We start from the raw sequence: 144,179 nt of genomic DNA, 5'->3' as shown, positions 1-144,179 counted from the left end.
CATTTATAGATCAGTATAGTGAAGGAACCCGCTGTTATCCCTATCTATCTATCTATCTATCTATCTATCTATCTATCTATCTATCTATCTATCTATCTATCTATCTATGTGGCGACCAAAACTACAATGCATTTGTAGATCAGTATAGTGAAGGAGCCCGCTGTTATCCCAATCAATCAATCAATCAATCAATCAATCAATCTATCAATCTATCAATCTATCTATCTAAGTATCTACTGTATCTATCTATCTATCTATCTATCTCTCCTTGCCACATCCGTCCACAGGCCAATCCCCGATTCCTGAAGAGAAGAGACATATTTTGTGTTGCACAGAAACACATTCAAAACCCAATTGCCGAATGTGTATGTGAAGCAGTATGTTCTCATACTGTAGAACCCATTAAAAGGTGTTTATTTTCACTATTTCTCTTTGTCTTTAGTAGTCTTTACCTGGAGTGCTGTGGGAAGCTGCAGGAATGAACTGTATGCAGATCCTCAATGAGCAAAGATCAGAAGTTAGATCAGATGTTAAAAAATGATCAAAGGAAATCACGATGACACTGAATCTAGTGACTTTCCCACTACTGATACAGACTAGAATAATCAAAGGAAATCACAAGAATACATGACAACCTTATGACAACTCACTATGACCACAGCTCAAACAGTCTTTCATTAAACAACGGATGACCTCATACAATCACATACATTAACACTATGTAATAAAACAGTCATTTATCTTTATGATGGGAAAGGGCAACAACAAAAACACCTTCAATCAATAATCTATTGGATATTCAAATACAAAGTCCATCAACATTTGTCTTGAATAACAAAAAACAGTTGCTATGGTTCCCCACTCAAACAGTGATAATCCACTATCAACAGTGTCACACCCAGTCATTGAGTATCTACATGTACATAACTGTTCCTCTTTCCATCTGAGACCTGCCAGAGAGCATTGAGCAACAGCTCTGGGATATTTCCAATCTCTCACACACACACACACACACACACACACACACACACACACACACACACACACACACACACACACACACACACACACACACACACACACACACACACACACACACACACACACACACACACACACACACACACACACACACACACACACACACACACACACACACACACACACACACACACACACCTACACACCTACACACCTACACACCTACACACCTACACACCTACACACCTACACACCTACACACCTACACACACACACACACACAGTTAGGTTCTGGATAGGCCTTAGGGCTGCGATTCCCTCTGAATACTACATACCTACCCTCCTTCAAAACCGCTCTCAAAGAGCACCTACGGGTGACTGCAATTAGAAACTGGGCCTGGTAAATGTCTTGATGAAACAGTACTGTATATCTGTATGTCATGTATGTCATAAATGTCTTGATGAATTGAAAATGGGGGACCCTGATGTAAACAAGACGAAAGTATTTGTCTGCATCCCGCTAACAATTGTTTGTATTGAGCCGTACTGTATTGTACCCATTCTGCAATCTGTTAATAAGGTTTTCAAGCAATCAATCAAACGTACATCACCATGGAGTGAAGAGTGTGAATTACATTGAACAGGTAAGGGGCACGTGGCCCACTGGGTTCCCAGGTGGAGAAAAGCTCTCCCGCTCTCCTACGTCTCAGACTCAGTAAACACACCCTATAAAGTTAGGACCTGTACAGACACGAGCGCAGGTGATCCGTATGGACTTGTAGAGGGAAACAGTGGAAGGCATTCTCTCTTCCTGATGCAACCCAGCCTGAGGCTAAACTCATCTAGATATTGGGGCTGTGGTTACGCAGCTTACACAGTAACTATTGTTGAATACTGCTTTACCAGATTTGTCGTCTGGGTGACGACGGGGCGCGTCAGCGGGGCTGATACTAACCCCCGGGTCACGCGGGGAACCCACCGCGTACCAGTCCATTTCCTCCCGTACGTTCATGTTTTTAAACATATGATTTACATTCTATATCTCAAAATGGGGTATTGAAATGAGTTTGAAGCTCAGCAAATGCAACGTGATACTTCAGATAAAATGGGCACACTGATTAGGACCTTGTGGGAAATGGGAGTCAAATATGTTTAGGTGTGTGTGTGTGTGTGTGTGTGTGTGTGTGTGTGTGTGTGTGTGTGTGTGTGTGTGTGTGTGTGTTCCATCGCCTCCAGGTGTTTGAGCCCCACCTATGCTTTGAGAGAGAGAGAGAGAGAGAGAGAGAGAGAGAGGGGGGGGGGTGGTGTTAGGGTACAGTCTTGTCTTCCCTTCTCCTGTTGATGTCAATCTGAGAGAAGTAAAAACAATCCTCTTCTTTCGCTTCAACACTCATTTGCTCAATCTCTCTCTCTCTCTCTCTCTCTCACTCTCACTCTCCCCCTCTCTCTCTCTCTCTCTTCCTCGTCTCATTCTCTTCCTCTTACCTCTGGCAGTCAGAGATATGATGGGAACATCCTCCAGATAGGAGCCTTGCAGCGACACACACTCAGGTGTTGCAGCTCACTAGTGCGTCCCAGTCAAACTTCACCCGAGTGCAGATCTGGAGCAGGAGTAACGGGTCAAAACCAGGACAGGTTGTTCTGTCTTATGTCCCTCAGGATAAAGGGTAAGTGGGCTTACAACACGGGCGTGGCTTGGGGAGGTGATCCTGTTCGTTTTCAAATTATATTGCATCAATAGTTTGGGTTATCGTTCGAGAATGGAGGTTCAGCATAGAAAAAAACTGTTGGATCTTGAATCTGGCCCTTTTGTCATTAACGGAATATATGTTGTGTTTACTGAATGAGTTGTGGCCACACCATTACAATGTGGCCTTGTTGTGTCAACTGTTATTACTATACTATAGTAATTTGACTGTACATCATCAATCAGTATCATAGAATAATTAACAAAACAACAAATGTTAACAAATTATTTTGACAACAAGAAGCCATATTGTCTTATATTCAAATCATGTTATAGTTACAGTAAGTCGACTGGTCCGTGTCCCTCCTCATCCTGATACGTGTGTATGTAAATAGTCTTCTATAATCGTACACTTTACCCAATCAGATGTAATGTTTTGGTAACTCTTGCATCTACGATCTCCTGACCTACACTAGTTCAAACAGATGCTTGCTGAAGGGTTAAATTCTGGGCCGGGTCCATTATTTACCCAACGATAAGCCCATTAAATGTCATCTTTGAATCTCGCTCACTGAAACAAGGGATCTCTTATAAGCTGGAGGAAGTGACAAGCAGCTATCAGGAGTGAATATCTCCCTGCTCCTCATTCTCTCTATCTGGCTGTGCATGTGCATGTGCATGTGCGTGTGTGTGTGCGTGTGTGTGTGTGTACGTGCGTGTGTGTGTGTGTGGTAACCACAACCCCCATTGTTAATGCCACTGGTATTGGAACTGGGGTTGGTCCCTGGGCCCTGGACTGCATCTGCCCACTGCTCCTAAATAGCAGAGGACACATCCAATGGCAAATGTAAATGGACTGGGCAAATAAAGAGTTTTCCTTTTTCTTACATTTAATCATAGTCTCTCTCTCTCTCTCTCTCATCTCCTTCTTTCCTGATTATATATATATGATGATGTAGCAGAACAGTAAGTGTGTGTTATATGTGTCTGTTATACGACTGCCTCTCTGTCCCAAACTCACCTTGTTGACTATGTCTCAAACAGCACTCCAGAGCTTGTTCTGGCTCGCTCAAATCGGTTTCTCTTTTCCTTCTCTATCTCTCTCTCACTCTCTCTCTCTCTCTCTCTCTCTCTCTCTCTCTCTCTCTCTCTCTCCCTCTTCCTCCTTGTGACATTCCTGTAATCTTATTGTTCAATTTATCATTCAAAGTGTTAATGGCTCAATAATACATTTGTTTAAAATGATGTAGTTTGAACTCTTGATACTATGTACTATACCTTAGTGCTCACTTCAGATTTATTGCTCAGATCAGATTAATAAAAAAAAAAAATCATGTAGCCAATATCATATTCCAGTGTGATATGATTTGCGACCCGCATGCGCAAATTAACAATAATGAAAATGGAAGTAAACATGGATGACATATAAGGTAAACACCTCGCTGTCCCTCCACTGACCACCTCCATCATAGCCATCTTCCATGTTTGTATTCAAAGAGAGAACAATCCAGCCAGCGCATAATTGTGACAAAGAGTTGCATGAATTCCGATATGATTGTTCAGACTGAGGTTGTACTGCAAAGAAATCAGACCTGTATCTGATTCAGAATTTAAAAAAGAAATATGTGATTCCATGTGATTTGTGCTGTTCACACTGTTATGACCCCCCCCCCCCCCCCCCCCCCCAGATCTGAGTCACATACAAGCAAAAATAAATCAGATTTGGGCCACTTTTGCCTGCAGTGGCCCAAATCTGCCACTGCCTGCAGTGGTTGTAAACTGTATTTTCTGTAGTCTACAAATCAAACTATATGAGAATGTATGTGAATATAATACATTTATATGGTCAAGAAGTTCTGGATGGGGCCTTTAACATGTTAAAATGTAGCAGGTGTCATTCACTATCCTCTTCTCTCCCGGGTTGAAATCTATCTTTTGACCCAGACTGGAGCACCAGTCCAGTCCTGAGAACCCACCTCACCCCTGCCCACTTTGACAACCTAGGATGGCTTAGAGTAGACGACAGAGTACAGCAACTTGCAATGGGCCTGGTCTACAAGATAGGGGAGAACGGGGGACGTTGTCACACTTTTTACTCTAGTGTGAATTGTTCATAATCAAAACATCTTTCAATAGTCATTCCTACATTAAATTGAAGCTTAAGATGTTGGCTTGAAATGTGTATCCCTCTCATTTTCCAACGTATTCTAACAAAGAGTTAATCACCTATCAAAGACACTCGGACACATTGTGACAACCAACCCCATCATGGGGATGGTTGTCACACACTATGGGGTTGGTTGTCACCATGTGTTTTAAAACTTTTAATGGGAAAATCTTAAAAAGAAGACAAGATTTAGATTTCAAATAATGATTGAAGAAGTGCGTCTTTAGTCGACGGCAAAAGATTGGACGGGTTTCGGCTGTCCTAACTGGGGTGGGTAGTTCATTCCACCATTGTGGGGCAAGGACTGAGAATAGACAAGAAGGCAGAACTAAATTTGAAAGTTTAATTGCATTGACAAGTTGACAAATACATAACTTAATGCATCTTAATGAACATAAACAGGAAACACATCTTTAGGCCATCCTATATAACAAAATAAGAACACAATAAATCGGCCTAACAATAATAACCTACACAACATGTGACAACCAACCCCAAATAAAATGTGACGACCAACCCCAACTGGAATGTCTTGATAGCATCAAGGCTAACAGCCATCTAACAACTAGTTAGCTAGCTAACAACAATCTAAACTATAGCTATCCCTTCACACTTTTTAAGGGTAATAATTGTTTCATTATAAACCAATTGTGTAAAAGCCTAGAAGAAAAATACTGAGGAGCGGAATATTTACAAATGGACATGAAAAACACAAAAAGTCCTCTCACCTCAAATTCAGCTGTTTCACTCCAAAGATGACAGGTGAATGTAGGTGAACTCTGACTCCAATTCTGGACATTTAAATAACAAAGTATGGGAGACAGGATCCTCTGGTGGTGAAATATAATGAATGTGACAACCTACCCGTGTGACAACGTCCCCCGTTCTCCCCTACACTATACCACTAAGGTACCCATGTACAATGTCAAAATACTTCCCCAAGGTCAGTGAATACCACGACCACAACACCAGAGGGAGCTCCACAAATCATGTTAAACCCAGATTCGGCTCAAACAAGGGACTAAACACGTTTCGCAATTATGCCACATCATGTGGAATGCCCTACCCACAACTATAAAGGAATGTGAATCACTACTCACCTTCAAAACCACTCTCAAAGAGCACCTACAACTACGACTGCTATTCGAAACTGGCCCCTGTAAATGTCCAAACCCAACCCCCTCCAATGTACAACCCCCCCCCCCTCTCCCATCTACCCAACCTCCTCCAATGTACAGTTTCTTCCCCCTCAAATGTATATACTCTCTTTTTAGACTCTTTTTGTACTCATAAACAGTACTGTATTTGTAGATCTGGTATGTCATAAATGTCTAGATGCAACAGTACTGGCGACCTGTATGTCATGTATGTATATGTTATGATGAATTGAAATTGGGGGACCCTGATGTAAACAAGACGAAAGTCTTTCTCTGGTCTGCATCCCCTTAACAATTGTGTGTATTGAGCTGTACTGTATTGTACCCATTCTGCAATCTGTTAATAAAATGTTCAATCAATCAATCAATCAATCAATCAGCAGCGAGGCCTGTGCTTGCCAGCGAGAAAAGCAGCAGCAGCTCTACTGATTGAGCTAAATCAAAAGTGTGCACTCATGTTACCGAAGCATAGTAGGTTATAGAGGAGTGAATTCAACAGAATTCTCCAACTCCATTACAAATGCATAATAGTACAGTATTTGAAGCTCCTTGAAGGTGTTACAAAAACATATGAAAGATGAGTTTTGTGTGCTGCTTGTTTCAGGAGCAGAAGACTGGAACTGGGAATTCAGATCAAAGGACTCTTAAAAGACAAAGACTTTCATGTGGATTAGGAGAATGAAGATGAGCTTCTCATCACAGAGGCACAGATCCCTACTCTCTCTCCTTCTCCTGCTCTGTGTCCCTCTCCCCGCTCTCTGTCAGACAACACAGGCTGCTAATAGCAGCACTCCAGCCAACATCACTACACCTAACAACCCAATTGCTGCAACTACAACCAGACCAACAGCTGTCAGCTTAGCAACCACATCCTCCCTGCCAGACAATTCCTCAAACTCCACTTCCCAGGATGCAGTGGTAGGCTGTGGGGCGGGGCTGGATCCCGCTTACACCTACTTGTGTGACCGCAGGGCAGCGTGGGGCATCGTGCTGGAGACCCTGGCCTCTCTGGGCTTCCTGGTCAGTGCTGGCCTGCTGATAGGTCTGCTATTCTGGACTCTTTGGACCTGTGTGTCATCGCAGCGGCATCGAGGCGACATCGGGGGCACGGTGGCATCAATGTCTATGTTCCTGATCGGCACAGCGGGGGTCTTCGCCATCACCTTTGCTTTCATCATCCGCCTGACCCCCCAGACCTGCCCCACCAGGCTCTTCCTGTTCGGAGTGCTGTTCTCCCTGGCCTTCTCCTGTCTGCTGGCACGCTGCCTGGCTCTGCTGGGCTTCGCCGTGGCGCGGGGCTGGGGAGAACCCGCTCTGGCCCTGGGCCTCTTCACGGCGCAGGTGGTCATCGCCACGGAGTGGCTGATCATCGTGTTGGTACGGGACAGCAAGGCCTGCGAGTACAGCCAGGGAGAGTTTGTGATGCTGCTGATCTACGTGCTGTGCCTCCTGGCCGTGGGGCTGGTGCTCTCCCTGCGCTGCCTGTGTCGCTCCTGCTTCACCTACAGCTACAGCTACACCGGGGGCACGCAGAGGCGGGGACAGGTGCAGGCTACGCTGCTCTGCCTCACCCTGCTGCTCTCCGCCTGCATCTGGGTGGTCTGGATCGCCCTGCTCACCAGAGGCAACCGGGAGATGGGCCGCCGGCCCCAGTGGGACGACCCGGTGCTGAGCGTGGCCCTGGTGGCTAACGGATGGGTGCTGCTGCTGGGACACGGCCTGGCCCAGGTGGCGTTCCTCTGCAAAGGGGAGGACAAGGACAAGCAGGGCCCCCTGAACTTCGCAGGCTGGACCAGCCCCAGCGGCAACATGACGGGCCTGGGCAGCCAGAAGGAAGGCAGGGAGAACGGAAGCTACGAGGCGGACGGTGAGGACGGGAGAGGTGAGAATGGGGGAGAGAGGTGGGGGGCACATAGGAGCAGGGAAGTCCATAAGTTATCCTATTCGAGATGGAGAGTGAGAGGGAAATGATGACTGTGGTTCAGTTGGCCGAAAAAAATGACAGCAGAAACCAAACTGACAGAGATTCATCCATCAGGCCTGCGGTGCTCCTTTCACGCGGAAGGATAACCGTGTGAGCCAAATTGAATAAGGAGCTAACGCTATGACATCTTGAACTGAAATACACTATCAGTCAGCTCAGCTTTCACAGCAGGCCTTTATGATGAACAGGATGTAATGAAGCAATAATTAGCTGACTATATCATGTCTCTCTGCAGGCAGGAGAGCTGGACCAGTGCTGCGATCACCGTACGAGTCGGGCTTCTCCATGACAGTGAGTAATACACCATTAGGATTAACAGTCCAACCTCACATTCTTACTAATTAAGCACGGTGACCTTTTATCACTGGAGGCAAATTATGGCAAAGTCATATTGAAAGGTTAATGAAAATGTAGTACATCACCGACATTAACTGCACTAACGTGATGAATGTGTGATTGTGTGTATCTGTCTGTGTGTATGTGTGTTTGCATGGGTGTGTGTCTGTTTATTTGTTTGTGTGTGCGTATGTGTTTGTGCCTGTGTGTGTGTGTGTGTGTTTGTGTACGTGTGTGTTTGTGTATGTGTTTGTGTGGGTGTGTGTTTCTGTGTGTGTGTGTGTTTGTGTATATGTGTGTGTGTGTCTGTGTGTGTTTCAGGAAATAGACCCGGACAAAGACTACTCCATTCCTCGCCCCCAGACCACTAACATCAGTGAACCCTATGATGAATACTATGGACAAGTCATCTCTGATTAACATCGCACTGATTTTCATATCTGCTCTCACTCACTCCCATATGGACATACACACACATAGGCACACACAGGCACACTTAAAAGCATGTGTGAGCACACACGCATACACACACACACACATAATGCACTGCACTAGATAACCGATACCAAAGATGAGCTGGAGGCTGCACCGACCACATGCACTACCACGTACCTACATGATGTAATGTACTTGGCACAAGAAGATGTTTTTGAAGCTCTGATAAAAGCAATTGTTGTACAAATGTAAATATTCTTGTTCAGTACCTACGGGAATATGATTTAAAATGTAAAAGATACATGGAGAATCTGCTTTCCTTAAAAAAAACAAAGAAAGAAGATAAAAGAGAAATAGAAAGGAGAAGCTCATATACTTGAGTACCGTCTGGGAGGTTAGATGGATCCAGGTAGTCCATCACTCCTGTGTCTGGAACCACACCAGAAGCACTTGATGGATGTGAGTGTCTGTGACATGTGTGTCTGTGTATGTGTGACATATATATGTGTGTCTGTGTGTGTGTGTGTGTGTGTGTGTGTGTGTGTGTGTGTGTGTGTGTGTGTGTGTGTGTGTGTGTGTGTGTGTGTGTGTGTGTGTGACATATACATGTGTGTGTGTGTGCCACTGTGAGGCAGTGTCCCAAAGAAATGATGGAGGTGTCAGGCTGTCACTCTGAAGGTGCCAAACTGCTGGGATGAGCAGTGGCATGTGTGAAGGGTAGAGAGAGAGAGAGAGAGAGAGAGAGAGAGAACGAAGGAGAAAGTAAGGGAGACTAGAGAGGAGAGAGGATGAGAGGATGAAAGGAAAGGGGATGAAAGGAGAGGATGTGAAGAGAGGATGAGAGAGGGTATGAGAGGAAAGGGAAAGAGAGGAGAGGAAATTAAAGAAGAGGAGAAGAGAAGAGAAGGGGGGAGGAGGATGAGATGAGAGAAGTAGAGGAAAGGGGAAAGGAGGAGTCGGTATAGCTGACCATCTTTATATCAAAAGGTGCTACACAGTCACCAGGTCATTAAAGTGGGAGTCTCACTTGTCAAGCCAGTAACACACTGATAACAAGGAATGGGTTTATTTCACATCCCTCTTACGTAACAATATATTTTCTGATGAGTTTTGTACCATGATAGCTTTATTCCTTTTTGAGATATGATATGTGTTAATAAAATGTTGATGGATAAAAGTACAGATTCTGTCCGACTGTGGGCTACATATCAATCTCGCTTCACAAAGATCAACCTGGGCTACTATCACACAGAAAGAGCACAGAACAGATGGGCAAGCACCCCTTGTTATAACTCCCGACATCTGCTAGAAAGCGTAGGCCAAATCACAGTGGAGGGTTATATCTCGTAGTACTCTACCTTGACCACTAGGTGACACTGTTGAGGTGTGTCAAAACTGAACCAATAATGAGGGTAAAAGGAAGGTTTTGTCTCTTTCTCAAAAGAGATAAGATGATTTGCCTCACTTTCTCAGAAGACTGTTTAGCTAAAGGGAAACAAAATCTATAGGTTCAATGTATTGAAGTGTGTGACCTATAGATTGTATGTATTTATAAGTGTGATCTATCTATAGGTTAAATGTATTTATAAGTGTGACCTATAGGTTTAATGTATTTATATGAGTGACGGTATATTTATGAAATAACCAATTTCCTTGAACTTGAACCCTTTATGTTTTGAAAGGAATTACAGTCATGGTTGAGCTACATTCCCTTGTTCAGTGTCAGTGATGCAGCCAACCTAACCTGGTGTAATTATGAAATTTGTAATGGTCCAATCCCAGAGTTTGTTTTAACACTGGCTATTTCAGTGTCAGTGAGCCAGGTCAATTCCTCACTTCAGTGGATGCAATCATCACACATGCCCTGTTCTCTGCTGGCCCTCAATCTATTATTTCAATTAGTCCTACTTCCAATTACTCTGAGAAAGCATGTCATCAAATCGGCAATTGGCCTCCTGTGCATTAGAGCAATTAACAGGGATATGAGGTTTCCGCAACATCCAGCACAACCCATTTACGGCCATTAACTTCCAGATGCCAATTACAGATTGTTCCAGATTCTTCCGTGAGTGACAATGAGAAAGTCGAGAGTTGGTTACTTTGGCCATGGAGGGACGCTTACTGTGCGATAGGTAACTAAAAAGTCACAACTTAACATCAGCAGTCTTGTCTCTGCCATCATCCACCGTCTTCTCATTATACACGCTCCAAAATACAGTGCATTTTTATGAAGAGTCTGTTCATTCTCAAAAGCGTATAGGGAAAAACAAATAAATAAAATATTTTCATAATTTGATGTCAAAACTAGCCAAATCGGTAGCTCGTTTACCCTCGATTTCTGTAAATAATCAAAAAAGGTGAAACACGTCATCAATATGCACCCAAAATATAACAAAAATCCCTTTTGAAATGTTTCTTAGACCCTAAATATGGCAAATCTGTTGCTCAATCAAATAAGCCTCCTCTACTATCACTGGTTTTAAGTAATTCTATGATTCATCCCATTAGTCCCAGCGCTGGTGATGGTAGTAGCCATTAGAGTCCCAGAGCTGGTGATGGTAGAGCTACTAGCTAGTAGGGAGTTCCATGTCTTGGTTTGTCCCCATCTCTGGTTTAATTTCATTAGAATATAGTCCAATATACGGTATATTCTGATCAGGCTTCACTCACTCCTCTATCTCCCCACTATACAGTACAGTACACACGGCTATGGAACCCTGTCCCTGGGACAAAGTCTTATCAAGTCATGGCTAATGTGGATCTAGTTGAGGGTCCCCGTTATGACCTTAGTAACCACACCCAGTGACCCAGGTGGGCCCAATGCTCTTCAAAAAGCAGTTCACTGTTAAAACGTTGGTGAATAAAATAACCAAAATGGAGCTACATTTAGTGGTATTTCCTCCTATTTGAATCCCTGTTATGGAACATTTGGAAACCTGCCCCCTCTGATTACAATTTTTTTTTTTTTAAATGCTCATTATAGTGCGCTCATATGCGAGTATGAGAGCATCGTGGGAATACAATTGTTTGATTTTGGACTAGCTGTAGCTTAGGTCAGGGGTTCCCAAACTTTTCAGGCCGGGACCCAGAAAATAAGGCGTCAGAGAGCCGAGGCCCAATGCACATCGTCAGGCTTTTTTTGTTTTTTTTTGCCAGGCGACCGATTTTTTAAGCCAAATATCACTTCAATCCTATTAAGTTAGTTCAAGTTAGTTATTCATTTATATGTGCTATTTATGAGAGGGCTAACTTGTTGCAAAATAATAATGATAATAATAATAGCCTAATTAAAATACTATTGTTGCTTCGGTTGTTTTCAGCTTTTTATGTGCATAATCTGTTATTTAGTTTGAAATGTTCGTTGAAAATAAGTAGATTTTTCGTTTGTTTATTTATTAAGTTAATATAAAACCATATAAAAACCACATTTTAGAATACAATAGAATAGAATTTTAGAATACAACTAGAAACACTGTCCTGGCCTGCTTCTAAGTTCAGTGGCCTGAAAGAAAAGAAAAAACATGTATTTTTTGGATTTCTTTTATTATTTTTTTGGAAAATCATCTCGCGGCCCTCCCGTGGCTGCTCGCAGCCCACCTTTGGGTTGTGACCCCGACTTTGGGAACCACTGGCTTAGGTGACATATAATGTATTTTCCCCCAACAATTTTGTATATGACAGTATAATACACACAATTTATTTTTTTGAAAATAAAACTACTAATATAATTTTAAATATAATTTGAATTGTTTATTTTTCAGCTTTCCATGTATTGAACACACTGTGTAGCAATACACTTTACCTTTACTAACTGGGCAATACATTAAAAACCACCTCCATCGTGCCAGTGTCGAAACACTCCTCTGCCAAGAGCCTCAATGACTTCCGCCCTGTAGCACTCACCCCCATTATCATCAAGTGCTTCGAGAGGCTCACCTCAAATCTGGCCTTTCACCCTCACTGGACAGACACCAATTCGCCTACCATGAGAACAGGAGCACAGAGGACGCCATCTCCTCAGTGCTACATTCCACCCTCTCCCACCTGGATGAGAGCAATACCCATGTCAGAATGCTGTTCATTGACCTCATCTCAGCATTCAACATCATCCCCTCCAAACTCATCTACTAACTTAGTGACTTTGTGGAAACCAAGGACCTCAACTGGATACTTGACTTCCTAACCAACAGACCCCAGTTAACTCATTGACTGCCAAAAACGAGTAAATTAGTTTTTGGTGCCCATGCGTTGAACGCCAAAAACGAGTATATTCGAGTATATATATATTTATTTATTTATTATGATACTAGACAGTCCCCCTGACCTTCTGTAACACTGTGATGACGATCGAATCCCGATAGGTGGCAGTCTCGCCGAACTTAAAAATAAAAATATAAATAAAAAAAGTGTTTTGCATTTTTACAGCTTATATTGGTTTTTGATTGATTGATTGAAAACTTTATTAACAGATTGCAGAATGGGTACAATACAGTACAGCTCAATACACACAATTGTTAAGGGGATGCAGACCAGAGAAAGACTTTCGTCTTGTTTACATCAGGGTCCCCCATTTTCAATTCATCAGGACATATATGACATACATGACATACAGATAGACAGTACTGTATAAACAAGCAAAACTGTACATTGGGGGGGGGGGGGGGGGACACACTGTACAAACAAGCACAATTGTACATTGGAATATTGACAAAACCATACTAGGTAAATTACTGTACATTGGAGGGGGTTGGGTTAGGACATTTACAGGGGCCAGTTTCGAATTGCAGTCTCCCGTAGGTGTCCCTTGAGAGTGGTTTTGAAAGTGGGTAGTGATTCACATTCCTTTACAGTTTTGGGTAGGGCGTTCCACATTGATGTGGCATAATTGCGAAACGTGTTTAGTCCCTTGTTTGAGCCAAATCTGGGTTTAACATGATTTGTGGAGCTCCCTCTGGTGTTGTGATCGTGGTATTCACTGACCTTTGGGAAGTATTTCGACATGTACATGGGTACCTTGGTCGTGTAGTGTATCTTGTAGACCAGGCCCATTGCAAGTTGCTGTACTCTGTCGTCTACTCTAAGCCATCCTAGGTTGTCAAAGTGGGCAGGGGTGAGGTGGGTTCTAGGAGTAAGGTCAAGCAGTAGTCTGACCAGTTTGTTTTGAGATGTTTGTAATTTTGTTTTTAGCGCCTTTGAGGTGCTTTGGTACCATGAGGTGCAAGCATAGTCGTAGTACCCTTGAATGAGTGCTCCTGCCAGAGTCTTCAGGGTATTCTTGTTTACCAGAGAGGCGATCCGGTACAAGAATCGAGTTCGTTGGTTGACTTTTTTTGATTACATTGGATGCCATTTTGTCACAGGAGAGATTAGCCTCTAGGATGGAACCCAGGTAGGTAATTTCATCTTTCCTTGTGACAATATTGTCACCCACTGTAACTGAGAAGCCGTCGGTCTTGCTGAGTTTGTTATTTGAACCGAAGAGAATGGACTCTGTTTTGCCCATGTGTAATGATAGTTTGTTATCATCACGCAGGACCGACAGAGGAGAGGGCGAACGGGAGGAGATGTGGGGAAGACATGCAGCAAATGTCACAGGGACGGCCGCGTTGGTGTGCGAGGCACTATGCGGTGCGCCACGAGGGCGCCCCAAGTCTCGCCTAACTTTTGATAAATGTTTTGAGCAAGGGAACGGCGCTTGATCAAGCAGCGGCTTCTTGTCTCGCCAGGAACGGCAAATCAACTATTATTTGCATACTCATGTTCAGTCTATTCGCCCAGTATATTCGCGCTGACCCTTTGTACACAAGACAAGAGCTACTGGACATTGGTTCACATGTCGGATTACTGGATATTTCCATATTTTTCGATGGACCGAACGGGCACACCGGGTCTGTTTACATCGCCTCCCCGGACAAAGAGGCCTCATACGCGGCGAGGGATCGAAAGCAGAAGCAGGCGACTGAGGCTAGCTCTGGCTCCTCATAGTGCCGCTCTTCCCAGCCTCCTTCTTGCAAATTCTCTGGTGCACAACATGGACGAGGTACGTTTATAGATTACAAATACATGGGGGGTCTTGTCCAACTCCAAATCTCACCCCGGGGCCAAGCCAGGCACATGATTCACAAAAGACGCGATATCTCGCTTCCTAGAAAATGTGCATGTATTTTTGGGAAATGGCCACTGTTTAGGCTGGGGTTGCGCGCAGGAACGGATGTATGTAGAAACAAACGGTTTGTTCCCTGTTGGGAGTATAAATATAAGCATTTCAAATGAGCCATAGTATGTCTCCATAGCTATAATATAGAATATATGATGGGTCAGGCGGTTAGGTGGTCGAGCGGAGATTGCGTTCGTCACCAGCCCCGGAGCTGTGAGCTTGGTTCGCCTGTTCGAATCCAGCTCACAGCTCCGGGGTTGTCACCAGCTTGGCTGGCCGTCTGCACTGATACAATTGGCTGTATCAGAGGGTGGGAGAAGCTGGCGGGGTGGGTCCGGGTCGTTGTAAACAGCGACTCCTACAGTTCGGTCGGGGCGCCTGCTAAGCGCGGATTGGACGTGAGGGGGATAGTGTGGTCCTCCCACACGCTACGCCCTCTCAATGAGAATCCGCGCTGCCAGGTGAAAAGAAGCGGTGATTGGCTGGACGTGTGTCGGAGGAAGCACGTGGTAGCCTCCACTCTCCCAAATGATCTGACTGTGGGGGGTAAAGCGCAGCGACCAGGAAGGGACTGGGAATTGGCATACGACTAACATTGGGATGGGAGAAAATCGGAGGAAATGGAGGGGGAAAAAGACCAAAAAAAAAAAAATATATATATATATGATGGGTCTACAAACATTGTTAAAACAGTCTGAAACGCTGGCGCCAGATATTAAAGATGGGAAAACAGCGTGGCGGTCAATGAGTTAAGATAGACAATATCACCTCCTCCACCCTCACCCTGAACACTGGCATCCTGCTGAGGCTGTGTGCTGAGCTCCCTCCTCTACTACCTCTTCATCCATGACTGCACTCCTATACATGGCACTAACACCATTATCAAGTTTGCAGACGGCGACGAGTCGGCCTATAGGGGGGAGCACCTGGTGGCATGGTGCACCAAAAACAATCTGGCCCTCAACTGGTCCATATCAACAGGACAGAGGTTGAGCTGGTCTCCAGCTTCAAATTCCTGGGAGTCCACATCTCTGAGGACCTCTCTTGGACCCTCAACACCTCATCACTGGTCAAGAAGGCTCACCAGTGCCTCTTCTCCCTGAGGAGACTGAGGAAAGCGCACTTGTTTCCTGATTCTGGTCAACCTTTACCAGTGCGCCTTAGAAAGCATACTCACCAGCTGCATCACGGTCTGGTACGGCAACTGCACTGCCTCAAACCGGAAAACACTGCAGAGGTTGGTGAAAACCACCTAACGCATCGCCATGACATCACTCCCTGTAATTGAGTCACACACGGTGTCTGGGGCAGCATTGTGAAGGACACCTCTCATCCCAATCATGGACTGTCAAGCAGACTCAGGAACAGCTCTTTCCCTCAGCTGTCATCTCTCTGAACTCAGTACCATGATGACAGCCGCACCCCCCCCCCCCCCCCCCCCTCACACAGGAGAAATAATGGGGAGAAAGGAAACTGGCAGGCCCTCCTTTGTAGAATCGGGTGGAAGGTTTTTAACGAAACCATTAGATATAGCTAATTATTTGAATGATTTATTTTATAAACAAGGTCAATATGGTCATCGCTGACTCCAACACGTTTGAATTTATAAGGAAAAATATAATGTGGAATAAGAGCTGTAGATTCCAATTTAGCAGTGTGTAAGAGGGTGTGGTGAGCAGGTTGTTGAAGGCCCTTCCTGAACATGGCTCAGCAGGTACTGACATGTTAGACAGCAGTGTGTAAGAGGGTGTGGTGAGCAGGTTGTTGAAGGCCCTTCCTGAACATGGCTCAGCAGGTACTGACATGTTAGACAGCAGTGTGTAAGAGGGTGTGGTGAGCAGGTTGTTGAAGGCCCTTCCTGAACATGGCTCAGCAGGTACTGACATGTTAGACAGCAGGGTACTTTGTCTCGCAGCTGACCACATTTCCGGTCCCATTTGTCACATAGTAAACCAATGTCTAGCTCATGGTATATATCCAAACATTTGGAAGGAAGGCAAAATAATTCCCTTACCTAAAAACAGCAAATTAACATTTAGTGGGCAGAACAGCAGACCCAGCACTATTCTACCAGTACTTAGTCAATTAATGGAGAGAATTGTCCATTCACAAATACAAAAATACTTTGACTGTAATGGTCTCAATACTATATTTCAACATGCTTATAGACATAAGTTAACTACTCCACTTGCTCTGCCCTCACACAAATGACTGATGCCTGGTTAAAGGAGATGGAGACCTCAAAGATAACGGGTGCAGTGCTAATGGATTTTAGCGCAGCATAGACCACAAACCTTTAATTGTAAAATTGGAATGCTATGGATTTGCCATCTCATTCATGACAAGTTATTTATCATGTAGAAGACAAAGAGTGTATTACAATGGCAACCAATTGCTGCAAAGGGCAAAGGGCTAGATTGTTGCCCCTATATTCACAAATGACTTACCATCTGCTTTGTGTAAAGCAAGTATACAAATGTATGCGGACGATTCCACACTGTATTATGCTGCAAACACTAGTGGTGATCTACACAAAGTGTTATCTTCAGAGTTATATGCAGTAAGTAATTGGATACAACTAAATAAGCTGGTATACATCTCAAAGACCAAATCCATTAGGCCCAGATGGGATAACAGGACGAATACTAGTCCTGTGCAAATCAGCTGGCCTCAGTATTTACAACCATATTCAATCTATCCCTGGCTGAGTCCATGGTCCCTGCCTGCTTCAAGGTGTCCACTATAATCCCTGTACCAAAAAACTCCTCTCCAGCAGGCCTAAATGACTACAGACCGGTCGCACTCACCTCTGTGGTCATGAAATGCTTTGAGAGGCTGGTCAAGGACCACATCTGTGCCTCTCTCCCTAGTAACATGGACCCACTGCAGTTCGCATATAGGACAAACAGGTCCACTGATGACGCGGCCTCCCAAGTACTACACAACACACTATCTCACCTTGACAGACAGAAGGGGGGCTATGTGAGATTGCTGTTCATTGACTATAGTTCAGCTTTCAACACCATAGTCCCGACCAGACTGGTTGACAAGCTGATCGATCTGGGTCTGAGCTCCGCCATGAGCGCCTGGATCCTGGACTTTCTAAGTGACAGGCCCCAGGCGGTCAGGGTGGGGGGTCATAGCTCCAGCAAAATCACCCTGAGTATCGGGTCCCCCCAGGGCTGCGTTCTGAGCCCCCTGCTGTATTCACTGTACACACATGACTGTGTGGCCAGGTTCAGCTCCAACTCCATACTGAAGTTTGCGGACTACACGGTGGTGGTGGGGCTGATCTCTAACAATGAGAAGGCCTATCGGGAGGAGGTTGATGAAGTGGCACGCTGGTGCCGGGATACAGCTTACTCCTGAACATTGGTAAAACCAAAGAGCTGACCGTTGATTTTAGAAGAATACAGCAGGGGACACACACGCATAAACGGGGCTATCGTGTCCACATCACAGAGGACCTGATATGGTCAACACACAGATTCTATGGTGAAAAAGGCGAAACAGCGCCTTTATCACCTGAGACAGTTAAGGAAGTTCAGAGTATCGAGGAAGATACTCCACTCCTTCTATTCCGGGGCTGTAGAGAGCATTCTGACTGGAAACATCACTGCCTGGTTTGGAAACAGCACGGCACAGGACAGGAAGGCACTCCAGAGAGTGGTGCGCTCAGCAGACCGTACCACGGGTATTGCACTACCACCCCTGCAGGACTTATATAACAGGAGGTGCAAATCCAGAGCCTGCAGAATAATGAAAGACCCCCACCACCCCAACAGCAGCCTGTTCAAGCTGCTGTGGTCAGGCAAACGCCTACGTACACACGCTACGAGAACAGAGAGACTCCGACTCAGCTTCTTCCCCCAGGCCATCAGAACATTGAACTCTCCACTCACAAGTACACATGAGCACACACACACACACATGCTGCAACCACTTTAAACAATCACTGTAAACAAAATGTCACTTTAAATAATGGAAGTCACTTTAAAGGAAGGAGGTATTGTAATAGTATAGTTTAGATACTTTAAGTATAAAAATTAGTTTAAATTGTAAATTGTATATGCTGAAACCCTGATTCATGCTTTTGTCTCATCACGTCTGGACTACTGTAATGCACTTTTTTCAGGCCTACCTAATTCAAGCATCAAAAATCTTCAACTCGTGCAAAATGCGGCTGCACGGATACTAACTAGAACTAGAAAATTTGATCACATCACACCAGTTTTGTCCGCCCTACACTGGCTTCCTATCCAAGCCCGTTCTGACTTTAAAGTGCTACTCCTCACCTACAAAATTTTAAATGGGCTTGCACCGCTCTATCTATCCGATCTCATCTCCCGATACTCGCCCGCTCGTGCTCTGCGCTCACAAAATGCGGGGCTTCTATCGACCCCTAGGGTTAAAAAGAAATCCGCCGGCCACAGAGCCTTTGTCTACCGCGCTCCCTACCTGTGGAACAAATGACCTGCCGTCATCAGGGGCGCCTGCTCTGTCGAAGCTTTTAAATCCCTGCTTAAGACTCATCTTTTCTCTCTCTCCTTCAACCTACCCTGATCTCACCTGGTCGGGGACTGACCTTTAGATTAATCTGTGTAGTTTAGTTATGGTACAGGGTACTACATGGTACCACTGGGTAGTTTACTACAGGGTAGTTTAGTTAGGGTACAGGGTACTACATGGTACTACATGGTACTACATGGTACTACAGGGCACTACAGGGTACTACATGGCTCTACGTGGCACTACATGGCACTACAGGGTACCACAGGGCACTACAGGGTACTACATGACACTACAGGGTACTACATGGCACTACAGGGTACTATAGGGTACTACATGGCACTACGGGGTACTACATGGTACTACATGGCACTACAGGGTACTACATGTCTGCTCCTTTGCAGCACCACAAACATGGGAACTCTAACTCTTCCCCCCCCCCCCTTCCCCCTTCTCTCTGAGTGCCCGTCTCCTGGCGCTGACTAAGGTGATGGATGCCTCGGGGTCTTGGCCAAGATTGTAGTGACTGCTCTACATGCACCTCCGAGGCCTTGGATCAGTTATTCACCGCCGTCTGTCCGTGGTCCTGTCAACTGATTAACAGTATTAACAGACTGTTAACAGATTAACAGTCAACGCGGTTTCATTGCTGGGTTAAGTACTTCTATTATATTCACATAATACGCCTACTTCATATATCTACTCCATTCACATATATACCCACCACTTGTATCTATTGCTATGTCCGCCTACTACAATCTCATGAGCTGTCTAACGCCTGTCCCGTCTCCCTGTCTCCCTATGACTTGCTGTCCTGGAGTGTTGACCGAAGTGTTGGACGTCCCGTGACGAAGGCCGGGAGGTTGCGACCCCCTCTGCGTGCCCCCCTGTCTCCGGAGGTCTCGTAGTGGTGACCGGAGTGCCGGATGTCCCGCGATGATGTCGGGGAGTTCGCGACCCTCTCTGCGCCGCCCCCTATCTCCCTGTCTCCGGCTGTCCCTGAGCAACGACCGGAGTGTTAAATGTCCCTCGACTAAGACGGGGAGGACGTGACCCTCTTTGCGCCGCCCCTGTGCCTCAAATAGATTCGCTATCAGCTCTATCTTTAATCTGTCAAAATGTTCAGTTGCTATCGCTATTAGCTCTATCTTTAATTTTTCAAAATGTACAGTTGCTATTGCATGCACTCATCTGTGTTCCACTACACACATGAGTGCATGCTTACCAACTGTCCGTCTGCAACACTACTATCACCAACATCTAAGAAGGGAGATCCCCCCTTGAATGGCCCTTCTAAGGTTTCTCTCCTCCACACTGCCTGTGGAGCTTTTTTCCCTATTGTTAGGTTTTAGTGAGTTTTTCCTTACCTTCGCGTGGGGTATGTCTGGGAGTGCTTGCATTCTTTCATTTATTTGCATTCATCTAAAAATGTTTGGACCTTATGGTGTTCTTGTTCTGTTCTTGACTTATTATGTTTTCTTCTTGACTTGTTTAAAGAAGATCTGTACGGCCCATGGGGACATTAACGTGTGTTGTCGGGCCCTATAAATAAATTTGATTTGATTTGTACATAGGAACCAGTTTCTCAGGAACTTAGCATGTCTTTTTTTATCATGCACATCTTGTGTCTTACCTATTTTAATTTGTTTCCCCCATGTCTAGTTTATTATTGTATTATTGCACAATCGATGCGGGCATGACCACCCGCATTTCACTGTATGCCCTGGTATGTATGTGACAAATAAACCTCTTGATTCTTGATTAATTAGCCTAGGAACCAGTCACAAACTATTAGCCAATCCTACACTGAGTCTGCACTTGTCTGGTGAACCCATACATAACCTCGTTCCCAGTTTTATCTCCACTGTGAGATAAAGACTGGTAAAGCACTACGGCCGAAAGTGTGTATGTGGTAGAATTTCCGGTGTATGTACTTCCCCTGGAAGCTGCCTCCGAACGGACCAAACCTTTCCCGAATCCTGTCGGCAAACAAGCTAGAACGTCCCGGTCATGTAGTAAATTCTTCAGGCAAAGCCGTTGCTGTGGCTTAAACGAGGAAATATTGTGCACTTCACACGTTTCTATAATTGTTTTGTCGAAACCGGAAAGCCTGTAGCCGGTACTTCCTGTACTTCCGTTTGCACACTTTAGGGACAGGTCGTTAAGTCATTAGTTTTAAGCCACCTGGACTACTGCTCACCTGTTTGGTCCTCTGCATCTGACAATGCACAGAGGAAACTACAAATTACTCAGAACAGAGCTGCCAGACTAGTTCTACATTGCCTCAAAACAACGAACATAAACAGTATGCATAGGGAACTCTTATGGTTATCGGTAGATAAAAGGCTAGTCTTAAATAGTCACATTCTTCAATAACAGCATCCACTCCTCTAAGCCTGAGTTTTTATATAGTCAAATTATCAGATGCAGTCACTTACACAATCATTTAACTAGAATGGCAGGAGAAGGTAAAATCATGTTACCTCACCCAAAATTTAATGTCTTATGAAAATCGGTAATTTATCCATTACTTATTGGAATAGCTGCCCAGAACACATACGTCAATTAAATAGCAAATCATCATTTAAACATAAATTACGAATGTATTACTTAGCTAGTGAGCAGTAGTCCAGTGGTTATTTATTTTTAATTATTTTCTTAACTGTGACAAGCTGAAGATGGTAATGCTGCCCTTTACAGGCAAGCATTAGCTCTTCATCTTTCATGTGCAATATTGTTTATTTTCTTTATTTTGTATGTCTTTTTTTTGGATGATTGTAATAAGTTAGGTTGTTGTATTGTGTATATACTGAATATGTGTATGTATGTGTGCGTGTATACATGTATATGTGCGTGTGTATGTATATTTGTATGTGTATATATTGATATGTGGGACTTCGGACCACAGGAAGACTAGCTGGTGCCATTGGCATCAGCTAATGGGGATCCTTTTTAATAAACAATAATAAACCCATACCATATACTCTAAACTCCATTACCTAAACCGTAGGCTGTTACCCATACTGTACGAACAGAGGCAACTATGTTGCCTATACTCAATTTATACCTACCTACTGCTTTCACTGTCTACAACTGCCCTACAATGTAATCATAATAACCACAACTACGGTACTTGGCTCATACTAGTCTACCCATATAACCATATGATAGCATGGATAATAGTGCTGTATACTGTATATATTCGTTTATATTTACTGCATATATCCATGTCTGAATATACATGCATACAATCCTATATATCTACTTATACACCTGCATATAACTCTGCATGATAGCATGTACACTTAATATATATATAATATATATCTGTACATACCTGCATACAATTCTTTTTACATATCTGTAGTAGATATTATATCTACATCTGTACATATCCCTTACCTGCTGCTGGCCAGGACAACTTACTACCATAGTGTCTTTATACCTGTATCACTATACATATTAATACTACCACTCTACACACATTTGATTAGCACTACTCCGTAGTACAAATGTATATATTTTATATCCAGTATAATCACCTGTACCTACATTGTACATTACTATTGCACTTTACATTTGCACTCTGGTTGGATGCCAAACTCTTTTGTTGTACTGTACTTGTGCTGTATAATGACAATACATTTTAATCGAATCTAATTAGTAATTAAAGTCATTATTACAATTAAAGTATTGCTTGTGTCCGTTTGAAGATTTGACTAGCACTCAAACTGTGAAATAAGACACTCCAGTCAGACACCCAGCCCGTATTCAGAAAATGTGCCTTTAAAACGGGTTGATTTCTGTCTTTATGTGATGTCAAAAGCTCATCGCGTCCTTCACTCAAAAAAGAATGTGTGTACAAAATGGCGGCTTATTCGTAAGCGTTCTCTTTTCTACCTAAAGTTGAACCTAAAATATTTTTCGGACAACATTTTAAGCGGTAAGTTGGATATGAAATATCTTGAGTCATATTTGATCTGCAACACCTAGTTTGATAGTTTGATCCAAATGTCTATGGATCGTGAGCCACTCACAGGATCCTGGGGTATAGAGGCATGCTAGAGGCTTAAATAATCTGGGGATGTGCTCTTGTGGCAAACAGTTACCCATCATCTGTGCTTAGCCTACCTGAGAACAGAACAGTCTGCCGTGACACCAGTATAAAAACCAAACAGTTTATTATGTACATTCAAGAACAATGACAGGAAAAAACTGAAGGCAGACATGATGGCAAAAACAAAACATATATGGTGAGAAAATACACAAGTCACGTATCGAAAAGATAAAACAAAAAAACAATAATCACTTGGATAAATGAGCTCTTTATATCAACAATGAGCATGTGAAATAATAGAAAAATCCACATGCAATCGAAACCCATTTATTAAATCCCTGTACAAAAACTCCCACTGGGTTGACGATCTGAGCACAGTGCAGGAAGTAGGGGTCGGAGGTCAGGGGTCAGGACAGACTCCTCCGCAGCCATTACGCAGCCATAGCTTTGCATCCCTCCTTATAACCCTCTGGGGTGTACAATCTCATAGCATTTTGAGAACTGAACATTCTAATGACGATTCTGGACATTGAAAACCATGGAGTTATAGAATTCCAAGATAGAATCCTGAGAGAACGTTAAAAAGGGTTAAGCATGGATTTAATACATATTTGGGATGCAAGATGCCGCAAATGAAAGCAAGGGGGATGTGTAATCTCTGGGGTCCATCCTGTAGTGAAAGCAAGGGGAATCAGTGGCGGTGTTAGCTATGTTTCACCACTTCTCGCTCGTTCAGCACCATGGACAGCTCATATCAGGTATGGAGATCGAAAAGGAGGCATAAATCAGAGGAAATTCAATGTAAACTACACTCGTCATTCCCAAGCAAAATATGGCATTGCTTTTGTTAATTAATTAGCTCTTCAAACAGATGCTTAAGGCCGCCACTGAGGGGGATGTGTAATCTTGGGGGACCATGCTGTTAGTGAAAGCAAGGGGGATGTGTAATCTCTGCATCAAGACACACCGATACACGAAACAGCTTAACTGCCTGAGCACAACTCTTTCCTATTGAGAGTGGTAAGGTGCAGCTACCCCTATATCAGTATCTCTGTGAGCAGACTCACAAATAGACTGTTGACACTAGCCTCGGACAACGGCGCACTTGCTAGATTAATCGTGTGCTTGCTATGGTGTGCAGCTATAGATAATGCCAGCCTCGCATTTGAATAGAACCAATTTCCCTTCCTGAAAGGAAAGAGCTCGGGGCATAATTGGCAAGAGGGTGAGCCGGCGTCACGATCGGTTACTTAGATACTTTCTGTTATAAAAGAAAACCGTGGGGGTCCGACGAGCCAAATGAAAATGTAACTGTTTCTGGTATAATGATTGGTGATTACCACGGCCAGCCACAGTGGAGCAGGGGAGAGATAACCCCAGATTAATAAAGTGAGGAGAATAAGCCGCGGCTTTGCATGATGGCTGCGGGCCGATGTTCCTTCTCTCCCACCCAGACGTACTCTAGTGGACCATTACTTAGCCGCCACCCCCCCCCCCCCCCCTCCTGCCACCTCACATCACCTCCTCTGCAAGCTTACTTCCCCCCCCATCCAATCGCTTCCCACATACTCGCTCATCAACTCTCTTCCTCCTCCTCCTCCTCCAGCACTATGATTTGAATTCATGCACAAATGAAACGTCTCTCCGACACCGTCCTCTTCCTCACACACAGACATGCATACTGATACTTCTGATAATACTTGTAAGTAAAGTATAAAATAAAAAAAAGGAAATAAAAAAAGAATATTCTCATCATAAATACTCATCAGAGCAGAGATTGTATCATTGTCACACAACATCGTTGGTTCTGCTCCTCTTTTATCGATAGATAATCCTTGGCTTGGTTTGTCCACCGAGTGTTACTGCACTCCCCACTAAAACAGCAGGGAACATTGTTATCCTGACGGTAATGATGTATGGCTCAGCTTCTCCCCTTCAAACCAACCACCCACCTCTCCAGGCCTCTAGCCACCATCTATCCCACCTCTCCATCCCTCTACCCACCCACCCTATCTCTCTTATTCGTCTACCCACCCACCCCATCCCTCTACCCACCCACCCTATGTCTCTATCCCTCTAACCACCCACCCTATCTCTCTAACGACCCACCCCATCCCTCTAACTAACTACCCACTCCATCCCTATAACCACCAGACACACCACCTCTTCCTCCCTCTACCCAGCTACCCCACCTCTCCATCCCTCTACCCAGCTACCCCACCTCTCCATCCCTCTACCCAGCCACACCACCTCTCCATCCGTTCTAAGGGTGGACACTGGGCGGGAGGTACCATTTGACATTGTGTGGAAAGTTTCCCCAATTTGCTTGGCCTTTCAGTCAAACTCTTCTTCTTGTCCAACAGGGGAATGATTGACACAATACCCTCTCCATCTCCTCTGACACGTACATGTCCCCTGTGACTCGTATGCTTTTCAGACGGGTCCACAAATAGACATTTTGGATGTTTTTCTTTTCTTTTGCTGTTCAGGGAACTCCCAATTTGTTGCTACAAACAAGAAAACCTTAAAATCCTGCTTCAGTGACATCTCCCCAGGGCACCTCTCTCTCAAGCACCTTGCTGAGGCTCCACTGAAATTATACAGCTTAAACTGACAAATATAAAATATAATAAACAGCCAGAAAAAGAAAAAAAGGTAAAAAAAAAAGTGTAATACAGGTTGACCAGAAATGTGCTTTTGTTCAGAGAGAATCTTTGGAACCAAAATAAAAACAACAAAAGACAAAATAGCAATAATAACATACTGAGAGAGTAAATGGTTATTATAGTACATAGGACATAAGACATAGAATGGTTTTATACACGGTCGTCTGTCTCTCCCTCTGGTCGGTATCTTCAGCGAAAGCGATGAGGACTTTGGTGCAACCTGGACTACTTAGAACGTTTCTGAACTAGAAAGGAGTTTGGGGGTAAGACTGCAGTGTGACGAGGACAGCAGACCGTCGTTGAGTAATGAGGGGTGTTATTTAGTGACGTATCAATATAGAAAACAAGGAAAATACAAGGGAAATCCTCAAACTATAAACCAAGTGTTGCTATCAAGGCTTTAGATCTGCTTCCTTCCTGTGGACTAGGAAGATCCTTTAGTTTTGTTGATGACTAGAGCCTCATACTGGATAGATAGTGTTTTACTGGTTTCATTGGGTTCCACCGTATTCTAAATCTAGAGCGTTGTCCTGTTGCACTGCGTTGAGTTCAGACATGGTGACATGAGACCAACTCTGCCTGGAGCCACGCAAGGAAAAACAATATCTCCCTCCATTCTCCTCCGAGGAGCCGGGTTCAGTTCCAGGTCAGTGAACCCTTCAGCTTGTGTTCTGTATCTATCTGACCCTTCAAGAGCCGCTTTGCTGCTCCATCTGGAGCGGCCCGACAGCCAGAGGAGAGGGGGAAGCCTGGGGAATTAAGTAGTCTTTTCTTTAAAAAGGACCTTTAAAAGCAGATAAGGAACTGTCCTTTGGGATCTGCCCCGTGAAGAAAGAACGTATTAGGCGGTATAGCACTCGCGTCGCTCTGTGACGTCATCGCGGTTTGCGATAACAGTAAATAGTCAGAAATGTAATACTTATAGACGAGCAATAGGACGACAATGTGAAAAGTAATGATTATGTCACCGATAGTGATGGGCATCGTTTCACCGCGTCCACGTTGTGTATCATAATAAATGGCAATTCTAAGCAAATTAAATGGCAGGAAAATAAAAAATAAAAAAGGAAAACTGAGGTAATGCAGAAAAACAAGTAATTTGTTTCTTTTTTTTCCCTTGTCGTATTCTTTTTTCTTTTTTGAACACTTCGTATAATTTTTGTGTTTTTTATTGTTTTTTTTGTTTCCTTTAACAGTTGGGAAAGTTGTGAAATGTCAAAGAGACAGAAAAGGAGTTCCCTCATGCCATGTTGTTGATGGTCTGTTGTCACTGGGGCAATGACGGGTTTCTGTCGAGTCTTAAAAGGTACGAGAGAGAGTAGAAACAGTCTCCAAGGGGGGTGGGGGGGTGGTGAGGGGGAGTCGACTGAATCGTTCCTCAGCAGCGCCAACATGCCAGGAATCCTTCCTCCCAGTCTCCTGCTTGCCTGCGGTGGGCAAGTCAACTATAGAGGTGGAAACATCGCTCTGTTTCTCAGTGTTACCGAGCTTAAACCGATCAGGGATGCTTCTACTGCAGAACAGGTCGCCTTTTCATCAATGTAGTGTAAAAGTAAAGAAAGATTTAAGTACCTTATTTTTCAGGGTAGTGATGTCATCTGGTGGGGGTGGGGGGTGGTGGTCCTATCACTCTGTGCAGGGGCAAGGCTAGAGATAACCGTAGACGGGGGGGGGGCGTTAGGTGACTGTGTGTGTGTGTGTGTGTGTGTGTGTGTGTGTGTGTGTGTGTGTGTGTGTGTGTGTGTGTGTGTGTGTGTGTGTATAAAGACCTGTGGACATTGAACTGCTAATATGCTAATAGAAGAACAGGTTTGTAGTGTGGTCGTCGTAGGGGGTCACAGGTGAGCAGCAGTCTCTCTCCCTCCACGCCGGATAGTGTGTCTACATGTTACCGCGTTAAATTGGGCCCTGTAGTCGTGTGTCTTCAAAATAGTGTTCGCCAGGCGGTCGCTTTCTTGTTGTTGTTGTTTTGTGTGGGATATCCACTGGCAGTTTTACACTGTTATCCGTGTCACTGACAGACAGACAGAACAGCACAGAAACTGGAGCTGGAGTTTGATGATGTGGTGGCGATGACCTTCTGTCTCCAAAACAGACACATGTGGGGGTTTGTCAATCTTCACTACCGCCTGCCCGCACAACAAAATGGAGGGGAGCTCTTGCCAAAAACAAAGAGCTTGGAAAGGGGGTGCGGAGCAATGTGGAATTCCTTGGGTGTGATGGGGTGGTTTCTAGTAGGGAGCGAACCTGCTGTATCCCGCCCGGTATAAACTAGCCTGGAAGACACAGAGATAGAAACGAAGATAGACGTTAGGAACTGGTTAATGGCTGCTTATTTTTTTTTTTTGCTTTTATCCAAAGTGCTTTACAATTTGTTACTCACATTTTACCCATTCAATCACACATTCACTCACACACCGACGGCGGAGGCAACCATGCAAGGTGCCAACCTGCTCATCGGGAGCAATTAGGGGTTAAGTGTCTTGCTCAAGGACACATCGACACTGCCCGGGAGGAACGGGAATCGAACCGGGACCCTCCGGATTGCCAGACGACTGCTCTACCCCCCGAGCCACTGTCGCCCCAAGATTAGAACTCCAGAAATGGTTCTGATTAAATACCTTTAGAGAAACAGGAGTTTTCTCACAAAGATCATTTTGTCTTTACAAGTTTGTGGAGCCCATTAAAATACATCCAAAACAATGATAAAAATCTGCAAGTAAAAACAACATTATCTTCAGTATATTAAACTTATATTGAGTCTTAAAATCTTATTTTCAGGCAAAGAATCACTAATGGAATAAGATAATTAGATTTATTTTAGTGTGGGCAGGTATGGAATATAGGGCTGACCCAAATGCTTTGAAGCTTCGATCATTGCCATGGTAATCAGCTCCAAAATCAGTATTCAAATTTTGTACATTATATACATACATAATTACATGGAAGATTCGGGGAGAAACTGGGATTCAAGTGGGTCACTCATAATTGTTTTGCCCTTTGTTACTCTGAGTTACCTGAGTGAAATAGATACTTTGTGACTTTAGACCAATAATAGAGCTTGTTAAATTCTTAACCAATCACATGCTGCATATCCTGCTTTACATTTGTTAAACGTCTGAGCTGGGGAGAACAAACGGAGTTAAGAGTGAGAGAAAGAGGAGAGAAATGTAGCCTGCAGTTTTATCATTGTTACGCCTAGAAATATGTTGTTTATGGAAGAATGTAACTATGTAAGTTGAAAGAGTGTTGAATTTAGTTACTATCTGGTGTGAGAAGACTACTTTCTGTTTGTTTATCAACTGTGGACATCTTGTAGCCTAATATTAGCTTGCTAGCGTTACGTTTTGTCAGACTGTGTTGTCGGTGTGGTGTGTGTCTCCTGTGTGCATGTGACATTGGTTACTGGATCGTGGATTGCAGACCTGCCATGGATTTAAAGAAGGAAAGTGCTTCAGTGCCAACTGCTGTGAGTAACTGCTAATTAAGCTAAAGGCTTCAACTCATCTTCCATTAATCAAAGAGCTCCAATGTATGCATGTAAACTTAACTCCCAAGCTTGCATACTGCATAGAACCAAAAAACTTAAAATGTAGGGCTGTCAGTTTATCGCGTTAATTAGATTAATTAATTACACAGCAAATTATCGCGTTATTTTAAATGGTCCATTTGCTATCTGATTCTAGGGACATCTATGGATCTCAGGGAACGTATTCCCAGTGTCAGAAATACTGTGTCTGTTACTAGGCTTGAGTAAATTTTAATGAACCAAATGAGAATATCAATTTAAAAAAAAAAATTATCTTTGACTGAATAACACCATGCTAAAATTGACCAGACCTGAAAAATCTAAGCAAATGAATAAAGGGAAGATGATTAAACAGAAGGTTAAGATACAGTACTGAATTCTGCCATCCGGACACATGCAATTTGAAATATGATTATAGAATATAGAATATCAGGCCTAAAATAGTTGTGATTAAAATGCGATTAATTAGATTAATTAATTACAAATCCTGTAATTAATTAGATTAATTTTTTTAATCGCCTGACAGCACTAGTTCAATTTGTTCCTTTAAAAAAGTCAGTGCACTCTTAAATTTAGCTGGACATGTTTACCGGTACTTAAGTTAAAACAAGGCTTGAAATATTATTGAATAATTGGTGCAGAAGCTTCTAAGCCCAAGAAAAAGGTCTTTGGGGTTCCTAATGGAACCATAACTTATATAGGTGTTGTCCTCACCATGGCTCCCACGTTGTAAGCTGCAGCAGCTGGTGCCAGAGCGTGGTAGGGGTCTGTGGTGTACACCCGGCCGTAACTGGGAACACAAGAGGGACAATGTAGAGGTTAAGTTACTTCATCATGACAAGAGGAAATCCCAATGCTAATGTCCCAACAAAAAGAAAATCCTGTTTCCTATGAAGGATTGACCTGTATGTTTAAACTGTTGACAGTGTAGAATTTCTACGCAGTCCTTTTCTCAGCAACTCTGTTAAACAGTTTTTATTAACCTGCTTTTTAACCAAGAAGTGTAACAACAATACTTAATAGGTATTTTGCGGTGAATACAAAAATTATTAAGATCACGGTCTACTGAATGGGATCAAATAATAAATTGCGATACATTGAGAATCGTTTAATAATCAAACCAAATGATATTGAAATTATTTATTAGAAATAACCCCTTGAGATGAACAATCAAGGGAGTCCTCAATGACAGTATATTTGTTCTGTCCAATTATATAACATAATTGAAAAGAACAAAAATAGATTAGATAATTAGATGATACAAAATATGACAAAAAACATACAAACAAATAAATAAATGTAATAAATAAGACATACAAAATCAGGCAGGGTATCTGCATGTTTCAAGAAGTTAAATTTAAGACTTTTTAAGACCTTTTTAATACCACTTGCCACCAATTTCTAGGCCTGTCCCCAGGGAACAAAATAAGCACCCGCCAAACGCCAATGGCATGTAGATTTCCTCTTTGGCAGGTAAATTACAGAGGCTACTCAGCCACTCTGGCGTGTAAAAAGATTGGGAGCCATATGAGCATATTAGAGTATTCTATCAGAGCTATACAGTGCGAGCATTTCACTCGCATTTCCCCCTAAAAATAGATTTGTGCAAACCGGAAAAATAATTTAGGAGCACAGTGTGCGAGTAATCGTCTTGTGTGTCAACTTGCGTGTCAACTGCGCAATTATCATTTCATAATAGACACAGAGCTGCGTGGACCAGCTCTGTAACAACTCATCTCGAGTCTGCTTCTATGCAACGTCCGCGAGCAGAGGTTCCAATTGTCTAACATGCTTTGCATCCTCGCCAGTCCTGTATACCCACGTCGCGCTAAAACATTAACTACTGTAATGTTATCTGCTAACTGAGTACTCCAACTAAGCTAAGCTGCTAACTCTAACTACTGCTAACGCTAATCACTGGGGGGGCTGATAATCTCTGTCTCTCTCTGTGTGTGTGTGTGTGTCTCGCTCTCTCTCCCTCTCTCTACATCTCTCTCCTGAACCTATTTCATTCAAAAGGAAGATATTGATGGACAGTAGCTATAGTATATAGCTCAGTAGCTGTAACAGAATAATTGTATTAATTACTATTAATTAACTATTATTCAATAACATTTAAATTATAATGAATTAAATAATTGTATAAAGAATTTTCCATGTTCTGTCATCTAATAATATATTCCATTACCTTTCCTATCTGTAATTATCAAAGTCAAAATGTTGATATTGTGACAACACTACAACATACAAAAGCAGCTTGACAACCGATATCCTTTGCGTCTAATGGCATGGGCCAATGTGTGATTTTGGTGGTATGTGCTATTTGCACAGATGTTTGACCCTTAGTATGCACACACACAGTATAATATGCATGTAATAAATAGTTTGTTAATAAACTGTTACTTGAAAATGTTTCACTGTGCTCCTAAATTTCTTTGTGTGCTCCTAAATTTTTATTTATTTAGGAGCACATGTGCTCACTGGGAAAAAATGTTTTTTATTTGGGCTGTGGGGGGTGCTTAACTCAATCAGCGCCAGACCCGAGGAAAGTCGAGTTAACTCGCCAACCGTGCAGCGCCAGACCCGAGTATAGTCGGGTTTTCATCGTTATTTCTTTTATTCGATATATATATATCTTTTTTTTTTTAAATTGTGTTTTTGGTAGATTTTTTTTATTGGTTTTTACTACCGGGCAGTCCGGTAGAGAGAGAGGAAGAATGGGAGAAAGAGCAGGGGAAGACATTCGGCAAAGAACGCCGGGTCCGGGAATCGAACCCGGGTTGGCCGTGCCGCGACACAGCGCGTTACGTGGTTCGCCACTCAGGCGCCCTTTTATTCAATATTTTTATTAATTTCTCTCACACGGACCTCGGGGTTACCATAGGGAACCACTCTGAGATCGCTAGAGTGCAATACCGGCCGCCCACCCTTCTAAACCTTTTTTTTCACACCCGGTGTTACGTTTAATTCACTCCGGGGGCAGTGTTTTTGGTCAGGCGAGTCTAGCGGGATTATGTTGGTGACACGATGGACACCAATACTGGAAATCGCGATCAGACAATTGGAATATTCTTTTTGGGGTACCTCCTAGTGAAGGTAAGGACTATATGACATCAATCCTGCTTTGATCCAACCATGATTTCACATCGATCGCAACGACCATGTGTAACGTACTCCAGAACGTATGCCGTTGGTGACGATCAAAGCATCAACCCCCCCCCCCCCCCTTTCATGCATTCATGATGAAACATAATACCTATTATATACATTTGATTTGGAAATAGTAGCGTGTCCAGGCGAGCAACGCCAACGCTTTTAGTAAAATTCACGTATTCCTCTATAGCGCCGTTTTATGGAATTAGCCAGGATCACTCTGAAACTATACTTATATTCACCACGGTATAACACGCGAACGTATACATGAAAATATTTATTCTTTTTCGCATTTTGAACAATGGATAGTTGATGTCAAATGAGCCATAGTATTGTATCCATAGCTATAATATAGAATATAGATATAGCCCTGCAAACACCACCACGCATTCCTATCTCAGTAGTAGGAACAAAGATGCTCTAGGCCCGCGGCGCTGAATGAGTTAATGTCTGAAGGAGTCGACTGAAGGCTTCTTGTCCTCTGCGAAAGCATGCAATTGGTCCACTGATGGATAAATCTTGATATTTGTCTAGTGTGTTCATTAGACGGGTGAAATCCTCTTTCAGTGCCTCTGTGCCTGTTTTCTTAGGCAGTTAGCCTCGCTGGTATGCACGCCATTAGCGTTAGCCACGCTTCTAGGCCTCTTTGCTTTTGGAAAGAATGATTAAAAATAAAAATAAAAAAACGTATATATATATATACTTTTTGCTTTCGACTAAGAGGTTGGCAGTCAACTACAGCTCCTTTCGATCAATTAGTCGACTAGTCGAGGTCAGCCCTACCAATTTCACAACCATACTAGCAAAAAAAATAAAACATATAGCGACACATTTAGAATTGTTCTTCATATATCAGGTTTCAAATGAGTCAGTCTGGTTGTCCGCTTGTAATCTCGTTTTTGATGAATGGGGCCAAATTCTGTTACATTTGAATGTGCGAGCCAATTCCCAATCTGGGAACATGGAAACGAAAGATCTCCCCAATTCCATCATTTGAAGCTCTCGCCAGACGCACCAATCTCCCGGTAGACTTGAATACCAAAATATTTAATATAATTTTATCTCCCGACAGCTTTTGCCCCCCAGAATATATTTTATACCTGTGCAAATGAAATGTAAGACATTTTAATACCATTTAAGGCCTTAAATTGAGAATTATGAATTTGATACTTTTTAATACCCCACAGAAGATCACTCCAAGCAGAGTAAAATGGATCAATCGTGCATAAGTTATAGAAAAATATGCGAATGTCATATTATCATAATCTCATTGATTCCTGAGGTCAGCGGTGATTCCCAACCCTTGCGTGAATGATTCTATGACTCGTGAAAAAAACTGAAGGGGGGGGGGGGGGTTTGCATGTAAGCCATAAAGAAATTGTTGCATTTGTTGCATCCGTTTGTTTCCATTTTTGTAAATCATGGGATTTGCCTCATGCACTTGCAAAGAGATTAAATTAACTCATTCTCAACAGGCTGTGTTTTACTCTCAAATGCATACTTCTAGAAATATAATGCAATGGTTTGCTGCTCCCTTTTTTTTTTATCTTGCAGCATGACGATTTTGCGGGACAATAAAGTACCGGTAATACTGAATACAATATGTAAGAATATGGTTTACAAAATGTACACAGCATTTGATCTAAATATAAGCATTTAGATCAATTAACTAATCTTTTAAAAGCCCAGTCGGCTAAAAAAGGCCAAATGGCTATGAGCAGAAACACTGCAGACCAGAACATAAATTGTAGGCTGATAGAAATGATGTATTCATAGTTGTTACTGGGAGCCTACCTCTCCCAAAACACAAATTTGGTAAATCCGAGACAAAGTTTTCAGCAGCACAGAGAGTGCAGTGCTCCATATAGGCCTTTTGAGGAAATTATATTTTCTTCTGACAAAGAGGATGTTTATAAAAACCCTTGGCATGTCAGAAATTCACTTTGATTTGAATCTGGTTCTTTACGAGATCCACGCATCGGTCAGATCGCAGCGCATCTTCAGCTGTAGCGCAGACGCCAGTGAAACTGAAAGGGCTGTAGTTACTCAAACTGCAGCCGGCAACACGGCTCACAGTAGCCAGCCGTTTGTTGTCCCAGGCGAGAGGAGGTACTGGCAGCAAGGAGACGCTGGTGTGTAGCGTGCTGACAATTAGCTGCTGACCCCAGCTATGATAAAAGCAGAGATGGAGAAATCCCCACCATGCGCCCTGGCAAATCGCACCCCGTGTGTGTGTGTGTGTGGAGATGACCTCACCCGTCACTGTATGCAGCGGCAGCAGCGGTTGCCCCGGCTACGGCGGTGGGCTGGGCGTAGCGATAGGCAGCGGCAGCAGCAGCAGCAGCAGCAGGATAGCCTCCCTGGAGACACACACATACACACATTACACATATATACACACACATTACACTGGAGATACACATACATTATATTGGAGATATACACACACACACACACACATTAGTGCTGATTCACCCTGCAACCAAAACTCGCAGCCTGGGATAGGGCTATTACTGAGAGAAAGAGAGGGGGGGAGAGAAAGAGAGAAAGAGAGGGGGGGAGAGAGAGAGGGGGGAGAGAGATAGAGAGAGGGGGGTGGGTGAGGGACATCTAAGCTTGAGTTATTGTACTGGTCAGACTAGGCTCAAACTAGATTGCATTACAGCCTCTATGGTACTGGGGAGGCAACACTAGGATATTTCACTGAATTGGGGAAATATAGAGGCAGGGATGGAACTTAGACTGACTGCTGGCTCCGAGATTGTATTTTTATAGTCCCGGATGATTGTCATAACTTTGCACTGACTTTGTGGGCCCATGTGAATTCCTAAAATGGGTGTCATTCCCCTTTAAATGTTTTGTGCAACAGCTCAGCTTCTCCATTCCTCTTTTAAGGTTCTATTTCGGTATTAGACCTTTTCAGGATAATTCCATTGCTAGGGGAACATCTTAGGCCCACATTTATTTCCCATCACCTATTGATATGGGCAAAGGAAATAAACTTGGGCCCATTTAGTATGTTTATGTTGTCAAGTTAGAAACTGTCCATAATATCATCAACAGAATTTTTACAAAATATAATCCAAATCAAGGCTTTAGATTAAAATGATGGATAGTGACTAGAATAGACTAATGGCACATACAAAAAACGCTACACAGGAATTCAAGAAGAAACGCCTAGAATATAAACAGCAGTTGTGACATTACATTTGTATTCTCTCATTAAAAAGGCAGACAAAGGCAAAAAAAAGACAGTGAGGAGGAGAAAAGAAGATAGGATCACACCCATGCCCATGCAGGCACACACACCGACACATGAAGCACTTCCTGGCATTGACAGTGCATGCATGCCCCAGTTTGAAATAAAAAACCTCTTAAATCACAACACCATGGTATTTGGACCTGATCAGAACAGAGCAGAGCAGAAAAGAACACCCCCGCATTCTCCTAGACGCACTGCAGGACGAGGGGAGGCTCAAACTAGTGCCAGGAGTAGCAGGGAGGGAGGGAGGGAAGGAAGGAGGGGGGGGGGCATTGAGTGTCCTATGGGAAAGGAGGTAAAGAGCCTGGCGAGTGCACATGAGAGCAGTGATGTGTCTGCATGCAGCAGCTGATCAGCAGACTGTAGGAGTCACCCTGGGGGGAGGTGGGGAGGAGAGAGGGAGGAGGTGGGGAGGAGAGAGGGAGGAGGTGGGGAGGAGAGAGGGAAGAGGTGGGGAGGAGAGAGGGAGGAGGTGGGGAGGAGGGAGGGAAGAGGTGGGGAGGAGAGAGGGAGGAGGTGGGCAAGAGAGAGGGAGGAGGTGGGGAGGAGAGAGGGAGGAGGTGGGGAGGAGAGAGGGAAAAGGTGGGGAGGAGGGAGGGAGGAGGTGGGGAGGAGAGAGGGAGGAGGTGGGGAGGAGAGAGGGAAGAGGTGGGGAGGAGAGAGGGAAAAGGTGGGGAGGAGGGAGGGAGGAGGTGGGGAGGAGAGAGGGAGGAGGTGGGGAGGAGAGAGGGAGGAGGTGGGGAGGAGAGAGTGAAGAGGTGGGGAGGAGAGAGGGAGGAGGTGGGGAGGAGAGAGGGAAAAGGTGGGGAGGAGAGAGGGAGGAGGTGGGGAGGAGGGAGGGAAGAGGTGGGGAGTAGAGAGGGAGGAGGTGGGGAGGAGAGAGGGAAGAGGTGGGGAGGAGAGAGGGAGGAGGTGGGGAGGAGAGAGGGAGGAGGTGGGGAGGAGAGAGGGAGGAGGTGGGGAGGAGAGAGGGAAGAGGTGGGGAGGAGAGAGGGAAGAGGTGGGGAAGAGAGAGGGAGGAGGTGGGGAAGAGAGAGGGAGGAGGTGGGGAGGAGAGGGAAAAGGTGGGGAAGAGAGGGAGGAGGTGGGGAGGAGGTGGGGAGGAGAGAGGGAGGAGGTGGGGAAGAGAGAGGGAAGAGGTGGGGAAGAGAGAGGGAAGAGGTGGGGAAGAGAGAGGGAGGAGGTGGGGAAGAGAGAGGGAGGAGGTGGGGAAGAGAGAGGGAAGAGGTGGGGAAGAGAGAGGGAGGAGGTGGGGAAGAGAGAGGGAGGAGGTGGGGAAGAGAGAGGGAGGAGGTGGGGAAGAGAGAGGGAGGAGGTGGGGAAGAGAGAGGGAGGAGGTGGGGAAGAGAGGGAGGAGGTGGGGAGAGGGAAGAGGTGGGGAAGAGAGGGAGGAGTGGGGAGGAGAGAGGGAAGAGGTGGGGAAGAGAGGGAAGGAGGTGGGGAGAGAGAGGGAGGAGGTGGGGATGAGAGAGGGAGGAGGTGGGGAGGAGAGAGGGAGGAGGTGGGGAAGAGAGAGGGAAGAGGTGGGGAGGAGAGAGGAGGTGGGGAAGAGAGAGGAGGAGGTGGGGAGGAGAGTGAAGAGGTGGGGAAGAGAGAGGGAAGAGGTGGGGAAGAGAGAGGGAGAGGTGGGGAGGAGAGAGGGAAGAGGTGGGGAAGAGAGGGAGATGGTGGGGAGGAGAGAGGAGGTGGGGAGGAGAGAGTGAAGAGGTGGGGAAGAGAGAGTGAAGAGGTGGGGAGGAGAGAGGGAAGAGGTGGGGAAGAGAGAGGAGGTGGGGAGGAGAGAGTGAAGAGGTGGGGAAGAGAGAGGGAAGAGGTGGGGAAGAGAGAGGGAGGAGGTGGGGAAGAGAGAGGGAAGAGGTGGGGAGAGAGAGGGAGGAGGTGGGGAGGATGAGGGAAGAGGTGGGGAAGAGAGAGGGAAGAGGTGGGAGGAGAGAGGAGGTGGGGGAGGAGAGAGGGAGGAGGTGGGGAAGAAAGAGGGAGGAGGTGGGGAGGAGAGAGGGAGGAGGTGGGGAGGAAGAGAGGAAGAGGTGGGGAAGAGAGATGGAAGAGGTGGGGAAGAGAGAGGGAGGAGGTGGGGAGGAGAGAGGGAGGAGGTGGGGAGAGAGAGGGAGGAGGTGGGGAAGGAGAGAGTGAAGAGGTGGGGAAGAGAGAGGGAAGAGGTGGGGAGAGAGAGGGAGGAGGTGGGGAAGAGAGGGGAAGAGGTGGGGAGGAGAGAGGGAAGAGGTGGGAGAGGAGGGGAGAGGTGGGGAGGAGGTGAGGAGGTGGGGAGGAGAGAGGGTGGAGGTGGGGAGAAGTGGGGGAGGTGGGGAGGAGAGGGAGGAGGTTGGGGAGGAGAGAGGTAGAGGTGGGGGATGAGTGTGGGTGTGGGGAAGAGAGTGGGTGGTGGTGGGGAGGAGTGAGGGAGGAGGTGGGGAGGAGAGAGGGAGGAGGTGGGAGGAGAGAGGGAGGGAGGAGGTGGGGAGGAGAGAGGGAGGGAGGTGGGGAGGAGAGAGGGAGGAGGTGGGGAGGAGAGAGGGAGGAGGTGGGGTGGAGAGAGGGGGAGGTGGGAGGAGAGAGGGGGAGGTGGGGAGGAGAGAGGGAGGAGGTGGGGAAGAGAGAGGGAAGAGGTGGGGAGGATGAGGGGAAGAGGTGGGAAGAGAGAGGGAAGAGGTGGGGAAGAGAGAGGGAGGTGGTGGGGAAGGAGAGGGAGGAGGTGGGGAGAGAGAGGGAAGAGGTGGGGGAGGAGAGAGGGAGAGGTGGGGAAGAGAGGGGAGGGGTGGGGAGGAGGGGGAGGAGGTGGGAGAGGTGGGGGAGGTGGGGATGAGAGAGGGAGGTGGTGGGGAGGAGGGGGGAAGGGTGGGAAGAGGGTGGGAGGTGGTGGGGTGGTGAGGGAAGAGGTGGGGAAGAGAGTGAAGAGGTGGGGAGGAGAGAGGGAAGAGGTGGGGAAGAGAGAGGGAGGAGGTGGGGAGGAGAGAGGGAAGAGGTGGGGAAGAGAGAGGGAGGAGGTGGGGAGAGTGAGGGTGGAGGTGGGGAGGAGAGGGAGGGTGGGGAGAGAGGGAAGAGGTGGGGAGAGTGAGGTGGGGGTGGGGGAGAGTGGGGGAGTGGGGTGGAGAGGGGGGGTGTGGTGGTGGAGGGGGGGGGGGTAGGGAGGAGAGTGGGAAGAGGTGGGGAGGAGAGTGGAGGTGGGGAAGTGTGGGGTGGTGGTGGGGAGGGAGAGGGAAGAGGTGGGGAAGAGAGGGAGGAGGTAGGGAGGAGAGAGGGGGGAGGTGGGGAGGAGAGAGGGAAGAGGTGGGGAAGAGAGAGGGAGGAGGTGGGGAGGAGAGAGGAAGAGGTGGGGAAGAGAGAGGGAAGAGGTGGGGAAGAGAGGGGGAGGAGGTGGGGAGGAGAGAGGGGGGAGGTGGGGAGGAGAGAGGGAAGAGGTGGGGAGGAGAGAGGGAGGAGGTAGGGAGGAGAGAGGGAGGAGGTAGGGAGGAGAGAGGGAAGAGGTGGGGAAGAGAGGGAGGAGGTGGGGAGGAGAGAGGGAAGAGGTGGGGAAGAGAGGGAGGAGGTAGGGAGGAGAGAGGGAAGAGGTGGGGAGGAGAGAGGGAAGAGGTGGGGAAGAGAGGGGGAGGAGGTGGGGAGGAGAGAGGGAGGAGGTGGGGAGGAGAGAGGGAAGAGGTGGGGAAGAGAGAGGGAGGAGGTGGGGAAGAGAGGGGGGAGGTGGGGAGGAGAGAGGGAAGAGGTGGGGAAGAGAGAGGGGGGAGGTGGGGAAGAGAGAGGGGGGAGATGGGGAGGAGAGAGTGAAGAGGTGGGGAAGAGAGAGGGAGGAGGTGGGGAGGAGAGAGGGAAGAGGTGGGGAAGAGAGAGGGAGGAGGTGGGGAGGAGAGAGGAGGTGGGGAAGAGAGAGTGAAGAGGTGGGGAACAGAGAGGGAGGAGGTGGGGAGGAGAGAGGAGGTGGGGAAGAGAGAGTGAAGGTGGGGAGGAGAGAGGGAAGAGGTGGGGAAGAGAGAGGGAAGATGTGGGGAAGAGAGGACGGAGGTGGGGAGGAGGGAGGGAAGAGGTGGGGAAGAGAGAGGGAGGAGGTGGGGAGGAGAGGGAGGAGGTGGGGAAGAGAGAGGAGAGAGGGAGGAGGTGGGGAGGAGGGAGGGAAGAGGTGGGGAAGAGAGAGGGAGGAGGTGGGGAAGAGAGAGGGATGAGGTGGGGAAGAGGTGGGGAAGAGAGAGGGAGGAGGTGGGGAGGAGAGGGAAGAGGTGGGGAGGAGAGGGAAGAGGTGGGGAAGAGAGGGAGGAGGGAGGGAAGAGGTGGGGAAGAGAGGGAAGAGGTGGGGAAGAGAGGGAGGAGGTGGGGAGGAGGGAGGGAAGAGGTGGGGAAGAGAGAGGGAGGAGGTGGGGAGGAGAGGGAAGAGGTGGGGAAGAGAGAGGGAGGAGGTGGGGAGGAGAGAGGGAAGAGGTGGGGAGGAGAGGGAAGAGGTGGGGAGGAGAGGGAAGAGGTGGGGAAGAGAGGGAGGAGGGAGGGAAGAGGTGGGGAAGAGAGGGAAGAGGTGGGGAAGAGAGGGAAGAGGTGGGGAAGAGAGGGAGGAGGTGGGGAGGAGGGAGGGAAGAGGTGGGGAAGAGAGAGGGAGGAGGTGGGGAGGAGAGGGAAGAGGTGGGGAAGAGAGAGGGAGGAGGTGGGGAGGAGAGAGGGAAGAGGTGGGGAGGAGAGGGAGGTGGTGGGGAGGAGGGGAAGAGAGGGAAGAGGTGGGGAAGAGAGAGGGAGGAGGTGGGGAGGAGAGAGGGAGGAGGTAGGGAGGAGAGAGGGAAGAGGTAGGGAGGAGAGAGGGAAGAGGTGGGGAAGAGAGAGGGAGGAGGTGGGGAGGAGAGAGGGAAGAGGTGGGGAACAGAGAGGGAGGAGGTGGGGAGGAGGTGGGGAGGAGAGAGGGAAGAGGTGGGGAAGAGAGGGAGGAGGTAGGGAGGAGAGAGGGAAGAGGTGGGGAAGAGAGAGGGAGGAGGTGGGGAGGAGAGAGGGAGGAGGTGGGGAGGAGAGAGGGAGGAGGTGGGGAAGAGAGAGGGAGGAGGTGGGGAAGAGAGAGGGAGGAGGTGGGGAAGAGAGAGGGAGGAGGTGGGGAGGAGAGAGGGAAGAGGTGGGGAAGAGAGAGGGAGGAGGTGGGGAGGAGGGAGGGAGGGAGATGCTTCAGGAAGAGACCGTGTTCTCCATTTTAACAGCAGCAGAGAGGCTCCAAACATAACTCAGGTCGCTTTCACACAGGGGCTGTTTGGTCTGGACTTTCGGACCAGAATTCGATAGTCCGGTTTTTCGGGTTTGTGTGAATGCGTGTCGAACTCGGTTCGCGGACCAAACAGGCGAACTCTGGTCCGCCTGAAAACGTCGGTCTCGGTTCGGCTTCATCGAACCAAACGCGAACCAAATATAGGAAGTGATTATTATTACCACTGCTCGCAGCACTCACTGCAAAACAAGCACACTGCATCTAATCTCTCTATCTATCTCTCTATCTCTCTATCTCTCTATCTCTCTATCTATCTATCTATCTATCTATCTATCTATCTATCTACCGTAATTCCTCTAATAGTAACCCCGGCTTGTATTTGTTTCAACTGTAGCGGATACCAGGCTTGTATTAGGAGGAGGCATGTATAAGAGAGAGGCCTATATTTCTAATTTTCAAACAGATTATAATGAATAAATCAACATTTTGTGTCAGTTTGAACCCAGTAAAATGTACTGGGTTCATTTATTGAAACCAAGTAATGTATGAAATACGGTAGTAAACAGTGCAATTACAGGTGGTCAAAAAAAGTTAAAATAAAGTAAAATAGTGCAATCACAATACTGGTATAATAATAATAATAATAATAATAATAATAATAATAATAATAATAATAATAATAATAATAATAATAATAATAATAATAATAATAATAATAATAATAATAATAATAATAATAATAATAATAATAATAATAATAATAATAACTTCGTTTTATACAATTCTGAGTTAGGCTTACTCTCTTGGTAAACATTAACACCATACCATTATATGGTATTTACTGCACAGCCAGGCCAGCATATAACAACAATAACAAAATATATTGCCTATGGTAAATCCGTTGAGGGAAATACCGTAATTCCTCTAATATACATGAAACCCGGCTTGTATTAGGAGGCCGGCTTATAATTGCTTAGCTCAACAGCGCACCCGGTCATTAATAGAGACCCGGTTTTTAATTGAATACCGGTTACTATTAGAGGAATTACGGTATATATCTAACTGTGCATCTTGGGAAGAAGGAAGAAAAAACACGGCTTATTATTATTACCGAGGCGCACGGCATTGGATCAATGGATCAATGCCACGTCAATACTATTATTACCTTACCACTGCTCGCAGCATTCATTCACTGCAAAACAAGCACACTGCATCTATCTCTCTATCTATCTCTCTATCTCTCTATCTATCTCTCTATCTCTCTATCTATCTATCTGTGCATCTTGGGAAGAAGGAAGAAAAAACTCTGCTTATTATATTATTAATAAAACAGCTACTTGTGGGCACTCATAAAAACACCGTGGTCTACAAGTTGTTTAGCGAGAGGATGGTGGTAATGTGCTTCAATAGAACAATGGATCAATGCCATGTCAAAACTCGCCTCCGCTCCGCTGATCTGGAGGACTCGCAGTCCACACACAGACACACACACGCGCGCACGCACACACGGGCTCGCAGCCACACACACTTTTCCACTGTCCAATAGACAAGCGCCCTTTTCGACCGCGTGACATTGTTCAGAAGGTTCGGTCCGCCTCACAGATTTCGATGTGAACGCAGGCGAACCAAATGAAGAATGCAACAATGTTGCAACTTCACCCCCAGAACCGCACCGAGTCCACCAAAACTATATGTGAAAGCGACCTTAAGCCCATATACCTGCTGGACCATGTTTAGCAGCAGCATTGCTATGTGGAATGCAGCTGGGGACGTTGAGCGTTTCCTCTGTGATTGTTTAGTAGTAGTGGTGGGCAGGGGGTCATTGTTTAGTAGTAGTGGTGGGAAGGGGGTCATTGTTTAGTAGTAGTGGTGGGCAGGGGGTCATTGTTTAGTAGTAGTGGTGGGAAGGGGGTCATTGTTTAGTAGTAGTGGTGGGCAGGGGGTCATTGTTTAGTAGTAGTGGTGGGCAGGGGGTCATTGTTTAGTAGTGGTGGTGGGCAGGGGGTCATTGTTTAGTAGTAGTGGTGGGCAGGGGGGTCATTGTTTAGTAGTAGTGGTGGGCAGGGGGTCATTGTTTAGTAGTAGTGGTGGGAAGGGGGTCATTGTATAGTAGTAGTGGTGGGCAGGGGGTCATTGTTTAGTAGTAGTGGTGGGCAGGGGGTCATTGTTTAGTAGTGGTGGTGGGCAGGGGGTCATTGTTTAGTAGTAGTGGTGGGCAGGGGGGTCATTGTTTAGTAGTAGTGGTGGGCAGAGGGTCATTGTTTAGTAGTAGTGGTGGGCAGGGGGCAGGCATGCGTTCTTCATGGGACGGGGGTGCACTATGTGCAAGCCCAGATAAGTACTCGCTATTTGCATATCAATAGCGCCGGTCGTCAGGTGTGTTAAATACGTTCTCAGATACATTCACACCTAACTTGTTGTGAATGACATGTGTTACATTCCATTCGTAGAGGCAATTAGGCACTGTCTGTAGTCTGTGCTCAAGCGAGGGGACATTAAATGCGCATTCGCGGGAGCGCGCGCACGCGCCAGGAGCGCGCGTGCACGTGGCGCCATTAGGTGCGTGCAATCCCAGTTGATTTCAATAACGCACCACTGGCAGGGGGTCATTGTTTAGTAGTAGTTGTAGGCAGGGGGTCATTGTTTAGTAGTAGTGGTGGGCAGGGGGTCATTGTTTAGTAGTAGTGGTGGGCAGGGGGTCATTGTTTAGTAGTAGTGGTGGGCAGAGGGTCATTGTTTTGCTGTTTGTTCCACACCTGTTCCTCCTTGTTGCTCTTAGCATTGGGTCCGGTGCAGGTTGTAGCACTTCAACTATTCATATTTGAATACTTGAATGAGTGATTAAAGCTAATTGTAAATGTCCTATTTTACCAAGCTGTGATGGTAATTACTGCGGTAGTCCACCACAGCTGAATGTAGAGGAAAACACTGGACGTATACTTTATATTTAAAGGAATACGCCAACAGCATGGGAAATGTGCTTACCATCTTCTCCAGAGTCAGACAAGATAGGAATTTTCACTCTGTGCATTCTGTAGAAAGCTATCCTAGCCTAGCTTAGCGCAAATTAATGGAAGTGAATATGGACCAGCTAGCCTAGCTGTTGGGCAAAAACTCCTCCTGGAAATGTAAGCTAGGCTAGTGGTCCGTATGCGTCCCCGAAATTGGTGTCTATTTTCTTGTCTGTACTGTAAGTGCATTTCCCATAATGCTGGTGTGTTCCTTTAAATAGCACTATACCACTGTCTTCATGGAGTGGGTTTAATGCCATTCTGACTATCATTAAATCACTACCGGTAAACAGGATGGTGACTTTTTAACCTTAAACTAGCTACAGTACATGTAAGAGACCAGGGCCCCGTTCCTCGTACGTGGTTCAACTAAGCCGATCAAAAGTCCTATTAGCCAGCTTAAATTAACCCGATGATTGATGTCAGGCTATCTCGGTTTCTCAAAGGCTGATTCGCGCTCAAACAGTCTTGTTAATTCGAACCAGACTTCAGTAATCAGGATTCAGGATAATTTCGCGTGCCTGTCCTACTTCAAAAGGGGGAAGAGTCTATCAATGAAACCATGATTTTATAACAGTTTCTAATGGTCTAACAAGTGCGTAAGTGTTGGGAAAATGTATAGGCAAATTTTAAGTGCCTCATTACCCCAATCAATCAGATTATATTTCTTTAAATGTGCCTGCTGGCAGTAGGCTTAATGGAATGAATCATCAAATGAGATCTTGCTAGCGAAAATAATTATTTCAACTCTTTCAGAATAAGTAGATAAAAACAAGCCAAAATAGTATCTAATTGATACGAATTAATAGATACTTATCAGGATGTAATACTGTATGCGCTTAGGTATCATGTACTATATAAATTAGAGCTGGGCCGTTAACGGCGTTAACGTGCTGCGTTAACGCCGGACTATTATCGCGCGATAATACAATTGATGCCGTTAATCTATTTCTCAAACTTGGGTCTCCTCTCTCTCTGTCTGCACGAGAAGCGAGCCGCAGCGACTCAGCGAGCCGTTCACTCACTCACACATACACATACGGGTACTTCAGGGCGGGGCCTGTACTTGGCTCCGCGTTGAAGCGCTGAGGACACAGACCGAGCTCTGCGCTCATCATGGCGGAGAGAACTAAACGAAAGTCTGGGTACACTTTACGAAAGTCGATGCCGACAACGCACGTTGCCACAAGTGCAATAAAACATTTGCAAGTATGGGTGGCAATATAAGCAATTTGTCAAAACATCTGTTGTCAAAACATAACATTAGTCTGCAGAAATGCGCCGCTTTCGACTGCTTTGCTCGCAGTGTTCCATCTCCATGCACGTCCACTGCAGGTAAGCCAAGATAATATAGAGTTAGCTAGGCTAATAACGAATTATTACGAATAGGCTAATAAATCAAATATAATTGCTTAGCTAATTGTTTAGCTACAAATATATTTGAAAGATGACAACTTTTTATAGATCGTCATTCAGCCACCATGTCCCAGCCCACACCTCCTCCCTCTCCCTCCACCACGGGTCCCAGCCAAGCCAAGTCCCTTCACCCTAGCAGCTAGGGTGACCAGATGCAAAAAGTCCAAAAGCAGGACAACAGTAATATTTGGTGGGACAAAGTGGGACAGATAGATAATGTAATTTTTTTTATTAGAATAACTGGTCTTCACCGAATAGATAAAGGTTCAATCAAAATAAATACAAATTAAATACAGAATTATATCTCTCCACATTCATCTTGGCACTGGCAGCCGGCTTGTTACCACCTAACATCCGTTTTAAATATTCAAACTTTATCACTTGACAGGAATGTCTTGTGTTCGATATTCCCTGTTAACACAGAACTAGGGAACACTAGGGAACAAAAATAATAATACAAATAAATTGTGTTTCTCTATTAGAATAACTATGGATAACTATGGATGTAGCTTTTGTACGACCACACGATATTTTTTTTGCAATATCCGAGTCTGGCCAAATGACAGGAGCTAGCTTGCTACCACAGTCGGCTGACCTGTATGAATGGGAGTGTTGTACAGTGTGATAGACGCTTGTTATCTCCACTGCAGTGACCTTGTCCGTCTGGCTATCATTTTTTGGTTTAAGAAGAAACATATCCATAGATCTGGATGTTTCTTTTTGGTGAGCCACTTTCATGTGAGACTCACGTCCACTGTGGCGCTTCAAGTCGTATTCTCCTCCATGAGCAATTGAAAACGAACTATGACACAAAACACAGAAAGCTCCCTGAGGATTGCCTGACATTGGCCTCACCCAGGCATGTGTCGTTTGCCAGTCTTGGTTGTAACTGCAGGTCAGTTTCTTTTAACTGCTTTCCATCTTGATTCATAGTTCGCTTGTAATGTTGTTGTGTTTTCTTTTTTGACAGCTCGCTAAAGGTTGACAGTGCGCTACATTTTGACAGCGCGCTAAATTACTATAACCAATCAGATCTGTGATATGAGGTAGCGTCACGAGTCACGACTCTCACGAGCTGAGCGCTAAATTACTACCTAACCAATCAGATCTGCGATATGAGGTAGCGTCACGAGCAGAGCAATGTGTGTGGACAAGAGGCGGGTTGCTACGTTTACTGTAGGGAGGGGCTTATAGACCAATGTTTTATTTTTTTGCTTCGAAAAGAGGGACATCCTCTCAATATGTGGGACGCGGGACATTCGGTCAAATGGTGGTACAACCAAAAATGGGACACCTGGTCACCCTACTAGCAGCTAGGAAGGATGACAGAGGTAGGGGGGACGAGTGTCACAGGGCTGTAACCCAGTTTGTTGTCAAAGGCCTGCACCCTCTCTACAGTGGAGTCCAAGGGCTTTAGGTAACAACTGTATTCAGTGTATATAGTTTTTTTTTTATCTTACATTTGTTGTTTATTATAAAAAGTCTATAATTCAGACACATTTAAAACATTGTTGCTGCTGTTGCTGAAGAAATAATATTTATTGATTATATTTATTTATAATTTATTTATAAAGTTATATAAAATAACATTGCTGCTGCTGTTGCTGAAGAAATAATATTTATTTATAAAGTTATAAATAATAAAGCAATGTCGATAAAGTACCGAACCGGGGAGCTCCCGTAGCTCACCGCATATCTCGGCGCTATTTTATTAGAATAACTGGTCTTCACCGAATAGATAAAGGTTCAATCAAAATAAATACAAATTAAATACAGAATTATATCTCTCCACATTCATCTTGGCACTGGCAGCCGGCTTGTTACCACCTAACATCCGTTTTAAATATTCAAACTTTATCACTTGACAGGAATGTCTTGTGTTCGATATTCCCTGTTAACACAGAACTAGGGAACACTAGGGAACAAAAATAATAATACAAATAAATTGTGTTTCTCTATTAGAATAACTATGGATAACTATGGATGTAGCTTTTGTACGACCACACGATATTTTTTTTGCAATATCCGAGTCTGGCCAAATGACAGGAGCTAGCTTGCTACCACAGTCGGCTGACCTGTATGAATGGGAGTGTTGTACAGTGTGATAGACGCTTGTTATCTCCACTGCAGTGACCTTGTCCGTCTGGCTATCATTTTTTGGTTTAAGAAGAAACATATCCATAGATCTGGATGTTTCTTTTTGGTGAGCCACTTTCATGTGAGACTCACGTCCACTGTGGCGCTTCAAGTCGTATTCTCCTCCATGAGCAATTGAAAACGAACTATGACACAAAACACAGAAAGCTCCCTGAGGATTGCCTGACATTGGCCTCACCCAGGCATGTGTCGTTTGCCAGTCTTGGTTGTAACTGCAGGTCAGTTTCTTTTAACTGCTTTCCATCTTGATTCATAGTTCGCTTGTAATGTTGTTGTGTTTTCTTTTTTGACAGCTCGCTAAAGGTTGACAGTGCGCTACATTTTGACAGCGCGCTAAATTACTATAACCAATCAGATCTGTGATATGAGGTAGCGTCACGAGTCACGACTCTCACGAGCTGAGCGCTAAATTACTACCTAACCAATCAGATCTGCGATATGAGGTAGCGTCACGAGCAGAGCAATGTGTGTGGACAAGAGGCGGGTTGCTACGTTTACTGTAGGGAGGGGCTTATAGACCAATGTTTTATTTTTTTGCTTAGAAAAGAGGGACATCCTCTCAATATGTGGGACGCGGGACATTCGGTCAAATGGTGGTACAACCAAAAATGGGACACCTGGTCACCCTACTAGCAGCTAGGAAGGATGACAGAGGTAGGGGGGACGAGTGTCACAGGGCTGTGACCCAGTTTGTTGTCAAAGGCCTGCACCCTCTCTACAGTGGAGTCCAAGGGCTTTAGGTAACAACTGTATTCAGTGTATATAGTTTTTTTTTTATCTTAAATTTGTTGTTTATTATAAAAAGTCTATAATTCAGACACATTTAAAACATTGTTGCTGCTGTTGCTGAAGAAATAATATTTATTGATTATATTTATTTATAATTTATTTATAAAGTTATATAAAATAACATTGCTGCTGCTGTTGCTGAAGAAATAATATTTATTTATAAAGTTATAAATAATAAAGCAATGTCGATAAAGTACCGAACCGGGGAGCTCCCGTAGCTCACCGCATATCTCGGCGCTATTTCTGCGTCGGGGAAAACCGTGCTCGTCACGGATCTGGGGGACACGAGTTCGATTCCCGGACCCGCCGTCATTTCTCAGAATGTCTTCCCCTGCTCTACATCCCATTTCAAACTGTTTCTGTCGGTCATGCTTGACCAGAAAAGCGATAAACGCTAAAAAATAAAGTAAAAAAAAAAAAAAAAAAAAGTACCGAACCGTTAAGCAGTATCGATAATAGTAGTAGTATCGATAAAATCCTAACGATACCCATCCCTAGGTAGAACACACATATTTTGAATGCCTTCGGCAGACTTCAAATGAGCCATTTTAATCTAGATTAATCTAGATTAACTCCAGGATTGCAGATAGATTAATCTAGATTAAAAAAAAGTATCTATGCCCACCTCTAATATAAATACATGTATGTGTAGATCAGGGGTTCGCAAAGTTTTTAGGCCGCGACCCCCGAAATAACGGTGTCAGAGAGCCGTGACCTCCACTATTTATAGACATAGTTATAGTAGTTATAGACATCTTCACTGTGTTCACACTCAGTTCATTTTCCTCCATAAATTCATCAAGCTATGGAAACATATACATTTACATTTACATTTAGTCATTTAGCTGACGCTTTTATCCAAAGCGACTTACAAGTTCTGTACGACAAGCCATCAGGAAGGGCACAACTCTATCAGCTGAGCAACAATGTTCATCAAAGTGTTGAGTGCTACAGTGTAGGTTAGTTTATTAGGACAAGTGCATGACAGTACGGTTAGTTAGGGTTAGATTTTTTTTTTTTTTTTTTTTTTTTTTAATTCAGATAATGGTTGAAGAAGTGCGTCTTTAGTCGACGGCGAAAGATTGGACGTGATTCGGCTGTCCTAACTGGGGTGGGTAGTTCATTCCACCATTGTGGGGCAAGGACTGAGAATAGGCGACTTCTCTTTGATGACCCTCCCGGAGCTTGGATAGGAGTAGGTCTGAGGCGGCCAGAAGATGCAGAGCGTAGGGGTCTTGAGGGTGTGTAGTTAGAGACCATTGACCGGAGGTAGGCGGGAGCGGTTCCCTTTGCCGCACGGTATGCTAGGTCGAGGGCCTTGAAGCGGATTCGTGCAGCAAATCCGGCCCATTTCTACTCCAGTGCTCGAGTTTCCTCGTGAACGCTTGTATTTTATCATTGAACGACAGGATGGTTGTGTTTTCACCTTGTAGTGACAGATTAAATCCATTCATTTTAGCAAATATGCAAGACAAATATGCTAGCCTTGTTATCCAGTCGGCATCGGTGGTGGGCAGCGAGCTGTGACGCATTCTCCGTCAGAAAGGGAAAATCCAGATTGATTGATTGCATGATGTACTCGAGTAGTGATCGATTACTCGTGGAGGAACACAAGTTACTTAACGTTACACAGGTCGAGCTATGCACGCTTAGCTTGCTAACGTTAGATAGCAGTGTTTATAAGGAGTCGTCTGCCAACAAATATGTTGTTTCAACAAATGTATTCACAAAATGGATTACCATCCAAATGTTATTGAAGACTCCTGTGACACTGACCAGTAAGTAGGTACTACATACGTCTTAACTTTTATTAACTATTTTTGACCACAGAAATATGCGCAAATGTTCTACGTTATATGCGCAAATGTCCGCTATGTGCCTAAAGTCAAGACTCGACCGTGTGTGTGTACCGACCCCACTTCTCCATGTCCACACGGAGACGAGTTTGGGTGTATCCGCCAAAAGTATTTTATCGTATGCACGTTTCGTCCACACGGAACCTCAACATTTGTATCCTAGACATTTTCAACAAGTCAAAGGAAGACAAATATTAGGTAGCTTAACTAGCATGAGACTCAAAGCACAGAACCGGACGACACAAGTTGTCAACAATAATACTTCCGGTCGGGGGGTTTCAAAATAAAAGAGCGAAGTCTAAAACACAAATTTAAGATAGTTTTCTCATAGCCGTGAGTGATCAATCGATTACTCACGCCCACCCCTCATCCCGCAGCTCAAACAGGTGTCACGCACGCCGCAGCTATGACGTGCATTATGTAGGACAAAGTAAATCCATAGGCTGAATATGATTTATTATCAGCATTTTAGGACTATTTTACATTTCAAAAGCATTTCTTTGACCAGTTTAATGTATTTTAATTGTTTTTAATTATATGCCTATTTCACACATTCTATGAAATCAATACATTCTGGAAATCATCTCGCGACCCCCTCACGGCTGCTCGCAACCCCTCTAGAAAAACAAAGCACAAAAACATTATACAGAATGGTATAATGGGATCTCTGAGGAAGGGAGCTGCCATTTTTTTCCAGAGGGAGTGTCAAGCTTATCCAGCTAACTTAAGTAAGCCTGCGCTTGAGCAGGTTCAAGTTTATGGATGTGTTGCTATAGTGATTTAGCCAAACTTGCTTTGTGGAACCGAAAAGCCTGACTTATGTCGACAAGTTATCCTGAAAATTATCCGGCTAACTCAGTTAGCCACGTACGAGGGCCCAGGTTCTCTTTAGAAAAACACAAACAAACAGGTGAATAAAAACACAAACACTCAATGGAGTAGTTTAGTAAACAAACAAGCCCCATCCCCAACAAACAGGAAGTAGCAGATTTCAGTAAGTTAGTAGTAGGAAAATTAAGAAAAAAATAACAAAAAAGCAGTTGTTCCGAAAAGACAACATGTTCCAGATCAGATCAGATCGGAGAGATGATTCAGGGGGTGGTAGCAAGTTTTAAAAAAAAACTTAAAACAATGCACACGTGGTGGTGGGTGTTGAGTTTACTCTACCTGAGGCAATCTGCTACTAAGGACTGAGTCCTGAAACACTAGTCTACAGAGAGAACAGAAATAGCTGTTGTCAACCTGGATACACACACACTGCTGCATCCGCCCACAGAGCAGTCTTTGTACTGGTGATGTTGACTCTCTCTCTCTCTCTCTCTCTTCCCCCCCCCCCCCCCCCCCCCACACACACACACTCACCTCCTATCACCCAGATTTTCAACACCCTCTTACAGTACCACAACCTCACAACCTCTTTAGTACCATGATGGTAGGGAGGTGGCTGTAAGAGGAATATCCTATTGGTTCAGTGTGTGGGGGGACGGGGACGGACGGAATATTGTGCGACAATAGTTTTGTTTTGTCACGTGGGCTCTTGGGACACCTGTGGGTGGGGCAACTTTGTGCAGCGCATGACCGTACTCGCATGCAGAGATCACCCGAGAGGGAGAGAAGGAAGGAGGAAGCCGTGGGTGAAGAGGAGAGAGCGAGAGAGAGGGAGGGATGTGAGGTTACTTACGTATAATTCTGCAGCTCCGTAAAACCCATCCTGATACACCACACTGAGAGAGGTCACACAGAGGAGGAGAGAAAGGGGGGGGGGCCAGAAAGAGAGGAGGAAGTAGAGAGAGAGAGAGAGAGAGAGAGAGAGAGAGAGAGAGAGAGAGAGAGAGAGAGAGAGAGATAGATAGATAGATAGATAGATAGATAGATAGATAGATAGATAGATAGATAGATAGATAGATAGATAGATAGATAGATAGATAGATAGATAGATAGATAGATAGATAGATAGATAGATAGATAGATAGATAGATAGGGGATGGGAGGATGAGGTGGGTGCAGGTGGAGTGCACAGTTCCAAACCAGAGTGAAGGAAGGTGACGGCACAGCAAAGAGAAAAAGAGAGAGAGAAGTTATTTCACACCCATGCAGCATGCAGAGGAAATCCATGTTCCATTTCTGTTCCACTAGTACAACCACCACTAGACCAAAACCATTACAGTGAGGAACAGCCTCCTAGGGGATCATAAATAAAACTTCATCGACGCACTGAACGGAATTGAAAACATAAAGGGCTATTGGTCCCTGTGCGACGGGCAAATCAAGGCAGTAAAGGCCACTTCAGAGAGATTATTTGATGAGGCATTGGTCATTGAGAAGTGGAGCGGTGTTTATATGATATCTAGGGCCCGTAATAGTGGAGCAGATATGGAAATGGCAATTCCTGCAGCACCCAGTTCCATCACGTTTAGCCTAATTTGAATTAGCATCACAGTAGGTAGTCAGGAGGCCATTAAAGGCCCAATCCGGGATACAAATACCTTATGATGGCTTAACATCCATTCAAAATTATGAATTGTATGTGAACATATCCGACATATTAAAATATATACAAAAAAAGAATCGGATTGGGCCTTTAAAACATTAGCTTCTTCATTGATTTGAATATCACAGCAGTCACAAACCCCATTAGCCAATCAGCCAATCAGCTCAGCCCAGCAACAACAACATTCACAGTTGACACACAGAAGAAACTGGATCACAGCAAACATGAATCATTTTGGGGTAAATCTATAAGGGTAATCTGGTTATGTGGTAATGGCTGAATGTAGCTAGCGTGTGCTTATGCAAATTGGTGGACTATCGTATGTGTGTGATTATGTAAATTGACTTTCAATGGTGTTATCCTGTTAGAGGACCCTAGTCTATGAAACGCCTTGGGAACGGCCGACTATAATGTATATAATATAATTTCAGTGAATACAGTGGGTACTGTTTGTATAAGTAAAGGTACATTACATAATGACCAGGGAATGCACCTAGCTTTAACTTGACATGTGCTTGGTTTAACCTCAAACACTGCCTGCAAAACTCAGAAACTAAATGCATCCCATGTATTTCTTCCCTCCCGGCAAGAAAGAAAATGTATTTAAAACATTCAAATGCTACTTTGCATAAGTCTGTTAGCATTCTACAATATAATAACAACAACAACAATACATTTAATTTATATAGCGCTTTTCTTGAACTCATGTCACTTTACAACAAAGGGTGGGGTAGATGAGGAGAGGAAGTGATGTCATACCCGGGGTAGGCGGGGAGAGCGGCCTGGGGCACGGCGGCCCGGACGGTGCTGTACACTGGCCTGCCTCGACCTCGGAGGTGAGCCCCGCGGAACGCTGCTGCTGCCGCTGCTGCGGTGTTCACAGCTGCTGCTGCAGACGGGTAAGGAAACCCTGGTACTAGAGAGAGAGAGAGAGAGAGAAGGGAGGAGAGGGAATGGAGGAGAGAGAGAGAGAAGGGAGGAGAGAAGGGAGGAGAGAGAGAGAGAGAGAGAGAGAGAGAGAGAGAAGGGAGGAGAGAGAGAAGGGAGGAGAGAGAAGGGAGGAGAGAGAGAGAAGGGAGGAGAGAGAGAAGGGAGAAGGGAGGAGAGAGAGAGAGAGAGAAGGGAGGAGAGAGAGAGAAGGGAGGAGAGAAGGGGGAGAGAGAGAGAGAGAGAGAGAGAGAGAGAGAGAGAGAGAGAGAGAGAGAGAAGGGAGGAGAGAGAAGGGGGAGAGAGAGAGAGAGAGAGAGAGAGAGAAGGGAGAGAGAGAGAGAGAGAGAGAGAGAGAGAGAAGGGAGGAGAGAGAGAAGGGAGAGAAAGAAAAGACAGAACAGAGAGAAATAAAAACGTCAACTCAGGGAGGATATGCAATTAATAACAAGCACCAGCAGAAGTAAAGGACATGCTAGACAATATAAAGATAATCATACACATTTTAATAAAGCTTAGTGTGTTGATATTGCATCACTCTTCCCATCAGCATGCATAGAGAGCAACATGATGATCAGATAGATCATGTAACATGCTATATTCTACACCTAAATCAGTCTTTGATTGTGAATATGGTGATATTCCAGCCCTACTCAGTATTGTAGAGGGGCAGCCTGTCCTTACCTGCATAGATCTCAGGTCCGTACATGGCACCAACCATGCCACCCATGCCACCCATGCCACCCATGGGGGCTAACTTCCACCCCGCTGACGGCCGCGGAGAGAGAGGAGGAGGAGGGGAGCAACAGTTAGTAGGGTCGGGTTATAGCAGTGGTTCTCAGCGTAGGGCATGTGGACCCCCAGAGGTCCCTGAGGGCATTCCAGGGGGAATGGTTTATTTTCACCATTTCATTCACTAAAGGTTAACCAATGAGAGATTATATAAGAGTGACATAGGTCTCACTTTCTCCACTGGCATCTTCTCAACTACTGTATAGACAGCTATGGAATGAGATTTTACATTTACATTTTAGTCATTTAGCCAACGCTTTTATCCAAAGCGACCTACAAGTTGTGTACAACAAGTCACCAGGAAGGGCACAACTCTGGCAGCTAAGGGTAAAGTGGTATTGTTCGCCTAGCAGTGCCGATCTTGAGTGCATAATAGTATAGACATACATATATTAGCATAGTAGGTAGTAGTATAGGGCATAGTATATAGTAGTGTAGGCATAGTATATAATAGTACTATAATTCATATTTAACCACAAACATCTCCTCTGATGGAGGTCCCTGATATTAAAGGTATGGAAGGGGGTTCTGTGACTTAACACTACAGAAGGTTAACCCCTCACTATCACACTACAGACGGTTAACCGTCTGTAGTGTGATAGTAAAGGGTTAACCTTCTGTAGTCTGGTAGTGAAAGGGTCAATGTGCATCAATCTGGGGGCCAGAGAACCACTGGGCTACAGCAGGATATAGGCTCCTACATAAAAGCTCAACAGTACCTGGACACAGCAGTACATTTGCTTCATAGCAACTTCCCATGACAACCGTAACGGTTGTCATTCATAGTTATAGCATAGTTAGGGGGGACGCTGCACATAGAATGTTGCCATCAGCAGCATTGAGAGTACACAGACGTTTAAGTGTTGAGGAACAAGCCCCAATGGCAAAGCGCACATCAACCATCAAGACTCAAAGAGAGGCAAATCCTGATACTGGACGCAATTCAAAAGTTGGAAATGTAGCATGTTTAATGGGTTTAAACTAGGGATGCTCGATATTGGCTTTTTTACCGATACCGATATAGTCCAACTCTTAATTTCCGATACCGATATCAACCGATACCGATATATGCAGGGTTTCCCCCCCCCCAAAAACAGAATAATTTCAGGTAATTAACATTACATATCTCTTGTTGTGGAATTAACATAACATTATGCATACTTTTGACAATAAATAAAATCAGAATTTGTTCTTACTTGCTTGCCTGGGTAAATAAAGGTTATAGAAATGAAAAAAAAAAAAAAAAAAAAAATTGAAAACAGATAGATATTTTCCGATATCACATTTTAATGCCGATATCGGCCGATAATATCGGTAGGCCGATAATATCGGACATCCATAATTTAAACAGTCAGTCGGAATGAGTCTGTGACCAACGGTCTGGAGGGGTTCGGTTAGTCTGTCTAGACTGGATCGTCTAGACTGCTCTGCGTAATTTTCCAAAGCCAGGCGGCTGATTCAACATGTGGACTTGGCATCGCCGGTCGGCTCTGGCCAGGCGACAGGAGTTCACACTACGTACGTATCCATCACATTTTCTACATACTATAGAAAGTAACCATCATGCATTTCTTCATTCTCACAATCCCTACAGATGCATTTTCCTATGTATTAAACTGCGTTTAATTACAGCCCATCATGCAAAGTGTGTGTGTGTTTACCATAGGGCAGCGCGCTCAGAGCCTCTCCGTTGGAGTAAGGGCTGACCATCTTTTTATTGGTCATTACCCTGGCGGTGGCGTTGTTGACCTGGGGAGGGACGGACAGACTGTCAACCACACAGATACAAAAACCACCCTGGAGCACGAGACATCTAGAACAACACACTCCTCACACATCCAACTAGCAATCAACAGCACACATTTACAAATTAGACAACTTTTTCTATAATATAAACACTTTAAGAACAAATTTATATATTATAGAAATATTTTGTTTCTCCTGTAATCATATTTAATAAGCCTGTTATGACCATGGAATTGTTTCGATGGCTCTATGTGTGGTAACAGGAACAGTGTTGCAGTGCTTGCCTCAGTTCACCGTAACTGGATCATTAACAGAGCGGTGGATTTGTCTGTTAATGCTTCACATGTTTACCTCTGAACACTGATGGGGCTGCCTGCTCCCTGAGTACTGACGTCATTATGCGTCTGTGTGCGTCTGTGTGTGTGTGTGTGTTTGTACAAGAGCAGGTATAGGGCTGGGGGGTTGTTAGAGAGAGAGAGGGGGGGGGGGTCTTAGTCATCATGCAATTAAATAACAGTAAGTTGCCCAATAGGGATTTAATGATTCATTCTTGTCAGATATGAAGATTGCCATGGGTGACATTGTTTATTCCCCACTGTGACTATAGGGAGAGAGGGAGGGAGGGAGGGAGGGAGGGAGGGAGGGAGGGAGGGAGGGAGAGAGAGAGAGTGAGTGAGTGAGTGAGAGAGACACAGAGAGACAGACAGGGAGAGAGATATAGATGGATAGAGATTGAGAGGGAGAGAGATAGAGATAAAGAAAGACATAAAATGAGGAGTAGATGATGGAGAAAGCTGATATAAGCTGGGGTACATACATAGGCATGTCACGGCAGGGGGGCTGAGGCTGTGGGTTTGTGGCATGCGCAGGTGTGTGTATTGTGTTTGTTAGGCGTGTGTGTGTGGCTGACATTTCAGATTAATGCTGGAGCTTTTCAATCCAAGATGGCTGATTATGTCGTCTCTGAGCTTCAAAGGCTCACACTCCACTCCCTTGATCTGGGATGGTCTTCCTTTGAAGCACTTCATGAGGAGTGTGTTGCTCCGTGTAATAACACCACGCTGTACAAGCTCCATGTCCATGACACGCCAGGCCCATAGAACACTAGGAACGCTAGCTCTGTCCTCCCAGAGAACATGTTTATAAAGTCACTTTGACTTGCTATTCTCATCCTGCAATCAATTCATGGCGATGTCATCTCATTAAAATATAGGGAAAACAAATAATATAGGACATTGCAATGTAAAAGCCCCTGTGCGCACACTGACAACCCATTGCCTTGGTAACACAAAGCCGAGATGTTGTCTTTTGTCCCTTTAACACTTTGAGTGCCAACAACGAGATTTCTCGTCATAACTCGCCATGCGTTGAGTGCCAATGACGAGTTCTCGTTATTTAATCGTTCTTTTATTAGCGATATCCATTCATTTTTCATCCATCCAGCCTGACATCATCATTGGGAATGGCTCTGAGCTCAAAAAGGGCAAATACCGCCGCCTATCGTCTCCCGGATGGTAATGCACATCATTGGATTGGATTGAGTGGCCATGTGCATCAGGAAAAAAGTCCGGTCCAGGGTTTCCCCATCTCTGGCAAGCAGTGTCTGTTACCACATTCACTGGGGAGGCTCGGAGCAGCTTTCGATTATGTGTTTCGGACTATAACGTTGGATCAATAAACGCGATCAATATTTGGAATGGCGATCAGGAATTGGATTCATCTTTTTGCAGAACATCTGATGTGAGGTAAGGACTCTATTTTACCAGTATTGGGTTAATCAGATGTTTTTTTCATAGCGATCACAACGTATCTGTGTGTGTGCGTGTATGACGTTAGCGCTGACCAGGTCATGGATAATAGATTTTTCAGCCTGCTTCTCTAGCGTGCATAAGTACACATATACTATCGATAATCGAGTGTTTATTTGAAAACGATTCATAAATCAGCCGAAAAATTACGTGTTTTGTGTATTCCACTAAAGGGCTATTATCGCGGAATTTCTCTGAAATTACTAGAAGTCTCCGAAACTATACTCATATTCAAAACGGTATAAAACGGAAATGTACCAATGAAAACACAATCTGTTTCGTACATGTTGACTGCAAGCAAGTCATTGATAAGCGAGGGGTGTTTTAGACCCATACCATAATTTAAGATATATTTTAAGCGTTCGCAAATATCCCCAACCTCCCATTGACTAACGTGCTGGCACTCAAGGGGTTATCTGGGCAAAGGGGCGTGGCACCCAATGTGTTAAAGTTGGTATAGATTTTTTTTTTTATTATTTATTATGTTGAGTAATCATAAAAAAGAAATTCCCCAAAGAAATTATTGATTAATTAATGTATCATTTAACACTATGATCGCCGGGGACGAGTTAAGACGTCATTCCTAGCCATGCTCATTCTGCCGAAGACGCCGTAACTCGTCTTTGATGTCAATATTTCAAAAATCTGTGAGCGAAATCATATTTCCCCTCCGGAGCCCTGAGACACACTGCAAAGCTCCACTCAACTCTCTAGCGGTTCAAGAGCGCCATCTGGTGGCCGATCGGCAGATCGCCAACCGGAAATGAGCCTTTGAACCGGTAGTGCTCATCCATATGTGGTCCGGGCACTCGCTATCGTTAGAGAGACTCCGTCTTGATACAGTGAACATCGATCGGTGCAAATAACTCGAAAAAACAACATGATTTGGACGGATATACTATTATACAACCTGGAAATGGATCGGGCATTTCTCCATCCCATAATAGAAAAAATTCTGTTCCACGCTCATCTGCCAGCGGCGTGAGGAAGCCACGGTAAGATTCAGCGTTATATTCTAACGTGTTCCATATAAACTGCTATGATGAACATATGACCCACTCTGGATGAATCATCTAACGCTGCCCACGGAATTATAAACGATCCCCCGCCCATCCGGTCATCATCAGATGACACGTAGTAACTTCTAGAACCACGTCCAGTTGAAATTTTTTATCTCGCACAGATTCCTACCAAACTGTATTTGATCATCAATATAATGCATTTAGGGCTATAAATCACGTTCTGAAGAAAGCTGCAGAAAATGATAAAAACATACTTATACTTTAGACCAGGGGTCTTCAATTAAGTTTGGCCGAGGGCCAAATTTTTTCCAAGCCATCGTATGGGGGGCCGGAAACAAAAACAATGGCTAATTTAATATATATTGATAGTGAAAACATTTTAACTCTGTGACAGACCACCTTATAACTAAGACATACATTTGTGGCAGAGGCAGAGAATGGACAAAATAAACGAGCTGCATAGGTGGCATAATAAACTGTAAACGACATACACATTTGCACTGAACATTATACCTTTGTCTTTTTGCCATTTTATTATAAAACCAGAGACAAGCGCCCATCTCTTATTGGTCTATCTTACATTACGCGCAACCAATGCGTCTATCTGACAGCCCTTTCTGTGGAGCGCACTGGACTATTGAGAAACAATAGGAATTTTCTATTGGTTCTCCCAGTCCACGTGACCATTTCTAGCATTTCCATTGGCTATAGTGACAGACATAGATATATGATAAATGGATAGATACAGTGGATTAGATGCAGTCCAGGGAAAACAACCAATCTAGATATTTCAAGATTCTATGCTATGCTTTTCTGAGAGATGCACAAAATTTTGAGATGACAATCGATTCCGATACAATAAAGCAAGTCTTTATCACAAACAAATCCAAAGATATTTAATGTTTTACAAAACATGTCTAGTGTTGCGCCCGGCTTTAGAGGGTTAAAAGCCTAATTGTATTTTTTATTTAGTCAATAAGTGTCTCGTTTTTTTTTTTTTTTTTTTTTTTTTTGTCTTTTCCCCCCTCCATTTTCCTCCGATTTTCTCCCATCCCAATGTTAGTCGTATGCCAATTCCCAGTCCCTTCCTGGTCGCTGCGCTTTACCCCCCACAGTCAGATCATTTGGGAGAGTGGAGGCTACCACGTGCTTCCTCCGACACACGTCCAGCCAATCACCGCTTCTTTTCACCTGGCAGCGCGGATTCTCATTGAGAGGGCGTAGCGTGTGGGAGGACCACACTATCCCCCTCACGTCCAATCCGCGCTTAGCAGGCGCCCCGACCGAACTGTAGGAGTCGCTGTTTACAACGACCCGGACCCACCCCGCCAGCTTCTCCCACCCTCTGATACAGCCAATTGTATCAGTGCAGACGGCCAGCCAAGCTGGTGACAACCCCGGAGCTGTGAGCTGGATTCGAACAGGCGAACCAAGCTCACAGCTCCGGGGCTGGTGACGAACGCAATCTCCGCTCGACCACCTAACCGCCCATAAGTGTCTCGTTGTAATTCCTTATATACCTAATGTAGCGCATCTTCTTGAAGCAGATTCAGCTTTTTTTGCTCTGATTTGACTTCAGTTTAATTGCATTGTTACTATTCACATGTGTGGTGCCGTCACAGTCATATATAAGTAAAGATAAAGTTTGAATGACTTACTGAACTGGTGTTTTAATTTCACACCACACATGTGGTGTGGCTGGTTTGTTATTTCAGCACCAGGCGCTGTCCACCGACTTTTTTCATGTTGAGCAAGCGCTACATTGCACCTCGCTGCCTATACCTGTTATTCACTCTCAACAAAACAAAGTATAATAAGCATTATTTAGGTGGTGGTAGTTTCTCTATTTGGACATTATAGCTAACATATAGCCTAGCCTAGTTTGTCTGATTAAAAAAAATATATATAATTTTTTTTTTAATAATCTGAGGGGCCAGATATTATTGCTGGCGGGCCAATTTCGGCCCGCGGGCCGCCTATTGCTGACCCCTGCTTTAGACCATATTTTAGTATGAATATGTGAATGAAAAAGTTTAACGTTGCTACACCCTGAACAATACATATAGGACATTGAATGGGCCATAATAATGGCAATTTAGCAATAGAATTTAAAAAGTTATAGCCCTGCAAAGAAGGGGAACTTCTCCATAGACAAATAGAGATGGCGAGGGATGGTAAATTATGAATTTAACCCATGGCGATCAAAGTGTTAAAAAAAATGTGCGGGTCCAAAATGTATGTTGTTGTTTACATGTTGCGTGCATGTATCCCCTCCCTACTTCCCATTTCCCCACATGGAATGCACCTGATGTCGCTCTAGTGCGACATCTAGTGGCTGAATGTTATCTATAGCACCTTTAATTGAATGAGATGACGTCACCAGGAATTTATTTGCAAGATGACAGATAAGAGCTCAACACACCACCAAGGTAAGTCAACATTACTTTATTGATGACCATTATCACTGGAAGGCTCTTTGTTTATTCCTCGCTATGCTGCTTTCAGACCTAAAGGGAGAACTAGCTTGCATAATGTCCCATGGGTCTTTTCAGGTGTACGACCTAAACGACGAAAAAGATTCCAATTTTGAGAACATTCCAATGACAATGAAACTAGGGCTTCTGGCTCATTAACCATACTCACATATGGCGGCCATTTTGCTCTTATGTCCGTGAAAATGGCCTCCGTGTGAATATGGCGTTCTAGAATATTAAGACGGGATTCTGAGAAAACATTGTGAAAAGGGTAAATTTCCTTTTGGCTAGCCGCAGAGAACTAGGAGAGCAGTGTGTGTGTGTGAGTATGGACGCCATGTGCCTGTGGTGTGGTCCAATTTGGAGGGCCATTATGGCCCAAGCCGGGGTTGGTTATCGCACCTCTCAGTGACTCATGTTCTGTAGATCAGCCAGGGCCTTCATTCAAATGGAAATGAGATTTACCTCATTTTTTCCTCATTGAAAACGAGAAGGTCACTGGCGAGCGATTCAATTAGCCACAGCCTGGCTAGCTAGCTAGCTGGCTGACGCAACTGTCCGGGGGGCGTTTGAGCGAAGACTCTCCAAAATATAAATCAAGTTAATGAATCAAATGAATGGCGACAACACGCTTTTTATAGCGCAGGAAGACTCATTCATGTGCCTTTTGTTGAAGCTCCTGTCTATCTGGTGTGAGAAGTTGGCGATAATAATGACTGATTTCCCCTGAGTGAAAGACGCAAGTGTGTGTGTGTGTGTGTGTGTGTGTGTGTGTGTGTGTGTGTGTGTGTGTGTGTGTGTGTGTGTGTGTCAGGAGCAGTTAATGCAATTGAATCAATCTTTCTGACAGGTAAGCATGCAAATCAAACGGAGGCCGGTGTGGAAGGCCAATCTGAAAGGGTTAATAGATAATGAAGCATTCACTCTTTCCCCTCCCAGTCCAGCCTGACAAATACAACTGGACACAATTCAACCAAATTCCCATATGAAACCAAACTTGTGGGGTTTACATACCTAAAATAAATATTGTATAAAATAAAAAGATTTCAAAAAACCAAACCATAACACAATAAGGGGGAGGGAAAGAGAGGGGTGCAAAAAACATTTGTAAAATTAATAATCGTATAACATACAGATTACACACAGCCAAATATAGGCGCATCACATGACCAAGAGTGAGAGTAAAGAACCAAATAAATAAATAAACAAATTAATTTGATAAAAATTAAATAAAATCAGCCAATCAGCAAGCGTCGGATGCAGCATAGAGACCAATCAAAACAATCGCAGCACTCCCATATCAAACACATAGAGAGACAAGGATGAGACATGTACATTGGAGAGAGGGATGCAGGTAGGAAATACAGAGAGAAAGAGAGAAAGAGAGAGGGAGAGAGAGCCAGTCCACATACAAAAACAGGAGAACATAAAGATGAAGGTGGGAAAAGAGAAAGGGAGAAACATCTAGTTTACAAAAGCAACACCAAATAAACAACCAATAAACAATTATTATTTAAAAAAAAAAAAAAAAAAAAAAAAACGAATACCAAGGTGCGTCATTCAAATAAAGCAATTTGGTGACCATTCTCCTAAAATGAATCATTTTATGTGGGGGGGGGGGGGTTGAGAGACAGAGCACCAAAGGATGGGGTGGGGGGGGGGGAGAGAAAGAGATCAAGAGAGAGATAGAAGAGAAGAGCAATCCTCATTCCCAAAAAAGGTAAAGAAATTAAATCATGAGACACTCTGCCAAGCATTAGAACTGTGTCACAAAAACTGAGACCAGTACACAACTACTACTACTACTACAAACTACCAGATAACACACACAATCAACTACAGGGAAAACCAAAACCAAATGAGAAAACAAAACGATAGAGAGATAAGAACAGCGAGGTAAACCCCATATGGGTTTAGAGATACATATGGTTTACACGGCACTAATTCCATTTCTGAACAGATTTGAAGATGCCTAGTTTCTGAACCTGTTCATAAACGAGAGGGGGGGGGGGGTAAGGAATAAAAATACACAGAATAACATTAAGTTTACAGTATTCTGTGGTACTACTACTGGAGATGAGAATGGCGGTTCTCTCTAGCCAATATTTTCCAACGAGGGGGGAGATCTTTAAGGAATGTACATTTAGACATTTTCTAAGTGTCTTGGAATCCCTCTATTGTTGGCACTATGGCGCCACAGAGCCTAGCCACATGTTGAAGGGGGACATCCACTCTAAAGCACAATACACAGTGTGCTATTCCAATGATCTGTGACAGTTAAGTCACTATGAACATAAGACAACTGGCTCCCTAAGCTGGACATCAGAGCACCAAGATCTGAAATTGGGATGTCATCAAGCTACACTTTTTGGAGGTGGTCAACTAACCATTTTGTGGGCTCATAGGGTTTTAGTTTGAGCTATTATATCTAAATTAGTTGTATTTATATGTAGAGCTCTGCATTGGTCATAGTTGTTCCACTACTCACTGTCTATGGAGCAGCTCCAGGATTTATCTCTTGATGACATCACTAGAGTCTTGTCTCATTGGTAATCAACTTAAGGAGAGACGTGTTCATATTCATAAATCAAAGCTGGGCTGTACAGTATTAAAGAAACAACATGCTCATTATATTTTAGAGTGGGTTTTCCCTTCAAGGAATGTACATTTCAACATTTTCTAAGTGTCTTGGAATCCCTCCACTGTTGGCACTATGGCACGCCTGGATGCCGACTAGCCACATGTTAAACATTTAAACATTAGCGGACAGACTCGTCTCATTCCTTCCCTGGATTTTAGACCCACTTCGCTAACATTTGTCAAATATACACTGTACCCTTCTGGGCTAACATTTGTTAAATGTACACTGTAGGCTAACTGTATGGAGGTCAGCTGAACAAATTAGCTCAAAAAGCAGAAGAGTGTGATTTGCCTTGTAGCTTGGTGGTTGCATTCATTCAAAACAACTGTGGACATTACAACATAGCAGAGCCCATAGCTTAATATCATTCCTGTGTGACTATTATATATCCAATGGAGAATTAATCGGATGGATTGTGGACAGCCGTGTCATTGCAGAGAGGAGGGTGATTACATTTGGTCATTCCCAGGGAGGTGTTAATTGAGGGGGGAGGGTGAGGAGAGGACATAGGGAGCAGATATTACTGGAGGCCGCGGCCTTCCAAAGATGTTGTGTCCATCCGTCTGTATTTCTGTCTGATACTGTATGTGCATCTTAAAATCACATTATATCAATAGCATCCTGTGATATAGCATGGGCATTACCATGTAAGCATATAGGCTGAAATCTGATCAATATGTGCATATTATATCAAGAGCATGAAAAAATGTTGGGGCTTAAAATGCATTACTATTTACAACATTACTGGAAATTACTCTAGAACTGCCCATTTCAAAAGCTGAGGTGGAGGAGATCAGATCAGTGATGATGTTATTTGTACACAACTTACCGTTGCCGTAGAAACAGCGAGTGGTTACCGTGGAGACTGACAACAACACACAGAAGTCGTCAGGGAAACAGAAAGAATATAATAAATAAATGAACAAATAACCCCTTAAAGAAAAATAAAGAAAGATCCCCCCAATGTGAAATAAAAAGTGAAGATAATAAGGTGGCAGAGCAGTGTTACAGTTTCAGAACAGAATATGAGAGAGAGGGAACAAGAAAGAAAGAGGAGGCTACACAGCGGGCCACAGACCAGCAGACACGCTGGCTGGACTGCTTTGTGGACCTGGAGCTACAACAAAGGAGTATGGAGATTGTGGGTATCCTTGTATATAGCCCACAAATTTGCTAAATATTCATTGAAAAGTGCTATAACAGTAGCAAGAGCCAGGAAGAAAAAAGAAATATGGAGACAGTGGACACCCCTGTACTACCCCACATAATAGCCTAAAGGGTTCTAAAAATGGAGCAGTCAGAATGGGAGAGCAGGGACACAACAGGTCACCTATCTCTATGACAGGACCAAAGCAGCTACATTAGCTTAGTGGTGTCTGGACTGTGGGGGTTTATTTGGTAAATGATCACCAATAGAAATACATGAACTCCCACTGGTTACACAGGTCACCATAAAAGAGCATATTGTAGGTTGTAAAATTTAACAAAAAATAAACATATATTTTTTAAAAAGGCCAAAGGATAATGGTGAAGAAAGGGTAAATAAAGAAGGAAATATAGCGATAATGTGAAATAATATACACAACAAAATCTACGACAATTGAACAGAGGTGCACATACGTGAGAGATGACACAAAAGGAAAGGAGCATGGACATGGGTTGGAGACAGTGGTGGAGACAGAAGGAAGACAAACTTGACTGGCATGAAGAGGATGGAGGGATGAGAAAGAAAGAGAGGGGGAAGTTATCTGGGGGGAGGACACACAGAGGGCTGGAGAGGGCAAAGTGCAATTCTCTTTAACCCTTTCTTTCACCCTCACACACTGGCACACATGTATTGTGCATACATACACATGGATGCTTAAACACACACACAGACAGACACACCATCCCGACATTTCATTCACAGATAAAACCGTTCTCTGTAGCAGTCATGCAAGCCACCGTGGCCCCTGTGATTTCAGACCAAGCCCAGGACGTCACAGACAGCCAGCCGTCACCCCGGGAGCACTGGGGCACAGACCTCAGCCCATTTCAAAGCCATTAAACGCCCAATCAACTCCTTGTCGCTTCAAACGTGCTCTCAAATAGAATGGCACTATCGTATGAAATTGAACGATTAAAGTGAAGATGAAGGTATTCCAGAAACATGGCTATAAAAAGGCCAAGGTGACTCCTGCGGTCGGAGGCGGCGAGCGCTGAAGTCGTGCCCCGGCTGCGGAGAGTCCGGCTGCGGTGTGAGGCGGGTGAGAAGGTCCATAGTCAAGACATGCAGGACCGGCTGAACTGAAGTCAGTCAGTCAGTCAGTCAGTCACGACTTCTCACCTCCCATCTCACACACACATCCATGCAGAGGAAACAGTAAGACACACGGTCGGTTAGTATAACGAGAAGGACTTTCTCCATTACAGCCCCCAGCTGACGAGACAAACGCATGCAGAACTTTACTGCAACTCACACACAGGCTATTGCATTCAAATGTCTGGCTAAAACTCTGCGACGCGGAGGAGCCATCACTTCCAGTCATACGGCCACCACACTAGAGAGCTACATGCACATATTACACGCACACACACGCGCGCACACTCACACACACACAGGGCTGGGAGGTATACTGTCATGGATCCATGCAAAGTTATGGATTTTTACTATAAGATTATGATATAATTTGTACTAAAAAACACATTACAACCATCAAATAGTGTTATACTATTAAAAGAAAAACTGTAATGGAAAAATGTTGTGATATGATATTTTTGGAGTATCGCCCAGCCCTGCACACACACACAGCTAGATTAGGCGTTAGTCAACGGTAGACTAATAGACTCTCTATAGTCAGTCTGCATCTCTTAAAGAAAGGGACATAATATAGGGGTTTCAAGGCATTTTAAAGTGTCAGCAATTTGAGGTATCCCACAGCCAGTGCCTGTAGTCAATGACAAACGGATGTTAATGTCAATGATGGACAAATATTAGGCTTAGTCTCTCTACTGCTTGAGCGCATGACACGATTTCCTGTCGTTTATAGGAGGCTGACATCAGGACACACACAAAACACAGAGAGAGAGAGAGAGAGAGAGAGAGAGAGAGAGAGAGAGAGAAAAGGAGATGAACTGAGATGCAGGGAGGTGTGTTTTGTGTGAGAGTACAAACTCAGATACACAAAGGACCTCATTATCATAGGTCTATAGATCTCTATAGTATACTGTATATATATATATATATATATATATGTATGTGTCTATAGGTCTCTATTAGGGATGTTCGATATTATATTATATATATATTTATATTATTATAATATCGGACATCTCTAGTCTCTATAGTCTTCCATATATAGAATCACATCGGGAAATGAGATGAACTCACAGACAGCAGGTAGTAAAGACACAAAGTGAACTGGATTTGGGCCACTTACATGGATACATTGGAAGCGCACAGGAAACTGACTTCTTCAAAGCGCAGAGTTTTAATCCAGACAAAGAGAAGTACAATAACACTTTTTAAAAAAGACAACAATTCTATTGCTCTATACTCTGTAGGCTACATCCATGCACACTAGCGGTAGGTAAGCTAGGAGACTGTCATCCACTAGTAGAATCCCACTGGCATGCGGTAACGAACGGTCGGCCAAGAATAATAGATAACAGCATTCAAGTTAAATCCAGCCTGCATCTACAAAGACAACATTAAAACACATTTTTATCAAAAGATGTTCAGCTGTTCACCCGCATCATTGTGCAACAAGACTATGAGGACACACCCACGTTCAAAACAATTTCATGCCAACTAAATAGCTTAAATACAACAGTGCCATCACCCCAAATTAACTCCACAAAATAGCAGAGGTAAAAAAAAAAAAAGAAGAAATACACATGCAAGATGGAAATCCGACCGTCCGCTCTGCTGCTGTGCCTTATAGAAGGGAACCGTACTGAACCAACCATGCACATGTAGGCTACACCAACACCCCATGCTAGTGGAACATTTACACAAAGTCAGCGTTGAGGGAAGATTCACAATAATCGCTGGTAAAACATCAAAGTAAAACTATAGCATACAATGGACTTATATTTCAGAGTTTCTGAATTCAAATATGGTTGATAGTATCAACTTCCCGGCTTTGTTTTGCTCTCCGATTCCAACCAAAAACATTCAGCAAACTCTGAAATTATACGACCGTTAAGGAAGCCAGAGTTACCAGCAACAACGTCTGCAAGAAAGAGAGTCGCCAGAAAACATTTGCTTCAAGAAAATAAATGTTTCGGCCCTTCCTTTTCTGGTAAAAAGACGCGTGAATAAACAACAACTTAGCCTGTATCATCCCTTCATGTCAGGTCTAGCCCATGCACTACTTACACAACGAGAGAGAGGGAGATGGAGAGAGAGAAAAGAAAAAGATAGGCCTGACAGACTCTGCTACAAGCCCACCATGCAGGTGATAACACCACATCCTCCACAACCAATGAGAGACAACAGAACACATGCATGCAGCAGTGACAATGAAGAGGATCTTTCTGCAGATTATTAAAAGTGTTTCATAGATGACATCATGCACAACACAGGGTCAAAATCTTTGTCAGACATAACAGAGAAAGTCAAGAGGTTTCAGCAGCACCAGGGACAATACAGGTTATTGAATTAATAGGAGCCACAACTGATGAAGGGTATATTGGGCCCCCCCTATATAACAGTACCCATTCAGCTTGCTGATTGGCTGAAGGAGGCAGGGCGGGGTGTATCGTACTGGTAGATGCAGGTGTGTGTATGTGAGGGGGGAGTGTCATTCATTCACTACCACACTAGATAGATATAGACGAACGCAACCAATCAGAGTTTCCGGCTAGTCTCATAAAATCATGCAGGGACCGACGCTTGGACACACACACACACATGAGCAGGAAAACACCGCAGCAAGCCCATGCAGGTGGTGTTGGTTTAAATTAGCTCTGCTCCACACATTAGATACCTTACAATTGAATGGGTAGGATGACTGCAGCACCCAAAGAAAAAAATATATAAAAATAATTTGAAATAAACATCATGCATCTGTCCCAATGTGATCCACAATCATATAAAACTTAACACATGCTTTGGTTTTCTTTAAAAACAAAACAAAATCAAATAAACAAACATAACTGGTAAATGGCAAGGTTTTGACAGTATAGTTTGGTATGAGAGAGAGAGAGAGCGAGATAGAGAGAGAGTGAGATAGAGAGAGATAGAGAGCAAGAGAGCGTGATAGAGAGCGAAAGCATGCGTTGCTGTGAATCCCAGCATGCTGCGTCTTCACCAGCAGCCTTAAGCCTGTCACAACCACTTAACCACAGTGCAGGGAGAGAGAGAGAAAGATAGAGTGTGTGTAAGAGAGAGAGAGAGAGAGAGAGAGAGAGAGAGAGAGAGAGAGAGAGAGAGAGAGAGAGAGAGAGAGAGAGAGAGAGAGAGAGAAAGGGAGAAAGCTAGAAAGAAAGTGAGAGAGAAAGAGAGGGGGAGAAAGAGAGAGGGGGGAGAGAGAGAGAGAAGAGGATGGATTTCTGAGCGGGGGGAGAAAAGAAAGAGTGTGTGACAGCCGTCTTCATGCATGGTCCTTTTCCACAGCACTCCTCATGCCCTCCGGTGCCAAACACAAAACATGATTTTCATTGGTGTAGGAGAAGCTGTAATATCAGTGCAGCTACAAGGGAAAAGGACAAAAAGCAACAGAGCTTAGCACAAACCCCAGCAAAACAACAGCGGCGAGGAAAAGCACCCAGCATGCCTTGCATGGTGTTCTTGCACCCCCTCACCCACCACAAAGAAATAAAAACAAGACAACATTTCAAAACTAGGAACAGGACAGGTGGGATACCAGCGGGAGGGGGGAGGGGTGCTGGGCCACTGTTCGTCAGTGAGGGGAGAATGGGAGCTAGCTAGCAGAGGCAGTGGTCAGGCAAAATCACTACGGTAAGACAAGCGAGAGAGAGGGGGAGAGAGGGAGAGGGAATGGAAAATTACCTCAATCTTACGACCTTCCACTAGTGTGCCGTGGAGCCGCTCCCTGGCTTTCTCTGCATCAGCACTGGTCTCAAATGTCACAAAGCCAAAGCCCTGTGGTACAGGGCAGAGGTTAGAGGGGTCGATGGAGGGAGAGAGAGAGAGAGAGAGAGAGAGGGGGGGGGGGGGGGGGACACAGCAGAGGGTACATCGGCAGGGGTTGAAGAAGGAAGGGGAAAAACAACACAGGGTACACCGAGCGTCTTTTCTGTTTTTTTTCTCCTTTTGACACCGCCAGGCTACACGTTGACCGAAGGGAGATATCCACGACGGAATCACAATATTCCCTGTGTTTGTTTTTCATCCGATAAGGCGGTTGCTCCGTGTTGTAAAACGACTCCCTTTGTGCCACGTGTTGATAGCGGCAGGCCAAGCGCACCGCAGCACAGCGGAGTGGGAACTAAACTCAAAACGTTCCGAGAGAAATCCACCCTAAAACAGAATGCACATTGTGCCGTTTCCGTTGACCTTGAACAACATCAAGATCTATGAAAAAGGTAAATAAACAATCTCAAAAGATGGGAGGGCGGAGCATCATGGCTTGAATTTGTGATGTCGTCAAGTGTCACTTGACAATTGCATTAGAGATCCACTATTTTGGGCTCATAACATGCAAATGGATTTAATTTAAATGTAGGGCTTACAGCTCAGAATAGAAAAATGTACCCATATCCCAGTAGAATCACCATGGGGTGATGCCATGGTGTCCTAGGAGTTGCTCCACTAGTTACAGTCTACTGAGCAGCTCCAGGGTTTGTCTCTCGATGACATCGTCACTGGTATCTTGGCTCTCTTGGTGTTCAGCTTTAAAAAGGGAGACTTGCTGTGCTACATTATAGTAGTAATATATGTTTGATTATATTTCAGGGTGGATTTTCCCCTCGAAGCGGTTGGTGAACATGGATATGAAACGACTAGGTGCAGATACGCATGACCTGACTCACCTTGGAACCTCGCTCGTTAAATATGATCTCCACGTCCAGGATCTTCCCGAATTGCTGCAAATAAAACGGGAAAGATGAGACATTAGAAAAGAGGCACTAGCCTGGGCCCATATATATCAACGCGTCTGATCCGGGACCAGTGCTCAGGTCATCACTATGAGGTATACTGATCCGGGACCAGTGCTCAGGTCATCACTATGAGGTATACTGATCCGGGACCAGTGCTCAGGTCATCACTATGAGGTATACTGATCCGGGACCAGTGCTCAGGTCATCACTATGAGGTATACTGATCCGGGACCAGTGCTCGGGTCATCACTATGAGGTATACTGATCCGGGACCAGTGCTCGGGTCATCACTATGAGGTATACTGATCCGAGACCAGTGCTCGGGTCATCACTATGAGGTATACTGATCCGGGACCAGTGCTCAGGTCATCACTATGAGGTATACTGATCCGGGACCAGTGCTCAGGTCATCACTATGAGGTATACTGATCCGGGACCAGTGCTCAGGTCATCACTATGAGGTATACTGATCCGGGACCAGTGCTCAGGTCATCACTATGAGGTATACTGATCCGGGACCAGTGCTCAGATCATCACTATGAGGTATACTGATCCAGGGCCAGTGCTCAGGTCATCACTATGAGGTATACTGATCCGGGACCAGTGCTCAGGTCATCACTATGAGGTATACTGATCCGGGACCAGTGCTCAGGTCGGGACTATGAGGTATACTGATCTGGGACTATGAGGTATACTGACCTGGGACCAGTGCCCAGGTCGTGACTATGAGGTATACAAGCCACTATATGACCAGAACTCCTACTATAAGACGTTGATCAACACAGGCCCCCGTTTAGAAGGCACTTCACGCAGCTCAGCTGTTTCAGGCTCCTTGTGAAGTATTTGACTTGGATCAGGATCATTGATACTACACATCATTACGCACTCAAGGCTTTTGACAAGGGATGGTGATTTACTACTGCTTGACACTAGAGGTCACTATTATACCAAAGTAAACTCCTTTTCCATAAGATCCCAACACCCCCCCCCTTTATTTTTATTCTACCCCCTTTTGCTCCAATCTTTGTGGTCGTGGCTAGGAGACATCAATGACATAATGTGGACAACTGATGATCACCAAAGGTTATTTTAGGTTAAGGTGGGGTGTGAGGTCTCCAGTGAGGTTCAGGTAAGGGTTAGGTTTATAAAAAACTTTTAAGGTGAAAAATCAAATAAACAAAATGCAGATACCTTCTAGCCATGACCAAGTGTTGTCCCTTCATTTCCTCTCCGTCTTATAAACACACTGACACATATCGCTAACTGACCCTCACAGAGGACCAGAAACACACTGACACATATAGCTAACTGACCCTCACAGAGGACTAGAAACACTGACACATATCGCTAACTGACCCTCACAGAGGACCAGAAACACACTGACACATATAGCTAACTGACCCTCACAGAGGACTAGAAACACACTGACACATATCGCTAACTGACCCTCACAGAGGACTAGAAACACACGGACACATATAGCTAACTGACCCTCACAGACGACTAGAAACAGTGACACATATCGCTAACTGACCCTCACAGAGGACTAGAAACACACGGACACATATAGCTAACTGACCCTCACAGAGGACTAGAAACAGTGACACATATAGCTAACTGACCCTCACAGAGGACTAGAAACAGTGACACATATCGCTAACTGACCCTCACAGAGGACTAGAAACACACGGACACATATAGCTAACTGACCCTCACAGAGGACTAGAAACAGTGACACATATAGCTAACTGACCCTCACAGAGGACTAGAAACACACTGACACATATCGCTAACTGACCCTCACAGAGGACTAGAAACACACGGACACATATCGCTAACTGACCCTCACAGAGGACTAGAAACACACGGACACATATCGCTAACTGACCCTCACAGAGGACTAGAAACACACTGACACATATAGCTAACTGACCCTCACAGAGGACTAGAAACACACGGACACATATCGCTAACTGACCCTCACAGAGGACTAGAAACAGTGACACATATAGCTAACTGACCCTCACAGAGGACTAGAAACACACGGACACATATCGCTAACTGACCCTCACAGACGACTAGAAACACACTGACACATATAGCTAACTGACCCTCACAGAGGACTAGAAACAGTGACACATATAGCTAACTGACCCTCACAGAGGACTAGAAACAGTGACACATATAGCTAACTGACCCTCACAGACGACTAGAAACAGTGACACATATCGCTAACTGACCCTCACAGACGACTAGAAACACACGGACACATATAGCTAACTGACCCTCACAGAGGACTAGAAACACACGGACACATATCGCTAACTGACCCTCACAGAGGACTAGAAACGGTGACACATATCGCTAACTGACCCTCACAGAGGACTAGAAACAGTGACACATATAGCTAACTGACCCTCACAGAGGACTAGAAACACACGGACACATATAGCTAACTGACCCTCACAGAGGACTAGAAACACACGGACACATATCGCTAACTGACCCTCACAGAGGACTAGAAACACACGGACACATATAGCTAACTGACCCTCACAGAGGACTAGAAACACACTGACACATATAGCTAACTGACCCTCACAGACGACTAGAAACAGTGACACATATAGCTAACTGACCCTCACAGAGGACTAGAAACACACGGACACATATAGCTAACTGACCCTCACAGAGGACTAGAAACACACTGACACATATAGCTAACTGACCCTCACAGAGGACTAGAAACAGTGACACATATCGCTAACTGACCCTCACAGAGGACTAGAAACACACTGACACATATAGCTAACTGACCCTCACAGAGGACTAGAAACAGTGACACATATCGCTAACTGACCCTCACAGAGGACTAGAAACACACGGACACATATCGCTAACTGACCCTCACAGAGGACTAGAAACACACGGACACATATCGCTAACTGACCCTCACAGAGGACTAGAAACAGTGACACATATAGCTAACTGACCCTCACAGACGACTAGAAACAGTGACACATATCGCTAACTGACCCTCACAGAGGACTAGAAACACACGGACACATATAGCTAACTGACCCTCACAGAGGACTAGAAACACACGGACACATATCGCTAACTGACCCTCACAGAGGACTAGAAACACACGGACACATATAGCTAACTGACCCTCACAGAGGACTAGAAACACACGGACACATATCGCTAACTGACCCTCACAGAGGACTAGAAACACACGGACACATATAGCTAACTGACCCTCACAGACGACTAGAAACACACTGACACATATAGCTAACTGACCCTCACAGAGGACTAGAAACAGTGACACATATAGCTAACTGACCCTCACAGACGACTAGAAACAGTGACACATATCGCTAACTGACCCTCACAGAGGACTAGAAACACACTGACACATATAGCTAACTGACCCTCACAGAGGACTAGAAACACTGACACATATCGCTAACTGACCCTCACAGAGGACCAGAAACAGTGACACATATCGCTAACTGACCCTCACAGACGACTAGAAACACACTGACACATATAGCTAACTGACCCTCACAGAGGACTAGAAACACTGACACATATCGCTAACTGACCCTCACAGAGGACCAGAAACAGTGACACATATCGCTAACTGACCCTCACAGAGGACTAGAAACAGTGACACATATCGCTAACTGACCCTCACAGAGGACCAGAAACATACCCTTGAGCATTTATTTTCTTTGTTAGTGTGGTCTATTGTCGTCCCCCTCCCGAACATGGCCAGCCCATCCATTACAGCCCAGGGGGTTTATACCGATTCATTGATCCTGCTTAAAACGACAACCCCCCCCCACCAGCTCCTCACCCCAAACATCTGCCTCAGGTCGGGGTCCCGGAAGCGGAAGGGGATGTTGGAGACGTGGAGGCGTTTGGGAGTGCCTTTCTCGGATGAGTCCCCCACGGACCCCCCTCCTGTTGCCACTACTGCACTGCACTGGCCGATCGCCTCCACCTGGGACGACTCCTCTGTCTTACCCTGTGTAGAGAGAGAGAGAGAGAGAGAGAGAGAGAGAGAGAGAGAGAGAGAGAGAGAGAGAGAGAGAGAGAGAGAGCAAGAGAGAAATGGCAGGTGGTTCATGTAGTGTCTATAAATGTAATACATCATCATCATTAGGAATATGCATGAGAAACACAACATCCAACCCTCAACATGACGACCCTCCACTAACAACAAACACTGTAACAGCTAAACATACACACCAGACTAACTGATAACACCACCACTAAACAAACCTAAGTAGACCATATGAACACTTGATGTGACATGCTTACGTTGTTGTTGTTGTTATTATTGGTGGTGGGGGATCCGTTAGTTCCAGCCGCGGCCTCCGCCGCTCCCTGGCCCCCAGCCCCAAACAGAGGAGCCCCGGAGGCAAACTCTGACCCTGGCAGCCCATTCTGAGGAGGGGGCGGTGGGGGGAACACTGCAAAGGGTGGGGCCACCAAACCCTCCTGTCCCCCTGTCGAATCTTGAGAACCCTGCAAGGGGAAGGGGGGGGGGGGGGGGGGGGGGGGGGGGGAGGAGAGGAGGAGACAGACAGCTTAATATTATGGTAGGTGTCTTTTACAGTGGCGTTGGCACATGGATGGATAGAATGAGCAGGGCGTTAAAATACCTGCTATTAAATTTCACTTTCTCGCCTTCCTACTGCCACTCCAGTCACTCCCTCCCATGCCTACTATACACTCCCTCCCTACCTCTATTCCTCCTACTCAGTCTCTCTATTCCTCCTACTCAGTCTCTCTATTCCTCCTACTCAGTCTCTCTATTCCTCCTACTCCGTCTCTGTTCCTCCTACTCCGTCTCTGTTCCTCCTACTCTGTCTCTCTGTTCCGCCTACTCAGTCTCTATATTCCTCCTAGTCTGTCTCTGTTCCTCCTACTGTCTCTCTATATTCCTCTTAACCCCTCTCTATTCCTCCTACTCCATCTCTCTCCCTCCCACTCCCTCTTCCTCCTACTCCCCCTCTCTTCCCTCTACTCCCTCTCTTCCCTCTACTCCCTCTCTCTTCCCCATCTCTTCCCTCTACTCCCTCTCTTCCCGCTACTCCCCCTCTCTTCCCTCTACTCCCTCTCTCTTCCCTCTACTCCCCCCTCAGTTACTCTCTTCCTCCTACTCTCCCTCTCTCATCCTCCTGCTCCCTCCCTCCCTCCCTCCCTCCCTCCCTCCATATCTCTGTCAGGCATGTGTTGACAGTTGGCCCACCATGAAATATTTACAACAAACACATCTATAATTCACAGTTAGAAAATTTGATACAGTGTTTGAGATACAAGAGGCGCTTGCTGGACGGAGGGGTAAATAATGGGATAAAAAAATCAGACCTGCATGCACCACGCCAGCATATACTGTGATGAGCAGGTGTTGCTATGCTCTCGCTGCTACTTTTAGATGGCATCTATAATTCAGAGGCTTTGTGAATCAGCTGTGTTTTGTGAATCCATGTCGTTTTAAAAAGGACCATACCAGTCTCATTTTTACTTCTCACCATTACCATTGTCCCCGTCTTTAACTCATTGGGCGCCATTAACGAGTATACTCGTGTTTCGCCGCCAAGCGTTGAGTGCCAATAACGAGTATACTCGTTTTTAGATCCTTTGATATTTTTCCTTTGATCCCTGTTATAAACACTCAGCCGGAGCCATCTGGCACATCTGCCTACGTTGGAATTGCAATAACGATCGAATCTCGCCAGGTGGCAGTATCACCTACCGTATGAACATGGGCCAGCTATTAGTGTGTTAGTGCCAGCCCCCACACAACTAGATACTCGTTGTGAGCAGCAGTGAGCAGGACGCCTAAATATTAAAGGCAACCAACTTGTGTCTAACCACGCCCAACTTGCGTCTAGCCACGCCCCCGCGGCAGCAGCAGAGCGGAGCTCATTATATGCCAGTAACCGCCCCTTATTCAGTATCCAGAAATAGCTCAATTGGCAAAGCTGCATGGCTGTGGATCCTACGGCTCGTTGCTGGCTAGTTCGAATCCCTTCAATTTTTTTTTTTTTTCCGTGCATTCGCATTCTTTCGCCGTTAAGTTTAGGCATAACTTTAAGCATTGTTTCGGAGTTGGTTAAGGTTAGGCATTGTTTCGGAGTTGCTTAAGGTTAGAAGGGTTAAGTTTAGGCGCTGTTAAGGAGCTGGTTAAGGTTAGAGTTTGACTTAGAGAATGGCAATATTTTTTAACGTGCATTCATTTCGCCGGTTAAGTTTAGGCATTGTTTCGGAGTTGGTTAAGGTTAGGCATTGTTTCGGAGTTGCTTAAGGTTAGAAGGGTTAAGTTTAGGCGCTGTTAAGGAGCTCGTTAAGGTTAGAGTTTGACTTAGAGAATGGCAATAGACAGCCTATTTCCGCGCTGCCGCTCTCTCGCGCTGCCGTGGTCACATGGGCGTATTGGCCAATCAGAGAAACGCTAAACACAAGTTGGTTGCCTAAAATATTCACGCGAGCAGGACACGTTCGACCACACACACACACACACACAGACACACACACACACACACACACACACACACAGTGATAACTTCCACAAATAACTTCCTTTGCAGTCGAGAGAAAGATTGAGAAGGAAAGCGATAAAAGTATACGCTGAGAGAGAGAGAAACCGGGTAAATGAGGTAACGGAAGGGTAAAACAGCTCCACCCCTGAGGGCCAGGCATGATGATGACACTGAGCACCCAGTCAGTATCCATCTCTTAACCATTACGCTGGGCTGAGTCGGGCTGGGCTGAGTCTGAGCTGGGATGGGCTGGGTTTTCCCTGGGTCTAAGGCAAGGAGACATGCAGTCTCCAGACACTCTTTTTAATTAGCCAGAGTAACCAAGCTGTGGTGCAGTAAAGCAAATGAGCTCCATCTCTCTCCCCCCCTTCTCTCTCTCTCTGAGTCCCTCTCTCTCCCTCTCCTTCTCCCTGTGTCTCTACCTCGCTCTACCTCTGTGTCTAATCCTATAGCTTGACTGCACACAGTTCATGAGCTGCAGTAACAAGGCCACAGACAGAGGCTGTGAAGCCAGCTGGGGCTACGTGTAGACCGTGAGATGGTTGAAGATGGACAGCTCGTAGGGTCTGGGCCCCAGAGATAAAGAGGACGGCAGAACTTGGCCTAATCCAAAAAACGGGATGGAAAGATCTAGACACCTCATCCTCTTTCATGCTCCGAGGCGATGCAGAGCGTATGTTGGGAGGGAATCTGTGGGAGTCGATTGTGTTTTGGATTCGTTGCGGTGTCTGTAGCCTCACTAGCCTGGTGATAAAAAAGTGGAACCATCAAAAGCCTATATAAAACAGAAGATAGGCCATTAAAAATGCATTGCGTTAGGCCTAAGCATACACCAGCCGAGTTAAATCAAAGGCTTCACTTGACGTGTTGGAACACGCAAGGCCAGAGACAGGCAGCAGCCTGTTGTCAGCCACCAAAGGGTGTGTTGCTATTGGTCTCTCTCTCTCACACACCCACACCCACACAAACACTGTACATGCCATTGTTGTTGTGATGTTGGCTGAGAGTTTGCACATGCAGGGTAAGGGAGAGGTGGGCTATCGCGTCATCGGCTCAGGAGAAGACGCCTATCGCTTGTAAATAGGGATGCCCCGATCGATCGGCCACCGATCGTTATCGGCCGATATTCAGTATAAATATGCGATCGGTGATCGGAGATAATGTTTTAGTTTCACCGATCGTCAAACCCGATCTCAGTCGCTGTCGCTGAGTTCTGTCTCAGACACCGGTGGTGCGGCGTCTGCTCTCGAGTCCAGCCCCTCCCGCACGCATGTAAACACGGGTCTAGTCTAGTGAGACACAGGAGGACGGCGTGACGCGTCTCCCGGAGCTAACGTTAGCTTAGCTACCGTTACAAAATGACCCAGTCAACTATTCACTTTTAGTTTAATACATGATGAGGCATTGTCTAACCGAACGGTATCTAGCCGGCCAGCTACCGATAGCTCCTGACATCAACAAACGCTCTAGCAAGTATAGTAGGTAGGTATGATACCTGTTAGCTCACGTTAGCGCAAGTTAGTTCACTGTTAAAAACGAAATGTCCCATTGAACTAAATAATTCACTGAGGCGTTGTATTAACGTTATATATCCGGCTAGCAGTAGCTACAGATAGCTCCTGATATCAATGTCTTATAACACTGATTCGATGCGTATTCGAGCTGAGGGCTTGCTGAGCACAGTTAAGTAACGTTATACCAATAGGGTCCAGGTGCAGCGCCGGAGAATCCTGGCCGTAGCTCGAGGCTACTCGAGTATAGGTCCAGCTGCAGCTCCGGAGAATCCTGGCTGTAGCTGGAGGCTACTAGAGTACACACAGACAGTGGAGCTTGTTGCGTGGTGGCGATGTCTCGCAGATAATACAAGTACAAGTCTAATTATATAATATATATATTTTATAAAAAAAAATATATATATATATATAAATAAAATACATTTTAATTTCTTTTAATCAAAAACGATCGGTATCGGATCGGTATCGGCCGATATGGCTCACGACGATCGGTGATCGGTATCGGTGGCAAAAAACGTGATCGGGGCATCCCTACTTGTAAAGATGGTGACGCAATGGGGGGCGTCTTCAGAATTGTGCACTCTGGGAGCTGGTATCAGAAAGTAGGGTCTTCAGGCTGCCAGAACGCAGTTCCGTGTGGCTGAAAGGTGCAAACGATCAAATACTTTGCCCGATACGACCGAAATAGTTTTAGTCTGGACATGGCCTTACTGTCTCAAAATTCACAGATAACCCTGTGGTCTCTAACACTCTCAAGATATGGTATCAATTCCGACCGAATTGTTTTCCCTGCTGCTAGAACAGACTTTGAGAAAATTTGATTTTGGTGCGGTTTTTGTTCTGATGTTACCAGAAGCAGCCCCTCTAGTGTTGTAACCATGTTCAGAAGTCATTTGCAACTGATGAGCCAAGCTAAATGGCTTACCAGTGCTTATAATGTTCCGCAGTAGCATTAGAAGACTCACAGATATTTTATTTTCAACCATTAGCCAAGCTATGCATAAAACCAATACATGTCCTGTATGAACAGCCTAGTGCCAGACGAGCCGCTTTATTCTGAGCAACCTGCAACTTTTTCAAATTCGATTTTGTAGCCGACGACCAGATAACAGGGCAGTATTCTAAGTGAGACAAAACCAAAGAATGAATCATTCTTAATGAAAAATTCCACTTCCCATTTTAATGGGATATTATTGATATGTTTAGACCAAGATAAAGAGCTATCAATAGTAACTCCGAGAAGTTTTATTGTGTTCACTTGTTCAATTTGTGTGGTGCCAATTGACAGTTCTAACTGAGGATACATGCCCAACATGTGTCTAGATCCAAGCACAATTGCCTTTGTCGAGATACTTTAACACCAACTTGTTGCAGTCAATCCATTCATAAATGTCTGTTAAGGCGCTGTTTAACACTTTGAATGCCAGCCACGACAATTGTCGTTTTATCAGCCCCCCCCCCCCCCCCCCCCTGTTGAGTGCCGACGACGACAAATGTCGTTTGATTTTTTTATTAGCGATCTGAATTCATATTTCATCAACCGAGTCTCCCGTTGGTACAGCAGCCCCTACAGGTGCTCAGATGGGGAAAAAGCGCCCCCTATCGTCTATCCCTGTGTAACTGCAGGTCAGTCAATTAGACTGACCTGGGATCTGTAGATCAGTAGAGGTGGAGCCAACTGGCTCCATTGTGCTGGCGAGCCGTCTGATCAAGAGGGATCTGATCGCGAGACGGAAAGCAGCCTGGAATATATATTTACAGCAGCCAATCAATAGCTTTTCGAAATGCTATAAAAATGATATGAACAGATTAAAAAACAATCCGTTTCGACAATGTTGACTGCAAACAAGTCATTGATAAGCGACGGGCAGATTAGACGCAGTCATAATTTTAAACATAGATTAGGCGTTTTTAACGCTAACATTGAAGTGGATGATGGCATTCAACAGGGTAAAAAGGTAAACAAGGTCGGCACTGATAGTGTTAAGGTGTCAGTTACAGCTTGCTCTGATGTAGCTGCACTGTATAATATTGTGTCATCAGCATACATAATTGTTTTAACATTTTTTACACCCAACGGTAAATCATTGGTAAAGATGGAGTATAACAAAGGCCCTAGGCAGCTTCCTTGTGGAACCCCCCAGTTAATGAGATTCCTTTTTGAAAAGCTGCCATTAAAGAAGACTTTCTGTTGTCTCCCTGGTCTGTGATCCAGCAGCATTCCTACTCTATACATCTGTTGTAAGAGTGTACTGGTGTGTTCATCACAGACTGTTCAACACATCCGTTGTAAGAGTGTACTGGTGACGTGTTCATCACAGACTGTTCAACACTAGGGATGCCCCGATCGATCGGCCACCGATCGTTATCGGCCGATATTCAGTATAAATATGCGATCGGGGAATTCCGATAATGAGTCATATTCGCCGATCGCGGAAACTGATCAAGTGGATATCTCACTCGCTTGTCTCAGACGCACAGGACCTGCAAACTGCTCCTCCTCCCTAGCCCCGCCCGCACCCGTGTAGAGTTTGTAAACACAGAGGAGGCGGCTCCTCTGCTGAGTCTAGATAGTGCATTCGACCTGAGCTAACGTTAGCTACCTAGCTATCGTTACTGTTTTATTTTCGCCGATCGTCAAAACAGATCTCACTCGCTGAGTTCTGTCTCAGACACCGGGAGCTGCACACAGTGCTGCGCGTCTTCTGCTCCTCCTCCAGCTCCTCCCGCACGCATGTAAACACGGGTCTAGTCTAGTCTAGTGGGAAGGGACCTCCATGAGCTAACGTTAGCTACCGCTACAAAATGACCCAGTCAACTATTCACTTTTAGTTTAATACATGATGAGGCATTGTCTAACTGAACGGTATCTAGCCGGCTAGCTACTGATAGCTCCTGATATCAACAAATGCTCCAGCAATAGTCTAGTTATCTAGTACTAGTGTATGTTACCTCTGTTAGCTCACGTTAGCTTAGCTCACTGTTCAAAACGAAATGTCCCATTCAACTAAATAGTTCACTGAGGCGTTGTCTTAACGTTATATTTCCGGCTAGCAGTAGCTACAGACAGCTCCTGATATCAATGTCTTATAACACTCATTCGATGCATATTCGAAGCCCGGCTTGCGTCGCAGTCATTAACGGGGATAGCTGAGGGAGTAGGGTATATCTGCAGAGCCTAGGGTAAATCTGCAGAGCCGAATGTGATTTGATCAAAGCAGAGTATGTACACACAGACAGTGGAGATAGCGAGCATTTTGACTTGTTGCGTGGTGGCGATGTCTCGCAGATAATACAAGTACAAGTCTAATTATATAATATATATATTTTATAAAAAAAAAAAAAAAAAAAAATTATATAAAATAAATTTTAATTTCTTTTTAATCAAAAACGATCGGTATCGGATCGGTATCGGCCGATATGGCTCACGACGATCGGTGATCGGTGGCAAAAAACATGATCGGGGCATCCCTATTCAACACCTCTGTTGCAAGAGTGTACTGGTGACGTGTTCATCACAGACTGTTCAACACCTCTGTTGCAAGAGTGTACTGCCGTGTTCACACTGATGTGTGTGTGTATCGATTAGCTACACGCTTTGACACAGTTTGATCTACGATAATTGTGTGCTAGAATCAATGTGGCGCAGCATAATGATGCTATATAGAGGTTAATACGTATTACGTAGCCTGGCAGCATATAATGCTATATAGAGGTTAATACGTAGCCTGACAGATGCCCACAGATGTGGTGAGTCCAAGATGGTCACTTTCCAGTTTCCAATACAGTGACTTTTAGACCTACAAAACTATTTTTGATTATCATTTTCTTAGTTTGTAAAGTTTTGATTTAGGCTCATTGTTTACATGCATACATACATGTTTGCACCCCTAGTGTGCGTGAGTGAGTGAGTGAGTGAGTGAGTGAGTGAGTGAGTGAGTGAGTGAGTGAGTGAGTGAGTGAGTGAGTGAGTGAGTGAGTGAGTGAGTGAGTGAGTGAGTGAGTGCGTGCGTGCGTGCGTGCGTGCGTGTGTCTTGAAAACATGTGAAGGGTAGCTGGTAGTTATCTAAAGATCCATTTAGATGGTGTATGGTACAGAGTGACATGAATAACGGAGACACACAGACATAGGGTGTCTTGGGTTATTAAGGTAGTGGCTAGGCTACTAGTGGGGTAACTTTATACATGAGATGAGTGGTATAGTACTACTGTGGCCAGGCACAGTACATCCATTGGTCAAAAGTCAACACAGGCATTCCATCCTGACACACAAGACTATGGAGGAGCAATGCCCTATATGGTAGCATATTATAGTCAGAGAGAGAGAAATAAAGAGAGAGAGAGGAGATAGAGGAGAGAGGAGAGAGAGAGGAGAGAGAGAAAGGAAAGAGAGAAAGGAAAGAGAAAAAGGAAGGAGAGAGAGAGAGAAAGAGAGAGTGAGAGTGAAATACAATATGGAAAATAATGTTATGCTGCATTAGTGAAGGGGGTTTATGGGGGGAGGGCGAGAGAGAGAGCGCGAGAGAGAGAGAGTGGAAAATAATGCTTTATTAGGGTAACTTTGTTTTGTTCGTATCATAAACCTTCTAGACCAGATTTTCCATCTGAGATAAGGGGACTGGGCTTTGATATGTGTCAAATGGAATGACACTACAGGGCTATGAATTAACACACAGCATATGGTGAGTGAGAGGTTCTGAAGCAAGAGAGCTGGATCAAATGCACAGCAGATCTAGAGTCTAATCTGACAATATGGCTGTGTAGAAACCATCAGTCTGAAATTACCCAGCAAAATAAACGACCATCTGGTGAAGGACCTATTCATCCGCACACACACACACACAGACCCCCCCCCCCCCCCCCCCCCAGCGGCGGTAGTACAGTCATGTTACCTGAGACACCATATGTTTTTTCCATACAACAAGAGGATGAAGGGAAGGGAGGCCTTTCACTGCAAACCCTTCAAGCGTGAGTCTGTGTCTAACAGCTCATTATGAGTCAGTCAACAAGCTGGAACCACAACACAGGCGAGCAACAGAATGGAGAGGCCCACATCAGCAACCGACTACATTTGACCTGCTCATAATAACCACTAGATTCATAAGATTTAACCTATTGATTAACGTAATCTATGGGTCTCTCTTTACACACGGCTGCCTTTGGCTCAAGACAAAGTACTGTGTTCAGCCGTTCTTCCCTTTCTCCAGTCACTGCGATCCGTCTTTCTTTTCTCTGGCTGGAGAGGTAAGTGTGCCTCCCTTTACCCTCATCCTTAGCTTCTTCGCTCTCCCTTCTTCGTTCTGGCCTGCCACACTTGATGAAAGCCAGACGTTGGACCCCCCCCTCCCCCACCTACACCCACTGGGAACCCTCTGCTGCTCTGAAAAGTCCCGCCCATCTCCTTATAAGGTCACCTCTGTGCTGAATCCCTAATCAATGAAATGAAGACAGTCGTTTTACAAGGGTTGGCCCACGGAGGTGCATCCCCAAGAGCCTGAAGTCACATGAAGCAGAAAGACATCTAGCAGTTCAATTTAAAGGCAAAGCTACCATGTTGAAGTGCTCGACATTAAAAAAAAATTTGCCTCTACGTTTTTAAGCAATGGACAACAAAGGCTTAAAGGGGAAGTTCACCCAAAATAAAAATAATAATACAATTCAATACAAAAAAAGTCCTCTTTCCTGACAAATGGATAAATAGCACTATCCAAGAGGGAAAATATGTTTTTTTGTTTTATTTTTAATTTGGGGTGAACCTCCCTTTTAACTACCTTCACCACGTTTCCCCGCCTTAAAATAACCTTTAGATATAAAAGCAGTCACCCAGAGCCACAGAGAGGCGTCAAATAAGCAACGGGTAATTACTGCCGGATGAAGGGGGAGAGGCCGGTCGCTGCCTCCTCCGAAACGCTCACGGAAAATGAACGGGATCCGCGTCGTAATTTGCGCCCTAAAAGCAAGGCTACCATCTCCCTTTCATCTCTCTTCCCATCAGCCCAGAGTACACGGCTATTAGGCTGCAGTCAGCCTGTCTGTCACAGCTAACAACCTCCCCGCTGACTCCTGGGACACACAGCATGGCTGCTTTTGACACTTCTGATCATCCTCATGCTCACCCTGACAGCCTCCTCTCTCGTGGCCTGCACCACGTTCACCACCTTTATGACGTATGTCTTGTAATGCTGTTTGTACTGTATGTTGTATGTACATGTGATGTATATGGCTTGTACTGTACACTTACATGTGATGATGTATATGGCTTGTTGTAAGATGGGAAGCATGCAAATGTTGATTGGTGATGACAGTATATATTTATGCATGTAGTGTAGGGCTGAACGATTAATTGATTTTTAATCGAAATCTGAAATGATGCAATTAAAAATCGTCAAGCCTGCAATAAAAAAAAATCTCTCTCTACTGATTCAATTAATGTAGAAAGGTAGAAAAACGTTGCACTATAAAAACGAACTGGATAGTTGATGATAATAAACATTTAACTTCATTAGCTGAAGTATTCTAAAATCATTTATTAAGCCATTCTCCTTTTCTGTGTGTGTGTGTGTGTGTGTGTGTGTGTGTGTGTGTGTGTGTGTGTGTGTGTGTGTGTGTGTGTGTGTGTGTGTGTGTGTGTGTGTGCACGCGTCTCATCAGAGGAGTTTGATAGTATTTACTGAGGATTGCCAGATAATGTTGATATTTAAAAACACAAAAAAAAATATAATACAAAATAAATATACATGATCATGCAACATAAAAAAATTGTTGTAGGAACAGTTTGGGAGAGGGAGGTAAGGGGTTTTAGATTGTGTGTTGTGAAGTTTAGACTTCAGAGAGGGAGAGTAAAGTACAGAAAAAAAGGTACCGTTGGGTACCGTACCGGTATCGATTCCCAGGTAAAAAGAAACATTTTCAGACTCTGTGTCCCGAACAGACCCACCGCGTAGGCCAGATGCAAGCCGCATTTTACAATAAACCTCTGTGGGGCTGCTTAAAAAAATATATTATAATCGCAAATGTAATCGCAATATCTGTCCGAAAAATCGCAATTCGATTATTTCCCAAAATCGTGCAGCCCTAATGTAGTGTTTATGCAGCAGATACTGTTATGCGTCTAATGCTGGGATCAGACTCGGGGAACAAAATTTACTTTTTGACTTACCAGCCATTTGGCTGGTAGATTTTAAAAACTACCAGCCAGGCAGATTTTTTACCAGCCAAAAATTCAAAATAGCTTTTTAGTATATCGCCATGTGTTATTATTACTATATAATACTCTCATATGCTATTTTCAATTAATATCATAAACAACATAAGGAATATTAGCATAATTTTGAGTGGACTGAAGGAATGAGTCAGCGTTAATAGTTTTAAATGCAAATAATTTATTGAAACATAGAAGTGGGGTCGGGGACACACACACTGTTTCAACTCACCACCCCCGCATCATATTGTAGTCTAGTCTGTCTTCAAACTTCCACTCCTCTCGAAACCTTTTTATATTTGAATATCAACATTATCTAGACTGTGCATCCTCAGTAATCCTCAGTTTACTACAATATACTCCTCTCCTGAGTCCTGACTAGTGACTTCATCGTCTTTCCAAACGCACGCACACACAGAGAAAGGGAGAGTGCCCCCCCCCCCCATTTCCCTTTCCCCAGTCCACACTGTCTGCTGTTCTCTATGGCTCTGCCGCTGATCAGGATTAGCTTGTTAGCTTACGCTAACATAACGTTCATTTTGGGCGATGTGGGCATAAAGGAATGGCGACGATGCAATGCATGTTAGATGCATTTGACCCGTTGTGAGAACTACCAGCCAGGCAGATTTTTTACCAGCCATTGGCGGTTGGCTGGTACTTATTTTGTTCCCTGATCAGACTACACAATATTCTTGTCTTTCACGATGGTCACCATGTCAGATGAGCTTATCATAGCAGCATAAAATCTAGCTGTGTCTTGGCCGGGAGAAATTTGTCCCTGACAAATTGCCACATGCCGTCTTGGTATGCTTGAAGTTCGCCAGGGGAAGGAGGGCTTTGGTTTGGACTCCAAAGTCAAAGAAACAATTAAATACAGCTAAAAATAGCACTTCCTTGTATATGTCACACTGGTACAGCTTTGTCACTGACCCATTGAGATACTCAGGAGAATGAATCAAATGATCATAAAAACCACTGCCCATCACTCCATGTTGCCGTTACATTCAAACCAAGTCCCTCCCGAGCCTAAATCACAGAAGCCAAAGGGATTTGTGGATCAATGCTCAGGGCTCTGATCAGTTTCAACCCAGGACTCTAATGATATCGTCTCACTACAACAAACCACTGCTTTAGCTGAGCACCACCAGAGACAATACCCAGGGCTGGCCGGTATCACCTGGAATCTATATCACAATATATCATCACATTTACCTCAGTGATGATTAATGAAACAATCATTATTTTTTCCTAACCATCAGTGCACAGATACCACATTCTCCATGGTGTTGGCCCTCTGTCAGAATGTTTATGTTTCTCTGAATAATTGTTGTACATTGTAATACATTTTAAAATAATTGTTTAATTGTTGGAAGTTTTACTAGACAATTTCTTTGTGTAATTTGTACACATGGGTAAAATGTCCAAAAACCCCTGACCTTTTTCTTTTGTCCACTAGCAACTGGTGACACTGGCAACCAACTGACATCTTGGATAGTTAACCAACCACACATCATTTTAGAATAGAGGAGAAGCACCAAATGCTGATTTATTGCCTGCCAAAGTGGCTGGTAAATAAATTAACTAGAGTAGAGAAAAAAAAAATAGTATTTGGCTACTCTTTCCATCCCGGTATATACTGGATCATCACTGGATTGAAGCCTTCATCATCATGTTTATACTGTTGCTGCATTGTTGCTCAACACACAATGTTTGTGCTCTGCTCAACCCACAGGCAGCCCATAGTGCTACTAGAGGAGAGCTGCAGGGTGGAGGAGACAATGACAAACACTTTCCACATAATCACTGGGGAGAATAAACGTACATTTCAGCCAAACCAGTGGCAATTAAGGCCTGTATTTTACTGCAGCAGTCTGGTCTAGGTTATGGTACAGTCACAGTGTGATTTACTGCAGCAGTCTAGTCTAGGTCTAGGTTAGGGTACAGTGTGATTTACTGCAGCAGTCTAGTCTAGGTCTAGGTTAGGTCTAGGTTAGGGTACAGTGTGATTTACTGCAGCAGTCTAGTCTAGGTCTAGGTTATTTACTGCAGCAGTCTAGTCTAGGTCTAGGTTAGGGTACAGTGTGATTTACTGCAGCAGTCTAGTCTAGGTCTAGGTTAGGGTACAGTGTGATTTACTGCAGCAGTCTAGTCTAGGTCTAGGTTAGGGTACAGTGTGATTTACTGCAGCAGTCTGGTCTGGTCTAGGTTAAGGTACAGTGTGATTTACTGCAGCAGGCTAGTCTGGTCTAGGTCTAGGTTAGGGTACAGTGTGATTTACTGCAGCAGTCTGGTCTGGTCTAGGTTAGGGTACAGTGTGATTTACTGCAGCAGGCTAGTCTGGTCTAGGTCTAGGTTAAGGTACAGTGTGATTTACTGCAGCAGGCTAGTCTGGTCTAGGTCTAGGTTAAGGTACAGTGTGATTTACTGCAGCAGGCTAGTCTGGTCTAGGTCTAGGTTAGGGTACAGTGTGATTTACTGCAGCAGTCTGGTCTAGTCTAGTCTAGGTCTAGGTTAGGGTACAGTGTGATTTACTGCAGCAGGCTAGTCTGGTCTAGGTCTAGGTTAGGGTACAGTGTGATTTACTGCAGCAGTCTGGTCTAGTCTAGTCTAGGTCTAGGTTAGGGTACAGTGTGATTTACTGCAGCAGTCTAGTCTAGGTCTAGTCTAGTCTAGGTTAGGGTACAGTGTGATTTACTGCAGCAGTCTAGTCTAGGTCTGGTCTAGGTTAGGGTACAGTGTGATTTACTGCAGCAGTCTAGTCTAGGTCTGGTCTAGGTTAGGGTACAGTGTGATTTACTGCAGCAGTCTAGTCTAGGTCTAGTCTAGTCTAGGTTAGGGTACAGTGTGATTTACTGCAGCAGTCTAGTCTAGGTCTGGTCTAGGTTAGGGTACAGTGTGATTTACTGCAGCAGTCTAGTCTAGGTCTGGTCTAGGTTAGGGTACAGTGTGATTTACTGCAGCAGTCTGGTCTGGTCTAGTCTAGGTTAGGGTACAGTGTGTGCAGATGAAGCAGCATCACCAGCCCTGCATAACTACACAACTCTGCTGCACAACTCTCCTGCACTACACAACTACACTGCATAACTGTACTAGTACGCAACTATACTGCACTGTACAACACTGCACAACTGTACTGCAATGTGCACCACATCAGTCAGAAGAATCGGTATTTGAAACTGAGTGACTGTGCAGTGTTATGTGCCTATTCATAACCAATATCAGACAGACAGGCCAACCACAAACAGATTTCCCAAACTGATCCAATACCATATGAACTAGTTGTCTTGTCTCAGGTGTACGTCCAGCGTCCACCTTGTGTGAAGTAGTATGCAGCGTGTGTGTTTGTGTAGCATGCAGCGTGTGTATGCAGCGTGTGTGTTTGTGTAGCATGCAGCGTGTGTATGCAGCGTGTGTGTTTGTGTAGCATGCAGCCGCAGCGTGTGTATGCAGCGTGTGTGTTTGTGTAGCATGCAGCGTGTATGCAGCGTGTGTGTTTGTGTAGCATGCAGCGTGTATGCAGCGTGTGTTTGTGTAGCATGCAGCGTGTCTTAGTGCTAAACATGCAGAAACGGGTACGACTGAAACTGTATGTCTGTGCCATGAACTTGCATCTATCTCTAACACACACACACACACGAGGGTGAAAGTCTTGGGTGGGGTCCCGCTATTCCAAATTCCTTTTGCTGGTTACCCAGGCGTGTGGAGATAATATGGGAGAGTGGATTAACTGGTCTAAAATATACAGATGACACTAATGGCTGGCAGGGCCTGTGTCAGGACTGATGCTGAAGCACTTCTGGACCTGTGTATATAGGCCTACATCCATAGCTGATGCATTGAGCTGTGGACTTAAACAAGTGCAATAACATTATCTTAACCTCTCTGTTGCCTTGCTCATGGGTGTGATGGCCTGGTGGAATGTCACCCTCAAAGTGCTTTCACACTTGGAATTGCTCACCTCCTTAACCCCCCCCCCCCCCCCACCCCCCCACCCCCCCCATCTACCCCCATCCACCATTTGGCTGGAGAGAAGAGAAAGAGCATAGCTAGAGAAAGAGATGGAAATCGAGGGAGCGAGAGAAAGAGAGAGAGGGAGAGAGAGGAAGAGAGAGAAAGAAAGAGAGGGAGAAAGAGAGAGAGAGAAAGAGAGGGAGGGGTGTACGTGCTATAGTTTTAAGAGGTCTAAGGAGATTCCACCAAAGCCTTCTGACAAATCAGCTCCTAGGGCACAGATGCTCAAACCTTGACATCCTGACCCTGTGTGTGTGTGTGTGTGTGTGTGTGTGTGTGTGTGTGTGTGTGTGTGTGTGTGTGTGTGTGTGTGTGTGTGTGTGTGTGTGTGTGTGTGTGTGTGTGTGTGTGTGTGTGTGTGTGTGTGTGTGTGTGTGTGTGTGTGTGTGTGTGTGTGTGTGTGTGTGTGTGTGTCTATATACCAGCGGTTCTCGAACTACGGGTTGCGACCCAAAGTGGGGTTGTGCATTGGCAAATAAAATAAAATAATAAATCTATATTTCTTCTGGCAACATCGTTCTAATAAATATGCATGATCAAGTTCAACAACGTGTTCTTTTATTTTGATATTCCTTAATTCCACGTTGAAATTACGCGATGCGTGTGTGGGATCGCCAAAAGAAATCATAAATAAAATGGGGTCGTGGTATAAAAAAGTTAGAGAACCCCTGCTATATACCATGAGAGAAGGAGCTTGTAGCATACTGGTAGTAACAAATGTGTGTGTGCGTGTTTGGTTTAACCCCTTAAGCCTGAGCGGGTCCGGTACCGGTACGAGATTAATTCCACGCCATAAATAGATAAACGTAGTCCCTATCCCTATTAATTAATGTTGCGTTTCTCTTTCAAATGTAGCCAAGACTAAAGACCCTAACCCTATCAAAACAGCAGTCAACGTGTATATTTTCAACACTACATTTGTTTACCAATGATTTTAAGTGTTATTAGCAAAATATGAGTTTATAAATATCTCGGCGCATCCCGGCGGAAACCGGATGAATTAGACGCGAGGGAATAACGAGTCATGAAAACGTTGTAGTCCTAAAACAGAGAAGACCCAGGGCTTTCGATGGACATAGAAATTTCATAAAACTACACTACCTAGCTCACACCAGCCTCTCTGAAAAGATTATTAGCAAAAAAGTCTGACGTTATTTTTGTGATTATATCTCACGGGTCGAACAAACCTGAATGTTATTGCCATAAAATAGAACATAGTTTGTTTCCTTACCTTTCTGTGAACGTCTAAAAAACTCAATCAGATTTTTACATTATAAAAAAGTAACTAATTATAGTAGATTTAATTCACGGTCTTTGCTGCCCTGTTACGGACGCCTGGTGGTACTAAATCCGGATTGAGATTTGGCCCGATCCATAGATGTATGTAGGTCAGCAGAGGATCTACCTGCTGAGAAAGCTGAACTCTTTTAATGTTAGTGCGAAGATCCTGAGCACTTTTTATAGTTATTTTATTGAGCCTCCTAACTTTTTCTTTTATCTGCTGGTTCAGTGGCCTGTCCATTAAAGATAGGAACAGCCTACAGTACATAGTGAAAGTGTGCTCCAAAATAATTGGAGTAAAACAGAGAGACCCATGTTCTCTCTGGACGGACCAGGTGGTCAAGAAGGGGACGAGCATAATTAACCCTTTATCTGCCAGGGATTATTCTGATTTTATACCCCTCTCTGCCACCACTGTAAGTCTATGGAGATGTTCCCCTTCTTTGCAGGGCTATAACTTGTATTGCTAAATTGACATTACTATGGCCCATTCAACGTCAAGTATCTATCGTTTAGGATGTAGCAACGTTCTACCTTTTCATTCACATATTCATACTAAAATACGGTCTAAAGTATAAATATGTTTTTATCGTTTTCTGCAGCATTCTGCAGAACGTGATTTATAGCCACCAATACATATATTAGATCATCAAATGTAGTTTGATACCGATTGACGTCAGATAAAACATTTCAATATAACAAGGTCCTAAGCATCATGCCTCATCATCTGCTGGTGACCGGAGGGGGGGGGGGGGGGGGTTTATAAGTCCGTGGCCGACGTTAAATCATTCATGTTGTATGGGCGATACATAGATCACAGCAGTTTATATGGATCATAATATTCAAACACGCTGAAACCTACCGCAGCTTCATCAGACCGTTGGGTGGTCAGAGTGGAGCAGAAAGTTCGCGATTATGGGATGTTGATATATGCGATCCATGTCCAGGTTGTATAATGCTATATGCGTCCAAATCATGTTGTTTATCGAGTTTGACGGATCGCTGTCCAGTGTGTCAAGCTGGAGTCCCGCTAACGATAGCGAGTGCCCGGACCGAATATGGATGAGCACCACTTCCGGCGCGTCACTTCCTGTTTGGGCGATCTGCCGATCGGCCACCAGATGGCGCTCTTGAATCGTTGGAGAGTTGAGAGGAGATCAACAGGAGATCTCAAGTCTCCGTGGGTGAAATATGATTGCCATCACAGATTTTTGAAATATTGATCTCAAAGACGCCTTACGGCGTCATTGGCAGATTACGCATGGCGGAGAATGACGTGGTAACACGTCATTGGCGAATAAAGGGTTAATCAACCCCTCCATGCTCTGTCTCAGCGGTTTTCACTGTTGCCTTCTGGCCGCCGTTATGACGTCCCACCAAGTAGGACCAACTGCTACGCCAAATCTTTTGTCCCCTCGGCTATCAGACTTTTAAACACAGACTGTAGTCATTATAAGTAGCCTTTTGCACTTGGTTGTCTGTTTTTACTTTTACTTTGCTGGATTGTGTATCACATGGAGTGTTTCTCTTTTTATTTGCCGTGCTGTCGTTGAGATGTTTTGTCGTTTGTCTTTGTTGCTTGTTGGTGAAGCTGCAAATATGAATTGCCCCACGCGGGATCAATAAAGTTGTCTGAATCTGAAGTATGACTTGGCCATAATAAGGTCATTTATAGGCCTGATATTCTATATTCATATTTAAATATCATCATATTTAATGTGTCCGGATGGTGAAATTCTGTACTGTATATCTACAAAAAACCCTGTAAATCATCTGCCCTTTATTCATTTGCTTAGATTTTTTGTACACTTGACCTCAAGAAGGTGCTCACACCTGGTCAACGTTAGCATGGTGTTATTCACCGTCAAAGATGAAAACAAAAGGGGGAAAAAATTATAATTGATATTCTCCTTTGGTTCATTACAATTTACTCAAGCCAGTAACAGACACAATATTTCTGACACTAGGAATACATTCCCTAAGGTCCATAGGTGTCCCTAGATACCAAGAACATGCAAATGGACCTTGTAGAAGTGGAGAAATCCTCCATTTACTTGGGTATGTACTTTTAGGCGAATTTTTCTGAAAAAAATGGCTAGGACGGAGACAGAACCGATCTTTTTCGTTTTCATTTCAAAAATGTTTTCCGTAACCACGAAATTGTCTCATCAAATATGTGCGTCCAGTGGGCGGCCGGGTAGCGCAGCGGACTAAGCGTCTGTCTACCATCGCAGAGACAGTGGGATCGAATCCAGCTGTAGGGGTGGACGGTATGGTCTAAAATTTATATCACGGTATAATTTGAAGCATAGACGGTAACGGTATATATCACGGTATCAGTGTTTCCGTTAGAATAATTTTTTTTGCCTGATAGGCAGGCTATATAAAGAATGACATCCTCAAGGCATGTAGATTTATAATATTTTAACTTAAAACTAGGCTACTTTTGCGTATAAAGTCATTATATTCCAAATAAAATAAGTCCCGAGTCGAGACTCCGTGCTGCTCCCATTGCAAACAGCGGGGCTGGATTTTGCTAGAAGCATATGTAGCTGCAGAGCCGCAGAGCCAGTGGCTCTTTCAGGTCGTTCAGCCGTTTGGTGGGGGGGGCGCTGTTGAGCGGGCCTGTGACCAGACCTGAAAGAGCCACTGGCTCTGCGGCTCTGCAGCTGCATGCTATTTCGCAAATCCACTGCTGCAGCAGCCGTCCTCCCGTCGTTATCATAACACTACACACATATCATAATGTTTACAGCAAACTGTAGTTGATCACCAGGTATGTTTTATTAACGTAGAATAATTCATATAAGAAAAACGAAAGGTAAGATCTCTTACCTTTCTCCACTGGTTAAAAATGCCAGGAACTGAAATTGAAACTTGCTGTGCGCCGCGGTGATATGTGTTTATTATAAAATAACTTTTTCCAGTTTGCACATATCTATTATCTATGACTAATTCGATCTATTTTTAGGGGCAAATACGATTGAAATAGTCGCGCTGTGGTTACATGACGTCATTGCTATTTTAGAGCTGCCCTACCGGTTACACGGTATAGTCAAAATCCATACCGTAGAGCAAATTCATACCGTTTATACCGTATACCGTTTATACCGTCCACCCCTAAGCTGCAGTACCTCCGGCTTGGTCGGCCGTCCATACTGACACAATTGGCAGTGTCAGCGGGTGGGAAAGCCGGTGGGGTGGGTCCTGGTCGTTGTAAACAGCGACTCCTACAGTTCGGTCGGGGCGCCTGCACAGCAAGGGAAGGATCTATCCACAACGTCCAATCCCCACCCATCGACTTTCCACCCGCTGACTCTGCCAAATGAGCCAGTACGATGGCCGGCCCAAGTCAAAGGCAATGCTGAGACTGGGATTCGATACCGGAGTCTCTTGCATTGGTGACGAGCGCAATCTCCGCTACGCCACCCAGCCGCCTACGCTAATACAAATGTTGAGATTGTTGGTGAACAACTAACTTTAGGTTAGTTTTAGCGTTAGGTAGCAGCAGGGATGGACACCGTTGTGCAAATGCAGCTACAGGCAATCGATGATGAGGAGGAAGAGCTGCTGATTTTAATCGGCAGGAGAGAGCGCGTCAAAGCCGTATATAATATAATAGCCCTGTGGTGCGGTCGTAGGCATGACAGCGCAGCTAGAACTACCTGTTGTATTAAATTAATTGATTGATGTTTAACTTGTCCCTGTGTCCAGTCCTTTCGACTAGCCCAACCCGTTCATTGTAAACAATGAATGATGCATGTAATTGTATTAACGTTAATAAATTCTGAATGGCACTAACGTTAGTTGGGTATGTTAGCTAGCATGATAGTCCAGACAAACAAAGCTATTTAGTTAGCTTGCTAGCTATCGTTGGTAATCAAAAGTTGTCTGTATTTAACGTTACCTCAGGATACCACTGTCATTGTATTTAGTTGGTTAGCTATTTAGCTAATGTTGATAGCATTGAATAGCATCAACGCTAGCTGGCTGGCTACAACTAATTCTCACAAGCTGACGTCGTCAGATCTCAACACCAGCCATGGGAATACTGTTATATATATATATAATACTAAATTATTTTAATCGTCAAGGTAAGAGAGGATTTGTCATGATCAACTGAAGGCGTATGCTATGGAACAGTCTATGTGCTTGGCTACTTAGCTAGCTTATTTGGGTTTTCAGAAAAAGGCCCGCTATGAGACGCTAATCTCTATCTAGTATCGTATCGTGTATTTCATCACAGTAGCCTCCCGGTGTTTAATAAACACTTTTAGACATATCTGGACATATAAGACATACATGTATCATGTTTCTTTTTTGTTGGCTGGGTTTGCGCATGCGGATTAAGGAGAGGTGGGCTATCGCGTCATCGGTTCAGGAAAGATGCGTACTGGCTTGTAAAGACGGGAACGCAAGGGTGGCATTGATTGATTGATTGAGTCTTCAGATTTGTTCACTCTGGGACCCGTTTTCAGAAAATAGCGTATTCAGGCTCCCAGAACGCGATTCCGTCTGGACGAAACGTGCATACAATAAAATACTTTGGCGGATACACCCAAAATCGTCACCGTCTGGACAAGGCGGTTAATTGTACCAGGACAGAGGGGATCTGTGGTGTGTGTTGGGTAGTAACAACTGTGTGTGTGTGTGTGTGTGTGTGTGTGTGTGTGTGTGTGTGTGTGTGTGTGTGTGTGTGTGCACCTGTCTCCTTCAGTCTCTAGACAGATAAAGGCTAAACTGTACAGACAGCTGGGATGACTACGGACAAACACTTAACCCAATCATACCAACACACACACAGCACCCCCATACTAACACACACATATACACACACTTAACATGACGTTCTATGCAGTCAGCATGACAGGAGCATGTCAGGTCTGTCCCATACCCACATACAGACAGAGGACGGAGCACACGCACACCCTTTGAACACAGCTAATCTAAAATGACATGTGCAGCAGTGGTAGTGGCAGCTAACTAGCATCCACATGTAGTCCTGCTAACCCCACCCCCCACCCAACCCCACCCCACACCACCCCCAGCGGCAGCTAGCTAGCATCTGCATACAGTCCTGCCACACCTACCCCCACCCCACCAGGACCAGAGAAGAGAACATGTCAGAACACGGCTCAGCAGGACAGCTCTGGTCCTCAGGCAGTCGTTCACACCTATAAACGACCAGTTCATCTTATGCTAAAGCATGGCCTAGCCGTGGCACATCTGCTAAATTAGAATCAGAGGAATTTACCTGCAAGCATCGAGCAAGGAATTAAGTCTCGGCTCTGTACAAACGCATTGAACATAATCATAAATCACAACTCAAACCAGTATTTACTTATAGCCACAGAAGCGACAGACACAGAGGCGTGTGTTACAGACGGAGGCCCTGGTGCAGAAAACTAGCGCATAAACATTGATCTATGCTAACGCCTTACATAACTATTGTACAATAGTCGTAATAACACACAACGTTTCTAGATGTCTGGGGGGAATTAGTATAAAGTCTTAAGTCAACAGCAGTACAGGGGATCAAACCTGCATCTAGCATGGCACCCTGACAACTATCCAACAAGAGGCCTTGCCTGGACCACAGTACCACGAGTCTGTCAAGACACACTGCCAAGTAAACAGCCCAGTAATAACATGTACGCATGTCTTGAAGCCGACACGAAAGAGCTGATATATCTCATTGGTCTCAGTGTCACCCGGTTGGGAGTTTGCGAGTCTGGTGGTTATGAGCCGAAAGTCGGGAAATATATCATAAAAGACAAAGCAAAAAGAAACAAGCTAGTTCAAGAAGGAAACTCACCGGCAGGACTGCAGGGTAGTAAAGTCCCATCATGGTCTATCCTAGAGGGACGACTGCTCAACGACAACGCGCTCTCTCCCCCTTCTATTCCTCCTCCTCTCTATCTCTCTTTCTCTCTCTCTGTGCTCTGTGACCATGAGCTGTCAGCCACCTCCTGTCCACGTATTTCTCCAGCAACAACAGATTCAAATTCTCCCTCGTCTACTCCCCTCTTCCTTCTCCTCCTCCACGGGCGTCCCTCCTTCCTCAGCTTTGCACCGTGCACGCCTTGTGCCTCTGTCACTCTGCCCCCGTCTCTCTCTCTCTCTCTCTCCCTCTCACGGGCCTCTTAACTCTCCTCTGCTGACGGTGTCTTCCCCCTCTATTCTCTCTCTCTCTCTACATCAGTCATTCACGCGCTGGCGTTCCCCTGTCCTGCTACTCCCACAGCTCCCTCCCTCTTCTCAAAAACTTTCCCTCCCTCGTAGTCTCTCCGTCCCTCCTATCTAGCAGTCTACCCCTCCTTCAATCAATCCATCCATTCATCCTATGGTTGGAGTCTGAGAGAGAGAGCTGTTGTTGTTTCTAAGATGCAGTCTTCTATGCTGTCTGACTGGCACTACAATGAGCTAACGCTGCCCCCCCCAACTGCATTGCAGCTTTTCTTTTTGCGATCATTTATTTATTGCATGGCAGCTTGTCAACTGCAGGGTAACCGCGTAGGGTCTGTAGAGTTATCTCGGTCACTAGCCAGGTAGGTAGGCGCTTGCATCAGCGTTTCTCTCTACCAGACCGCCTTCATCCCAAGTCTCTACACCGAATGAGCACTGGCCCCCCCTGATCGACCAGCTCTTGCTCACCCCCCCCACCCCGTTGGACGTGGATTACGCTGCACTGCGCCTTTCCTCCCTCTGGCTCAAGCTCAGTTTCCCTGCACTGCCCACCGCTGGGTAGTTAAGAGGGGGTTTAATTGGGCGAGAGGAGAGTGCAGTTCTTTACACTGCATCTCATATGGGAAAGCGTGGAGCTCTGCGGAAAAGCCCTGATGCCAAGCTTTCAGACATCTGCTGAGGCTGGCTAGAAACAGTCCAGAGGGGATGGAGAGAGAAAGACAGAGAGGGAGACACACATAGAGAGGATGGGGGTTGGGGAGGTGAAGAGAGGTGGTGGGAACAGGGGTAAAAGTGGGGAGAGCTGGGGGGGGGGGGGGCAGTGGATGCGAGTGAGAGATAACGGGATAGAGAGATAAAAAGATAAAGGGATGGGTAAAAAAAGAGCCAGGGATGACAGGATTAGTCTGTAAGTGAGGAGGATGAGAGGATGAATAGGGGATGATCTGAGGATTAAGCGCACAGACTGAACACACTGATAAATACGTACACACACACACACACACACACAGATGCGGCCATGACCATATTGGCGCTGCAGCCTGGCTGGCATACAAACACACATGGACTTAAACAAAAGGCTATTTCCAGCCCACACTCACTGGCTAATTCAAACAAAGACCTCCTCCCTCACAACCCCCCCCCCCCCCCCCCCCACACAGCCTAAATACGATCAATCAATAGCCCAAGCCTATGTACTATAGACCAGTGGTTCCCAATTTTTTTAAGATAACCGCTTTGAATTGAATGTAAATAAACAAACGTTTTTTGAGCTTTTATTTTTAAAGCAAAACCGTGCCGACCTAAGTAGACGTGAAGCCAAGGCAGAGGTGTGCCTCATCATCATACCATCTTGTTGTTGGCTCACCTGGAGCGCTCGTTATGGGTGCATCAGCTTTTCTTTCAGTTCCTGACGGTGTCAAAAACACTTCTATTTAGTTTCCAGATTTCTCTCTCTCCCAGGTTGGATAGCTAACTAGCTCGCTATCACAGGTGATGTAACCAGACTTTGATGGGACTGATTGTGTGCAAGTTGTGCAACACATTGTATTTCAATCGGAATAGGTTTTGTTACCCTCTTGATGTTTTTGTTCCACTGGTGATCTGGTATAGAATTGCCAGCAGTCCATTAGACTAGTGGAACAACCATAGAACTATATAAGGGAAAAATATATTTTTTTCTCCCTGCAGTTCGCCCCAGGGGTCCTTTAAGGTGGGGGTAGTTCCAACTTCCAGGTGGTCCGCAGAACAATATGGCCAATAGCCACTCAATTTGAGGGCCCTTGAGAGCTATTGAGACTATCATATTATAGACATAGTATAGACATAGTATAGATCCAGGAACACTGATCCGTGTGAAGGCTATGGCATGATGTTGGAATTAAATGGAATATAGCCTGTGTCACCTGGAGAGAAAATACATGAACTGACATTCAGAGCGCGTGTGTGTGTGACTTGTACCTTGTTTATGTGAAAAATCAGGACAATTTCAAGACTCCACATTGACTAAATCAGGACACCAAATGAGGAAATGTTTTGACGTCCTGATTTAGTTGGACAAGCTATTGGAGCTATTGTAGTGTGATGGTTAAGGTTAGGGCTAGTTACAGAATGCATGCAAGTCTATGTAATGCCCCCATACTTCACATACACAAACGTGTGTGTGTGTGTGTGTGTGTGTGTGTGTGTGTGTGTGTGTGTGCTCCTAACCCCGATGATCTCTGTGTTCTAAACAGGAGGAGGCTGACAGGTCTGGTCTCATAGGTGAGCCTGTGAGTGACAATGACAGCGCGTGCCGTGCACACACACACACACACACACACACACTAGGGGTGGGAATCTTTTGGAATCTCACAAATAGATTTAAAACGGACCCGATTCATCATGATTATCTAGGCAATTCAATAGATTATATTCTAGATTTCCATTAACCTTCGTATTATAAAGCTTGTATATTGTGCGAGTCTTTCTGCTTGGCTAATCTTGGCAATCTGAAGGATTTAGCGAGCTAATGATTTATAGTTCTCAAGGTCATGAGAAAGTTACAACCATATCACAACAAGACCAGGAAAGATCAATATTTGGAATTTGTGAATCGATTTTTAATCTTAGAAGAATCTCCCCCCCCCCCTGCCCGTAGCACATGCACACGCAAACACATGTACAGTCACACACGCAAACACATGTACACAGTCACACACGCAAAGGTCCCGAGCAGCGTGTGCAGCAGCGACCCACATGCCCCACCATGGTGGTATTGACACAGACAGGCCCACAGGCAGCTCAAACATGCATACATAACACAAGACAGGAGCATTACCAAGACAAATGTACTGCAGCTCAGCCCGGCTAGGCCAACTCCATCTGCATGATAACCAGCAGCTAGCGTGCCCGAGACTCCTAATGTGTGCTCAAGGGCAGAATAAATTACTGGAGACGAGTGTTAAATAATTTATAAAACAAATTCAGCGGTGTGCGTTGGACTAGCGGTGTGCGTTGGACTAGCGGTACATTGTACAGATGGGGGGGTGGAGATCATCAGTGTGCTCTGTTCAGGTGTTTGTTTAAGACATGGTATGCACAGCAGAAAGGACTGGTAGTACTGGTGCACTGCAGTATAGTTACATTCTAATAATACATAAATCCATATAGTATTACCATGGTTTATGGTTATTACATGGTAATACTATGCAGTATGATGACATGGCAATACTACAGTATGGTTATACCCGCCAAGCGCCAAATGCGTGTAGATTTAAGGTTTGGCGAGTAAAAATGAAAGGTCTGCCCGCCACCTGGTGTGTAGTTCATATCGATACTCTTATTTTGAAAATCCTGTGCGGGTCTCATTTCCACCCCAAGCGCAGCTCCAGTCATAATATCTATGACGGCCGCTCCGCTCCGGCAGCTAGCAACGTTCGGTTCATATGATACTCTTATTTTGAAAAACCCTGTAGCAACTCCGCGAGTCATATGATATCCGCCCAGTCCGTGCTTGTGAAAGCAGAGCAGCGCTACACAGCAGTACGCCTCTACACGACCCAAAATAAGTCTGTGGTGTTTTTTTTCTTCTCACAACGGGTCAAATGCATCTACATGCTTTGCACCGTCGCCATTCCTTTATGCCCACATCGCCCGAAATTAACGTTTATGTACCATTACAATCACTACAACGTTAGCGTAAGCTAACAAGCTAATCCTGATCAGCGGCAGAGGCGCAGAGCCATAGAGAACAGCAGACACAGTGTGGACTGGGGAAAGGGAAATGGGGGGGCACTCTCCCCTTCCCTGTGTGTGTGCATGCGTGCGTTTGGAAAGACGATGAAGTCACTAGTCAGGACTCAGGACAGGAGTATATACTGCAATATGATTACATGGTAATACTACAGTATGGTTATATGGTAATACTGCAATATGATGACGACATGGTAATACTACATTATGGTCATATGGTAATACTGCAATATGATGACATGGTAATACTACAGTATGGTTATATGGTAATACTGCAATATGATGACATGGTAATACTACAGTATGGTTATATGGTAATACTGCAATATGATCACATGGTAATACTGCAGTATAATTTACATGGTAATACTGCAGTATAATTACATGGTAATACTGCAGTATAATTAATTACATGGTAATACTGAAGTATGATTACATGGTAATGGGACCATGACAATTGTATTACATTGTAATTTGTACAGAAAACCATATAGTCAAATACCATCATATCGCCCCCAGCCCTACTGGCTTCTATTTAACATCTCTCTCATATAGTTTTATAAATGAAGATAAAATAGATAATGTTAATGAAAGCTCTGAGGAGGATGCTCAGTCCACAATCGGTACCAGAAGAAAAAAGGTTGAGGACGTCAGCTTGATATCTTCAATGAAGGTTTGTATCCCAACCTGTTGTGGAGGAACAAGACGGAGCTTACCTCACCGGCCGACAGAATGAGCAAACTGTCCTCAACCCTGTTTCCAAGATAGATTATAATGCATATTTATCGGGGCGGCTACGTGGCGTAGTGGGCAAGGCACTCGCCACGAAATGCTGGAGACGCTGGGCTTGTCGGTTCGAGCCCAGCGCTCCACATTTGCTTTCAGTTTAGCTGGTCGTCCGTACTAATACACATTGGCCGTATTAGGGGGTGGGAAACTGATGGGTGGGGATCGGGCGTTGTGGACAGCGACTCCTACAGGTCGGTTGGTGCGCCTGCGCAGTAGAATCAGGAAGTGTCGGGGGCAGCGTGAGCCTCCCACTCGTTACTCCTCGCCACTGAGAGATCGAGCTGCGCAGGTGAAAAGATGCGACTGCTGTTACCTCAAGTACCGGAGGGGACTTGTGCTATGTATGACTTAGTCCACATTGCAGCCGGCTTGTGGGAGGCAAGAAACAGCGTCCGTGACAGGGGAGGGTTGAATTGAATGATACGAAATTGGGATGGGAGAAAATATAGAAAATGGGAGAAAAGGTGGATCAAAAAAAAATAATGCATATTTATCATGTATTATATATAGTATTTAATTATCTAGAAATTACTCTCTCAACCATACTTATTCACACTCTCCATCTCTCTCTCTACTAATGCTTTCCCAAGAAAGGACATGATGCCAGGAATAGAGGGATGAGGCAGAGCAGGAGAGAAAGAGGGAGAGAAGGAAAGAGGGGGAATGAGCGAGAGGTAGAGAGAGAAACACAGAGGTAGATAGAGGAAGAGTGAGAGGTACAGAGAGAAACAGAGAGGAACGGTGAGGTAGAGAGAGAGAAACAGTGAGAGAGAGAGAGAGAGGTAGATAGAGGACGAGTGAGAGGTAGAGAGAAACACAGAGGAACAGTGAGGTAGAGAGAGAGAAACAGAGAGAGAGCGAGAGGGAGGAAGAGTGAGAGGTAGAGAGAGAAACAGAGGAACAGTGAGGTAGAGAGAGAAACAGTGTGAGAGAGAGGTAGATAGAGGATGAGTGAGAGGTAAATAGAGGTAGATAGAGGATGAGTGAGAGGTAAATAGAGGTAGATAGAGGATGAGTGAGAGGTAAATAGAGGTAGATAGAGGTTGAGTGAGAGGTAAATAGAGGTAGATAGAGGATGAGTGAGGTAGAGAGAGGAACAGTGAGGTAGAGAGAAACAGTGTGAGAGAGAGAGAGAGAGAGAGAGAGAGAGAGAGAGAGAGAGAGAGGTAGATAGAGGATGAGTGAGAGGTAAAGAGAGGTAAAGAGAGAGGTAGATAGGACGAGTGAGAGGTAGAGAGAGAAACAGAGAGATAGAGAAAGGTAGATGGAGAAAGAGTGAGAGAGAAAGGGGGGAGAGACAGAGAGAGAGACAGAGAGAGATGAGGTAAATGGTTGCTTTTTTATACAGCGCTTTTATCCAAAGAACTTTACAATTTGTTACTCACATTTTACCCATTCACTCACACACCGACGGCGGAGGCAACCATGCAAGGTGCCAACCTGCTCATCGGGAGCAATTAGGGGTTAAGTGTCTTGCTCAAGACACATCGACAGACTGCCCGGGAGGAGTGGTAATCGAACCGGGAACATCTGGATTGCCAGACGACTGCTCTACCTCCCGGGTGTGGTAGACTGAGGATCCCCCATGTTGTGATATGAAGAGGGAGACAGAACAACACCTCCCTCCTGTGGTACCACTAGAGAGCTGCACACACACGCATGCACACACAGGAGAGAGACACACAGACAGGTTGGAACACACCCATATTACACACACACACAAAGGCAAACACACAAACAGACTAGAGAGTAGAGACACACACAAACACACACTGCAGACATACCAATATACACACAGAGGCAAAGACAAACACACACACAGACTGCAGACACACAGGTGCGCACACACACACACACACAACAAAAATAAATATTCCATAAATACACAGACAGCACATGCACACCAGCAAATGTGTCTAAGCAGACACATGAGCATAGGCAGACTATCACAATCACTCTCTCTCTCTCGCTCTCACACACAGGCTCACTCCCTCTCAAATACACCCATACAGACATATACAGTATATACACACACACCTGTATATAATAATAATAATAATAATAAATTGAATTTGTATTGCACTTTTTGTTCACTAGGATCTCAAAGTATATATATACATATTGCACACATACAAATGCTCAGACCAAAGAGTTCTAATATATCACTGTCTCCATCTCACACACACACACACACACACACACACACACACACACACACACACACACACACACACACACACACACACACACACACACACACACACACACACACACACACACACACACACACACACACACACACACACACACACACACACACACACACACACACACACACACACACACACACACACACACACACACACACACACACACACACACACACACACACACACACACACACACAGTGTTTCCACTAGAAACAACTGGTGATGGTCCACGTGTCCTGGACGATTTATATGAGAAATTCCGGTCAAATATTATCAGTGTTTATTGACCTTATTGCAATAACGTTATACCCAATGCTTAATGCTCAATCGTCAAACGGCTACCATTTTGTAATAATTAACATTACATTACCTCCACTCTGTCTGCACCTGTAGCAGCTCTTTCCACTCATGGAACGGCAGATTTCTTGAGAAAAGTGTCTTGGTGCAGCCAGGTTGTTTCAAGTGTTTGTCGATTTAGCTACTACTCGCCACAACTTCAGTATGTCCAACCGTATCAATAGTAATAATTAACATTACATTACCTCCACTCTGTCTGCATCAATTAGGGATGTCCGATATTATCGGCCGACCGATATTATCGGCCGATATCGGCAGTAAAATGTGATATCGGAAAATATCGGTATCGGTTTAAAAAAAGAAAAAAACAATAACAATATTTGTTATATATATATATCCAGTGAAATGATTAGTTACCTGAAATTATTCCGTTTTTTGGGGTGGGAAACCCTGCATATATCGGTATCGGTTGATATCGGTATCGGAAATTAAGAGTTGGACAATATCGGAATATCGGTATCGGTAAAAAAGCCAATATCGAGCATCCCTAGCATCAATGGTTGTAGGAAGGCCCTGTTAATAAGACTACTTTGTTCTGTAATAGCCCTTTAATATGTTGTTGTTGACAGGAAAGGGTAATTGATTTATGCCAGTGTAATCGTTCAGCGTGATGTGCTCCAACTAGTGTCGCATTCTAGTCTGCTGATAAGGTTACTGGCCCTTTAAGAGTTCCTCCTACGTCGCGCTTTTGGTCTCAGGCCCCGTTTAGACGGAAACGCTAGCAGGTGAATCCGCAAAAATATTTTTTCGGATGTGCCTTTCGTTTATACGGAAACGGCGTTTTTACGGGGTGAAACCGCAAAAAAGTGAGACTACCTTCCAGGGTGGAATTCCTAGAAACGCAAAAGCTTTGCGCTCTCGTCTAAACTGTTAAACCGTATAAATCTGTTAAAACGATGACGAAAGGGTTGTCACGGCTCTGGTCGCGCGTACTGCTTACGTCACAGGTAGCAGGTATGCGCCAGTAGCCGAGACGTAAACAAAGCAAGTATGTCTGACTATCAACGGAGATCACCTGAAGGCTACATTGGCAGTACTTTTAACCTTTTCACTGCCACACGGCAGAAGGTTAACCCTTTACTATCACACAACCGGCTGTCGTGTGGCAGTGAAAGGGTTAAATACACAAGAATCTGTCCCGCGGCGTGAGTGGACCCACTGTCTGTGAGTGACTCTGCTTTGGTCAAATCACATTCCCCATCCACAGTCTGCGAATCAGAGGCAGAGTAGGGCGGGTCTTCACAGCACGTCATGTGACATATGCGCCAATCGTGTGACAGCGGGGCTCCGTCATTACAGCGTCGTCTGCACGGAGAATTCCACCCCAAAACGCTCGTCTAAACGTAAAATTAAAAGTGAAACCGCAAGATGACTTTTGCGGTTTCTGTTCACAAAACGCTCGTCTAAACGTAGCCTCAGTTCAGTTGTCTGACGACGGTGCGGCAGAACCATTACTCCTGTCCCTTTGGGATAAAGTGTGCGTCAATGAACGTAAGTACAGTACTTATGTTTAGTCCTGCCTAATTCATTCCTTCAGCTTACTCTACCCTTACAGTATGTTCACATTGATCTATTTCTGTTGATGTTGTTTCTCTCTGCTAGTGAGATGGTGCTAGGCTGCGTTGTTAGCTTAGCCGCATGTTAGCTAGCCTAGGCTATATAACTATAACTCACTCATTACTGCTAGTGAATTGAATGTATCTTTACACCTGGTTTACAGTCTGCCTACTTATATTGTTTACATGTACTGCACGAGTAATTCCCTGCATAGGCTATGTAGGTTATATATAATAACTCTGGTTAAGTGAATGTCTTAGTTACTAGTTGCACTATATTACTAATGAATATTATTGTAGCTATAGACCACATGTTTATGACATTATGTTTATGTACGTCACTACTGTGTTTACTAATGTATACTGTATTGTATTCCTTTGTAGACAACCACACACACATGCAAATTCCCAAATACAACCAGTAACTGCAGCACGCCTCTGTGTGATTCTTTAATCGGAGTTACAACCCCATAGTGTCCGCCAGCTCTATCAAACGCACCCTGTGGAGGCCCTAGCCCTCCGTTTCAATGGTCTATGAACGTTACGCAAAGTGGGCGAAATGTTGTTGGCACAATTGTTTGCTTTCAGATAAAGCTATGGTAGCTGTATTCCAACGCAACAAACTTTTTATGGTAACATTACAGTTATATCCATAGAATCCTCCTCGCGCTTGCATGCTCCAGCTTCCACTATTTTGTTTGTATTTCTGATGTGATCGCAGGATTTCAAAGAGACTTCCGTTGGAGCAAAATATCAGTTTTAGTGACAAATACTTTTACTGGACATAAGTTAAGTTACTAAAAATAAGAGAATTATTCTCACGGGACATTATGACTGGTTCACATGGTACTTCATAACATCCATGGTGTTGGGGGGGCAGAAAGGAGCACTCATACCTGCCTAAAATGTGCAGTGTTAAATAAACATGGGTCTCATGGGTTTCATAATATTTCCTTCTGCCCAGAGATAGCGTGATGGTTAAGATCCCCCCCCCCCCCCCTCTGGAACCACATGTAATAAAGAACCTTCTCTCCTGGGTTTCCCCTACTCTGTCTCAATAAAGAACCTTCTCTCATGGGTCTCCCTTACTCTGTCTCAATAAAGAACCTTCTCTCATGGGTCTCCCTTACTCTGGCTCAATAAAGAACCTTCTCTCATGGGTTTCCCCTACTCTGTCTCAATAAAGAACCTTCTCTCATGGGTTTCTCCGTCTCCTTCTCATCCATATGGTACGTCATCCATGGTTCAATATGCATGTGTGAATTGCGGCATTTCCGGTTTTTGTGTGTGCGCGAGCGTGTGTGTGTGTGTGTGTGTGTGTATCTGTGTCCCACACTCTCCCCGTGAATAAATATTCAATCACTGTGCTCAGATGCTGGGGTGACGGCAACACTGGGGTCAGATTTCACACAACACTGGAACATGGCGAGCGGAGTCACATTTTGGGTTTGGCTTGAATTCAATGACGAGGGAATGAATTATGAAAACAGTAAACAGAAAAATGACTGCCTGTAAGCTTAGCATTGCTGCACACATGTCGCCTACGTAAATGGAAACTTTGCAATATGAGTGCACATCTGCGCTGCCACCACCGAGCAGTATCACTGTCTGGAAGTAGGACAGTCAAACACGTAAGAACACTGTCAGTCTCTGTGATGCCTTCCAACAAGCCTATCCTACCGGTTCAGAAAAACACAAAACAATATTTTTGCAAATAAGCTAAATAAAATTATTTGGGAATAAATAAATGGTAGCATTTTCTTCTCCTTACACACAATGTGAATCGAAACCGAACTGACCGAACTGACCAAATGACCCAAATACAGAGGTACGTATTGAACCTTCCTACCGTCTCAATAAAGAACCTTCTTTCCCGTCTCTCCCCTGCTCCCTCTCAGCCTTCCTACTGTCTCAATAAAGAACCTTCTCTCCTGTGTCTCTCCTACTGTCTCCATCTCAACCATCCTACTGTCTCAATAAAGAACCTTCTCTCTCAGCCTTCCTACTGTCTCAATAAAGAACATTCTCCCTCTCAGCCTCACATCGTCTCAATAAAGGAAAAGACCAAAAGAAGTGGACTGCCAGAAAGAAATTACTTATTTCAAAGGGGATGTTAGGAGCACTTGATTTCATTCACATTTAATGGTTCAGTTTAGATGTTGCTCAAGTGGCAATAAGGCTAAATCAAGTATTTTGTATAGCCCTTTTTACACTGCACCTTAAAATATATATTTCAAATGTGCCAATATACCGTTTCTACTGAGGTTTGCAATCAGTCACTAATCTCTTACCTGACTGTGAGCTGGGTATCCATGGAAACCAGGGTTTAAAGGCTCGTTGTTCTGATAAGAGAGAGAGAGAGAGAGATGGGTTGGGCATTTTACAGTTACTGGATCCAACAAAACTTTTACAGTTGAGTTTAGATGCATTTTCAACTCTAATCCCATATTATACTACACCCCCCCCCCCCCCCCCCCCCCCCCCACCCAAACGGTTCACAAATGAACAAATTATTTTTCAGGAGGTAGCTAGCGGATGAGAAATACATCCAAGAATGGTAATGGATTCATTTGAAAAGCTGACCTCTCGTCATGACACGATGACATGATGAAATATGATTGTAGTTGAATGCCCCCAGTGGGATCAGGTTGGAAAGGAACCCAACTTGAGCATGACATAAAAGCAAAATGGCCACCGTGTGAATATGGTCAATTGAGCTACAAAGGATATTTTCACTATCTTTGCTGCCTTTAACTAAATTGACCCATTGTGTGTGTGTGTGTGTGTGTGTATGTGTGTGTGTGTGTGTGTGTGTATTTCTACATCAAATCTATGGTAAAACAGATTGTTAAAGGAACACACCAACATTACTATGTGTGTTCAGTAGGAACGGTTACCGGTTCACCGTGGTTTCAAAACGTTGCAGTGTCAAAAAAAAACACAAAATTACGTTCAGACGGTAGGCGCCGACAGTATACGTTACGTTTCGAATCATGAACTTTGGAAAATGCCAGTCAGAAATGTTAACTGGAATAGCTGGGAGTTACGGTACCATGGCTAGCTAGTTAGCTGTAATGGATAATACATGACGTGGTGTGCTTTTATCTGAAAATAATGCTCAATGCACAGGGGGTAATTTACGTTAGCGCTTCGACGAGTGGTTTACATAGAAAGTAACGTTAGCTACAGCTTCGTTAGCCTAGCTAACGTTAGCTACATATCTAGCAAGCTATACAAAAAGAAAGTTTAATGAGAGTACTGATCTAGTGAGCTAGAATCAGAATATTCCACCCATAAATAGCTAATGTCAAATATAAATAACGCAATGGCCATACCAACACGTTCGTTTTGACGGGAGCTAGTTGACATTAGCTAGTTAGCCAGCTAGCTAGTAGTACCATTGATGTTGCTAATTGATTTCGGTCAACTAACGTTAGCGAGATTGGCTGGCCTACGTTCCGTTACATATTCATAATCATGAAAGTGTAGTGCCGAAGGATACAAGTCTGAGGCGGGATGTTGAAAGACAACGCTAAACATTCTGATAAACATGTTACACTCTGTTGACGTTGAGCTAGTTTGCTGACAGGAAAGTAACAAACAATATGGTCAGTGCGGAACCCTTATCCCCAACACATAGTTCCGTGGGTGAATTAGGTTGATCTTCCACAAAAGATGAATTGTTTAAATGCATGTTTAATCCAGTAAGAATAGTAATAGGCTATATAACATGCATATGTGCAAGTAGATTGTAGTATATACAATATAGTCACTAATATACAATAGTATATTGTATATTAGTATATTGTATGGTAACTCAGTTACTTCTACTTTGCATTGAACATTGTACATATGTACATATTGAACACTTGTGTCTACGTACGTGACTTCTATTTTATACTGCTATACTTATTTTATTTTATACTTATCTTTTTTGTCTAGCACAGTCTCTGGAGCGTAACAGAAAGAAGCATTTTGTATAAAAGTATTCTGTACGTCTGTATGACAACTAATAAAGAAACTTGAACTAGATTACATTAACAAAACGTATTGCCCTTTTGACATGTAGCCTACATATTCATAATCATGAACGTTTATTTGGAATTATTTTTTATTCTGTACTTAGTTTGAAAGTGGTCAGACAGTTCCCTCTGTGTGTGATACAGACAGTCTTCACACATTCATAAATAACACTTACAGAAAAACTGTCTTGTGCGCGTTTGTGCACTATAATAAAAGACGTTTTGTTCAATGGGGAAAAAATTGTCAAAACGAATACCGCGATATACCGTGAAACCGGGGTATTTTTTCCCACGGTTATCATACCATCAAAATGTCATACTGGCACATGCCTAGTGTTCAGTAGAAAGCTATCTGGCTGCAAGCTAGCCTAAGCTGGTCCATATCCACTTCCATTAATTTGTGCTAAGCTAGGCTAGCTATGGGTTAGCTTGACATGAGGCTAGGGCTGAGCACAAACGTTCGAACCTTCGTTCGTTACGTTGGCATTCAAATTCTAAATCAACATTAGAATTTTTAATTTTTAATAAAAATATTTATTATTATTATTATTTTTAAATATTTTTTTCTATTAATTCTGTTTAAACCAATGGGGTTTTTCTTCACAGATGCAGAAAGATAAAGATTAGGCTACACTAATATTATAGTATTAAAAGAAACTAGGGATGTCCGATATTATCGGCCGACCGATATTATCGGCCGATATCGGCAGTAAAATGTGATATCGGAAAATATCGGTATCGGTAAAAAAAAAAAAAAAAACAATAACAATTTTTTTTTTTTTTTTTTTTTTTTTTAACATTTATTTAACCTTTATTTACCCAGGCAAGCAAGTAAGAACCAATTCTTATTTTATTTATTGTCAAAAGTATGCATGTTGGTTTAAAATGTTCATTTTTACTTTTTTAATGATCATATTTTGCACAGATAATGCTTACATTTAGAAAGCCTTTTGAATGCATCCAGTGGAATTATTAGTTACCTGAAATTATTCCATTTTTTGGGGGGGAAACCCTGCATATATCGGTATCGGTTGATATCGGTATCGGTATCGGAAATTGGAGTTGGACAATATCGGAATATCGGTATCGGTAAAAAAGCCAATATCGAGCATCCCTAAAAGAAACTGATGAGTTATATTCATTAAAGAAAGTTGATTTAATTGATTTAGTTGGGCTGGGGCTTCTCCCTGGGCTGGGTCTGGGGCTGGAAAGTTGATTTAATAAAAATAAAAAACTACTAATTTAATCAGATTAATCACTTTATTCAAATTGAGGATTGAGGATAAATATTGAGGATATAAAAAAAACTGACGAAGTTCGAATCCCAAAAACAGGCTTCGGGGACAGCCTCACATGAGGCTTGCACATTTTCCATTCACACATTCACACATTCACACACCGACGGCGGAGGCAACGATGCAAGGAGCCAACCTGCTCATCGGGAGGCCTGTACGTTAATGCCAAGCAAGCAGTGCAAAAATGCTTCCGCATTCGTCACCGCACGCTAGTGCGGTAAAGCGCCCTTCTTTTCAGACAAATGCTACCGTGCGTGCACCGGCGGCGGCGTGCTCGCTCAGGTGCGTGCGTGCGCCGGCGTGCTCGCGCGAGGTGCCCGCGCATGCGCATGAGATCCCGCCTTGGTTGACACGGGGACCACACTTTTAAAACTTAAATTCCTTTTATTTGTAGTTGCTACAATTTCAAAAAGGGAGGTGCCCAAGGTCAGACCAAAAGAAAAAAAAGAAATTGGCTTGGTATGAGTTCCACAGCGCCCTTGTTCCTGGCTCCATCCATTCACAAAAAACAGGGTTCTAAAGTGCTACTGTTCTATTACACTGTAACTGTTAGTAGTAGTAACATCCCTGTTCTATTACATTATTTTTCTCCTCTGTGACCGTTAGTAGTAACATCCCTGTTCTGTTTAGGGATGGGTACCGAATCAGGTACTTTTAAGGGTACCAACCAAATCACGTGGGTACTACCGAGTACCAATCCGCCGGTGCCACATTTCGGTACTGTTATATAAAAAAAATCCGATGACTTTATTCAACAACAAAGCAGTCGGAGTAATGGCAAGCCGAAAACGGTCGCAAGTGTTGTTACACTTTACAAAGCTAGATGCAGACAACGCTCGCTGCAGTATTATATATATATATTAGGGCTGTCCCCGACTAAGGATTTGGATGGTCGACTATGATTGGCCAAAATGTGCCGTTAGTCGACTAAAAAAATAAATAAAAAAATAAGTACAATATTTTTTTTAAAAGGAATTAAATTTTTTATTAATTTTTTTATCATTCCATTTGGGCTGTGGGGGTGCTAACCCTTTTTTCACCAATGACGGATTAATGAATGAATGAATGAATGAATGAATGAATGAATGAAAACTTTATTAACAGATTGCAGAATGGGTACAGTACAGTACAGCTCAATACATACAATTGTTAAGGGATGCAGACCAGAGAAAGACTTTCGTCTTGTTTACATCAGGGTCCCCCCATCGTAACATATATGACATACATGGACATACAGATAGACAGTACTGCTACATCTATACATTTATGACATACCAGATTTGCAATTACAGTACTGTTTGTGATACAAAAATAGTCCAGAAAGAAAAGAGTATATACATTAGGCGTAGAAACTGTACATTGGATTGGGTAGGTGGGGGTGGGGGGGGACTGTACATTGGAGGTTGGTTGGGTGGGGTGGGGGGGGGGGGGGGGGGGGGGGGGGTTGGGGGTAGGAGTGGGGGGGGCGGGAGGGGGGGTTGGGTAGGAGTGGGGGGGGGGGGGGGGTTGGGTAGGAGGGGTGGGTGGGGGACACTGTACAACTGTACAAACAACACTGTACATTGGATTATTGACAAGACCATACTTGGTAATTTACTGTACATTGGAGGGGGTTGTGTTCGGACATTTACAGGGGCCAGTTTCGAGTTGTAGTCTCCCTTAGGTGTTTTTTGAGTGTTTTTGAAAGTGGGTTTGAAAGCCGTCATTCCTCGCCATGCTTAATCTGCCAATGACGGATTACGCCATCATCAAGATCAATATTCAAATTTCTGTCATGGTATTCATATTTCACCGACGGATCCTTGATGGGTGCTGTGGATCTCCACTCAACTCTCCAACGGTTCAATATTGCCACCTGGTGGCCGATCGGCCAAACCGGAAGTGGGGAAGTGGGGCCGGAAGTGCTTGGTGTCCCCCCTATTCCGTCCGCCACTCCCGCTATCGCTCCCGGAGCTCCATCTCGACACACTGGATAATCGATCGGTTGCCATAACTCAATAAACAACGTTATTTGGACGTATATAGTATTATACAACCCGGAAATGGTTAATCTAGATCAACATCCCATAATAGCGATATTTTTGCTCCACGCTGATCACCCAGCGGTAAGAGGAAGCTGCGGTGAGTTTCAGCGTTTTTGATTATTATTAACCATACAAACTGCTCTAATCTATATATCACCCATACAACATGAATCATTTAACGTTGGTCATTGCATTATAAACGACCCCCCCCCCCCCCTCCGGTCACCAGCAGATGATGAGTCATGACGTTTAAGACCTTGTACAATTGACATTTTTTATCTGACGTCAATAGCTATCAAACTGCATTTGATGATCTAATATATGCATAAATGGCTATATCTCACGTTCTATGAAATACAGCAGAAAACGATAAAAACATATTTATACTCTGGACGGTATTTTAGTATGAATGTGTGAATGAAAAAGTAAAACCTTCCTACATCCTGAACGATAGCTAATCGATGTTGAATGGGCCATAGTAATGTCAATTTAGCAATACAATTAAAAAAGTTATAGCCCTGCAAAGTAGATTAACATCTCCATAGACAAATAGAGCTGGCAGAGAATGGATTAGGACGAATCAAAGTGGTGGCGGAGAATGGGTTAATGTCTGAAGGAGTCGACTGAAGGCTTCTTGTCCTCTGCAAAAGCATGCAATTGGTCCACTGATGGACACATCTTGATATTTGTCTAGTCTAGTGTTAGCCCCTTACGTGACTGCGATCTGCAAGCCAGGGGCTTTTGGTATCCGCAGTCACTCTCAGGCTAGTTTGGACCACCAAGCGCTGCTTCTGAGCTGGGGGTGGGTCAAAAATATATCAGATATGAATTTCAAAGGTACCCAGCGTACAATATGGGTTTCACACAGCGAGGCGCTGGGGTCTGAAAGCTCTGAGTTACTAATAAACAGTTTAAATCATTGTTATAAAACGAGTGGTACTCACAGAGCGAGCCATGTATTTCCGCCGTTGGTGTCACAGGAGCGCATGCGCACCAGGCTATTTGGCTGCCTGGTGCGCATGCGCTGTGACACCAACGGCGGAAATACACGGCTAATTTCAAAGGCAAGCTGGGTACCTTTGAAATTCATATCGGATATATTTTTGACCAACCCCCAGGTCAGAAGCAGCGCTTGGTGGTCCAAACTAGCCTGGTAGCTACATAGCTGAGAGTGACTGCGGATATCAAAAGCCCCTGGCTTGCAGATCGCAGTCACGTAAGGGGCTAGTCTAGTGTGTTCATTAGATGGGTGAAATCCTCTTTCAGTGCCTCTGTGCCCGTTTTCGTAGGCAGTTAGCCTCTGGTATGTGTGCCATTAGCGTTAGCCACGCTTCTAGGCCTCTTTTCTTTTGGGGAAAAAATAAAAAATAAATAAAGAATTATAAATATTTTTTTGTTTTTGTTTTATATATATTCGACTAAGAGGTTGGCCAGTCGACTACAGCTCCTTTCGACCGATTAGTCGACTAATAGGGGTCAGCCCTAATATATATTAACAAATTGTTCTAAATAAATAATAATGATAATAAAATTATTTAAAGTTTGATTTTTTTTTTTTTTTTACAACTGAGGTAGGTAGATTACATTTTTAGAGACTAAAGTACATAAAAAAGGTACAGTTGGCTACCGGTATCGATTCACAGGTACCGGTATCGGTTCAGATGTGAAAGGTACCCAACCCTACTTCTGTTACATTATGTGTTTCTCCTCTAACTGTCTGTTAGTAGTAGTAAACTAGTAACTATTACATCCCTGTTCTATTACATTGTGTTTCTCCTCTAACTGTTGTAGTAGTAACTCTTAGTTCTGGTTCCAGTGCCGGTTATAGCAGTAAAACTGTTCGATTATGATTAAAAGCACTCCTTCTTCTAAACATCTGCTATATGGTTGTTTGTGATTTTTGAGGGGAAACAGAGCTTTTTAATGACTTGTTTTAATGTCCAGGCTGAATGATCAGGGGAAACACTGCACCATATGCTCCTAGAAATGTATCTGTGCTCCATAAAAAATTGCAGAAGGAGCAGGAATGAAACCAGATTCAAAGTCTGTCTGGGATGAATAACCAGCATTTTCAATTACTTTCACAGATCACGCTCCTGAATTTCTTTCCTGTGCTTCCAGATGTTTCGATACGTCCTCCTCCAGGAGAAAAACCGCGCCATGAAGCCGTTATCTCCTCTTTCAAAGCCTTTTCACTGGATGCTAGGAGACGCAGAATTATAATCGCTGCTTTCGGGCGTAAACCACACATCTCCAACAACCCAAAACCCATTCGAAGAAACCCAATGTATTCACTCCAAAAATACACGGGTGACTGTCAATCTGAAAATGAACTCCCCGTTTGGGGATGGGTTCTTCATCCTAAGACCGGGGAAAAGAAAGCACTTTGAGGCAGAGGGCGCGTGCCAGCCGAGGGGGTTAACCGTTATACAATGTCTCCAGAGTTAACTGTTGACACGTCTCTATCTCTGTGGACCCCGAGCGCTGCTCCAACACTGCTGCTGACTGGTGAATCTTTCAACACCCTGCCAGACTAAACCAATCGCACTCCAGAGAGAACGAACCCCCCGACCGAGCCCCAGATTCCAGAACCCAGTGTTGTGGTTAATTGCTCCATAATTACTCTTAATTAGATTATTTCTGTCTCTTTTCTTCTCCCTGCCCTATCACTTTCCCCCAGCATAGGATCCTTTGTTTGCCACAGAGCTCTGAGTGGAGGAGGAGGAGGACGAGAGGAGAGAAAGAGAGAGAGGGGGGGGGGGGGTTGACAAGGGAGGCCTGGAACAATGAGGAAAGTTAACGAAACGATGATATTTTGACAGCAGTCAGTGAGGGAGAGATGACACCAGTGCGGTCTAGGCTGCCGGCGTGCTGCACAGAGAAAATACGACCGCCTAGCGAGACCCAGGCCTCCACTGTCACGCACAGGAGAAGGGGGAGGGGAGAGACGAGGAAGAGGGGAAGGAGGGGGGCTGAAGAGAGGACAGACATGGGGGGAGGGGGGTGTCTGCAGCAGAACTGCACACGTGTTCAACTAGACGTGCTGCCATCATACTGGAGTGGCATGACTGGGGAGGTGGGGAGGCGACAAGAGTGTTTCACATTTAAACTAAAGCCACTCGACTTGACCGCGTCCCCTCTCCATTCAACAAGCAGCTTGGATGTGTGGGCTGCGGAGGAGAGTCAACAGAGTTAACCTCCTGGCCCTGACCTCTGGCTGCCTGCTGCAGGAATCACTTCCTTCCTACTTCCATTCATACAGCCAATCAAGAGGAAGCGTCTTGACTCGGGCTGCCATGGCAACGGCAGGGGAGAGGTGCTGCCGATGGCCCGGCAGAGACGCGCAGAGCAGGCTAGCTAAAACCGGCTCACACTGTAATAACTATTTTTAAGACAAGGACTTTAAGGTCCTACATGGGCTTAAGCACTAAAACAGATGTGGTAGTGAGGGATGGATGGATGAAGAGAGGGGGAGGGGCTATATAAATGGAAAAGGGAGGAAGGAAAGGAAGGATGAGGTCACTGAAAAGAAGGAGGGGAGGAGGGCTAACACTGGAAAGAGGTAAAAGAGAGAACATGATAGAGACTAGAGAGAGACCGTTTGACAGCAAACACAGTTCACTGTATGTCTCACTTCTGGTGCGTGAGCCAGAAATGTGACTGTGTGTGTGAGTGAGTGTGAGTGTGTGTGTGTGATTACATGCCCAGCAGTATCCAGAGTTGGGCCGTGTTCTAGTGCTCCGTCTGAAAACAGCCCTCTCTTTGTCTCCCCCACACTCCACTTCCTGTTTCATCTGGAACCAATTTCCCCCTCGTGCCTCGTCCCCAGGGGGAACGTTCTCCTCTGCGCGCCGCTCTGAAGCGCCAGGGCCGAGGGGGGCTGGGCGGAGGGACGGACAGGGCTATATTCAGCAGAGCACCGAGGGGCAAAATAACAAAACTAAAAAGGAAGCACTGCACACTTGATGCTGATCACAGGACAGAGGGAATATAGCCTTAAACCTACAATGCCTCCGCAGGGCCAACCAAGGAGAGATCTCCTTTTGGGGGAAAAAACAGGGTAACTTAAAGAGGCGACGGCAGCGCCAGTGTAGCAGTTCTGCTGGGCGGCACACAGGGAAGAGACTGTATGTGTTGTACAGTAGACGAGACGGATGGAGAGGAGAGGAAGGAAGAGATGGAGGAGGAGTTTAGCTGAACAGAGGGAGGCACAGGGGGGAAATTTAGCAACATCTGGAATCAATCTGTCTGGAGAAGCGGGCGGGCGAACGGGGGAGTGTTGGGGGCTTGGGGGATGGTGGGAAGAGAAAAAGAAAAAGAACAACAGACAGATGAAAATAAAGAGAGAGAAAGACATGGGAGAAGGAATGCAGGGATTAAAAGACAAAGCTGAGAAAAGAGAAAAACAGAAGAGAGAGAGAGCGAGAGAGAAAAAAACGTGGAAAAAAGACAATGACTCATAAGAGAAGAATGTCATGTGACTTATATTTCCTTAAGGGATGGAGGAGGAGGGGGGGGGGGGTTCTGAACCCGATACCTACTTTTAAAAACACACTAGTTTATTCAAACTCGCTCAACACACACAGCCCCTCACCATATGCCGCCAAGGATATATGACACGTCTGACTGTGTGTGACTAAAGTATACATTACGCGCTGCCGCACTCACGGCAAAGATTTTCAAAAACGCAAAATACTACGATGCGCCCCTAAAAACCCTGAGTCAAAATCTACTTCCACACTGTAATTTAACAAGTTTCCATGAAGTTAATTCCATGCAGTTAGCGGGAGAGAGGGGGAGAGAGAGAGAGAGAGAGAGCGCTCTGGCAGGAGAAGCCTTTGAAGGCAGCGGCTTCAGACAGACATCCAGTCACACACACACACACACACACGTCACACACACACACACACACACTGCCTCTCTCTCGCTCGCTCCATGGAGGGCCACACTAAAGGGCGTCTCTCTGTTTACCCCCCCTCTCTCTCGCTCTGACTTGCTATTTTAGGAGAAGTAAAGAAGTTGGGGAGTTGGTGGAGCAAATGCAAAAAAAGGAGGCGCAGTGGAGAGAGTGAAGGCAGAATGACATGAGGTCAACAGATGGTGAGGAGGAGGAGGAGGGGGGCTACTAGTCTAAGGAGGTGGAGGGAGGGGCAGAAAAAACTAAAAGCAGTGGTAAGAAGACAAGATGAGACATGAATCAATATGTGTGGGTTTGTGTGAGTGAGTGAGTGAGTGAGTGAGTCTGTGTGTATCAGCGAGTTCATGTGTGTTTATGTATCTGTGTGTGTGTGTGTTCGTGCACGTGCGAGGGAGGGGGACGGGACAAGAGTGCATGTGACAGTTTTGGGGCAGCCTTGGGAAAGGAGGAGGAACCGGCAGGAGGAGGGAGTGACAGTCACAACAGCATGCAGGAGGGGACATGTTAGTTGACATGGTAGTGCTTAGAAGGACTGGAGAAGAAGAGAAAACTGACTGACGCCACTGGAGAAGAGGGGGTGAAGTTGAGTAACTTCTTAGGAGAGGACTTTGAGCTTATCGCTACCGGTTCAAAGGTCAAGGGTGCCTCGGCTGCATTCCAGCTCAAAGTTCAACAGCAATCATTAAACAGCCGGAGAGAGAGGGTCCACAGTGATAGACGCATGCATTCGTTTTTCTTCATTAACACCATTATTCTGCTGTTGTCCACTCCTTTTTAACACCATTATTCTGCTGCTGTCCACCCCTTTTTAAACCTCAGACGAAGAACCATTGCTTTTTTTTAGTACAGTTTCAGAGGAACAATGTTTTCAAATGTTATCAGAATTATCAGAAGATGGTTAAGAGATGTGTAGTTAGATTATTGTGATTGAAAGTTAAAGACGGTTCTGGTGGATTTACAACTGCAAATACACAGGCTGTCCAAAATATTTCAAAACATAAATATGGTTCTTCTGTGCAATGGTTCAAATATTCAGGCTTTTTGGCTTTCTACGAACACTTGATAGACCGCAAAGAGAGCCACTTAACAGTCAATTGCATAATGATCTCCTTGAAACACTGAATATTCACCTCCAGTACTTAAGCCACACATGGGTAGGTGTGTGGACGACCCTCAACTTGTTGTTAAAGCATTAGTCAAGAGTCTGTAGCAAATAAATGAGTGAGTGAGTGAATGGCTGAATGTGTAAGCAGTTTTCCAGTACTAGTAGTGACTGCTGTACTGCATACATTTTTCAGTATGGGTGACCCCAGTGGGAATCGAACCCAACCCAGGCAGTGTGTCAGGCATTACCCACTGAGAGCTACACTATAGGACACAAGACTACAAATGAAAGGTTGATCCCTGGACAGCAGCAGAAAAGGTTTACAAGAAAGACCTACCATTTCCTAAGGGTAGGAATCACCAGAGGACGAGGCCCCACAATATATTATCATCACAATACTTAAAAAATTACATCACATTAAATACGATAGTAGTAAAATTGTGCAATATATTGTGATTTATTACCTTTTTTCAACTGAAAATTATGTCCCCAATGGAAAACTGTCAACATCTACGGTAAAAATATAGATACAACATCTTCTGTTCATTTCAATAATTTGTATTGCCAGCAAAAAATGGCAATACTTGGCTTCCACGATACAATATGATATATTGCCACAAAAATATCAATACTATGCTGTATTGATTTTTCCTCCCACCCCTGGATTTCACAGAATCATACGACACTTAAGCAAATTAATACAGTGTGTAATGACCAGCCGAAGAAAGTCTTAACTGCTATGGTCCTGGTAATAACCTATCTGGATGATCTGGTCATTAACGCTGCACCCCCCACGCCTTGCTCTGGCCGGCTAAAGCGATCAGTTCAGTTAATGCCCTCTCCTAAATGAGCCTTCATCTCGTTAGCGCGACACAAAGCCTCTTTACTGCCAACGATAGGACAAATCGGCTCTCAGAGAGAGAGAGTGGAGGACCACAACACTGCCTCGAGGGGAGGCAGCAATACTGCAAACAGAGTAACAAAATGTACTGATGGATGAAAGGAAAGAGGGAATGAGAGAAAGATGATGAGAGAAGAATGCTTGAGAGGGAAACAGTTGACACAGATTTAGAGTGAAACGGAGATGACACAGATGTGCAGAGGGGGAAAACAAGTTGTGTATAGAGAGAGAGATATGAGCACCGGGAGAGGGAGTGACAGAGAGAAAGAGCGAGAGAGATGATGAAAGATGGCAGAGATGGGACAGCAGAGGGGTGGGGGGAGGGGCGGTTTGCCTCAATGGTACACCGAAAAGCCCATGAACCAGGAGTCAATTAGCAATCTGGAAATATGCCTCAGGGGGGGACATGCAAGGGGACAGGGCGGGTGGGGGGAGGTGGGGCATATACGCGAATAGCTAGAGGGAGAGTGTGTGTGTGGGTGGGGGTTTAGCTCGGAGGGGAGGAGAGAGAGGGGGGACAACAAAAGAGGAGAAGGAGATGAGAAGGCCGTCTCCTGCACTCTCCTTCATTATTACAGTGCTGATTTATATTCAAGCTGTAAGGTCAGCAATCTCCTACCTCTGGCTTTCAACGGGAATAATATGGTAATCACAGCATGGCGCAGGCAGAAACGGGAGCATCAAGCACTCGCTGACCTCATCTTCAACATCCCGGGCACGTAGTAGTCAGTTACGGAACAGATTGACTGTCATCTCCATGCGTGCCCCCTGCCCACCCTGAGCAATATATGGAATCCCTACTGATATCACCATATGGAACCATGCAATGTCTATAATAGCAAAACAATGCTGCAATATGGACCTTTTCCCCCCCATTCATCATTAAAATAGACACAATCAGTGAGTAAAGCAGGTTGAAAATATTCTAGCTATGTATGAAACATTACTCCTCAGTGGTAAATCTAGCGTGGAAACAGTGTGATGTCAAAAGGAAGTGTGGACAACTGAGTGTTTTAAACCACATGAGAAAAAGGTACTCTTGAAACTAAAAGATACATAGCAATTGCTAAATTATCTGACAGAATAATCACAATGTGACATTTTGTCCATATAGTGCAGCCCTACGATGTAATAGCCATGATAGGTTCAGTTTTTTTTAACGCTGTGCATAAAGGAACAGAGAGACTCCATCTAATTTAGCATATAACCCCCCGCCCCCCCCCCCCCAGTTTGATAAAATCCCTTACTCTATCCATCACCCTCCTCTCCGTCAGCCTGTCCCCTGACAGGACTTTCATCATCTCCGCTTTCTCTTCTGTCCTCTCTTTCCCGCCCTCCCCCTCTCCCTCGCTCTCTCTCTCCCTTCATCCCACGGGCATATTTCCGGCCTGACCCCTAGTGCTGGGCGATCGATACAGCTGATGGGCAGAGAGGGAGAGAAAGACCTCCTGACACGGCACCGCTCATCGTCACATCATCCTTTTCCCACCGCCAGCATCAGCATTCATCCTCAGTAGGGATGCTCGATATTGGCTTTTTTACCGATACCGATATTGTCCAACTCTTAATTTCCGATACGATATCAACCGATACCGATATATGCAGGGTCGTCGTCCCCCAGAAAACGGAATAATTTCAGGTAATTAACATTACATATCTCTTGTTGTGGAATTAACAGTACACAACATTATGCATACTTTTGACAATAAATAAAGTCAGAATCTGTTCTTACTTCCTTGCCTGTGTAAATAAAGGTTAAATAAATGTAAAAAAAAAAAAAAAATTAAAACCGATACCGATATTTTCCGATATCACATTTTAATGCCAATATCGGCCGATAATATCGGACATCCCTAATCCTCAGTGAAGGCTGGCGGAGCATCACTGTATCATGCAGGCCCTATTTGTCATTGCAGTAGGTCAGCAGCACAGCCAATTGAAGAATTGTACTCGTTCCCCTGGATTCAATTACCCACAGCTGACCCGGAACCGTGTCTGTCTGCCCCCTCTGCCTCCCACTAAAACACTGAACGTCAGCAAAAAATATCTTGTGCCCTATTGGATTATGGATACTGTGTGTGTACAACAGCAGTGATGTGTATGTGTGTAAGAGGGAGAGAGAGACAAACCAGTCCAGAGGAAGTGGGTGAGAGAGGTGTAATCTGTGTTCCTGTAATGTACTGTAATGCACAGATTTGCACAGGAAAAGAAGAAAGCTAAAGGGCTCTCGCCGCGTTGCTGTCTCAGCAGCAGTCGAGTCATGGAGGAAAGGGGGAGACCTTTAGCAGGAGGGCCCCCCCTGAGCCCCTTCCTCCAGCAGCAGACACCAAAAGGCTCTGTTCTTTGTCTTTCAATGTGACCCCTCCCCCAATTCCAGCCCGTCTCCCCCCTCTATTAACACCTAGCGCCTATCACAGGGACACCAGAGGGGATTAATGGCACATGTGGTGTGTAGTAGGATTTTCCATAGCCAATTATTATAATATGGCCAATTATGATCACAGGTCATCAGTTCATCCATAAAGGTACCGAAAATATAATTAAAATAGAGCAAATGTGTATACAATTTTTTTTTAATAAAGAATGTGTCTGTGCTGTGTGGTAATGCACTGGAGTGTTTTCTACAAGAGGGGCATAGGTCTGATCTTTGCTGTGTGCTGTCTTGTCCGTCATTGCAATGTAGCCTGTATCATATTACCTTTGTCTAGCCAGGAATGGCCCATGCTCCCGCACCAAGCAGCGCCATGAGCACAGCTGCGGGCTTTCTGCAACACATACTCAGCATTTGCCTATACTTTTCGTGATATAATAACTACCCTATTGCATGCTTGTATTTGGGTGTTTATCCATTTGCTGCAATGATGCGTGGTTATGTTATTGATGAGAGAAAAGGGGCCTCTGTCAAAACACCAACACAGTGATGCTCGTGGAACAAAAGCTTCCAGTGAAGGAAGAGAAGAAGCAGGGAGTTTGTTATAATGTTGCAAACCTGCACAACACGATATCGGGGGGGGGGGGGGCGCTACGGATGAAAACGACATTTGTTTACATTCTGATGATCCATACCTGTCCAATGTCACCACCATCCACGACCCCGGTCCCGTCTATCCGTGGTCGTTTGCACTCCGCGTCGGTGAGGTCGGTCAGAGCTGCGGCTGTCTGCGTCTCGGGCTCCGGGTCTCCTCCACGCTTCATCCCGCGGACCGTCGCTGGACCCCCGGCCGCTGCATCACTGATGTCTCTCTCATGGTCCATTATGCCCCGGGTAACGGGTAACATCATGGAGGAGGCGACGTCGGTCGACATTAACATTGGTTGGCAAGACTGAGTCTCCACTTGAAAGTCTCTCGCTATGTTCACCTTGTTGTTTTATCCCCCAGATTAGAAGTCACTGATTTAGCCTATTATTACTCGAATTTGCAAACTAATAATGTCCGAGCAGATCTTTTTCATCAACACAAGCAGCTCGCAATGTTTATCGTCTTAACTTAGCTATTCAAGACAGAACATCATGGCCATGTGAGGCTCTCGCATAAAGCAAACAGAATACGGATTTTTCTTTCTCATCAAATAATAAACAACCTTGTTACTGCTGGTCGTCTATTTCAACGCAGAACTCAAGTCCAAATCTCGGCTCCTTGGCGAGCTAATTAGCTAGCTACCGTTAGCTAGCTTGTTAGCAACACATTCCGCTAGCTCCTTTATAGATGTGGCTGAACACTCTCTCGCTCTCTCCGCCAAGAATAGAAAATGTTGGAAGAAATAGCAACGGGAATCGCTTCTCTTTGCTCCCGGCGAGCAAATCCTTTCTCCTTTCTCAGCTTAATGGTTTTGCATGAAGCCTTTCTCGTGTTCTTCTTCTTACCGACCCTCTCCTTGATTTCTGCCCCTTCTTCTTATCACCGTTCTTTCTCTCGGTGTGTTCTCTGGCTCTGTCTTGGCGAGGAGCACGGTTTCCTCTCGTCTCCGTCCCGATTGGTGTAGTGTGTGGAGAGAGAGCCCAGTGCACTGATCCCAGGTCAGATCTGTTTGTAGTCGTCCTACACGCACAGCGTGGACAGCGGTGTGAAAAGGGCTGGCCCTAGGTCGGTGTTTTCTCTCACTCACTGTTCCCCCCACCCCTCCCCTCCCCACCTTAAGTTATTTCGCTATTCATATGTTCGCTGAATTCATAAACAACAGGATGCTCTTCCAGACCAAACCCGTTGCGAACGTTATTATTGGGCAATGTTGGTTTATTTAACTAAAGGGTTAATCAACGCCTTCATTGTAAATAGACGGAGTCACACAAGTAGGCCTCAAAATCAAACAAACGTGGTAGCTGGTATTAAGGCAGCCATGAAGTGTAATAATAGAAGATAATATACAGGTGACAAAAATAAAGCAGCGGAGAAACAGGCCAAGGCTGGTTGTTCTGAAAGGCAGATGTAAAATAAACCTCTGTTTTTGATTGTACTGCGACCCCTGGTGGAATTAAAAGTGTAGAGCATTGAAATGTGGTTCAAGTTGAGAGGAAAATGCGTGTGTGTCTCTATTTTCCGTATGTTACTTTTTGTTCCGTATGTTTCTAGTGTCCCTATATTATGTTACTTAACTTTGTTTCTCGCATGCGCAGTAGTGCACCGCACAGTACGGCCTCTCTCTCTCTTATTACTGTCACTCCAGACTGGTTGCCAGCCCTTCTGTGTGTGTGTTTGATTGAATTGACTGAAAACTTTCTCTGGTCTGCATCCCCTTAACAATTGTGTGTATATTGAGCTGTACTGTATTGTACCCATTCTGCAATTTTCAATCAATCAAAACCAGAAAAAGACCTTCATCTTGTTTACACCTATACCTGGAGGGGAGAGAACAGATGGTGCCATGGTGGAGGTAAACGGTACCCTACCCCCCCCCCCCCCCCCTCACAGTGAGCTGTGGTGTTCCACAAGGAAGCATACTAGGACCGCAACTGTTCCTAATTTGTAACTTGTTCTTGTTCACAGACGACTCAGCCCTGCTGGTCTCTGACAAGAACAAGTTACAGGTTGAAAAAACCCTCAGCTCGGAACTAGGCAAAATCTGCATATGGCTCGCTGATAACAAACTATCATTACACATGGGCAAAACAGAGTCCATTCTCTTCGCTTCAAATAACAAACTCAGCAAGACCGACGGCTTCTCAGTTACAGTGGGTGACAATATTGTCACAAGGAAAGATGAAATTACCTACCTGGGTTCCATCCTAGAGGCTAATCTTTCCTGTGACAAAATGGCATCCAATGTAATAAAAAAAGTCAACCAACGAACTCGATTCTTGTACCGGATCTCCTCTCTGGTAAACAAGAATACCCTGAAGACTCTGGCAGGAGCACTCATTCAAGGGTACTACGACTATGCGTGCACCTCATGGTACCAAAGCACCTCAAAGGCGCTAAAAACAAAATTACAAACATCTCAAAACAAACTGGTCAGACTACTGCTTGACCTTACTCCTAGAACCCACCTCACCCCTGCCCACTTTGACAACCTAGGATGGCTTAGAGTAGACGATAGAGTACAGCAACTAGCAATGGGCCTGGTCTACAAGATACACTACACGACCAAGGTACCCATGTACATGTCAAAATACTTCCCAAAGGTCAGTGAATACCACGATCACAACACCAGAGGGAGCTCCACAAATCATGTTAAACCCAGATTCGGCTCAAACAAGGGACTAAACACGTTTCGCAATTATGCCACATCAATGTGGAACGCCCTACCCAAAGCTGTAAAGGAATGTGAATCACTACCCACTTTCAAAACCACTCTCAAAGAACACCTACGGGAGACTGCAATTCGAAACTGGCCCCTGTAAATGTCCTAACCCAACCCCCTCCAATGTACAGTAAATGACCAAGTATGGTTTTGTCAATATTCCAATGTACAGTTTTGCTTAGTTGTACAGTGTTCCCCACCCATCCCTACCTACCTCCTACCCAATACCCCCCCCCCACCCACCCAACCCCACCCCACCTACCCAACCTCCCCCAATGTACAGTTTTTACGTCAAATGTATATACTCTCTTTTCTGGACTCTTTTTGTATCACAAACAGTACTGTTCTGAAGGTCCAGATTAACACTGAAAGTCTGCGTTTATTATTTTGTATAACTTATATATTGTTAATATATATAAGATATATATCTTCACGTCATCTGTTTTACGTACCAGTATTTATCATTCGCCTTTTGTATATGTTCCATTCTTAACGCCGTAGGCGCCAGCGCGCCCCCCCTGTAGACATGTTCGAAACATGCCCAGGCAAGTCCAGAGAGAGCGTATTGATCTGTGTGGGTGAACAGACTCAGTCCACAGGTAACCAGCTACAGAGTGTGTTGTGGAGAAGACGTTTGGTGCAGTTGTACACAGACCGAAAAGCAACGTATCGTTATAGAGAGCCGAACGGCTAATTAGATACAACTATAATATTGTCAAGCCACTATTGGCACAGTATAGTGACTTGTGTGAGCGAAGTAACGTATCGTTATAGTTGAACTCAGCAACGTCCCGGATCTACAAGACCTATTGAAGACTTTCTGCGGGTTAGCCTTAAGTACAAAAGGGGCTGATTAGCTATCACCATGCCAACGGGCTTTTGGACTAATAGCTATTAATCCTGCCATCGGGCGCTAGGAATACAAGGACCGGTCCGTACGAGACCCTTTCCTCCCCAGCGACGAACGGATTATCCTAAGTGTGTCTGCAGCCCTCTGGAGTAGGAACTCTAGAGGACCACCGTCTCCATCCACCATCTTGCTTTTCCCTGTTCGACGTGCTTCTTCTCAATCCACTCCACGCTTCAATGGTCGAGTACTAGTAGTTAAAGACTATCGTTACCTCTGACGTTGTTGCCCTGACATTCCATTATTAAAGGAGAGCTGTGTTTATAGAATATGTATGTTGCTATTACTATTAAAATGCTTGTTCAACTTGTATCCCTGTCCCCGCGCCGTTAATAGAGTGTCCGCCATTTTGTGTACCTGTAATGTCTGGCTAATTTAATATTCTGCATTAGTGGTTTAATCTAACATATCAATACAGTCCGGGTTGTGTAGCCCCTTAGCTACAATTGGTCCTTCGAGCCGGAGGGTATCAGTAATAATAATAATATTAGTGATAATATGGCCAGCGGCGGACACTCTCCAACCAGCTCTCCCCCCTCACCGCGCCCTAGGCGCCAGCGTCAGCCCCCTCACCACTTGGAGGGCTACGCTGTAGATTTACCTCCTAGCTTATCTACGAGGACGCTAAGCAAGGATAACATTGGTAGCTCAAGCATGCCCAACCTTATCGACCTGTCAAACCCAGATGTAGAGACCCAAGCTAGTTTAAGTGAAACTGACTTAGCTTACAGGGGGGGACAAGCGGGGCATGACTTGACTATACCCATAGAACGCCGCGCCCCCGAGATGGACCTCGGAGCGCATGAAAGTATAGAACGCCGCGCCCCCGAGATGGACCTCGGAGCGCATGAAAGTAAAGAACACTGCGCCCCCGAGATGGACCTCGGAGCGCATCAAAGTAAAGAGTACCGCGCCCCCGAGATGGACCTCGGAGCGCGGGAGAAGACAAAGTACAGCGCCTCCGAGATGGACCTCGGAGCTTGTGAGAAGACCAGGTCACCGCCAAGCCCTGCCAACTCCAAATCACCATCATCAGCGTCATCCCCAAGCGAGGCCGACCAGAGGCTAGCGCAAGTCCTGATCGCCACGATAACCGCTTCGGCGGAAAGGGATCGCCTCCAGGGTGAGCGTGACCGCCTCCAGGCGCAACGAGAAAGTGAGCGTGAACATTTCAGAGTGGAAGAGAGACGCCTCCAGGCGCAACGAGAGAGTGAGAGCGAACACCTCAGATTGGAAGAGAGGCGCCTCCAGGCTGAAGAAAACATGGAGCGAGACCGCGTCAATGCGCAGCGCGAGGCAGAACGAGACCGCCTACAAGCACAAATGATGGAGCAAGCGCTCCAGAAGGTGACTCCCCACTCTTCCACCCGGAGCTCCCGGAGATCATCACGCCAAGGGTCGAGGGCACCCTCCCCTCCCCGACAAAGCTACATGGGAACCCGCCTAAGGGAAGAACCTACTTACATTGTAGGGCAGCTAACCGAGCGACTACAGAACCTGACTGAGGACGAGGGAGGACAGAGGGCCCACCCGCATTACTCCATCTCAGACCAGGAGGCACAGCGCAGCCCCGGTCTCAGTCCCGACACGCTGCGTTATGAACCCCCAACACGTCCCAGTGGGGAGTTCGAGCACCAGACGGCACAGAGGAATAGTGCCTGGGAACCCAGCCCCTGGTTCCCGCCCAGCACGAACCAACGACCCAACGTACAGGGAGACTCGCCGCGGATGCCTCTCCCCCACGTGCGTCAGTGTCACAGCCATCCATGGCACCCTACATTGGGACACCCACATTCCCAGACTTCACAAGAGAAGACCGAGCGCAGTATACCAAGCTGCGTATGTGCCTAGAGACAATCATGTCAGGAGTACAGGACGAGCCATACAAGTACGCCATTCTCCTTAAGCATCTCAAGGTAACTAGAGCTCACAACATTGCGCTGGCATACTCCAATTCACAAACTCCCTATTCTGACGCCCTGGCGGCCCTCGACGGACGTTACGGACGTACATGGGACTATGTCATTCAGGAGATACGTGAGATCGAACGTCTCCCCCCGGCTAGAGACAACCGAGCCCTGGACGACCTATCTGTCAAAGTACAGTCCCTAGTAGGGATGCTCGGGTCCCAGCGAGAGAAGGGGATGTACGAGCTGTACGCCAACTCCAACGTGGAGCGCATATTGGAGAAGCTCCCCCCATTCCGCCAAGAACGCTTTCGGCGGCAACGAAACTACCGTGACCCGAATGGACCAGAACAGTCACTGCTGGATCTTGCTGACTTCCTAGCTAGGGAGGTTAGCAGCCTAAGAATCGACACCTTCTCATGGGGTGGCTCGAACTCTAAAGAGGGACCGAGGAGGGCTAAAGACCAAAGCAGGCCCATCACAGTGATGCACCAGGCCGAGTCGGTGTCACGACAGAAGAGTCACAACCCCCCCGCCAAGGGGAAATGGAAGATCGCATGTCAATACTGTGACAACGAACACTGGCTGTCACAGTGCGACGCATTCAAGAAACTGACCACCGTCGAAGTAAGTCAGTGGATTAAAGCTAACCGCCGCTGCTTCCGCTGCACGCGCGGCCACATGGCAGCAGAATGCCGCCTTAAGAAGAAGTGTGGCAAGTATGACGGCGCTCACCTCGAAGCACTGCACGAGAGCAACAACCGAAACCCAGCTCCACAAAGCAACTCGAGAGCAGAAGTACTCTACATCGACCCCGCGAAGAGTGGGAGCTCCAGGGTGCTCCTCAAGGTGATACGAGTACTCCTCAGTCACGGGGACAAGGTACTCGACACCTACGCCGTCCTCGACGACGGGTCGGAGAAGACACTCCTCCTCGCCTCCGCCGCGACCCAGTTGGACCTGCGGGGCCCAGAGGAGACCATGACCCTCCGTACCATTCGTCGAGACTTAAAAACAATCAAAGGTGAAAACGTCTCGTTCACCATTGCAGCGATCGACCAGCCTGAGAAGCGGTACAGCATCAGCAAGGCGTTCACGAGCTACGACATAGGTTTGTCACACTACGATTACCCCATCCCACAGCTGAGGGAAAAGTACGACCACCTACGCCAACTGCCCATACCGCTTATCAGCGGCGCTACACCGACCCTACTCATTGGCTCCGACCACGCGGACCTCATTGTCCCAACTGATACGGTCCACATCGGACCCAGAGGATGCCCAGCCGCGGTTAAGACCCGACTGGGGTGGACGCTCCAGGGCCCCCTCTCCGGGCCTTCCAGCCGACCAACGTCCACACGCTGCCTTTACACCAAGGCGAGTGTTGTGGCTTGGTTGTCGTTGACACAGCAGGAGACGTTGTTTCCAATTTCAACAAGTAGGTAATTTATTTAAGAAAAGAAGTTTTAACAGAAGAGCTATGGATTAGCAGACGGTCACCATAACTGAAAAAACACTCTGACCCCCCAACTCCACGTGCCCCCAGATAATACCTTCCCAGCCCTGCCCCAACATGACAGATATGATGACGTGACATATTATATCAGATATGACATGACGTACATTAAGATGACACATAGATTTAACATAGAAGAGAGAATAAAAACAGAAGATAAGTCTAAAGGTTTATCGTCCCTGAGACAAAGCTGGAGTCAAGATTAAAAAAGAAAAGAACAAGATGTGATTTACTTGAAATGTCTATCTGTCCTATACTTGAGGTTGTTTTAAGAACATCAGCCAGACTGTCGCCCTAGTGTCTTTGAGCCCTGCTAGTTGACCTATATTAAACTAGTCAAGACTAACCCCTTTCCTACCTCCACCCCCGTATACACATTTTCCACAACATTCCCCCATTTGGGGCTATCCCTAGTCCCACCCAAATCATATAACCAAGAAAATGTGAACGTCTAACTAAACGAGAAACCATAATTATATAATAAAAGTTTAAATGCCTAATCTAAACCAGAAACCTAGCCATATAATAAATTTGATAAATGTCTAACTAAACAAGAAACCTTACTTCATTCACTGGACCCCTAACGGACCAACAAAGGCTGACTACCGTTCTTACCAAAACACAAAACCGTTCCAAACAAGAGTAATAATAAAACATCAACAAAATACCCCAACTTATAATCCTAACCTGACAGACAAATCCCCCCAACCTCCACCGCTTACCAAATGAGCCACAGTTCCGGCCGGAAACCGCGACTCTCATCAGGGAAAGGAGAAGTTGACCGTCAGAACTAAACATAGAACATCCCTCCAAAAAAAAAAAAAAAAAAAAATGACATTGTCTCTTCCATAACATTGAGTCCTAGTGTCCATCGCTCAGCCCCCCTTCCATGCCCACGCCATAGTCTCTTCACCGTATTGCCAAAAGTCACATTTTGCCAATACAGCCACCACCATGCCACACCTCCAGTCCCGTAAAAACATGTCCCCATGCCAGGACGGGAGGCGCTGATCCCGACCTCACAACGCGTCCCCCCCATCTTCACACCTCCAGTCCTGTAAAAACATGCCACGAGATGCCAGGACGGGAGGTGCCCATCTTGCCCACTGTGTCAGCCCCCCCCTTTGTCCCTTCAGTCCCCAGAACCGATCCCCAGAACACTTCTTCTCAATGCTTCCTCAGGCTCAGAACCGACACTCCGTACCATTCCATACCGATGCCCCTTCCCATTCCGGTTTGACCAGGACCATGAGCCAAAACCCCTCTCACTCGAATACTATCAGAGAGATAATAAAAGATTAAAATTAAAATCAAAATAAACCAAAATAATAAAAAATAAACCATCCACTCAGACCATCCCCCGTCACTCTTAAATGAAGGAACCAATACAAAATGTCTTCAAAAAACCTGAAAAAGAAACCCCCGGTGCTCACCCGCAGCGAACACCCTAATTTCTCTTACATGGTGTTTTCTTTTTTCTTTTTCCTTTTTTTTTTCTTTTTTCTTTTTAAGTTAAAGGAATAAAACAAACAAAACTGAACCAAACAAAAAGAAAATGTCCCTTCCTCACCATACGCCTAGTCAAAGGAATAAAACAAACAAAACTGAACCAAACAAAAAGAAAATGTCCCTTCCTCACCATACCCCTAATCCTCTATCCCCTCGTCTCCCTTCTCAATCTCTTTCAAGGCAGCATAGAGCTGAGGGCATGGCCCGATTGGTGGCTGCCCCACCATCAGCATTCGGCTCGTTACGTGTGAAGTTACCAGCCTACCCAAGATAGGCATACCACAACAGAAAAGGAGAACCAATATCAACCCTGCCACCCCAATGGATATCCCCGTCTGCATCATTATGCTTCCCCACTGTCCCAATCCTTCAAACACCCCACTCCCCCACCATTCTTCATTCCGGCCAGAATTCTCCCTCAACTCCTCCCTCAGATCCTTCAGCTTAGCCATGGCCTCGGAGAACTTTCCCCCTGGCCCCACATTCGTTGGAATGAATGTGCAGCAGTACTGTCCAAACATGGAACAGACTCCGCCCTTCTCCGCCATTAACCAGTTCAGAGCCTGTCTATTCTGCCACGACACCGTACTGGTCGCGTGCATCTGGTCCCCCATTGCATCCAACGCCTCCTCGGTGTAGTTGAGATACCGCTGCTGATTGTAAAACAAATAGTTGATCCACCCTGTGTTCTTATTGACCGATATCCATGGCAGAATAGACTCAAACCCTGCCGCAATCTCATTCTTAGCCCTGAACTCGGCTGGAATGCCCCTTGGCTGTCCTATGCTGTCCAGATACACCCTTGGGTCTGCCTTGTAGCTACGCTTTGTTCGAGAGATAGGAGACTCAGAAGGTCCCTCCGTCACTGATAATGGTAGGACCACCATTGGCATGACCGCCTGAACCCGAGCACATCTACCTGACCAATCTAAAGGAAGTGTACTCCTCAACCTCCTACCGCCGCAGAGCCAGTATTGGTCCGCCAGTGCTATATCCTGGACATGAAAAGGGCAAGCTACAGGCCGTGGGTTGGTATCCACTCCCTTCAACACGATCCCGTGTCCCCACTTTCCTTCTTTCGTGCAGTTAGTCATGACGCTCCAAATAGTAGTGCACCGCCCCTCTGCCACCTCCCCTACGTCCCGGGTCCCCTCCTTCTGCAAGCACTCAAAATCCTTGGTCAGCCATAGTTTGACACCTCTGGGTATTGGCAACCCCGTCGCTGCCCCCTGCACACGTACATCCAATTTCCTACAACGTTCCCGCATAGTGACATCCTTGAAATCCGTGAGGTTTCCTGCCGTCTTAAAACGACTAGAGCCGAGAAACCCCAAACACTCTGCCTCGCACCAAGGGCGACTATTATGGGGCCCCTCCCATGCCTCTGCATCCCTCTCACACTGACCCCAACTGAACTTCGTGCCCTTCACCAGCAGCCTATCCGGACGTGCCTTGGAGCAGACATAACAATCCTCTATCTGATTCTGCGCGCTCGTGTACTGGACCCACTTAAACCACTCATTCCCTAAAGCCGCCCTATACATAGGGTCAGCCTCCGGGTCTTCCTCGTCATAGTCATAGTCGCCCCCATCTTGTTCCCCGGGAGGAAGCAAATCCCTCAACCTGGCCCAGAACGAGCCCACTGAGTCCCTCAACGTTCCGGCTGTCATCTGGAACATATCCTGTATCCCCACCTCTTCCGACTCAGTGTCCTTGACCTCCCTTTTTCCCCTCACCCCTGTCCCCTGTGCTTGGTTCGGGACAGGCTCAACCCTCCTTTCTACCCCCGCCGCAGTTGCGTCGTAGAACATGTTACACCCTTTCTCATCAAACCTTCCTCTAGCCAAGGGCATACCATTGGGCCAATACGTCAGTGCCTTGAACTTCGGCATCCACACTCGGATGGGTCTATCTATCGCACAGGAATCATCAAAACAACCCACGGGCAGGACAAACCCAACCTCGCTTCGCCCCCCAGGAAGCTGACATTCGGGCACCTGAATAGTCACATGTATACCCCACTCCCCGTTGGTGGAACGTAGATGGAGCATACCCTCCCCTCCTTCTACGTCGAAGAATAGCGATGCCTGGAAAGTACAAATGTTGCTAGTTGGCTGGGGCGGGAGCGCACTCACTATGGCTGCGAGAACACAATCCTCTAAGCCGTAGGACCGTCCTGCATCGACGTATGGTACATATGCTGACGGTATGTGATACAGCCTCTGCTCCTGATGATCGTTAACCTTCCTCCATACCCCCCCTTCTTCCTGTCTCAACTCGGAAGATACTAGACCATAGCCCGAGGCGCCATACGTTGACATCCACGCGCCCTCGTCGCGCATAGGGGCACATACACCTCTCCTGCATGCCAAACCGAAACTCACAACTGGATAATCCCCGCTCCGCAGCATGCAAGGGCCCCTCGTCGCCTTGACCCTGGCCATAAAGTCCTGCTTGTCTTCTGGCGTAACCTCCCATGTCGTCATTCCCTCAGTTGCAACTATCTTCACCCCCACTGTCCATGTCAACAACGCCCCGGTGTATACATTCTTGGCCAGGAGCCATACTGCTATAGCACAGAGCTCTTTCCCCACCACTAGGGGGTCCTGTACCATGCCAACTGGAGGATCAGGCCTCCGCCACTCCGCTGAAACTGGGACCGCCCATTTATCCAACTGTATTGCGCAAATGGAGACGTCAGCTCTCCCGTCCACGTCTACTACCTCCGTCAATGTAGCGTTGGCATATGCACGCACTATATGCCTCTCAGGATGGTCTATGCGCACCGTGCATTCAGCGGCCCAACATGAAACGGATCTTAAGTAGTATTTAGAGGCAGATGGTAGCGAGCAGAACTTCGTTGCCTCTTTTAGCGTCGCCGTCCACCGTCCCACCTCTAAACTCAATCTCATTCTGTTACGCTCTGCACTCCAATGGATGATGATTACACACATATTGTGATACTGCTGAGGGCGTATTGCTGACACCAACATTGACACCGCACATTTCACAACCCGATCCTCGTTAGTATAGTGGTAAGTATCCCCGCCTGTAATGGGGGAATGGTCAAAATCAAAAACATGCCCTTGCGGTCCTCCGGGAAACACCCCTTCTTGTTGTCCTCTTATCTTCTCCCCCCCTCCCTCGACGAGAGGCAGAGGGGGCGCCTGATTCTGAGCCTGGTCATGAAAGCCTGCTGGTACTTGAGCCTGAGCGGGAACCCTCGGGACCCACTCAAACCCATCATCCTCAAGGACGGGTCGACCGTGACGGTTCTCAATGACGTCGTTGCCGCCGGCCGACCGTCCGCACACTGCCGCCAACATCTGCGGGAGCATCAGCAGGCACTGCACCTTCCAGTTGCCGTCTCGGGCCCTCCATGTCGGGTTCTGCATAACTGCGATCGATTGTATCCCCCAAGAGGTCGCCGCTGGCCTTTATGCAGTGATTGAAGTGGAACCAGGTCGCTGATCCTTTGACTTGGACTGCCGTCCCAGTTGATCGGATCACCTCGTACGGACCCTCTCGCCGGGGTGATGACCACTTTCTCTTGTGGACCTTTACGAAGACCAAGTCCCCAGGGATCAGCCTCGGTTTGGTGGCTTCCTTCTCCGCCTCCTTCACCCCCCTTTTCTCCTTTCTCTGCTCCTGTCGAAACACAGCTTCATGTATTTTAGTCACTTGCTGAAGATATTTTTTCAGATCTTGCTCAAAAATATCTAATGCCGGGCCCCTAGCCAGGTGTCTAAATGGCGGTGCTGGCATGCTGCGGCCTGTAAGCATTTCATGCGGTGTTAGCTGTGTTTGGCGGTTTACGCTGCTTCTAATAGCCATCAGAGCAAGCGGCAAAGCATCAATCCAGTTAAGCTTAGTTTGCATACAGATTTTCAACAGTTTGTTTTTAATGACCAGATTGGCCCTTTCCACCTTTCCCTGCGACCCGGGACTATAGACACAGGAAAGGCGCTGTCTTATACCTAATTTCTGCATCAGCCCTTTAACCACCTTGTCGATGAACTCGCGGCCATTATCGCTTTGTAATATCGTGGGAATTCCAAATCTCGGAACGACCTCGCGACACAGGAACTTGATCACTGTGTCCGCGTTCTTGTGTTTAGATGGAATGGCCTCAATCCAGCGACTAAAGCAGTCCTCTACTACCAGGAGGTATCGTTTGCCCTGCACTGGCGTTATCATATCCGTGTAGTCCATAATCAGGTGTCTGAATGGTCCCTCAGGGAGGGGTGTGTAAGCCGCCACTGTCGGTACTCCTTTGCGCACATTGCCCTGTAAGCATGTTAAACACCTGGCTAGTGTAGCGTCAATTTGTGCCTGAAGCTTTGGGGACCAAAATCCCATTTTCGTGATTCGTCTCATGGTCTCTGCTCTTGCACAGTGATCAACACCATGAGCCTCAGGTATCACCAAGGACAGAAGATCGATGGAGGCGACTATCAAGCCGTTATGACTCCTCCACAGACAATCTGCCCCCCTTACAGCCCCCCTCACCGTCCACGACTGTTTCTCGGCCTGCGTGGCTGAGTCCTGAAGATCACTCAAATTATCCTCAGTTACCTCAGTCGTCAGTTCGGCCGCAAACATCAGAACAGCCGTGGACGGCACCGCAGCCGCCGCCTTTGCGGCCTCGTCCGCCGCGTTGTTTCCCGTCGTCACAAAGGACAGGTCTTTTCTGTGTGCCTGGCACTTTACGATAGCAATGCTTTTGGGCAACTTTATAGCCTGAATAAGCGCCACAACCTGCTTGTGGTGAAGGATCGGTGAGCCATCCGATTTCTTAAAGCCTCTTGCCTTCCAAATGGCCGCGAATAGGTGGCATACGCCATGCGCATAAGCAGAGTCTGTAAAGATGTTAACCGTGCGATCTTTAGCTATTATGCATGCTTCTGTTAGTGCTATTAGTTCTGCAAGCTGGGCCGAACATGGTTGCATGCATTGTCCGGCCTTTCTTGTTAGTGTTTCTCCGGTAGGTTTGCACTGTACGACGGCGTATCCTGACCTTAAATTTTCCCCCTCCCGATAGCAGGACCCATCCACAAAAAGTGAGAGTTCTGCTATCGCGAGCGGGTCGACTCCCAAATCAGGACGGAGTTTCACGAAAGCCTGTACCTCCACCTCGCACTCATGCGGTTGACCCTCGCTCGGGAGTGGTACCAGATCCGCCGGGTTACTGCCGTGGCATGTTTTTATCGTAACGTCCGAGTACTGCAGGAGCCTCATGTAAGCCTGTTGCCGTTGGCTGGTCAGAACAAATTTGCCTCTTTCAATCAAGTTTGCCAATTTGTGATGTGTCCAAATGCAAATGTCATATCCCATTGTCACGGCCGTTGCTTTCTCATACATCAAATGTGCTGCGGCCAGGGCCTGATAGCAAGGTGGCAGACCCTGCTCTACCGGCGAAAGAGCTCTAGAGTAATATGCTATCGGTTGTTTTTTCCCACTCCTCCCCTGTGTTTGAGTCAGGACAGCTGTCGCATGCTGCGCTCTATGTGAGACGAATAGGTGGAAACACTTCTCATAATCCGGCAGCGCCAGGGCAGGGGCCTGTAACAACAGACGCTTAATGTTTATGAACGCGTCCTCCCCCTCCTCGGTCCATGTCAAGGGAGCGCGAAGCTTGTCTGTACCCGCCTCTTTTATCATCATCCTCAACGGCGCTGTCGCTATCGTATAGTCCTCCACCCACTCAGAGCTGTACCCAGTCATCCCTAAAAACGTCATCATTTGTCGGACCGTCACCGGCCTAGGTGCCTTGGATACAGCTTCGAGCTGCGTGGGTGAGATGTTTATTATGCCCTTTTGAATGACGCGAGACAAGTACTCAACTTTTGGCTGGCAGTACTGCAGTTTTGAACGGGATGCCTTGTGGCCTCCCATGGCCAATCCTCTCAAAACTTTGATGGAGTCCTCATGGCACTGCTGACGTGTATCCGAGCAGATTAGAATGTCATCTACATACAGTAAGACCGTGCTGAGTAGTGTGTCACACACTCCTTGCAGGTCTTCCTTGAGCGCCTTCGAGAAATAATGTGGCGAGTGCGCGAACCCTTGTGGCAACCGGGTGTAAGAGTATTGTTTCCCCCTGTGGGTAAAAGCAAACAGATACTGAGACTCTTTTTCCAATGGTTTGCCAAAACCGAAAAGGAAATCATTATTTTTATGAAACTCCCATCTGCGCTGTGCCAAATTAGCGGAGATTCCCTGGAGACCCACCTTTGAGTCTCAGATTCCTGTATCATTGAACCTAGATGTTCGGATTCGTAACCAGGATTTATTCTCAGAGTGATGTGTGGGGCGGCGTCTCTTAGTCTATGTTGTTCCCGTAGATACTTACTTGTGTTAACCCTCAACGCCGCGCCCTGTCTCCCTACAATTACCGTAGATGAGTTAATCTGCACCTGCTCGGGCTGTCCCTGCAACCACGCCTTGTTCCTAATTAGGTCACTATCCGTCAAATACTGTAGTGTGCAATGTGCCTCCATGTTTGTTTGTCTAGACTGGGGCAGTTGGGCCTTCAGAAATGGCTCCCAGGGGTCACAGACCCTTTGCAGCTCTGCATCTATGTTGCCCAGCCAGAACACAGTGGCCTCTTTCTCCCCCGTCCCTTGTAACATCATTTGGTACACGTCTTGTTCAATTTGAATCCCCTCAGGCGTACATAGGATTTTACAGCCTAGTTTACACATTGCATCTCGTCCCAAGAGATTGCGCGGGGTGCTGTCCGAAATTAATACAGGTATTGTTATGGTCTTTGTTGGTGACAGGTATACACAACTCGGGTTGTTAGGGTCACGTCATTCACAAATGGGTCACGTGGTGTCGTAGTAGTAAAATCAGCTGTTCACCGGCGTGTTTCTGGGACAGTAATGTTGAGGGAGTGAACGGGGAAGTCACACTTTGCTGACCGCACGTACGCTACACTATGATGAATCAAACCGTGACTCATTCTATTTTTTGATACTAAATGAACTGTTTTTAACTACAATAAACTAACCAAACACAGTATCCTGGATCCGTGGTTATGTGGCGAGCGGCGCGTCTGGCAGGTACCATTATTTCCCTGTGTTAGTCTCTCGGTGACTGCAGAATGTTTGGATAGTCACCATACATTTGTCAGCAAAAGCGACACTGAACGAAGGATTGGATCCACGAAAGGTCCCGATAAGTCAGACATTATTGGACGGAGCAAAGGAGCAACGCGCGCATGTAAACAATGGGATGATCGCACGCACGTCAGCATACGTCAACGGATTTGCGGTAACGTAACCCGACCCGTTGCGCAGTGTGGACCCATGTTGGTTCGTTTGGAACAGTTTTGAGCTGGTTCTACCTAACTAACTGTTATTATGCTGAAACACGCTGTGGATGTGTGTGCGCAGCCCGCCGGGCAAAACTTCTATTATGTGTGTGTGAGTGTGACAACAAACAATTGACGTGCGCTGCACTGCTCTCTTGCCGTGGCTGATATATGTGGCGGGTTTTGTAAATGCGTTGAACGTTGGAATTGGATTCTCATGGCTTGTGATAACTTTCTTGTGCTTTCAAAATGAGTGATTCAAATGTTGGGAAACAGGACAAAGAAAAGAGAAAAATAAGCTCTTGCAAACAAAGTCGAATCACTCCACAAGAAATGCAAGGGGAAAGTGGAGGAAATAAAACGTCTGATAACCTCTGTCAGAGAGCTCATGGAAAATGAGCAAAATGTTGCACTGGTTGAAGCACAACTTGACATTTTGATGCAGGTGTCTGACAGTGCTGATGAACTACATGGCTGTTTGGTGCCTCTTATTCCACTCGATGAACAGGAACGGCAAAATGGCTGGTTCTCAAAGGTCAATAAACATAAAGATGGGTTCATTAGCGATGTTAATGCCTGGTTTTCAGTAACCAAAGGAAACACACCTCAGTTAGAGGCTCATAACAGGCCTACTGAAATACAGCAGCATGAGGTTGCAGAGGAGGAAAATGGAGAGCATGGGGGTGTGGGAAATGTGGAAGTGACGGGGCCTCAGTTGCACAGTACTCGTTATGCTCAAGAGGATGTTCAACCAGGGGACAGCATATCCAACCATAGTAGCAAGAATTATGGTTCAAGATCTTCTAGATCAAAGGTTTCCTCTAATGCATCCACACGCCTCAGAGCCGAGGCCGACATGGCCGCCTTAATGGCTCGGCAAGAGTTGCTTGAACAAAAGCATGCTCTTGAGGACCAGGAAGCTCAAATAAAGAAACAAAAGGAACAACTTCAGTTGAAAGTGGACATAGCTGCATCGGCAGCAAGGCTAAATATTCTGAGAACCTCTGGGTCAGGTGTGTGGAGTGCTGCTTCTCGTAAATCGGATGGAATGGAATCCTACTTTAAAAAGAGCCTCAACATTAATGCAGAGACATTTGTATCACACAAGGATGGAAGAGGACAACCTGCATGTGTTGGAGGCACACGACCAAAGCAAAGGCAATCTGACGGAGCCAAATACCTCCAGAAGCCCTCAGCACTCACACAGACCCAGACTGTGATCTCAAACGCTACAGAGTACCCAGCGCTCACACCGAGACAGAGCACGGTCACAAAGACTACATGGCCTCCATTGTCTGTGCATAGAGACATACAACCTGTTTCCAGGAACAACAGCAGTGAGCAGAACAACATAATGTCTATTATGCAAAAACAAAACGACCTCACTTCCATGTTGGTGCATCAGCAATGCATTGCTTCACTGCCTAAAAGAGACATCCAACCATTTGAAGGTGACCCTCTGCAGTACCATGGCTTTATACAGTCCTTTGAACAGACTATAGAAAGGAGGACTGACAATGCTGTTGATTGCCTGCACTATTTGGATCAATACACCAGGGGGCAGCCTAAACAACTAGTCAAAAGTTGTCAACATATGACTGATGGCACTGGATATGCTACGGCGAAGGCTTTACTCCAGGAACACTTTGGGAACGAGCACGTCATAGCATCCGCTTACATGGACAAAATCTTTGCATGGCCAGCTATTAAGTCGGAGGATGGGAAAGCCTTACAAACATACAGCCTATTCTTGCGCGGATGCTGCAATGCCATGAAAGACGTACATAATCTATGTGACCTAAACACATCTGCAAACATGCTTGCTGTCATCAAGAAGTTGCCCTACAAGCTGAGGGACAAATGGCGAACAGAAGCATGTAACATCCAGGAAGGACATCGCAAACGTGCTACGTTCACAGATATTGTGATTTTTATGGAGCGTGAGGTGAGAATCGCTACAGACCCTGTATTTGGAGATATACAAGATGCTCCAGTGGTGGGGGCTTTCAAGGAAAGTGGCAGAGCTAGACCTGTGCCTCGTCTTCAGGCTAGAGGGAGTAGTTTTGCCACAACGTATTCCCAGATTGAAAGGGATGCTCATTGGGAAAACAAAGTTAAGGTTGGATATGAGAAGACTTGCCTTTTCTGCAAAGAGGGTGGACACACACTGGAGTCATGCACTCTATTGGAGAGGAGAGCTCACAGCGAGAAGATGGAGTTCCTGAAGAGGAATGGAGTTTGTTTTGGATGCTTGTGCACTGGGCACATTAGCAGAGAGTGCAGGGAACGTCTGTCTTGCAAGACATGTGGCTCACGACACCCCAGCTTGCTTCATATCCACTCTAAAGAAAATGGAGATGCAGAGAAAGGCAGGAGCAACTCGGACAGGGCAGTGGACAGAGCTCTAGTCGAAATCCATACCGGTGGTCTCACTGGGGCCGGTGATCAAGATTGCAAACTCGCCATTGTACCGGTTAAGGTTAAATCAAGCAAAGGTCAAAGGTCAGTGGAAACCTATGCCTTTCTAGACCCAGGGAGCTCAGCGTCCTTCTGCACAATGGGTCTGATGGATAAACTGGGACTCTCTGGGAGGAAAACAAGGATCCTTCTACGTACCATGGGCCAAGAAAAGGTGGTTGACAGTTGCATTGCATCCGACTTGGAAGTCGCTGGATTGGACAGTGACCAGTACTGTGCAATGCCCAAGATCTTTGCACAGCATCAAATGCCTGTCAATCGAAGTAACATCCCACGACGGCAAGACCTGGAAAAATGGCCTCATCTGAAGCATGTCTATCTGCCACAGATTGATGCAGACGTGGAGATGTTGATCGGTCTGAACGTTCCCAGAGCCTTAGAACCACTGGAAATGGCAGTGACAATTCTGAGACTCAGTCTGCAGTCAGCGTTAACAGAGTCTCTGCTGTCACTCTTGACGAGCTCTGGAACCAACAATTCAAGACAGACTTCCCTGAAAACAGCCAGGATGAACTGCAAGGGCTGTCAAGAGAAGATTGTAAGTTTCTGGAAATGGCTAATGAGACTGTGAAACTGGTTGATGGCCATTATGTCATTGGATTGCCACTGCAGGACAGAACTATCATCATGCCCAATAATCGTAAAGTGGCAGAACAGCGCACCCTCAACCTGAAGAGGAGGTTTAACAGGGACGTGTCATTCCATAAGGACTACACTGCATTTATGGACAACCTGATATCCAGTGGATACGCAGAGAAAGTGCCAGCTACAGGATTGGACCGAAGTGACGGCAAGGTTTGGTATATCCCTCATCACGGGGTATACCATCCCCAGAAAGGAAGGATCCGCGTCGTCTTTGATTGTACAGCATCATTCCAGGGTGCATCGCTCAATGCACATCTCTTGCAAGGACCTGACCTGACAAGCGGGTTGGTTGGAGTCTTGACCAGGTTTAGGATGGAGCCCATTGTTCTGATGTCTGACATTGAGGCCATGTTCCATCAAGTTCGAGTGCCAGAGGCAGATACGGACTTGCTCAGATTTCTCTGGTGGCCCAACGGGGACTTCAGTCAACCTATGGTTGAATACCGGATGGTGGTCCATCTGTTTGGCGCAACATCATCACCAAGCTGCGCAAATTTTGCTCTCCGGAAATGTGCCGAAGATAACAAACAGCTCTTCAGTGAGCAAGTGTTTGAGACCATCATGCACAATTTCTACGTTGACGACTGTCTTGCTTCCATAGCCTCGGAGGATGAAGCCATATCCCTTTATCAGGACTTGATAACCCTCTGTGCCAAAGGAGGCTTCCATTTAACAAAATGGCTGAGTAACAGTCGCCGTGTGCTGGCGGCAATACCAGAGGAGGAAGGGGCAAAAGAGGTTAAAAACCTGGATTTGGACCAAGACATCCTACCAGTTGAGAGGGCATTGGGAGTGCGTTGGTGTGTCCAGTCTGACACCTTTGAGTACAGTATAACCTTTCAGGACAAACCACTGACACATAGAGGAATCCTTTCTACTGTCAGCTCTTTCTATGACCCTCTTGGGATTTTGTCCCCTGTGGTTTTCACAGCCAAGAGGCTTATTCAAGACCTATGCCGGAAGGGGCTAGGGTGGGATGATGTCATACCAACATCTGTGGCACAGGAGTGGGTCGACTGGCTCAAAGAGTTACATCTGTTAGAGGGCTTCCGTGTCAGACGATGTTTAAAACCGCCCAAC

At 45.3% G+C, this 144,179-nt stretch overlaps 2 protein-coding genes across 5 annotated transcripts; one reads left to right on the top strand and one right to left on the bottom strand.

The window, feature by feature from the left end:
• Positions 1–2,344: 2,344 nt before the first annotated feature.
• On the top strand, positions 2,345–9,918 carry LOC311240382 (retinoic acid-induced protein 3). Of its 2 annotated transcripts, none has more exons than XM_084328969.1 (4): positions 2,345–2,648; positions 6,597–7,859; positions 8,212–8,267; positions 8,634–9,918. In XM_084328969.1, exons 2-4 carry the CDS (start codon positions 6,656–6,658, stop codon positions 8,730–8,732), a joined length of 1,359 nt encoding a protein of 452 aa, XP_084185095.1. In that variant the 5' UTR covers positions 2,345–2,648; positions 6,597–6,655; the 3' UTR covers positions 8,733–9,918. The 2 variants fall into 2 exon arrangements, with proteins under 2 accessions (XP_084185095.1, XP_084185094.1); XM_084328968.1 differs by having other exon boundaries at positions 6,597–7,874.
• A 15,784-nt stretch (positions 9,919–25,702) lies between these two features.
• Positions 25,703–125,049, bottom strand: LOC311241077 (RNA binding protein fox-1 homolog 2-like). Of its 3 annotated transcripts, XM_084329756.1 has the most exons (13): positions 124,150–125,049; positions 109,110–109,160; positions 75,754–75,960; positions 75,287–75,457; positions 71,353–71,406; positions 70,370–70,462; positions 56,345–56,432; positions 54,576–54,659; positions 53,724–53,880; positions 52,155–52,197; positions 35,075–35,178; positions 30,380–30,455; positions 25,703–28,412 (listed from the first exon to the last, which is right to left on the bottom strand). In XM_084329756.1, exons 1-13 carry the CDS (start codon positions 124,393–124,395, stop codon positions 28,368–28,370), a joined length of 1,419 nt encoding a protein of 472 aa, XP_084185882.1. In that variant the 5' UTR covers positions 124,396–125,049; the 3' UTR covers positions 25,703–28,367. The 3 variants fall into 3 exon arrangements, with proteins under 3 accessions (XP_084185882.1, XP_084185883.1, XP_084185884.1); XM_084329757.1 differs by lacking the exon at positions 109,110–109,160; XM_084329758.1 differs by lacking the exons at positions 109,110–109,160; positions 124,150–125,049 and adding an exon at positions 97,804–97,944.
• Positions 125,050–144,179: the final 19,130 nt, after the last annotated feature.

This window comes from Notolepis coatsorum (assembly GCF_963971535.1).
Source record: "Notolepis coatsorum genome assembly, chromosome: 14".
NCBI classification, from domain to species: Eukaryota; Metazoa; Chordata; class Actinopteri; order Aulopiformes; family Paralepididae; genus Notolepis; species Notolepis coatsorum.
The sequence above is the reverse complement of the archived record's forward strand: the minus strand, read 5'-3'. Positions and strand labels throughout refer to the sequence as shown.

Excerpts from the sequence above, each read along its gene's own strand:
- LOC311240382 (XM_084328968.1), top strand. The coding sequence starts at position 6,656 with ATGTGGATTAGGAGAATGAAGATGAGCTTCTCATCACAGAGGCACAGA. Across the intron at positions 7,875-8,211 it reads GGACGGTGAGGACGGGAGAG|GCAGGAGAGCTGGACCAGTG; the intron begins GTGAGAATGGGG and ends GTCTCTCTGCAG. Across the intron at positions 8,268-8,633 it reads AGTCGGGCTTCTCCATGACA|GAAATAGACCCGGACAAAGA; the intron begins GTGAGTAATACA and ends TGTGTGTTTCAG.
- LOC311241077 (XM_084329756.1), bottom strand. The coding sequence starts at position 124,395 with ATGTTAATGTCGACCGACGTCGCCTCCTCCATGATGTTACCCGTTACC. Across the intron at positions 54,660-56,344 it reads TCTGAGCGCGCTGCCCTATG|CGGGGTGGAAGTTAGCCCCC; the intron begins GTAAACACACAC and ends CGCGGCCGTCAG. Across the intron at positions 28,413-30,379 it reads CTTACAACGTGGGAGCCATG|GCTAGTTTATACCGGGCGGG; the intron begins GTGAGGACAACA and ends TGTGTCTTCCAG.